The sequence below is a fragment of the Rana temporaria genome, chromosome 13 (assembly GCF_905171775.1).
Source record: "Rana temporaria chromosome 13, aRanTem1.1, whole genome shotgun sequence".
Lineage (NCBI taxonomy): Eukaryota > Metazoa > Chordata > Amphibia > Anura > Ranidae > Rana > Rana temporaria.
In genome coordinates, this window is record NC_053501.1 from 240,001 (window position 1) to 370,777 (window position 130,777).

The 130,777-nt window shown below is 49.5% G+C and overlaps 2 protein-coding genes across 2 annotated transcripts in view; one reads left to right on the plus strand and one right to left on the minus strand.

Moving 5' to 3' along the window:
* The window catches only part of SERPINA10 (serpin family A member 10), a 23,626-nt gene extending 2,795 nt beyond the window's left edge, over positions 1-20,831 (plus strand). The window contains exons 2-5 of the mRNA XM_040332257.1: positions 2,979-3,649; positions 5,930-6,203; positions 9,061-9,208; positions 20,480-20,831. Coding sequence (XP_040188191.1) covers positions 2,995-3,649; positions 5,930-6,203; positions 9,061-9,208; positions 20,480-20,671 — 1,269 coding nt within the window. The 5' untranslated portion in view covers positions 2,979-2,994 and the 3' untranslated portion in view covers positions 20,672-20,831. The remainder of the gene's footprint in view (positions 1-2,978; positions 3,650-5,929; positions 6,204-9,060; positions 9,209-20,479) is intronic.
* Positions 20,832-23,796: 2,965 nt separating this feature from the next.
* Positions 23,797-111,826, minus strand: PPP4R4 (protein phosphatase 4 regulatory subunit 4). The gene is made up of 23 exons (XM_040333564.1): positions 111,719-111,826; positions 108,445-108,592; positions 106,005-106,078; positions 103,170-103,276; positions 94,807-94,914; positions 83,751-83,872; positions 78,307-78,429; positions 77,119-77,282; positions 74,529-74,648; positions 72,736-72,813; positions 71,014-71,097; positions 64,487-64,669; positions 63,426-63,531; positions 59,887-60,034; positions 51,244-51,388; positions 45,035-45,076; positions 44,520-44,594; positions 38,636-38,705; positions 38,474-38,554; positions 38,299-38,395; positions 37,912-37,964; positions 29,231-29,375; positions 23,797-24,679 (listed from the first exon to the last, which is right to left on the minus strand). Exons 2-23 carry the CDS (start codon positions 108,563-108,565, stop codon positions 24,655-24,657), a joined length of 2,271 nt encoding a protein of 756 aa, XP_040189498.1. The 5' UTR covers positions 108,566-108,592; positions 111,719-111,826; the 3' UTR covers positions 23,797-24,654.
* Positions 111,827-130,777: the final 18,951 nt, after the last annotated feature.

Sequence of the window (130,777 nt, forward strand, 5' to 3'; positions counted from 1 at the left end):
AATGATGAGAGGCCGCGCAGGCGCAGTGTGGAGTTGGTGTTTTTGATAGGAAGACGACGTGAAGCACTAAGACGTTCTCATGGACGCGCTCGCGCATGCACAGTACACTCGGTTGGAGAATTTGATAAGTTGGGACTTATGACAGAACACCGTCATGAGACACGTTGGCGGGTGGCATGAGACAGCCGGGCAGACGGCATATGAGAGCTGGGTGGATGGGAGAAGCGAGCTGTCAGGGAAGCAGAGATGACATCATCTCTCTCCGCCCCCCGAATCACCGATCTTCCACCCTCACAGCCGGTGTTCTGTCAGCCTCAATGTCGGAGGTGCGGTAGGGAGCAGAGAGATGACATCATCTCTCTCCACCCGCCTCGCTAAACCGCTCTCCTTCCTTCATTCGAAAAACCCACTGCTACACAGAGGCCTGTCTTTGTGCTAAGTGGACCACGCTGCTACCAATCCAGTGACATTTCACGTGGCAAGTGACATACCACATCTGGTGACAGGTGATGTGGCAGGAGACGTGGCAAGTGACATTCCACATCTGGTGACAGGTAATGTGGCAGGTGACGTGGCAAGTGACATTCCACATCTTGTGGCAGGCAGCGTGGCAGGTGACGTGGCAAGAGACATTCCACATCTGGTGATAGGTAAGGTGGCAGGCAGCGTGGCAGGTAACATTCCGCATCTGGTGACAGTTAACGTGGCAGGTGATATGGCAAGTGACATTTCGCATATGGTGACAGGTAATGTGGCAGGTGACGTGGCAAGGGACAATCCACATCTGGTGACAGTTAACATGGCAGGTGACGTGGCAAGTGACATTCCACATCTGGTGACAGTTAATGTGGCAGGTGACGTGGCAGGTGACATTCCACATCTGGTGACAGGTAATGTGGCAGGTGACGTGGCAAGGGACAATTCACATCTTGTGGCAGCAAGCGTGGCAAGGGACAATCCACATCTGGTGACAGTTAACATGGCAGGTGACGTGGCAAGTGACATTTCGCATCTGGTGACAGGTAATGTGGCAGGTGACGTGGCAAGTGGCATTCCACATCTGGTGACAGTTAATGTGGCAGGTGACGTGGCAAGTGACATTCCACATCTGGTGATAGGTAAGGTGGCAGGCAGCGTGGCAGGTAACATTCCGCATCTGGTGACAGTTAACGTGGCAGGTGATATGGCAAGTGACATTTCGCATATGGTGACAGGTAATGTGGCAGGTGACGTGGCAAGGGACAATCCACATCTTGTGGCAGCAAGCGTGGCAGGTGACATTCCACATCTGGTGACAGGTAATGTGGCAGGTGACGTGGCAAGGGACAATTCACATCTTGTGGCAGCAAGCGTGGCAGGTGACATTCCACATCTGCTGACAGTTAACATGGCAGGTGACGTGGCAAGTGACATTCCACATCTGGTGACAGTTAACATGGCAGGTGACGTGGCAAGTGACATTTCGCATCTGGTGACAGGTAATGTGGCAGGTGACGTGGCAAGTGACATTCCACATCTGGTGACAGTTAACGTGGCAGGTGATATGGCAAGTGACATTTCGCATCTGGTGACAGGTAATGTGGCAGGTGACGTGGCAAGTGACATTCCACATCTGGTGACAGGTAATGTGGCAGGTGACGTGGCAAGTGACATTCCACATCTGGTGACAGGTAATGTGGCAGGTGACGTGGCAAGTGACATTCCACATCTGGTGACAGGTAATGTGGCAGGTGACGTGGCAAGTGACATTCTACATCAGGTGACAGTTAACGTGGCAGGTGACGTGGCAAGTGACATTCCACATCTGGTGACAGTTAACATGGCAGGTGACGTGGCAAGTGACATTCCACATCTGGTGACAGTTAACATGGCAGGTGACGTGGCAAGTGACATTCCACATCTGGTGACAGTTAACATGGCAGGTGACGTGGCAAGTGACATTCTACATCTGGTGACAGTTAACGTGGCAGGTGACGTGGCAAGTGACATTCTACATCAGGTGACAGTTAACATGGCAGGTGACGTGGCAAGTGACATTCTACATCAGGTGACAGTTAATGTGGCAGGTGACGTGGCAAGTGACATTCTACATCAGGTGACAGTTAACTTGGGAGGTGACGTGGCAAGTGACATTCCACATCTGGTGACAGTTAACATGGCAGGTGACGTGGCAAGTGACATTCTACATCTGGTGACAGTTAACGTGGCAGGTGACGTGGCAAGTGACATTCTACATCAGGTGACAGTTAACATGGCAGGTGACGTGGCAAGTGACATTCTACATCAGGTGACAGTTAATGTGGCAGGTGACGTGGCAAGTGACATTCTACATCAGGTGACAGTTAACTTGGCAGGTGACGTGGCAAGTGACATTCCACATCTGGTGACAGTTAACATGGCAGGTGACGTGGCAAGTGACATTCCACATCTGGTGACAGGTAATGTGGCAGGTGACGTGGCAAGTGACATTTCGCATCTGGTGACAGGTAATGTGGCAGGTGACGTGGCAAGGGGCAATCCACATCTTTTGGCAGGAAGCGTGGCAGGTGACGTGGCAAGTGACATTCCACATCTGGTGACAGTTAACATGGCAGGTGACGTGGCAAGTGACATTCCGCATCTGGTGACAGTTAATGTGGCAGGTGACGGGGCAAGTGACATTCTACATCAGGTGACAGTTAACGTGGCAGGTGACGTGGCAAGTGACATTCTACATCTGGTGACAGTTAACGTGGCAGGTGACGTGGCAAGTGACATTCCACATCTGGTGACAGTTAACATGGCAGGTGACGTGGCAAGTGACATTCCACATCTGGTGATTTCGAAATTTGAAAACTCTAAAAATCTGAAATTCTGAATTGGGAAATGAATGAAATGAACGCATGTTTCGGCAGTGCACGTGTCTAACAACGATCTCTCTATCTCTCCACCTACCTGATCTCTCATGGTGTATTAATGACATTTTTCCATCGGCACAGCTCTAGAAGTTGCACCATGAGGTGGACTTTTGTTTTCATTCTCCTCTTCGGCCTGACCTCGGCCCATCAGCCCACTAAAGGGAAACCTAAGAAGGAGAAGCACCACCAGGAGAAAATGCCGTTACTCGAGGAGTCCACCTTGAACCTTCTCAATGGCACAAGAGAGATTTCTGCCCTCGATTTATCCAACATGAACAACAACTTTGGCTTCAACCTCTACAGAAGAACAGCCGACAAACACGACGACAACATCTTCTTCTCTCCATTGAGCGTCTCCTTCCTCCTCGGCGCCCTCACTCTGGGGTCTCGGGGAATGACGCACGAGCAGCTGCTCAGTGGCCTCGGCTGGGAGCCCTTTAAGAAGAATCCAGACGTATTGCACACGTTGCTGAAGGACCTGAAAGACGGCGTCATGAAGAGCGACGGATATTCTCTAGACGTAGCAGACTTGGCCCTTCTACACGAGAGCTTCGACCTCAACCCGGAGTTCCTCAACCAGACCATGACGTATTTCCACATGGAATTCCAAAGTGTGGACTTCCATGACCGCCACGTTCTAGAGACCATCCGAGACCTCATCAGACTGAAGACAAGGGGCAGAATCTCCGAGCTTCAGGATGAGATTGACCCCCAGACCAAAATGATGCTTCTCAACTTCATATTCTTTAAAGGTAATGCTTGGCTTTGTATCTGTCTTAGGAGTGTTATGCCTCGTTTCCACTGAGCGGATCCGTACGCTATTTTGGGTGTTTCCATTATGAAAGTGTGCCATAAAACCAAACTGTACCGGACCATTCTGGGTCCTGCTTCAGATGTGGCGCCATAGAAAATGGAACGGTTCCATTAGATGCAATACATTCCACTGATTGGTGGACGTGCTAGGCATTTTTCTAAATCCTGTATGGTCCCGACGGTCCGATTTGCAGTGGAAACGCTCACGAGAATAGATCGGTCCATTCTAAACCGTTCCAAATCTACTGTCCCGAACCGTTGCGTTCAGTGGAAACAAGGCAATATAGATTCTTATTCTAGAAACTCCACATCGGCACTAAAATGGCAAAATCCCCCGGCTGGAGCAAAAGGACTCCATCTTCAATGCCGTGTCCATGGAAGATTCAGGCTTGTCCTCTTCAGATTGGGGGGATCTTTAGTTCTACATGACAAAAATAGCAGAAAAAAGTGGGCGCCCCAGCCTTGTGCGTTATCTTTAGGCACCATTAGTTGGTAAATGAATACAAACATACTGACAGAAGCCAAATAGCTTGTATCCTATACTGTAATATGACTTTGGCTTAAGTGGCTAAACCAACCAAATCAGAGCTCTGAAGAAGACGGTATACTCGTCTCCGCTCTAATTCATTCCAAAGGTGTTCTATCAGGACTCTGTGCAGGCTAGGGTGACCACTTGTCCCGAGCCGATCTGATGGCCCCAAAAATGGCCACCACATCACTGCTTTACTTACTGACAGTACTTGTCCTGGCCGGGAATGCAGTCAGATTCCTTCACCCCAAACTCGCTCATCCATGTCTTTATGGACCTTGCTTTGTGCTCTGGTGGGCAGTCATGTTGGAACAGGGAGGGGCCGTCCCCAAACTCCTCCCACAAAGTTTGGAGCATGAAATTGTCCAAAAATGTCTTGGTATGCCGACGCCTTAAGAGTTCCCTTCACTGGAACTAAAGGGGCCAACCCAACCCCTGAAAAACAACCCCAAACCATAATCCCCCCTGCCCCCCACACCATAATCCCCCCTCCCCCCACCATAATCCCCCCTCCACCAAATGGTTTGGACCAGTGCACAAAGCAAGGTCCATAATGACATGGAGGAGCGAGTTTGGGGTGGAGGAACTTGACTGGCTTCAACCCCATAGAACACCTTTGAGATGAATTAGAGCGGAGACTGTGAGCCAGGCCTTCTCATCCAACATCATTGCCTGACCTCACAAATGCTCTTCTGGAAGAATGATCAAACATTCCCATAGACACACCCCTAAACCTTGTGGACGGACCTCCCAGAAGAGGTGACGGTGTTATAGCTGCAAAGGGCGGAGCCAACTCAATATTGAACCCTACAGACTAAGACTGGGGGGTCATTAAAGGTCATGTGCGTGTAAAGGCCGGCGTCCCAATACTTGTGGCAATTCAGTGCTGGAGGTGCCTGAACTGGCGGGAATTGCGTTCCCCCACATTCCCGCTGAAAAAAAGCCCCCGGCTACAACCAATATGGCTTTTGTGAGTATATTTTATCTATTTTACCAATGAATGTTGCCTAATGATACGGCTGGTGTGCCACTTTCTTTGCTCGTAATTTCTATCCAACAAGTGGGCCCAATATAATAATAGCTACTAGTAGAGAACAGAAACAAAAAGATACACCGGCATCTTTCCAAACAACGGTTCTGTTTTTTTCTGGTGCATTTGAGGGTTTTTAATGCTTACATAGACATGACTTTACTATTACATCTGTAGGCGGTATATACAGGCGGGTTGGTTTCTAGGAATCGGAGCAGGTAGCTGAAGATGTGAAGAGGAAAGGCCACTACTCCCGACCTCAGCCTCCATGTCTCCACCAAACCACACACACCCTAGGGCGGCTCCATATCGTTTATTAACCTTGGCTGGTCAGGAGAAGCAGCGATCCTTTCCTCTTTACAGTAACGTCGAGAGGGGGGGCTGGAGGCCTGAATGGGTCCCCAAAAAAGCCCTGGGTCTCAGGCATGCACCGTTGTATTGCTGGAAGTTCAGGAAGTCCAGCTGTTTGCTGGAAGTTCAGGAAGTCCAGCTGTTTGCTGGAAGTTCAGGAAGTCCAGCTGTTTGCTGGAAGTTCAGGAAGTCCAGCTGTTTGCTGGAAGTTCAGGAAGTCCAGCTGTTTGCTGGAAGTTCAGGAAGTCCCGCTGTTTGCTGGAAGTTCAGATTTATTAAATAATAGTAACAATTGAACTCATTTTCCAGGTAAATGGCAGACACCTTTCAAATCCGACTCAACCCAGGCAGACACGTTCTATGTAAACAAGTATAGTTCGGTAAAGGTCCCGATGATGTGCAAGACGGAGAAAGTGGCCGCCATGTTTGACAAGTCCTTGTCCTGCACAGTGCTGAAACTCCCTTACAGAGGGGGCGCTCACATGCTGGTCGTCATGCCCCAGAATGATGGAAACTTCGATGCCTTGGAGGATGGATTGTCAAGTGAACTTGTTGCCTCTTGGCTAAGAAAAATGAAATTCAGGTATAAAACATAAATACAGTACAATATATAATATATATACAGTACAAAGGAGGCTATTAAAGTGTATGTAGAGTCAGAACGATATTTTTTAGTTTGGATAGCCAGGGAAGGATTAGAACCCCTGTCAAGTTTATATAGCTGTCTATGTCTCCACTAGGTAGGTGCACCCCCTTTGTCCTGGTAACCATTGTCACCAAAATCTATGGTGAATGAGTCCAGGTTCTTCAGTGAAGGGGGTGACTAATGTAACAGCAACAATTGTCCCCAATTTAGGGCCGTCTTAATAGCATCATGGGCCCCTGGGCAAAGTAATGCTCTAGGGCCCCTACAATGTTGACAGTGCAGGTAAACAGACATCAAGTAGGTAGGAGGCAGACTGCCTCCCCTGTGTATCTATAACTCTCAGTGCCATCATGGGGCCCCCAATTTCGGGCAGCGTGGGCTCAAGGTCCAGCTGCTTTGGGGAAAGTGCAGGGGCCCCCCATGCAGCTGGGGCCCCTGGGCAGTGCCCAGGTGTGCCCTCTCATTAAGACAGCCCTGACCCATCTATCCTTGTTGTAACACTTTGGTGAAGACCATTTTCTGTTCCAGCATGATTGTGCCCCTGTGTACAAAGCATGCTCCATGAAGACATGGGTTGACGAGTGTGGACCAGCTCCATAAGCACATTGGTTGACCAGTCTGAACTAGCTCTATAAAGACATTGGTTGACCAGTCTGAACCAGTTCCATAAAGACATTGGTTGACCAGTTTGAACTAGCTCCATAAAGACATGGGTTGACCAGTGTGGACCAGCTCCATAAGCACATTGGTTGACCAGTCTGAACTAGCTCCATAAAGACATGGGTTGACCAGTGTGGACCAGCTCCATAAAGACATGGGTTGACCAGTGTGGACCAGCTCCATAAGCACATTGGTTGACCAGTCTGAACTAGCTCCATAAAGACATTGGTTGACCAGTGTGGACCAGCTCCATAACGATATGAGTTGACCAGTTTGGACCAGCTCCATAAAGACATGGGTTGACCAGTTTGGACCAGCTCCATAAAGACATGGGTTGACCAGTTTGGACCAGCTCCATAAAGACATGGGTTGACCAGTTTGGACCGGCTCCATAAAGACATGGGTTGACCAGTTTGGACCAGCTCCATAAAGACATGGGTTGACCAGTTTGGACCAGTTACATAAAGACATGGGTTGACCAGTGTGGACCAGCTCCATAAAGACATGGGTTGACCAGTGTGGACCAGCTCCATAAAGACATGGGTTGACCAGTTTGGACCAGCTCCATAAAGACATGGGTTGACCAGTGTGGACCAGCTCCATAACGATATGAGTTGACCAGTTTGGACCAGCTCCATAAAGACATGGGTTGACCAGTTTGGACCAGCTCCATAAAGACATGGGTTGACCAGTTTGGACCGGCTCCATAAAGACATGGGTTGACCAGTTTGGACCGGCTCCATAAAGACATGGGTTGACCAGTTTGGACCAGCTCCATAAAGACATGGGTTGACCAGTGTGGACCAGCTCCATAACGATATGAGTTGACCAGTTTGGACCAGTTCCATAAAGACATGGGTTGACCAGTTTGGACCAGCTCCATAAAGACATGGGTTGACCAGTTTGGACCAGCTCCATAAAGACGTGGTTTGACCAGTTTTATGTGAAGGAACTCAAGTGTCCTGCACAAAGCCATGACCTCAACCCTACTGAACACCTTTGGGAAGAATCAGAACACCAACAGTGAGTCTGATCTTCTCTTCCAACATCAGTAACTAAACTTATAAATTCTCTTTGCGTCAATGAGCATTTATCCTCACACACTCCAAATCATGCAGAAACTCTTCCCAAATAAGTGGAGGCTGTTATAGGCACAAAGGGGGACCAACCGCATATTCCCTCCATGGTTTTATAAAGGGATGTCCAACACGCTCTATCAGCTCCAGCCTCAAATACAGTACATGTACAGGGGAAGCTGTCCAATGGGGACATACGTTTGGGTAACAACTGTCTAAGAGGGGATTTCCCTTATGTAGCTGATCCCTGGAGGCAGGTGGACTACACACAGAGACAGAGTGATCTAGCATTTTCCCAGGCCTGAGTCCATGGCTGAAAGGTAGCGGATTGCGTCAGTCACTTTAAGGCCTTTTATAAAAGATGTTATTCTTCACAGCAACACACAGGATAGACGGGTAGGGAACTCAGATATCCTTTTACCTTGCAGACTCAGGGTCCATCCATAGACATGCAAAAGGGCATTTCAGCTGAAACCAGCAACCTGTACCTTTTTCAGAAGAAGCATTAGTATCTCCAGTAGCAACAGCATCCCCAGTGATCCCCTGGCTCTCCACGAGTTCCCCCTTAAAGGGATCTTCAGCGGCAGGGTCACCTCTGGTACTCCAGCCCAGGTATCACTTCTCCTTCCAGATCATTGTTCTCTGCGAGTCCAGAGCATCAAGCAGCAGGACTACACTGGATAGGCAGCAGGCTTCATTCGCTTCCAGGCATTTGCACAGAGCACCTCCTCAATTGCTCAACATGCACCCTCCCCAGGCCGCAGCCCAGAGGAAAGAGAGAGCCAACAATGTCCACCCAAAATATTTATGTTCTCCCTCAGCATGCACCAGCGGCAATAAACCTCCTACTGGTTGGCTAAAGGAAACATAAATATTCATAACTCATTCCTACTGTAGCTTCCCACACTCTTGCCAGGGGTGCCAGTGATGCCTACTGGCAACAGAAAGAAACCACAGCTACACTGAGATTAGAGGAAAACCAAAGGAAAAAATGTATTGTACATTAGACACAATACCTGACTCATTTATAACGCATCCTTGTGTTTTCATTTATCCAGGGAAACTGAGATCTTCTTCCCAAAATTCCAACTTGACCATAAATACAAAATGAAAAGCTCCCTGGATGAACTTGGCATTAAAGATATTTTCACTGGAAGGGCAAATCTGACTGGGGTGACGGAGGAGAGGAACCTAATGCTTTCTGAGGTGGGTAACACTTTTTCTGGATATCTTCATGCTGCTACCATCTCCATCTTCCTCCCAGACACACCTTGCAGTCGGGCAGGTGATGCAGTCTCACCCGAATGTTCTGTGTCTATGTGGCAGAAGGCAAGAGAGTAGTCAGGTCCAGGCAGGGGGTCCAAGCAAGAGAGTAGTCAGGTCCAGGCAGGGGGTCCAAGCAAGAGAGTAGTCAGGTCCAGGCAGGGGGTTCAAGCAAGACAGTAGTCAGGTCCAGGCAGGGGGTCCAAGCAAGAAAGTAGTCAGGTCCAGGCAGGGGGTCCAAGCAAGAGAGTAGTCAGGTCCAGGCAGGGGGTCCAAGCAAGAGAGTAGTCAGGTCCAGGCAGGGGGTTCAAGCAAGAGAGTAGTCAGGTCCAGGCAGGGGGTCCAAGCAAGAGAGTAGTCAGGTCCAGGCAGGGGGTCCAAGCAAGAGAGTAGTCAGGTCCAGGCAGGGGGTCCAAGCAAGACAGTAGTCAGGTCCAGGCAGGGGGTCCAAGCAAGAAAGTAGTCAGGTCCAGGCAGGGGGTCCAAACAAGAGAGTAGTCAGGTCCAGGCAGGGGGTCCAAGCAAGAGAGTAGTCAGGTCCAAGCACGGGGTCCAAGCAAGAAAGTAGTCAGGTCCAGGCAGGGGGTCCAAGCAAGAGAGTAGTCAGGTCCAGGCAGGGGGTTCAAGCAAGAGAGTAGTCAGGTCCAGGCAGGGGGTTCAAGCAAGACAGTAGTCAGGTCCAGGCAGGGGGTCCAAGCAAGAGAGTAGTCAGGTCCAGGCAGGGGGTCCAAGCAAGAGAGTAGTCAGGTCCAGGCAGGGGGTTCAAGCAAGAGAGTAGTCAGGTCCAGGCAGGGGGTCCAAGCAAGAGAGTAGTCAGGTCCAGGCAGGGGGTCCAAGCAAGAAAGTAGTCAGGTCCAGGCAGGGGGTCCAAACAAGAGAGTAGTCAGGTCCAGGCAGGGGGTCCAAGCAAGAGAGTAGTCAGGTCCAAGCACGGGGTCCAAGCAAGAAAGTAGTCAGGTCCAGGCAGGGGGTCCAAGCAAGAAAGTAGTCAGGTCCAGGCAGGGGGTCCAAACAAGAGAGTAGTCAGGTCCAGGCAGGGGGTCCAAGCAAGAGAGTAGTCAGGTCCAAGCACGGGGTCCAAGCAAGAAAGTAGTCAGGTCCAGGCAGGGGGTCCAAGCAAGAGAGTAGTCAGGTCCAGGCAGGGGGTTCAAGCAAGAGAGTAGTCAGGTCCAGGCAGGGGGTCCAAGCAAGAGAGTAGTCAGGTCCAGGCAGGGGGTCCAAGCAAGAGAGTAGTCAGGTCCAGGCAGGGGGTCCAAGCAAGAAAGTAGTCAGATCAATTTGGGTCAGCAACAAATTGCAGGTAGAGCTTTAGTTCTTAAAGCGGGAGTTCAACCATTTCTTTTTTTTTTTTTCCCTTAGCTTCCTGCTCGTTGTGTCTAGGGGAATCGGCTATTTGTATTAAAATATGATCCGTACTTACCCGTTTTCGAGCTGCATCTTCTTCCGTCGCTTCCGGGTATGGGTCTTCGGGAGCGGGCGTTCCTTCTTGAGTGACAGTCTTCCGAGAGGCTTCCGACGGTCGCATCCATCGCGTCACTCGTAGCCGAAAGAAGCCGAACGTCGGTGCGGCTCTATACTGCGCCTGCGCACCGACGTTCGGCTTCTTTCGGAAAATCGTGACGCGATGGATGCGACCGTCGGAAGCCTCTCGGAAGACTGTCAATCAAGAAGGAACGCCCATTCCCGCAGCCCATACCCGGAAGCGACGGAGAGGATGCGTCTCGTAAACAGGTAAGTAATGCTCATATTTTAAAACAAATATCCGATTCCATTAGTAAAAACGAGCATGAATCTAAGGGGGAAAAGTGCCCTCTAAGGGTGAACCCCCGCTTTAAGTAGCTGTAGATAAGACATTGCATATGCTCCTCATGAGTGGAGCTTTTCTATGAAACACGTCGAGAAATTGGATGCTACTCACATTGTTACCATCTAGGAATAATCTGCAATCCTTCTGTACTATGCTGATACTATGCATATGTTTTACATTTGTGTTATTCATATGGATAAAAAGAGTCTGGATGGCAATACCATCCATGTATTACAGTTTTTCTCTATTGTTTTGGCTCATTTCTTGAAACAGAAATGACATTCTCAAAACTCTAAGATCATTTGGCAAAACAGTCTTACAGCACAACAGTATAACTCAGGTGCAAAAGTTCATATCTTTCCCAAAACTCTTCACTCATGTGTCAAAACTAAATTTCTTTCTCATTCAAATACTCAGTGCCCCAAAATGCTTCACCCCTTTGGCATTGTGTAAGCACCACAAGTCAGAATGTTTCGATGTTTTGTCTCTATGGCAGAGGACCATTGAAATATCCCTCATGTCCCCCTTTCAGTCTTAGCCCAGTCCTTCCTTGACAATGGTTACTGTACAGTTTTTGTCTAGCTAATTGAATACAATTGTGTATAAAACTGAAAAAAAAGAAAAGATTTTAGGGTAAGATCAAAAAGGTAAGGGGAAGGGAAAACATAAAGGCACTCACATTTGCCAACATCCGAAATATTGAATCAAGAAAAACGTACTACACAAGGTAGTGACAAGGCGGACTCTTTCAGGCAATCACAGGGACATAGGGATTTAAAAAAATATAAATTTAATTACAAAAAATTACATACAATAACTTCAATAAAATACAATGAAAAAGTACAGGATATACAATTACAAGCAATATTGGAGAGACGAAAGATAATATTGCTTGTAATTGTATATCCTGTACTTTTTCATTGTATTTTATTGAAGTTATTGTGTGTAATTTTTTGTAATTAAATTTATATTTTTCTAAATCCCTATGTCCCTGTGATTGCCTGAAAGAGTCCGCCTTGTCACTACCTTGTGTAATACGTTTTTCTTGATTTTAGGGTAAGAGTCGCCTCCAAGGTTTGACATCACACATTGCACTCATACTGCCAAGGAAAAATTACTTTACAGTATTGTAACCATTATCATTCACACACAAAGTAACTTCCATACATCAGAGTAAAAAGAAAATGTATACAGCATAAATATATACGGAAATATAAACACACAAACATGAAACAAGGAAAATTACATTTAGCCCACAATGCTGTAAATAAAGCTGGAGTTTCAAAACTAACATCTCTTCACTGGTCGCTGTCCTCACCCTCCCTCTCCTGGCCACCGTCCTCACCATCCTGCCCACCGTCCTCACCCTCCCTCTCCTGCCCACCGTCCTCACCCTCCCTCTCCTGGGCACCGTCCTCACCCTCCCTCTCCTGGCCACCGTCCTCACCCTCCCTCTCCTGGCCACTGTCCTCACCCTCCCTCTCCTGCCCACCGTCCTCACCCTCCCTCTCCTGGCCACCGTCCTCACCCTCCCTCTCCTGGGCACCGTGCTCACCCTCCCTCTCCTGTCCACCGTCCTCACCCTCCCTCTCCTGCCCACCGTCCTCACCCTCCCTCTCCTGGCCACCGTCCTCACCATCCTGCCCACCGTCCTCACCCTCCCTCTCCTGGGCACCGTCCTCACCCTCCCTCTCCTTGCCACCGTCCTCACCCTCCCTCTCCTGGGCACCGTGCTCACCCTCCCTCTCCTGGGCACCGTGCTCACCCTCCCTCTCCTGCCCACTGTCCTCACCCTCCCTCTCCTGCCCACTGTCCTCACCCTCCCTCTCCTGTCCACCGTCCTCACCCTCCTGCCCACCGTCCTCACCCTCCCTCTCCTGCCCACTGTCCTCACCCTCCCTCTCCTGTCCACCGTCCTCACCCTCCTGCCCACCGTCCTCACCCTCCCTCTCCTGGCCACCATCCTCACCCTCCCTCTCCTGTCCACCGTCCTCACCCTCCTGCCCACCGTCCTCACCCTCCCTCTCCTGGCCACCGTCCTCACCCTCCCTCTCCTGTCCACCGTCCTCACCCTCCTGCCCATCCACACGCTGCTGTCTGTCTGGCCACAGATTCTCGCCAACATCACAGCGTATATTCTCCCTTGCGATGCAACGAGGGAAGAAACGGCGTGCATGTTGCAACCATCCCTTACACTGGTCTCCTGTAATATCCTCACAGGCAGCGTCCATTGTATGGATCAGGGACCTCTGATCTTGAGCCCGATGCTCATACACTCTCCACCTCCAAGCGGAGAAAAACTCCTCAATAGGATTGAGGAAAGGAGAGTAAGGTGGTAGGAACACTATATCCATCCTTGGATGAGCAGTGAACCAGGCCCTGATAAGCGGGCCATGGTGAAAATTCACATTGCCCCATACAATTATATTTTGTGGTAGGTGAGGCCCTATGAGACCTCTCTCATTTTCAGGGATCAAATCCAAATGAAGGTGGTCCAAGAAGATGAGGAGCTTCTGTGTATTGTATGGGCCAAGACTGGGGATGTGATTGGCCGCACCATTCTCAGAAATGGCAGCACACATAGTTATAGTGCCCCCTCGCTGGCCTGGGACATCCACCGTGTCCCGGTGGCCAATAAAATTACGGCCACGTCTTTGGCCCTTGGCCAGGTTAAAGCCAGCCTCATCCACATACACGAGTATGTGGCTTTCCTCTAGACTTGTCTTGGCTTTTCTCTAGACTTGGCTTGGCTTTTTCTCTAGACTTGTTTTGGCTTTTCTCTAGACTTGGCTTGGCTTATCCCCTAGACTTGTTTTGGCTTTTCTCTAGACTTAGATTGGCTTTTCTCTAGACCTGGCTTGGCTTTTCTCTAGACTTGGCTTGGCTTATCTCTAGACTTGGCTTGGCTTTTCGCTAGACTTGGCTTGGCTTTTCTCTAGACTTGGCTTGGCTTTCCTCTAGACTTGTCTTGGCTTTCCTCTAGACTTGTCTTGGCTTTCCTCTAGACTTGTCTTGGCTTTTCTCTAGACTTGGCTTGGCTTTTTCTCTAGACTTGTTTTGGCTTTTCTCTAGACTTGGCTTGGCTTTTCTCTAGACTTGGCTTGGCTTTTCTCTAGACCTGGCTTGGCTTTTCTCTAGACTTGGCTTGGCTTATCTCTAGACTTGGCTTGGCTTTTCGCTAGACTTGTCTTGGCTTTTCTCTAGACTTGGCTTGGCTTTTCTCTAGACCTGGTGTAACGGACATATGCCTGCTGCCGGGACATCGATAATCTTCATGCAGGGGGACTACAAGGAACTGCATGGCTTGTCACAATTGGATGTACCACATTGTATTCTGAGCTCAAAGGGTTAATTGGACAAGTCTCTTTTCATTACTGAATGCTAATGTTCCCTTTGCATAGATAATGAACTCTCTCTTGTGTGCAGGTAAACAGCCTCCTGTGAGGTGTATGCTGATGGGGATTATGTGTGAGTGATAATTGTTTTAAAGGTTAATTGAATTCTATTGAGAAAGGAATGTGCCTGGCCAGAAAATGTTAAGTGGGGTGCGGTGCCGAAGCGGCTAGAGACTGGCCAAGTGATTAATTCAAGGAAACTATCATTGTTCTTGTAACAGTTGTAAGCAGATATAAGCAGGTGAAATATGCCAAATAAAGTCAGTCTGCTTGACTCCCCAAACGTAGCACGTCTCGTTTCTTGGAAGGGCGTTCGATGGGATATACCGGCGGTACTTGCATATCGCAGCTTGCCAGGGAAAAGGACGTCTCCAACGGCTGAGACCCTCACACCAGTGGGTAGCCGTTACATTGGTGGCAGCAGTGAGATGGTCCTTTTATCCAAAGAGCAAGTGCTGAATGGAGTCGCAGTACGCCAGGCTGAAAAGATCCACACTGAAAGATTTATTAGAGAGTCGTGGTAGGAGCGCCAGCAACAGACCACGGAGGGAGCTGATAGCTGACCTGCTGGAGCTGGACGAAATGGATGGATCCATGGAAGGAACGGAGCCCCTTGCACCGGTCAGCAAAGAAGATGTAATTACTGGGATTGTACAGCGGAGATTATCCTTGTATCCAGAAACGTCCGTGGAACTAATCAACCAGCTGTTTCGGGAAGCAAGGGAAGAGATACAAACGAAGAGGGGACAAGAACTGGAACTGGTAAGAGCGAGACAGCCCATTACACCTGCAGTTCCTACCCCCCCACCTGCTGCTACAGGAAAGAAAATACCGTTCACTGCATTTAAAGCTTTTGTAGAAAGTGAGGAGGAAATAGATGGATATTTGGCGGACTTTGAGAGGCAGTGCTCACTACACCAGGTACCACCAGACCAATGGGTCACTATTTTGTCGGGGAAATTGTCGGGCAAAGCCAATGAAGCCTTTCGGGCTCTCGCTCCAGAGGATATTTTACAATATCAGCAAGTTAAAAAGGCGCTGCTAACCCGATATGCCGTAACTCCAGAAGCCTACCGCCGTCGCTTCGGGGAGTCCGAGAAGAAGGCTGTGGACTCCCACATGGAATGGGCCAACCAGTTACAAAGGGTGGCATCCCTTTGGGTCCAAGGGTGCAAGGCCAACACCGGGGAGGAAGTATTGCAGCTGTTCCTAATGGAACATTTCTTCCAAGACCTGGCCGCAGACATACAAGACTGGGTACGAGATCGCCGTCCCGCTAACTTAAACGAGGCGGCTCGGCTAGCAGATGAGTATGCGGAAACAAGGAAAGTAAGCCAGGGTACTACACGGCTGGCTCATAAGGTAGAACCGCGTACTCCAACCGCCCCCCCCCACGCCCAGAGTTTCGGGCTCCAGTCCCACCACATCCTCAGGGGCCTACCCCCGGGATTCGCCTAGGGTGACGTGCCATCACTGCAGCGACACGGGACATATTGCTCGTTATTGCCCTTTGAGAGCTACAAATAACAATTGGAGACGCACAGCACCCAACACAGAGGTCACTCCATCACGTCCCTCTGCGGCCCACTGCCTGGAGACCGAGGGGGGCCCTGAGGAATGTCTGGGAATTTGGTATGAGGCAGACCCAATACAAGCTGCCTCTCCGGATAACCGTCAGCATCACCGTCAGGAGGTACGAGTGAATGGACAAGTAGCACAAGGCTTAAGAGATTCCGGGACTACTATCACTCTGATTCAAAAACATCTGGTAAAGCCAGAGAACGTGTCCACTCGCACAGTTGCCGTCCGGGTCGCAGGGGGTGCTGTATTTCACGTACCCACCACCCGGGTGCACTTAGACTGGGGAGCCGGGTCAGGAAAGACCACAGTTGGTATCATGGACAACCTACCTGCCGAGGTGGTGCTGGGCAACGACATTGGCCCTCTGACTTCGGCTTATTTACCTACACCTGCTGCTGCTTGTCCCGTGACCACCCGCGTTGCTGGAATCAACCCGCTTGCTGCTGAGAACCGGGTAAGACTACCTTCCCCGACATGTACTGTAGATCCGGCACAATATCACAGTCTAAAATGGGAATGTGACAAGTTGGCCAGTGAGAAATCAGAGATGCAATGACACTATGTCATGTATTATGAGATGTCCCGTGGCTTGAACATTGAAATGCACAAACAGGCGGAAATTGTCAAAAGATTAAATGGGATTTGCATCCAGGTGGTGCCGTATCTGTCCCAAGAGCATCAGCAACAGGTTTTGGGAGCCATTGAGAGAGCAAAGCAAGTGACTGTTCCAGAATTGAATTCTATTCTTCACCGTCACCATCAGCTACCGACCTGGTAAGCCAATGGGAAGGCCGACGGACTGTCCAGGCAAACGGAACTTTTACCCTAACAGCAGACCGGACATCCCCAAGTTGATCCGAAAAGGATCAATCCGGGTCTGCCGGAGTGTTCCACAAAAGGGGAGTAGTGTAACGGACATATGCATGCTGCCGGGACATCGATAATCTTCATGCAGGGAGGACTACAAGGAACTGCATGGCTTGTCACAATTGGATGTACCACATTGTATTCTGAGCTCAAAGGGTTAATTGGACAAGTCTCTTTTCATTACTGAATGCTAATGTTCCCTTCGCATAGATAATGAACTCTCTCTTGTGTGCAGGTAAACAGCCCCCCTGTGAGGTGTATGCTGATGGGGATTATGTGTGAGTGATAATTGTTTTAAAGGTTAATTGAATTCTATTGAGAAAGGAATGTGCCTGGCCAGAAAATGTTAAGTGGGGTGCGGTGCCGAAGCGGCTAGAGACTGGCCAAGTGATTAATTCAAGGAAACTATCATTGTTCTTGTAACAGTTGTAAGCAGATATAAGCAGGTGAAATATGCCAAATAAAGTCAGTCTGCTTGACTCTGCAAACGTAGCACGTCTCGTTTCTTGGAAGGGCGTTCGATGGGATATACCGGCGGTACTTGCATATCGCAGCTTGCCAGGGAAAAGGACTTCTCCAATGGCTGAGACCCTCACACCAGTGGGTAGCCGTTACACCTGGCTTGGCTTTTCTCTAGACTTGGCTTGGCTTATCTCTAGACTTGGCTTGGCTTTTCGCTAGACTTGGCTTGGCTTTCCTCTAGACTTGTCTTGGCTTTCCTCTAGACTTGTCTTGGCTTTCCTCTAGACTTGTCTTGGCTTTCCTCTAGAGAAAAAGCCAAGCCAAGTCTAGAGAAAAGCCAAGACAAGTCTAGAGGAAAGCCAAGCCAAGTCTAGAGATAAGCCAAGCCAAGTCTAGAGAAAAGCCAAGCCAGGTCTAGAGAAAAGCCAATCTAAGTCTAGAGAAAAGCCAAAACAAGTCTAGGGGATAAGCCAAGCCAAGTCTAGAGAAAAGCCAAAACAAGTCTAGAGAAAAAGCCAAGCCAAGTCTAGAGAAAAGCCAAGACAAGTCTAGAGGAAAGCCAAGACAAGTCTAGACTTGTTTTGGCTTTTCTCTAGACTTGGCTTGGCTTTTCTCTAGACCTGGCTTGGCTTTTCTCTAGACTTGGCTTGGCTTATCTCTAGACTTGGCTTGGCTTTTCGCTAGACTTGTCTTGGCTTTTCTCTAGACTTGGCTTGGCTTTTCTCTAGACTTGGCTTGGCCTTTTCTCTAGACTTGTTTTGGCTTTTCTCTAGACTTGGCTTGGCTTTTCTCTAGACCTGGCTTGGCTTTTCTCTAGACTTGTTTTGGCTTTTCTCTAGACTTGGCTTGGATTTTCTCTAGACCTGGCTTGGCTTTTCTCTAGACTTGGCTTGGCTTATCTCTAGACTTGGATTGGCTTTTCTCTAGACTTGGCTTGGCTTTTTCTCTATACTTGTTTTGGCTTTTCGCTAGACTTGGATTGGCTTGGCTTTTTCTCTAGACTTGTTTTGGCTTTTCTCTAGACTTGGATTGGCTTTTCTCTAGACTTGGATTGGCTTATCTCTAGACCTGGCTTGGCTTTTCTCTAGACTTGGCTTGCAGTTTGGAATAAATGGCTCTGTGTTAAGACATGTGTAATTCGTTTCAGACAAAATTTTCATTATTCAAAGTTTCAGGTGTATCTGAATCACAATAGTAACGAATTTCAGCAAATCTGAAATAAATTGTAATAAAACTTATTGTCTGAATTTGAAAACGAATTTGAGTTCGAAGTGGAAACATATTGCAATAAATACAGTAAGGTATAAAAGTAAAATAAGGTGACGATTCCTACTTACACTGTAGGATGCTTTATAGCAGAGGGGTCCCCAAACTTTCTAATCAAAGGGCCTGTTTACTGTCCTTCAGACTTTAGGGGGACTAGAGTGTGGTCATTGGGACTAGAAAAGGGCAGAGGGGAAAAAAACAATGCCCTATGGTTGGTGTCAGTGGGAGGAATTATTTTCCGTCATTGGGGGGAATTGTTTTTCATCATTGGTGTCATTGGGCCCCATTGATGGTTTTAGTAGGAGGAATTTGTCCCAACATTGGTGTCATTGAGAGTAATTGTGTCACATCATTGGTGTAATGGGCCCCATCATTGGTGTCATTAGGACCCATTGATGGTGTCAGTAGGAGGACTTGTGCCCCATCATTGGTGTCAGTAGGAGGAATTGTGCCCCATAATTGGTGTTATTGGGAGGAATTGTGTCCCATCATTGGTATCAGTGGGAGGAATAGTGTCCCATCATTGGTGTCAGTGGGAGGAATTGTGTCCCATCATTGGTGTCAGTGGGAGGAATTGTGTCCCATCATTGGTGTCAGTGGGAGGAATTGTGTCCCATCATTGGTGTCATTGGGAGGAATTGTGTCCCATCATTGGTGTCAGTGGGAGGAATTGTGTCCCATCATTGGTGTCAGTGGGAGGAATTGTGTCCCATCATTGGTGTCAGTGGGAGGAATAGTGACCCATCATTGGTATCGGTGGGAGGAATAGTGTCCCATCATTGGTGTCATTGGGAGGAATTGGGTCCCATCATTGGTGTCATTGGGAGGAATTGTGTCCCATCATTGGTGTCAGTGGGAGGAATTGTGTCCCATCATTGGTGTCAGTGGGAGGAATTGTGTCCCATCATTGGTGTCAGTGGGAGGAATAGTGACCCATCATTGGTATCGGTGGGAGGAATAGTGTCCCATCATTGGTATCAGTGGGAGGAATAGTGTCCCATCATTGGTGTCATTGGGAGGAATTGTGTCCCATCATTGGTGTCAGTGGGAGGAATTGTGTCCCATCATTGGTGTCAGTGGGAGGAATTGTGTCCCATCATTGGTGTCAGTGGGAGGAATAGTGACCCATCATTGGTATCGGTGGGAGGAATAGTGTCCCATCATTGGTATCAGTGGGAGGAATAGTGTCCCATCATTGGTGTCATTGGGAGGAATTGGGTCCCATCATTGGTGTCAGTGGGAGGAATTGTGTCCCATCATTGGTGTCAGTGGATGGAAGAGTGCCCCATGGGCCGGATAAAAGCATGCAAAGGGCCACATCTGGTCACCGGGCCACAGTTTGGAGACCCCTGCTTTATAGAATAGAATAAAACAGAATAGAATAGAAAATAAAAGAATACATTATAATAGAATAGAAAAGAATACAAAAAATAGAATTGATTAAAAAATAATAAAATAAAATAAATATAGCCAGCTTCTGAAATTCGAATCAATTCAAAAATATTAAATATACAAAACAAATCCTTCTAACACAACGAATATGATGAAACAAAATTCCTAACTTAAGGAAGAAATCCGAAACGAAATGAGAAAAACTTTTGTTCAGTTCTCTATAATATTAGGATATACGGTATTTGCACTATTCACCAGCGGGTCTTGATAGGTACCGATCTGATTGGGCATAAAACAATTTGCATAGCTCTGCCCACTGTCCTGAAATGAGGAACAACCCCTTTAATTTTTAGGATTTGTTATAAAATGAGATGTGAGGCTTTTCGGTGCAATATATATATATTCCTTCTAATTCTTTCCCTGTCACCCTTTTTCTATGTGTAGGTAACACAGAGAGCCGTGATCGATATAGACGAGATCGGGACCGAAGCCACCGCCGTCACCGGTGCTGAAATGGTTCCGTACTTCTTACCTTACACCATCCGAATCAACCAGCCCTTCATCTTCATGATCTTCGATGAGAAGTTCAAATCTTTACTCTTTATCGGGAGAGTCACTGACCCGACAAAACATTGATGACCTCCGGGATCCCCCGCCGGGATCAGGAATCCGCCTCTGCTCACCACTCGGGTGATCACTGGTCAGCGTGATTAATATTAGACATGTGACACTGAAAGATTTTGTTTCGGAATTTCGTTTTCGTCTGAAAAATAAATTTGTTTCGTTTCTCCCGAAATTTGTTTTTATTTATTTTGTTTTGTTAAAAAAATGTATTCATCTAAAAATCCGAATGAATTAAGATGGAATCTGTCATTGAAGGCTTATGGTGTGTCGGATGTTCTAAGAAAATTCAACGACGCAGCTAAACTGTACGACGCCGCGATCGTACGTTTCCGATCGGATGCTCCGCCCACAAGCTATAGAAGAATTCTAATGTTGTATGACCTGAGTAATAATTATATTGATTATTATTACTAATCACCAACATTAGAATTCTTCTATAGCCTATGGGCGGAGCATCCGATCGGAAATGTCCACTTGTGGCGATCGTATGTTTTAGCTACAATGTCGGATCTTTTCTCTCTATAATGTCGGATCTTTTCTCTCTATAATGTCGGATCTTTTCTCTCTATAATGTCGGATCTTTTCTCTCTATAATGTCGGATCTTTTCTCTCTATAATGTCGGATCTTTTCTCTATAATGTCGGATCTTTTCTCTCTATAATGTCGGATCTTTTCTCTCTATAATGTCGGATCTTTTCTCTCTATAATGTCGGATCTTTTCTCTCTGTGTCGGATCTTTTCTCTCTATAATGTCGGATCTTTTCTCTCTATAATGTCGGATCTTTTCTCTCTATAATGTCGAATCTTTTCTCTCTATAATGTGGAATCTTTTCTCTCTATAATGTCGGATCTTTCCTCTCTATAATGTCGGATCTTTTCTCTCTATAATGTCGGATCTTTTCTCTCTATAATGTCGGATCTTTTCTCTCTATAATGTCGGATCTTTTCTCTCTATAATGTCGGATCTTTTCTCTCTATAATGTCGGATCTTTTCTCTCTATAATGTCGGACCTTTTCTCTCTATAATGTCGGATCTTTTCTCTCTATAATGTGGAATCTTTTCTCTCTATGTCGGATCTTTTCTCTCTATAATGTCGGATCTTTTCTCTCTATAATGTGGAATCTTTTCTCTCTATAATGTCGGATCTTTTCTCTCTATAATGTCGGATCTTTTCTCTCTATAATGTGGAATCTTTTCTCTCTATAATGTGGAATCTTTTCTCTCTATAATGTCGGATCTTTTCTCTCTATAATGTCGGATCTTTTCTCTCTATAATGTCGGATCTTTTCTCTATAATGTCGGATCTTTTCTCTCTATAATGTCGGATCTTTTCTCTCTATAATGTCGGATCTTTTCTCTCTATAATGTGGAATCTTTTCTCTCTATAATGTCGGATCTTTTCTCTCTATAATGTGGAATCTTTTCTCTCTATAATGTCGGATCTTTTCTCTCTATAATGTCGGATCTTTTCTCTCTATAATGTCGGATCTTTTCTCTATAATGTCGGATCTTTTCTCTCTATAATGTCGGATCTTTTCTCTCTATAATGTCGGATCTTTTCTCTCTATAATGTCGGATCTTTTCTCTCTATAATGTCGGATCTTTTCTCTCTATAATGTCGGATCTTTTCTCTCTATAATGTCGGATCTTTTCTCTCTATAATGTCAAATTTTTTCTCTCTATAATGTCAAATTTTTTCTCTATATCCAACTGTTGTAGCAACGAAAACGAAAATATAGCATTTTTTTATGTCGCATCTTTGAGATTTCGGATTCTGCGCGTTCGTCTTCGTTAACGAAAATACCCGAAATTCGGATGAAAACTAGCAAGGAGGACCTAATAAAGGGGGTCCAACCCACTACTAGCAAGGAGGACCTAATAAAGGGGGTCCAACCCACTACTAGCAAGGAGGACCTAATAAAGTACTTGCAGAATGATCCCCTGCCTGTGGTATTAATATGAGCAGATCCCTGCCTCTAATATGAGAAACACCAGAATTACATAGCTTTAGGTGCACACTGTACAGAAGACACAGACAGTACACACACCACGTGATAATACTGCAGCTAGCACCTGCCTGTCAGTATATTAGGAAGAGCAGATCTAGCTAAACTCAATACGAATACTCAATAGTGTATAAATATATATACACACACAACACCTGGGATGTATATATATCCTCTACACACTGTGGCCCGGATTCAGAAACAAGATACGATGGCGTATCCCCTGATACACCGTCGTATCTCTGAGTGCCGGCCGTCGTAACTATGCGCCTGATTCATAGAATCAGTTACGCATAGATATCCCTAAGATCCGACTGGTGTAAGTGTCTTACACCGTCGTATCTTAGGCTGCATAATCACGCTGGCCGCTAGGTGGCGCTTCCGTATAGTTAAGCGACTACACTGCGCCGCCATAAGTTTCAGCGCAAGTTCTATGTGAATACACAACTTGCTGCTCAAACTTACGGTGGCGCAGTGTATCTGAGATACGCTACGCCCGCCTAAAGATAGGCAAATCTCTCTGAATCTGGCCCTGTAACTCTAACTGATTATCCTGCCTGCTCTAACTGCAAAAAATGACTCTCTCTCTCTTCTCTTTCTCTCTCTTCGCTTTCTCTCTCTTCTCTCTCGTCTCCCTCTCCCTCTCGTCTCTGTAAACCACCCCAACACACTACACAAGGCTGCCAGTGAGGCGGCCTTATATAGTGTGGGTCGTGTACTAAACCCCCTGAGCCATAATTGGCCAAAGCCACCCTGGCTTTGGCCAATTATGTCTCTCCGTTTTTTGCAAGCTGTGTTTGGCCAAGCATGCAGGCCATAGTGTATGCTTGGCCAATCATCAGCCAGCAATGCACTGCGATGCCGCAGTGAATTATGGGCCGTGACACGCCACTCTTCAACGAACGGTCGAACATACGATGTTTGACTCGAACACAAAGCTCATCCCTTGTGGTGTATTTCGGAAGGTAATCCATTGCTTTTTCTCTGTCTGGAGCTCCACTTGGTCCAGCCTCGTTCTTTTGTAGGATATAAAGAGCACTCGGCTTTTCTTTTCTTACCATTTAATTATAAAATATACAGAAGTAAACAATCCGATCGATACATATATCTGGAATCATGCAGGAACCGTCTCAGACTTACTGATTCTTTATTGACCTCGTAAAAAGCGCACTCATCCGGGGCTCCAAGTTCATTTTTTACCATTTTAGAATTTTGATACAATGAAAAAAATACTTTATATATGAATATACATATTCTTATTCCGCTGCAAATATAGAAGCTTACAATCGCTCCATAGTGCGTACATATTGGCATTTTTTACAAGTCGGCTGTATCGGTTGCGTTCATTCTGAGCGGAGGCCGTAGGCGCGGGGAGAGGAGGGAGAATGATACAACAACTTGGAGGAACAGAAAGCTGAGATTTTTGAATCCACTAAAAGAGAAAAAATACAATTTGAGACTCAAAAGATATTAAATAAAGTTTGTACATCACTGGAGCCGGTTTGGCGGACACAAAGTAACGATTTTGTAAAAGAAAAAAAAGAAAAAGTTGTACTTGGGACCCGCGGTCTGAGGTTGTACTTGGGACCCGCGGTCTTAATAAGTTGTACTTGGGACCCGCGGTCTGAGGTTGTACTTGGGACCCGCGGTCTGAGGTTGTACTTGGGACCCGCGGTCTGAGGTTGTACTTGGGACCCGCGGTCTGAGGTTGTGCTCCTCTCTGCAAAGACTCTTCAACCTAAAGGACCCCAATGGGAGACAGAAAAGGGATCTGTCCGGATGGCTGGGGTTTGGGACGGCCATCTTGGTTAGCGGTAACCGCCGTGCAGTCATGACGTTTATCAGCAGAGTTTTCTCCTCCGGAGGAACATCAGAGTAATAAGTAGGTGTGTCCGTTCTGCGCTCCTGCGCCAGCTCTTCGCTCCCACGTCCGAGAAAAGTCCAGTGCCTCAATGCTTCTTTGGTTCGCGCCATGCTGGCTGGACTGGCTAAGCTTTAGGTTTCCTGTTTTTCCTACAAAGGAATAAATATATATTTTAGTCCTGACTTTATTAACCCCTTCAATCCCGGGCACTTTTACCCCCTTCCTGCCCCCCAATACCGTCACTTCCACCCCCTTCCTGCCCCCCAATACCAGGCACTTTCACCCCCTTCCAGCCTCCCAATACTGGGCATTTTCACCACTTCTTGCCCCCCCTCAATACCGGGCACTTTCACCCCCTTCCTGCCCCCCAATATGGGCACTTTCACCCCCTTCCTGCCCCCCCCCAATACCGGGCACTTTCACCCCCTTCCTGCCCCCCAATACCAGGCACTTTCACCCCCTTCCAGCCCCCCAATACTGGGCATTTTCACCACTTCTTGCCCCCCCTCAATACCGGGCACTTTCACCCACTTCCTGCCCCCCAATATGGGCACTTTCACCCCCTTCCTGCCCCCCCCAATACCGGGCACTTTCACCCCCTTCCTGCCCCCCCAATACCGGGCACTTTCACCCCCTTCCTGCCCCCCCAATACCGGGCACTTTCACCCCCCTTCCTGGCCAATTGTCAGCTTTCAGCGCTGTCACACTTTGAATGACAATTGCGCAGTCATGTGACACATAGGACATTTTTATCATTTTTTTCATACAAATAGAGATTTCTATTCATGGTTTTTAACCACTTCCTGTCCAGCCTGTAGCAGAAGGACGGCCGGGAAGTGATTAGTTATCATATGACGTCCAGCAGGATAAGCCGCCATTGCACGCACACGGAGACGCACAGCGCAGCGATCGGTGGCGTGGTGTGTCTGTCTGACGGAGGATCTTTACCACATGATCAGCTGTGTCCAATCACAGCGTAAACGGGAAGAGCCGCATACCGGCCGTACTCCACTGACAGACATGAGTAGAGGAGAGCTGATCAGCTGTGTCCAATCACAGCGTAAACAGGAAGAGCCGCGTATCGGCCGTACTCCACTGACAGACATGAGTAGAGGAGAGCCGATCAGCTGTGTCCAATCACAGCGTAAACAGGAAGAGCCGCGTATCGGCCGTACTCCACTGACAGACATGAGTAGAGGAGAGCCGATCAGCTGTGTCCAATCACAGCGTAAACAGGAAGAGCCGTGTATCGGCCGTACTCCACTGACAGACATGAGTAGAGCTCTCCGCTGTTGACTCGGCGCACCCCGGTTCTTCCTCCCGCTGTCCGGTGCCTTCTCCTTCAGCGCTGAACGTCTTCATCTTCTTCTTCTTCTGTGCTGTGACGTCTTCTTCTTCCGGGCTGTGACGTCGTCTTCTTCTTCTCCCGATGTTGACACGTCGCCTCTTCTCGCTGCAATGACGGGTGCGCGGCTTGCATCTTACTTATATAGGCCTCACAGTCCCATCATGCTCCGTACCTACCTATGTGATACCTACCCACGTGGGTAGGTACCGGAGCATGATGGGACTGTGAGGCCTATATAAGTAAGATGCAAGCCGCGCACCCGTCATTGAAGATGACGTTCAGCGCTGAAGGAGAAGGCACCGGACAGCGGGAGGAAGAACCGGGGTGCGCCGAGTCAACAGCGGAGAGCGGCAAACATAGAAGAAGACCCCCGGAGAGCGGAGAAGACCCCCGGATAGCGGAAGAAGAAGCACACCACCCCCGCCGAAGACGTCGGAGGAAACCCGCCGGGGGTGGTGGGGCGCTTTTATAAAAGCGACCCCCCCCCCCCCGGCGGTGGAAGAGAACCAGACGGCGGCAAAGAAGAGCGGCCCCCACCCGAAGACGTCAAAGAAGAAGCCCCCCCCCTGGTGAAAGAGCTAATAAAGAAGACAGGGGGGGCCTCCGGAGCAGACTAATAAATTATTTTAAAAACCCTTGTGTCGTGTTTATTAACTTTAACTTTTTGCCTCCAGGTTAATGGGTAGGGGTACGATGTACCCCATATCCATTCACTTAGGGTGGGGGGCCGGTATCTGGGGGCCCCCTTATTAAAGGGGGCTCCCAGATTCCGATAAGCCTCCCGCCCGCATACCCCGACAACCAACGGCCAGGGTTGTCGGGAAGGGGCCCTGTCCTCATCAACATGGGGACCGGGTGCTCTGGGGTGGGGGGGCCGCAGTGCGCCCCCCCTGCCCCAGAGCACCCAACCCCCCCCATGTTGAGGGCATGCAGCCCGGTACGGCTCAGGAGGGGTGGGCCGCTCGCTCTTCCCCACTCCTTTCCTGGCCGGCCGGGTAGCGCGCTTTGGATACGGGTCTGGTATGGATTGTAGGGGGACCCCCTACGCCGTTTTTTCGGCGTAGGGGGGGGGGTCTCCTTACAACCCATACCAGACCTAAGGGCCCGGTATGCTCCCGAGGGGGGAACCCATGCCGGATTTTTATTTAAAATCCGGCGGGGACTTTCCCCTCAGGATTCATACCAAATGCCGCACACGGCGTTAGCGGATCGGATGGTAAACGGATCATCCGTTTTTCGTCCGTTCCGTTTTTTTGACAGAAGAAAAATAGGGTTTTCTTCCGTCCAAAAAAACGGAACTTAACGCAGACGGATGCTAACGGACGTTAACCCATAGGGAAGCATTGCGGTCCGTTAACGGACGTCCAAAAAACGGACGAACGGAACGGACGTGTGAAAGAGCCCTAAATGGGAAGAGCCGCGTATCGGCCGTACTCCACTGACAGACATGAGTAGAGGAGAGCCGATCAGCTGTGTCCAATCACAGCGTAAATGGGAAGAGCCGCGTATCGGCCGTATTCCACTGACAGACATGAGTAGAGGAGAGCCGATCAGCTGTGTCCAATCACAGTGTAAACGGGAAGAGCCGCGTATCGGCCGTACTCCACTGACAGACATGAGTAGAGGAGAGCCGATCAGCTGTGTCCAATCACAGTGTAAACGGGAAGAGCCGTGTATCGGCCGTACTCCACTGACAGACATGAGGAGAGCCGATCAGCTGTGTCCAATCACAGCGTAAACAAGAAGAGCCGTGTATCGGCCGTACTCCACTGACAGACATGAGTAGAGGAGAGCCGATCAGCTGTGTCCAATCACAGTGTAAACGGGAAGAGCCGCGTATCGGCCGTACTCCACTGACAGACATGAGGAGAGCCGATCAGCTGTGTCCAATCACAGCGTAAACAGGAAGAGCCGTGTATCGGCCGTACTCCACTGACAGACATGAGTAGAGGAGAGCCGATCAGCTGTGTCCAATCACAGCGTATACAGGAAGAGCCGCGTATCGGCCGTACTCCACTGACAGACATGAGTAGAGGAGAGCCGATCAGCTGTGTCCAATCACAGTGTAAACAGGAAGAGCCGCGTATCGGCCGTACTCCACTGACAGACATGAGTAGAGGAGAGCCGATTAGCTATGTCCAATCACAGCGTAAACAGGAAGAGCCGTGTATCGGCCGTACTCCACTGACAGACATGAGTAGAGGAGAGCCGATCAGCTGTGTCCAATCACAGTGTAAACAGGAAGAGCCGTGTATCGGCCGTACTCCACTGACAGACATGAGGAGAGCCGATCAGCTGTGTCCAATCACAGTGTAAACGGGAAGAGCCGCGTATCGGCCGTACTCCACTGACAGACATGAGTAGAGGAGAGCCGATCAGCTGTGTCCAATCACAGCCTAAACAGGAAGAGCCGCGTATCGGCCGTACTCCACTGACAGACATGAGTAGAGGAGAGCCGATCAGCTGTGTCCAATCACAGTGTAAACAGGAAGAGCCGCGTATCGGCCGTACTCCACTGACAGACATGAGTAGAGGAGAGCCGATCAGCTGTGTCCAATCACAGTGTAAACAGGAAGAGCCGCGTATCGGCCGTACTCCACTGACAGACATGAGGAGAGCCGATCAGCTGTGTCCAATCACAGTGTAAACGGGAAGAGCCGCGTATCGGCCGTACTCCACTGACAGACATGAGGAGAGCCGATCAGCTGTGTCCAATCACAGCGTAAACAGGAAGAGCCGCGTATCGGCCGTACTCCACTGACAGACATGAGGAGAGCCGATCAGCTGTGTCCAATCACAGTGTAAACGGGAAGAGCCGCGTATCGGCCGTACTCCACTGACAGACATGAGTAGAGGAGAGCCGATCAGCTGTGTCCAATCACAGCGTAAACAGGAAGAGCCGCGTATCGGCCGTACTCCACTGACAGACATGAGTAGAGGAGAGCCGATCAGCTGTGTCCAATCACAGTGTAAACAGGAAGAGCCGCGTATCGGCCGTACTCCACTGACAGACATGAGGAGAGCCGATCAGCTGTGTCCAATCACAGCCTAAACAGGAAGAGCCGCGTATCGGCCGTACTCCACTGACAGACATGAGTAGAGGAGAGCCGATCAGCTGTGTCCAATCACAGCGTAAACAGGAAGAGCCGCGTATCGGCCGTACTCCACTGACAGACATGAGGAGAGCCGATCAGCTGTGTCCAATCACAGCGTAAACAGGAAGAGCCGCGTATCGGCCGTACTCCACTGACAGACATGAGTAGAGGAGAGCCGATCAGCTGTGTCCAATCACGGTCGGCAAGGGGTTAAATTGCAACTTTATACTAAAAAAACTCAACAGAATAAAACTTACAGGCTGAGCTTCCGGCTCTGAGCTTCTTTACTGCCGTTTGTTTTCTGGTCAATGGAGGTTCCTGCGGCTCGAGAGGAAGTTGTGACCGCGCCGGAGAACGCCACAGAGGGGCTGGCACTGCTGGTCCGGACTTTAAGGGAGTCGTCTGAAAGAAACGCATTCCTCCTTTATATCTCCCGAGTACATTATACAGTATATATCATTAAACACAATTATAGTGCAAAGTCACGCCCCTTTCATCACTTTATACAGCGCCTGGAAAAAGTATTCATACCCCTCCATACACAGAGCCTGGAAAAAGTATTCATACCCCTCTATAGACAGCGCCTGGGAAAAGTATTCATACCCCTCTATACACAGAGCCTGGAAAAAGTATTCATACCCCTCTATACACAGAGCCTGGAAAAAGTATTCACACCCCTCTATATACAGAGACAGGAAAAAGTATTCATACCCCTCTATATACAGAGCCTGGAAAAAGTATTCATACCCCTCCATACACAGAGCCTGGAAAAAGTATTCATACCCCTCTATAGACAGCGCCTGGGAAAAGTATTCATACCCCTCTATACACAGAGACAGGAAAAAGTATTCATACCCCTCTATAGACAGAGACAGGAAAAAGTATTCATACCCCTCTATAGACAGAGACAGGAAAAAGTATTCATACCCCTCTATACACAGAGCCTGGAAAAAGTATTCACACCCCTCTATATACAGAGACAGGAAAAAGTATTCATACCCCTCTATATACAGAGCCTGGAAAAAGTATTCATACCCCTCCATACACAGAGCCTGGAAAAAGTATTCATACCCCTCTATAGACAGCGCCTGGGAAAAGTATTCATACCCCTCTATACACAGAGACAGGAAAAAGTATTCATACCCCTCTATAGACAGAGACAGGAAAAAGTATTCATACCCCTCTATAGACAGAGACAGGAAAAAGTATTCATACCCCTCTATACACAGAGCCTGGAAAAAGTATTCATACCCCTCTATACACAGAGCCTGGGAAAAGTATTCATACCCCTCTATACACAGAGCCTGGGAAAAGTATTCATACCCCTTGAAATTTTCCACATTTTGTTACAACCAAAAACGGAAATGTATTTTATTGGGATTTTATGTGATGGACCAACACAAAGTGTCACATAATTGTGAAGTGGAAGGAAAATGATACAAATATGTGAAAAGTGTGGGGGGGAGGGGCATTTGTATTCAGCCCCCTTTACTCTGATAACTAAAATCTAGAGCAGGGGTCTCCAAACATTCTAAACAAAGGGCCGCTTTATTGTTCCTCAGACTCTTGGAGGGCCGGACTTTGGCCAGCAGGGGGTGGAAATGTTCCTGACATCAGTGGAACTAAACATCTGGTATTAGGGGGAGGAATAGTGCCCCATTGTTGGTATCATAGGGAGGAAAAGAGCCCCATTAGTGGTGTCAGTGGGAGAAATGGTGCTCCACTGTCGGTGTCAGATGTCAGAATAGTGTCTCGTATCAGTGGGAGGGATACTGCCCCAAGGGCTGGATAAAGGCAAGCAAAGGGCCGCAGTTTGGAGACCACTGATCTAGAGGAACCAATTGCCTTCAGAAGTCACCTAATTAGTAAATAGAGTCCCCCTGTGTGTCATTTGATCTCAGTATAAATACAGCTGTTCTGTGAAGCCCTCAGTGGTTTGTTGGAGAACCTTGGTGAACAAACAGCATCATGAAGGCCGAGGAACACACCAGACAGGTCAGGGATAAAGTTGTGGAGAAGTATAAAACAGGGTTAGGTTATAGAAAATCTCCCAAGCTTTGAAGATCTCACGGAGCTTCTGTTCAATCCATCATCGGAAAATGGAAAGAGTATGGCACAACCGCAAACCTACCAAGACATGGCCGTCCACCTAAACTGACCGGGCCGGGCAAGGAGAGCATTCATCAGAGAAGCAGCCAAGAGGTCCATGGTAACTCTGGAGGAGCTTCACAGGAGCTGCACAGCTCAGGGGGGAGAATCTGTCCACAGGACAACTATTAGTGGTCTCTCCACAAATCTGCCCTTTATGAAAGAGTGACAAGAAAAAAGACATTGGAGAAAGAAAGACATAAGAAGTCCTGTTTGTAGTTTGTGAGAAGCCATGTGGGGGAGGGGACACAGCAAACATGTGGGGGAGGGGACACAGCAAACAAGTGGGGGGAGGGGACACAGCAAACATGTGGGGGAGGGGACACAGCAAACATGTGGGGGAGGGGACACAGCAAACATGTGGGGGAAGGTGCTCTGGTCACATGACACCAAAATTCAACTTTTCCGCTATGTGTGGGGGAAACAAACACTGCACATCACCATGAACACACCATCCCCACTGTGAAACATGGTGGTGGCATCATCATGTGGTGGGGATGCTTTTCTTCAGCAGGGACAGGGAAGCTGGTCAGATGGGAAGATGGATGGAGACAAATACAGGACAATCTTAGAAGAAATAAAAACAAAGTATCAAAATAAATATGGAACCGTGGTTCAAATGATAAAACAGCGCTAAGAAGTGTATAGCCCCAGGTAGGAGCTTTGAATATGAAAACAAAGGTGGTGTGCTAGGTGATCAATAAGCAAGGCGTGAGTGCACCCTGTACCCTATTTAAAGATTCACCAGACTAATAATAAAATTCCCAAATGGGATGCAGGCTTACCACAGCCTGTAAGAGGACTGGCTTGTAAAAGTCAATCCTCTCAGGCACAACCTCCTTATGTTTTCAGAATCTGCCACAGGTCATTCCAATGGGGGCACATATAGGCAAAAGAGAATACTCAATAGTGAAGTAAGACCAAAAAAATATCCCACACAATGCCAGGAAAACAAAGCCCCCTTAAGTAAATGCCCGTACAGAAAAACCAAAGTAAATGAACAAGTAATCAAGCCTGTAATGTTCTGCTGTCACCGCCGTCCACGAGCACCAGGGGCCGCACGAGTGTTTGTATCGCTGGTAGCGCTGGTAACCAATGGTCAGCTTGTGGAGCGCAGAAAGACTTCCTGTGTCCGCAACACAGGAAGTCTTTCTGCGCTCCACAAGCTGACCATTGGTTACCAGCGCTACCAGCGATACAAACACTCGTGCGGCCCCTGGTGCTCGTGGACGGCGGTGACAGCAGAACATTACAGGCTTGATTACTTGTTCATTTACTTTGGTTTTTCTGTACGGGCATTTACTTAAGGGGGCTTTGTTTTCCTGGCATTGTGTGGGATATTTTTTTGGTCTTACTTCACTATTGAGTATTCTCTTTTGCCTATATGTGCCCCCATTGGAATGACCTGTGGCAGATTCTGAAAACATAAGGAGGTTGTGCCTGAGAGGATTGACTTTTACAAGCCAGTCCTCTTACAGGCTGTGGTAAGCCTGCATCCCATTTGGGAATTTTATTATTAGTCTGGTGAATCTTTAAATAGGGTACAGGGTGCACTCACGCCTTGCTTATTGATCACCTAGCACACCACCTTTGTTTTCATATTCAAAGCTCCTACCTGGGGCTATACACTTCTTAGCGCTGTTTTATCATTTGAACCACGGTTCCATATTTATTTTGATACTTTGTTTTTATAGCTTTATTGGGTTTTTTACCCATTTTAAAATAGCAGCTCTTTGGATCTTTTTATCAATTTTAGTTACTATTGATAAATCCAACACCTTTCCTTCACTTCTTTTTCTACACTTGGGATCAGACAATTCATTGTCCACTGGCGCCGGAAGTGCACTTTTAGTCCCATACCTGTCCAGTTGATGCACCTTTATCTTTAATCTTAGAAGAAAGCCTGTTAGAGTGCAAAAGACTTGAGACCGGGGGGGGGGTGGGGGGGGTGGTTTCACCTTCCAGCAGGACAACGACCCTAAAGTACAGCCAGAGCTACAATGGAATGGTTTACATCAAAGCCTATTCATGTGTTAGAATGGCCCAGTCACAGTCCAGACCTAAATCCCATTGAGAATCTGTGGCAAGACATGAAAATTGCTGATCAGAGACGCTCTCCATCCAATCTGACAGAGCTTGAGATATTTTACAAAGAAGAATGGGCAGAAATGTTCCTCTCTAGATGTGCAAAGCTGGTAGAGACACCCCCAAAAAGACTTGTAGAGAAAGGGGGTTCTACAAAGTATTGACTTTACAAATGCCCCTCCCCCCACACTTTTCACATATTTATTTGTATCATTTATCATTTTCCTTCCACTTCACAATTATGTGTCACTTTGTGTTGGTCTATGTAACGGCACCCCGAGTATGAAAGGGGTTAAAGCCATTTAGGATATTCCCTTTTCGAACACAAGGCAGCTACCGACACTCCAGTCAGGCAAACAAGACACATAAGAATAATTCCCCCCCGATAACGAGACGAAGCTCTGTCTTGAGGTTCAAGCAGGACTGACCAACTTTATTGAAAAGACTACAAGGTTTATACACAGTCAAAAGAGGAGGTGCATCCATATTCTGCTCATAATACTCTGAAAACACACCTGTGACCAGACCTAATTAACATGAGCTAATTAACTAATCCCTTTAAGCAGCCTGGCTGTCTCCTAAACTACAATACACATTATCACAGGACTCCTTCATACAATACGGGGTCAATTAGCACAAGCCACCATGAAAAGATCCTTAGAAGTTATCCTGGACTCATCTACACCACAACAGACAGACAGGGGGCCGGAGTCGACGACATCAGCGCCTCCTAACAATATGAATCAGTCAGTCTTTACATATATCCTGGAATGCCCACATTGGGAGTTACTTCCTGTGCATAGACCTCACAGCACTCAGGGGACACATCTTCATATTTCTTGAGAGATATTGTTAATGAATATTACTGTCCCATTTTAAGTAATCCAAGAAATAATTTCTCAGTCACTCTGCGCCCCTAATGGACACAGGGTGATTTAGACATAAGAGGTGCATGGGGAGCTGAAGCAGGGGTAAGTGATCCTGGGTTTCACGGGCCCTCCGTTACCGTCTATCACATAAAATCCCAATAAAATACATTTATGTTCTTGGTTGTAACATGAGAAAATGTGTGAAATGTCAAGGGGTATGAATACTTTTTCAAGGCACTGTAGTTCTGTACCACCACATGTAACGATTTGAGATGGATTTTTGCTTAAACATTTCTTTAGAAATACAGATTTTTCTCTCTGCAGTGCTCTGTGATGGTGGAGCTGAGTAATAACCACACCCCTCAGCACAAAGGGAAGGGGAGGGGGCGTGTCTGACCAGGTCAGGTCTGAAATCTGTGGTTCTGATTCCGGTGTCTACTGAGCTGTGCATTCATATTTAGTCTGCTGTAGCAGGAGGAAACATTAGAAGAATGGAGGAAACATTGGAAGAATGGAGGAAACATTGGAAGAATGGAGGAAACATTGGAAGAATGGAGGAAACATTGGAAGAATGGAGGAAACATTGGAAGAATGGAGGAAACATTGGAAGAATGGAGGAAACATTGGAAGAATGGAGGAAACATTTGAAGAATGGAGGAAACATTGGAAGAATGGAGGAAACATTGGAAGAATGGAGGAAACATTAGAAGAATGGAGGAAACATTGGAAGAATGGAGGAAACATTAGAAGAATGGAGGAAACATTGGAAGAATGGAGGAAACATTAGAAGAATGGAGGAAACAGAAGAATGGAGGAAACATCGGAAGAATGGAGGAAACAGAAGAATGGAGGAAACATTAGAAGAATGGAGGAAACAGAAGAATGGAGGAAACATTAGAAGAATGGAGGAAACAGAAGAATGGAGGAAACATTAGAAGAATGGAGGAAAGATTGGAAGAATGGAGGAAACATTGGAAGAATGGAGGAAACATTAGAAGAATGGAGGAAACAGAAGAATGGAGGAAACATTGGAAGAATGGAGGAAACATTAGAAGAATGGAGGAAACAGAAGAATGGAGGAAACATTGGAAGAATGGAGGAAAGATTGGAAGAATGGAGGAAACATTGGAAGAATGGAGGAAACAGAAGAATGGAGGAAACATTAGAAGAATGGAGGAAACAGAAGAATGGAGGAAACAGAAGAATGGAGGAAACATTAGAAGAATGGAGGAAACATTGGAAGAATGGAGGAAACATTGGAAGAATGGAGGAAACATTGGAAGAATGGAGGAAACACTAGAAGAATGGAGGAAACAGAAGAATGGAGGAAACATTGGAAGAATGGAGGAAACATTGGAAGAATGGAGGAAACATTGGAAGAATGGAGGAAACATTTGAAGAATGGAGGAAACAGAAGAATGGAGGAAACATTGGAAGAAAGGAGGAAACATTGGAAGAAAGGAGGAAACATTGGAAGAAAGGAGGAAACATTAGAAGAATGGAGGAAACATTGGAAGAATGGAGGAAACATTGGAAGAATGGAGGAAACATTGGAAGAATGGAGGAAACATTGGAAGAATGGAGGAAACATTGGAAGAATGGAGGAAACATTAGAAGAATGGAGGAAACATTAGAAGAATGGAGGAAACATTAGAAGAATGAAGGAAACATTGGAAGAATGGAGGAAACATTGGAAGAATGGAGGAAACATTGGAAGAATGGAGGAAACATTTGAAGAATGGAGGAAACATTGGAAGAATGGAGGAAACATTGGAAGAATGGAGGAAACATTGGAAGAATGGAGGAAACATTGGAAGAATGGAGGAAACATTGGAAGAATGGAGGAAACATTAGAAGAATGGAGGAAACATTAGAAGAATGGAGGAAACATTGGAAGAATGGAGGAAACATTGGAAGAATGGAGGAAACATTGGAAGAATGGAGGAAACATTGGAAGAATGGAGGAAACATTGGAAGAATGGAGGAAACATTGGAAGAATGGAGGAAACATTGGAAGAATGGAGGAAACATTAGAAGAATGGAGGAAACATTGGAAGAATGGAGGAAACATTAGAAGAATGGAGGAAACATTGGAAGAATGGAGGAAACATTGGAAGAATGGAGGAAACATTGGAAGAATGGAGGAAACATTGGAAGAATGGAGGAAACATTAGAAGAATGGAGGAAACATTGGAAGAATGGAGGAAACATTAGAAGAATGGAGGAAACATTGGAAGAATGGAGGAAACATTAGAAGAATGGAGGAAACATTGGAAGAATGGAGGAAACATTGGAAAAATGGAGGAAACATTGGAAGAATGGAGGAAACATTGGAAGAATGGAGGAAACATTGGAAGAATGGAGGAAACAGAAGAATGGAGGAAACATTAGAAGAATGGAGGAAACATTGGAAGAATGGAGGAAACATTAGAAGAATGGAGGAAACATTGGAAGAATGGAGGAAACATTGGAAGACTGGAGGAAACATTGGAAGAATGGAGGAAACATTGGAAGAATGGAGGAAACATTAGAAGAATGGAGGAAACAGAAGAATGGAGGAAACATTAGAAGAATGGAGGAAACATTGGAAGAATGGAGGAAACATTGGAAAAATGGAGGAAACAGAAGAATGGAGGAAACATTAGAAGAATGGAGGAAACATTGGAAGAATGGAGGAAACATTGGAAGAATGGAGGAAACATTGGAAGAATGGAGGAAACATTGGAAGACTGGAGGAAACATTGGAAGAATGGAGGAAACATTGGAAGAATGGAGGAAACAGAAGAATGGAGGAAACATTGGAAGAATGGAGGAAACATTAGAAGAATGGAGGAAACATTGGAAGAATGGAGGAAACATTGGAAGAATGGAGGAAACATTAGAAGAATGGAGGAAACATTAGAAGAATGGAGGAAACATTGGAAGAATGGAGGAAACATTGGAAGAATGGAGGAAACATTGGAAGAATGGAGGAAACATTGGAAGAATGGAGGAAACATTGGAAGAATGGAGGAAACAGAAGAATGGAGGAAACAGAAGAATGGAGGAAACATTAGAAGAATGGAGGAAACATTGGAAGAATGGAGGAAACATTGGAAGAATGGAGGAAACAGAAGAATGGAGGAAACATTGGAAGAATGGAGGAAACAGAAGAATGGAGGAAACATTGGAAGAATGGAGGAAACATTAGAAGAATGGAGGAAACATTGGAAGAATGGAGGAAACATTAGAAGAATGGAGGAAACATTGGAAGAATGGAGGAAACATTAGAAGAATGGAGGAAACATTAGAAGAATGGAGGAAACATTGGAAGAATGGAGGAAACATTAGAAGAATGGAGGAAACATTGGAAGAATGGAGGAAACATTGGAAGAATGGAGGAAACATTAGAAGAATGGAGGAAACATTGGAAGAATGGAGGAAACATTGGAAGAATGGAGGAAACATTGGAAGAATGGAGGAAACATTGGAAGAATGGAGGAAACATTAGAAGAATGGAGGAAACAGAAGAATGGAGGAAACATTGGAAGAATGGAGGAAACATTGGAAGAATGGAGGAAACATTGGAAGAATGGAGGAAACATTGGAAGAATGGAGGAAACATTGGAAGAATGGAGGAAGTTTGCCCCTTGCCTGGTTCTTCACTCTCCAGAGCCCTCAGCTATGATGCAAGCAGTGGGCGGGCTCTTGGGAGGAGTTATGCAAATCTGAAAATGCCTTGATGGGTGGGTGTCAGTCTGGAGAAGTGGGCGTTCCTAGGCAGGCTGTATTTGCATAGGTAACGCCCACATGTGATGTTGAAGGTTGTACATAAAATACATTTCACTTTCTCTTACCGACAAACGGCAGCAAAACGTTCTTCCCGACTCCAATCACAGAGTTACTTTTGCTACAAAAGATGAAAAACGGCAGTTAGATGAAACAGAATCCAGAATAATTGCATGATTTTGGATGAGGGGGGAGGGGATGGAAACGGACGATGTACCCGTCGGCTCTAATAGGCTTCACTCCCCTCCGCGCTCACTCCCCGCCGCGCTCACTCCCCACTGCGCTCACTCCCCGCCGCGCTCACTCCCCGCCGCGCTCACTCCCCGCCGTGCTCACTCCCCTCCGCACTGACTCTGGGTTAAAGTGAACCTGTCATGACAGAAATAATGGGGCTGGTGACTGCCTGGTTGATGGGTATTTTCAGGGGGAGGCGTGTCTCTCTTATGATGTCATACTTGGTCTTGTCCAGGGAGCTGTGTTTCGGGTGCATGACGTGGCTGCTGAACGATTGGCTCCGGATCAATTTGCTCTTCTTGCTTTCTCTGCTGACAACTGCAAACAAGCAGACGGGAGTGTGAGGCCTTGTTCTACATTGTGATGTCATAGGTCATGTGACATCTCTTCACTCACCTGTCTGTGTGCCTGAGGAGGTTCCAGAGATTACTGTCGGGAGATTTTTCGGCAACGCCGATCCCGTTTTACTGTCTCGACCTGAAACAAAGCAGAGAGTGAGGACGAGCCGGCGCGCTAATTGGCGCGTCGCCAACGCATCGCCTTCAAACAGTCACTTACGCTTCCTGTCATATGTCTTCTCATTGCTGGACCGAGCCTCGCTTTGTTGTTTTTCCTTTTCTATTTGTTCCTGAAAAACAAAGAAAAACAGATTTATATCTTTGATGGTGGCCTGACCATTGCTGACCCAGATTGACCAGACTGCTCTCTGGTTTGTCACCTGCCTGGACCTGACTGCACTCTTAATTGCAACCTGTCTCAATCTTTGCCTGGACCTGACTTCTCTCTTGTTTGCTACCTGCCTCGACCCCTGCCTGGACCCGACTACTTTGACTGCCAGCTGCCTCGACCCCTGCCTGGACCCGACTACTTTGACTGCCAGCTGCCTCGACCCCTGCCTGGACCCTACTACTTTGACTGCCAGCTGCCTCGACCCCTGCCTGGACCTGACTACTTTCTTGACTGCCAGCTGCCTCGACCCCTGCCTGGACCCGACTACTTTGACTGCCAGCTGCCCCGACCCCTGCCTGGACCTGACTACTTTCTTGACTGCCAGCTGCCTCGACTCCTGCCTGGACCCGACTACTTTGACTGCCAGCTGCCTCGACTCCTGCCTGGACCCGACTACTTTGACTGCCAGCTGCCCCGACCCCTGCCTGGACCCGACTACTTTGACTGCCAGCTGCCTCGACCCCTGCCTGGACCCGACTACTTTGACTGCCAGCTGCCTCGACCCCTGCCTGGACCTGACTACTTTGACTGCCAGCTGCCTCGACCCCTGCCTGGACACGACTACTTTGACTGCCAGCTGCCTCGACTCCTGCCTGGACCCGACTACTTTGACTGCCAGCTGCCTCGACCCCTGCCTGGACCTGACTACGGTCTTGACTGTCACCTATCTCGACCCCTGCCTGGACCTGACTACTTTCTTGACTGCCAGCTGCCTCGACCCCTGCCTGGACCCGACTACTTTGACTGCCAGCTGCCTCGACCCCTGCCTGGACCTGACTACTTTGACTGCCAGCTGCCTCGACCCCTGCCTGGACCCAACTACTTTGACTGCCAGCTGCCTCGACCCCTGCCTGGACCCAACTACTTTGACTGCCAGCTGCCTGGACCCCTGCCTGGACCCGACTACTTTGACTGCCAGCTGCCTCGACCCCTGCCTGGACCTGACTACTTTGACTGCCAGCTGCCTCGACCCCTGCCTGGACCCGACTACTTTGACTGCCAGCTGCCTCGACCCCTGCCTGGACCTGACTACGGTCTTGACTGCCAGCTGCCTCGACCCCTGCCTGGACCTGACTACGGTCTTGACTGTCACCTATCTCGACCCCTGCCTGGACCTGACTACTTTCTTGACTGCCAGCTGCCTCGACCCCTGCCTGGACCCGACTACTTTGACTGCCAGCTGCCTCGACCCCTGCCTGGACCCAACTACTTTGACTGCCAGCTGCCTGGACCCCTGCCTGGACCCGACTACTTTGACTGCCAGCTGCCTCGACCCCTGCCTGGACCCGACTACTTTGACTGCCAGCTGCCTCGACCCCTGCCTGGACCCAACTACTTTGACTGCCAGCTGCCTCAACTCCTGCCTGGACCCGACTACTTTGACTGCCAGCTGCCTCGACCCCTGCCTGGACCCGACTACTTTGACTGCCAGCTGCCTCGACCCCTGCCTGGACCCGACTACTTTGACTGCCAGCTGCCTCGACCCCTGCCTGGACCCAACTACTTTGACTGCCAGCTGCCTCGACCCCTGCCTGGACCTGACTACGGTCTTGACTGCCAGCTGCCTCGACCCCTGCCTGGACCTGACTACGGTCTTGACTGTTACCTATCTCGACCCCAACCTGGACTAGCGGGTAGTAACAAAAGTTCTAGGTCTATCTCTTGCCCTATGCTAGTCCATACGTACAATCAAGAATCAGGCACAATTAAATGCGCCACTGAACGCAATCTGAAAATATTGCAGTCAGATAGATCTTTGGGTCCTGAAATCAAGACCAAACCAATGATGGCGTTCAAACGCGGTAAGACGTTACGAGATCACCTAGTACAGGCTGACCCACGACACAAGTACGCTAAGACCGCAACTAAAATATCCCATAAAACCGGGTGTTTTAGATGCTATAACTGTAATGTATGCAACTCCCTTATTTGTGGGGAATATTTTTCACATCCGCATATGGGGGGGTCGCTATCCCATACGCGAATATTTTAATTGCAACACCGACTTTTGTGTCTATATTTTGAAATGTCCCTGTACATTAGTATACGTTGGGAAGACTATTGGCCCATTTAAGAAGCGTTTCCAAAAACATAGAAGCGACATTAGGATAGCTTTGACTAAAACCGCCAAGGGGGAACAGGTAGATCTGAACAAACCTGTGCCTTTACATTTTGTGACAGTCAAACACCAGGTCCACGAACTTCGTGGCATGGTTATTGAACATGTTAAAGCACCCTATAGGGGTGGTGATCGTAATCGATCACTACTCCGCCGTGAGGCGTATTGGATACACACGTTGGGGACAGTACACCAATTTGTCTCTGACGTGCTTCATTGATGATCGCTGATGGGTCGCTCTGTCTTCCATTAGGCTCCCCTATGTGGTGCCTTTTGGCCCTTTATTAGGTTTATTCGTTTAGTGTTCTTTTTTGCTCGAATCGCATACCGTTCTCGTTCTCGCGCACTAATCATACTGGATTTAAATGTTTTAGCTTTGCCATTGTTCATTATGAATGACACCCCATATGGTATTGTTTATACCATTGATTTTTTTTCAAGCCCCTGTGGGCTTCTTTTGAATTGTATATTTTTGTTTTCCTTTTTCATGTTGACAATGTAGACATTGTGCATTCTGCCATGTATGGACGATGACCCCATCAACTTAGACCTTTGGCAGGTCTTGATAGGGTGTACATTGATATAGCTCGTTGTAGCAACCATTTGTCTGTTGGTGTTTTCACCCGGATTGTTTTGTTAGCTCTCTGCATAGTGTCTACATCTTTTACTTTTTAGTCTGCTCATCCTGGCTACTTTTCACTTTTTTGTCTTTTGTTATTTGTTTTCTTTCTTCTTTTTTTATTTTTCTTGTATTTTTAACATTTTTTCCCCCCTATTTTTTTTTTTTTTTAGCGTTTTTTTAGCTTATTTATGTATGCCTGTTTATCTGTATGTATGCTCATCAGCGTTTATTCTTTCTAATCTTTTTCCTTTTTTCCTACTTTTTTACTGTCTTTCCGCTGCGCTTTTAAGCTGGGGTGAGCGCACCATACTTCCTCTATTTCGTAACTCTCCTTGGCCCCTTTAGCCATGTGACAGCGGCTTGCTTTCCAAGCCTCACTGTCACATCTGCCTTGAGTGATAGGTTGGGCCAATGTGCGGCGCCCTGACGTCATTGTTTCCATGGTGGCAGCAGCCGCACATCGGCGTCTTCCGAGATGTCTTCCCGCATCCTGTGCGCTTGCGCGGGATGCGTGGTAAGATATGATTGGCGGTTGGCAATCCTTATTGCATTATGTGGGGTATCAGCTGTGCGATCGTGACTACGATCGCAGACTCAGCGGGGGGGTATACTGTCGACACCTTCAGCCCTGTTACATGTGATGTGATTGATTTATCTCACTAGCAATGTGTGACACAGTTGTGCGATCGCCACTGCGATCGTGAGTACAGCGGGGGTAGGTTGTCGGCACCCCAGGCTGCTTTTTCCTGATGATAATCCACAAGCAGCTGGTTACTAGCAGGTACTTGCATAATTTAATCAATGAAGGTTCCTGATTGGGGGGGAGGGGAGGGGGAGGAGGTGATTGGGATGGGTGGGTTTTATTTTTTCACATGGTTTGATTGGTGACAGCTTTCTATATATATTTGTGTACTGCATTGTGTTTGTATCTTTAGCCTGACGAAGAGGTCCTGCGTGACCTCGAAACGTTAAAACGGCTTTTTGGATCGCTATTATGCATTCAATTTTTGGACGTTTTTTCAATGATCCTTGGTGTGCTGGCGAATATGTGTACATGATTTGCTTTCCGGTTCCCAGCTGGTGATCGTTTCAGCACCCTTTTACTTATTGGCCATTTTCCTGGAAGGTGTGCAGTTGGAATATTTTGTGGCCCAACCTGAACCTGACTACTGTCTTGACTGCCACCTGCCTCCACCCCAACCTGGACCTGACTACTGTCTTGACTGCCACCTGCCTCCACCCCAACCTGGACCTGACTACTGTCTTGACTGCCACCTGCCTCCACCCCAACCTGGACCTGACTACTGTCTTGACTGCCACCTGCCTCCACCCCAACCTGGACCTGACTACTGTCTTGACTGCCACCTGCCTCCACCCCAACCTGGACCTGACTACTGTCTTGACTGCCACCTGCCTCCACCCCAACCTGGACCTGACTACTGTCTTGACTGCCACCTGCCTCCACCCCTGCCTGAACCTTTCTACTGTCTTGACTGCAACCTGTCTTGATCTATGCCTGGACCTGACTTCTCTCTTGTTTGCTGCCTGCCTTGATCCCTGGATACTCTCTTAACTGCCACATGACTGGACCCCTACCTGAACCTCACCACACTACTAAAGAGGTTGTAAAGGTGTTTTTTTAATGCATTAAGGTGAAAAACCTTGAGGGTTTACAAGCCCTTTAACTGTAACCTGTCTTGAACTCTGCCTGGACCGGACTTCTCTCTTGTTTGCTGCCTGCCTTGACCCCTGGATGGACCTGACTACTCTCTTGATTACCACCTGCCTTGACCCCTACCTGAACCTCACTGCCATCTGGTTTGTTGCTTGCGTTGACCCCTGCCTGTAGGCCAACTATTCCATGATTGTCACCTGCCCACCCCCTGCCTGGGTCTGACTCATTTCTTGACTGCTGCCTGCCTCGCCCTGTGCCTAGACCCGGCTATTCTCTTGATTAACACCTGCCTGCACCTATCATCTTGTTTGCTGGTTGCCTTGACCCCCGCCTGGACCTGAGTATTCTCCTGATTGCCACCTGCCTCTCCCCCTGCCTGCACCTGACTAATTTCTCAATCACCGCCGGCCTCGACCTCTGCTGAGACCTGACTATTCACTTGCTGATCCCCAGGGGTTAGTCTCCACACCTTAACTATCCTGTCCTCACTCACCCCTTGGTGGGTAGATCCTGAGGGCCAGGATCTGGTACAAATCCACAGAAAAGAGCTCAGGGAGCCATTGGGGCTCCTTATCTATCTGCACCATCAGAAGCTGTGAGTGAAGACCAGTTGGTGCTCCTCGGGTGAGTCTGGGGGGGGGGGGGGGTGCTCCTCGGGTGAGTCTGGGGGGGGTGCTCCTTGGTTGAGTCTGGGGGGGGTGCTCCTCGGGTGAGTCTGGGGGGGGTGTTCCTCGGGTGAGTCTGGGGGGGGTGCTCCTCGGGTGAGTCTGGGGGGGGTGCTCCTCGGGTGAGTCTGGGGGGGGGGTGCTCCTTGGTTGAGTCTGGGGGGGGGTGTTCCTCGGGTGAGTCTGGGGGGGGTGTTCCTTGGGTGAGTCTGGGGGGGGTGCTCCTTGGGTGAGTCTGGGGGGGGTGCTCCTTGGGTGAGTCTGGGGGGTGCTCCTCGGGTGAGTCTGGGGGGGGGGGGAGCTCCTCGGGTGAGTCTGGGGGGGGGTGCTCCTTGATTGAGTCTGGGGGGGGTGTTCCTTGGGTGAGTCTGGGGGGGGGTGCTCCTTGGGTGAGTCTGGGGGGTGCTCCTCGGGTGAGTCTGGGGGGGGGGGGTGCTCCTTGGTTGAGTCTGGGGGGGGTGCTCCTCGGGTGAGTCTGGGGGGTGCTCCTCGGGTGAGTCTGGGGGGGGTGCTCCTCGGGTGAGTCTGGGGGGGGGTGCTCCTCGGGTGAGTCTAGGGGGGGGTGTTGCCCAACACCTCCCTAAAACATAGCAAACCTTAAGATTTGACATTGAGTTGCACTTTATATGTACCATTTCCAGCAGTAGATGCTCCTCCCTCTCCTTCTCCTGGTCCAATAAGTCTTTTTCAAAGAAGCGTTTCTGAAACTGGAACAAATACAACAAATTGTAACGGAGTTCATTCAAAACATGGAGCCTGGAGTTCCACTAGACAACGGTCATAGAAATAGCGCCTGCAGGTCATGTCTATGGGGTGGTATTCGAAATGCATTCCAACAAGGTGGGCAGTCACAGTGGCCAATAGGAAAGCCAAGAAGGTTAGAGAGGTGGAGCCAGGGCTCAGCCTGGAGAGTGAGTTGGAATTTGCATTTCAGAGGGCCCACAAATTTTGGGGTCCCCATGTGATCCCCTTGGACATTAATGCCTCATAAGAGTGCTGAGGACATTCCTAATGTAGATGAGGGACGGCTGAAGATCAATAAGATCAGAACAGCCCCACCCAACCGAAACCTGGAATCTGACCAATGAGACGCCTTCTACCCTCGGGGGTCCAGAAATAATTCCCGGGATATCAAAGAGGTCCTTACAGCATCCATGGATATCTCCATCCGGTCCAGCTCCAGAACCGTCTACAAATAGAAAGAAAGAAAGATACATCTTGTTAGACTTCAACTTTTTCTATTTCTTGCAATGACCTTAAAGAAGACCCCTCCCCCACCTCTATAAAACTGCCAGTAATATGTAATGGGGGGGGGGGGGGGAAAACAAATATACCGTATATACTCTATACACTCTCTATATACTGTATACACTCTATACACTCTCTATATACTGTATATACTCTATACACTCTCTATATACCGTATATACTCTATACACTCTCTATATACCGTATACACTCTCTATATACTCTATACACTCTCTATATACCGTATATACTCTATACACTCTCTATATACTGTATACACTCTATACACTCTCTATACACCGTATATACTCTATACACTCTCTATATACCGTATATACTCTATACACTCTCTATATACCGTATACACTCTATACACTCTCTATATACTGTATATACTCTATACACTCTCTATATACCGTATACACTCTATACACTCTCTATATACCGTATATACTGTATACACTCTCTATATACTGTATACACTCTCCATATACCGTATACACTCTATACACTCTCTATATACCGTATATACTCTATACACTCTCTATATACCGTATACACTCTATACACTCTCTATATACCGTATATACTCTATACACTCTCTATATACTGTATATACTCTATACACTCTCTATATACCGTATACACTCTATACACTCTCTATATACCGTATATACTGTATACACTCTCTATATACTGTATACACTCTCCATATACCGTATACACTCTATACACTCTCTATATACCGTATATACTCTCTATATACTCTATACACTCTCTATATACCGTATATACTGTATACACTCTCTATATACTGTATACACTCTATACACTCTCTATATACCGTATATACTGTATACACTCTCTATATACTGTATACACTCTCTATATACCGTATACACTCTATACACTCTCTATATACCGTATATACTCTATACACTCTCCATATACCGTATACACTCTATACACTCTCTATATACCGTATATACTCTATACACTCTCTATATACTGTATATACTCTATACACTCTCTATATACCGTATACACTCTATACACTCTCTATATACCGTATATACTCTATACACTCTCTATATACCGTATACACTCTATACACTCTCTATATACCGTATATACTGTATACACTCTCTATATACTCTATACACTCTCTATATACCGTATACACTCTATACACTCTCTATATACCGTATACACTCTATACTCTCTCTATATACCGTATACACTCTATACACTCTCTATATACCGTATATACTCTATACACTCTCTATATACCGTATACACTCTATACACTCTCTATATACCGTATATACTCTATACACTCTCTATATACCGTATATACTCTATACACTCTCTATATACCGTATATACTCTATACACTCTCTATATACCGTATACACTCTATACACTCTCTATATACTGTATACACTCTCTATATACCGTATATACTCTATACACTCTCTATATACCGTATATACTCTATACACTCTCTATATACCGTATATACTCTATACACTCTCTATATACCGTATACACTCTATACACTCTCTATATACTGTATACACTCTCTATATACCGTATACACTCTATACACTCTCTATATACCGTATATACTCTATACACTCTCTATATACCGTATATACTCTATACACTCTCTATATACCGTATACACTCTATACACTCTCTATATACTGTATACACTCTCTATATACTCTATACACTCTCTATATACCGTATACACTCTATACACTCTCTATATACCGTATACACTCTCTATATACTCTATACACTCTCTATATACCGTATATACTCGAGTACAAGCCACGTTTTTCAGCACATTTTTTTGTGCTGAAAATGCCCCCATCGGCTTATACTCGAGTCACCGGCAGTGTCATGCAGTCATTTTGCGGTTCCACCCACTAGCTACCTTCCAGTACCGTCCCTTGGTTCCACCCGCTAGATACCTTCCAGTACCGTCCCTTGGTTCCACCCACCAGCTACCTTCCAGTACCGTCCCTTGGTTCCACCCACTAGCTACCTTCCAGTACCGTCCCTTGGTTCCACCCACTAGCTACCTTCCAGTACCGTCCCTTGGTTCCACCCACCAGCTACCTTCCAGTACCGTCCCTTGTTTCCACCCACTAGCTACCTTCCAGTACCGTCCCTTGGTTCCACCCACTAGCTACCTTCCAGTACCGTCCCTTGGTTCCACCCACTAGCTACCTTCCAGTACCGTCCCTTGGTTCCACCCACCAGCTACCTTCCAGTACCGTCCCTTGTTTCCACCCACTAGCTACCTTCCAGTACCGTCCCTTGGTTCCACCCACTAGCTTCCTTCCAGTACCGTCCCTTGGTTCCACCCACCAGCTACCTTCCAGTACCGTCCCTTGGTTCCACCCACTAGCTTCCTTCCAGTACCGTCCCTTGGTTCCACCCACTAGCTACCTTCCAGTACCGTCCCTTGGTTCCACCCACTAGCTACCTTCCAGTACCGTCCCTTGGTTCCACCCACTAGCTACCTTCCAGTACCGTCCCTTGGTTCCACCCACTAGCTACCTTCCAGTACCGTCCCTTGTTTCCACCCACTAGCTACCTTCCAGTACCGTCCCTTGGTTCCACCCACTAGCTACCTTCCAGTACCGTCCCTTGGTTCCACCCACTAGCTACCTTCCAGTACCGTCCCTTGGTTCCACCCACCAGCTACCTTCCAGTACCGTCCCTTGTTTCCACCCACTAGCTACCTTCCAGTACCGTCCCTTGGTTCCACCCACTAGCTTCCTTCCAGTACCGTCCCTTGGTTCCACCCACCAGCTACCTTCCAGTACCGTCCCTTGGTTCCACCCACTAGCTTCCTTCCAGTACCGTCCCTTGGTTCCACCCACTAGCTACCTTCCAGTACCGTCCCTTGGTTCCACCCACTAGCTACCTTCCAGTACCGTCCCTTGGTTCCACCCACTAGCTACCTTCCAGTACCGTCCCTTGGTTCCACCCACTAGCTACCTTCCAGTACCGTCCCTTGGTCCCACCCACTAGCTACCTTCCAGTACCGTCCCTTGGTTCCACCCGCTAGCTACCTTCCAGTACCGTCCCTTGGTTCCACCCACCAGCTACCTTCCAGTACCATCCCTTGGTTCCACCCACCAGCTACCTTCCAGTACCGTCCCTTGGTTCCACCCACCAGCTACCTTCCAGTACCGTCCCTTGGTTCCACCCACCAGCTACCTTCTAGTACCGTCCCTTGGTTCCACCCACTAGCTACCTTCCAGTACCGTCCCTTGGTTCCACCCACTAGCTACCTTCCAGTACTGTCCCTTGGTTCCACCCGCTAGCTACCTTCCAGTACCGTCCCTTGGTTCCACCCGCTAGCTACCTTCCAGTACCGTCCCTTGGTTCCACCCACTAGCTACCTTCCAGTACCGTCCCTTGGTTCCACCCACTAGCTACCTTCCAGTACCGTCCCTTGGTTCCACCCACTAGCTACCTTCCAGTACCGTCCCTTGGTTCCACCCACTAGCTACCTTCCAGTACCGTCCCTTGGTTCCACCCACTAGCTACCTTCCAGTACTGTCCCTTTTGGAGAAAACAAAATCAAAAATCCTTTTGTGATGCTTGCCAAGTCATTTGTATGTTATTTGGTAAGAAGAAAAGCCGGCAACAATAGACCCCTCCCAGCAACATGACTCTCTGTGGCAACAATAGACCCCTCCCAGCAACATAAGACTCTCCGTGGCAACAATAGACCCCTCCCAGCAACATAAGACTCTCCGTGGCAACAATAGACCCCTCCCAGCAACATAAGACTCTCTGTGGCAACAATAGACTCCTCCCAGCAACATAAGACTCCGTGGCAACAATAGACTCCTCCCAGCAACAGAAGACTCTCCGTGGCAACAATAGACTCCTCCCAGCAACATAAGACTCTCTGTGGCAACAATAGACTCCTCCCAGCAACATAAGACTCCGTGGCAACAATAGACCCCTCCCAGCAACAGAAGACTCTCCGTGGCAACAATAGACTCCTCCCAGCAACATAAGACTCTCCGTGGCAACAATAGACTCCTCCCAGCAACATAAGACTCTCCGTGGCAACAATAGACCCCTCCCAGCAACATAAGACTCTCTGTGGCAACAATAGACTCCTCCCAGCAACATAAGACTCCGTGGCAACAATAGACTCCTCCCAGCAACAGAAGACTCTCCGTGGCAACAATAGACCCCTCCCAGCAACATAAGACTCTCTGTGGCAACAATAGACTCCTCCCAGCAACATAAGACTCCGTGGCAACAATAGACTCCTCCCAGCAACAGAAGACTCCGTGGCAACAATAGACCCCTCCCAGCAACAGAAGACTCTCCGTGGCAACAATAGACTCCTCCCAGCAACATAAGACTCTCCGTGGCAACAATAGACTCCTCCCAGCAACATAAGACTCTCTGTGGCAACAATAGACCCCTCCCAGCAACATAAGACTCTCCGTGGCAACAATAGACCCCTCCCAGCAACAGAAGACTCTCCGTGGCAACAATAGACCCCTCCCAGCAACATAAGACTCTCCGTGGCAACAATAGACCCCTCCCAGCAACATAAGACTCTCCGTGGCAACAATAGACCCCTCCCAGCAACATAAGACTCTCCGTGGCAACAATAGACTCCTCCCAGCAACATAAGACTCTCCGTGGCAACAACAGACCCCTCCCAGCAACATAAGACTCTCCGTGGCAACAATAGACCCCTCCCAGCAACATAAGACTCTCCGTGGCAACAATAGACTCCTCCCAGCAACATAAGACTCTCCGTGGCAACAATAGACCCCTCCCAGCAACATAAGACTCTCCGTGGCAACAATAGACTCCTCCCAGCAACAGAAGACTCTCCGTGGCAACAACAGACCCCTCCCAGCAACATAAGACTCTCCGTGGCAACAATAGACTCCTCCCAGCAACATAAGACTCTCCGTGGCAACAATAGACCCCTCCCAGCAACAGAAGACTCTCCGTGGCAACAATAGACTCCTCCCAGCAACATAAGACTCTCCGTGGCAACAATAGACTCCTCCCAGCAACATGACTCTCCGTGGCAACAATAAACCCCTCCCAGCAACATAAGACTCTCCGTGGCAACAATAGACTCCTCCCAGCAACAGAAGACTCTCCGTGGCAACAATAGACTCCTCCCAGCAACAGAAGACTCTCCGTGGCAACAATAGACCCCTCCCAGCAACAGAAGACTCTCCGTGGCAACAATAGACCCCTCCCAGCAACATAAGACTCTCCGTGGCAACAATAGACTCCTCCCAGCAACAGAAGACTCTCCGTGGCAACAATAGACCCCTCCCAGCAACAGAAGACTCTCCGTGGCAACAATAGACCCCTCCCAGCAACATGACTCTCCGTGGCAACAATAGACTCCTCCCAGCAACATAAGACTCTCCGTGGCAACAATAGACCCCTCCCAGCAACAGAAGACTCTCCGTGGCAACAATAGACCCCTCCCAGCAACATGACTCTCCGTGGCAACAATAGACTCCTCCCAGCAACATAAGACTCTCCGTGGCAACAATAGACTCCTCCCAGCAACATAAGACTCTCTGTGGCAACAATAGACTCCTCCCAGCAACATAAGACTCTCCGTGGCAACAATAGACCCCTCCCAGCAACATAAGACTCTCCGTGGCAACAATAGACCCCTCCCAGCAACATAAGACTCTCCGTGGCAACAATAGACCCCTCCCAGCAACATAAGACTCTCCGTGGCAACAATAGACCCCTCCCAGCAACATAAGACTCTCTGTGGCAACAATAGACTCCTCCCAGCAACATAAGACTCTCCGTGGCAACAATAGACCCCTCCCAGCAACATAAGACTCTCCGTGGCAACAATAGACCCCTCCCAGCAACATAAGACTCTCCGTGGCAACAATAGACCCCTCCCAGCAACAGAAGACTCTCCGTGGCAACAATAGACCCCTCCCAGAACCCCTGGTCATTCCATTCAGTGGCCGGACCCGCGTTCCCCCTGAACATTAGATTCTCCATGGAGTTCTGATTAGAGATCCGCTCTGCATTGTGAGACGCGGCGGAGATCTCACTCACCCTCTTCACCACCGTCAGGACGTCTCTGTCCTTCTCCTGGCACAGAAGTTTCCGGACGCAAAGTTCCAGCTGCTGCAACAAATGTTTATCCGCCGGAAGCTTCAGGGTGGACTTCAGCTTTGGCATCATGTAACAAACCTTCATCCTAGGGCAGGAGGGAGGCCACACATTAGAGGACAGGAGGGAGGCCACACATTAGAGGACAGGAAGGAGGACAGGAGGGAGGCCACACATTAGAGGACAGGAGGGAGGACACACATTAGAGGACAGGAGGGAGGACATGAAGGAGGACAGGAAGGAGGACAGGAGGGAGGCCACACATTAGAGGACAGGAAGGAGGACAGGAGGGAGGCCACACATTAGAGGACAGGAAGGAGGACATGAAGGAGGACACACATTAGAGGACAGGAGGGAGGACACACATTAGAGGACAGGAAGGAGGACACACATTAGAGGACAGGAGGGAGGACATGAAGGAGGACAGGAAGGAGGACAGGAGGGAGGACACACATTAGAGGACAGGAGGGAGGACACACATTAGAAGACAGGAAGGAGGCCACACATTAGAGGACAGGAGGGAGGACAGGAGGGAGGACACATATTAGAGGACAGGAAGGAGGCCACACATTAGAGGACAGGAGAGAGGACAGGAGGGAGGACACACATTAGAGGACAGGAAGGAGGCCACACATTAGAGGACAGGAGAGAGGACAGGAGGGAGGACACACATGGGAGGACAGGAGGGAGGACAGGAGGGAGGACACACATTAGAGGACAGGAGGGAGGACAGGAAGGAGGACAGGAAGGAGGACAGGAGGGAGGACACACATTAGAGGACAGGAAGGAGGACAGGAGAGAGGACAGGAGGGAGGCCACACATTAGAGGACAGGAAGGAGGACAGAAAGGAGGACACACATTAGATGACAGGAAGGAGGACAGGAAGGAGGACAGGAGGGAGGACAGGAAGGAGGACAGTAAGGAGGACAGGAGGGAGGACACACATTAGAGGACAGGAGGGAGGGCACACATTAGAAGACATGAAGGAGGACACACATTAGAGGACAGGAGGGAGGACATGAAGGAGGACACACATTAGAGGACAGGAGGGAGGACAGTAAGGAGGACAGGAGGGAGGACACACATTAGAGGACAGGAGGGAGGGCACACATTAGAAGACAGGAGGGAGGACACACATTAGAGGACAGGAAGGAGGACAGGAAGGAGGACATACGAGGACAGGAGAGAGGACACACATTAGAGGACAGGAAGGAGGACAGGAAGGAGGACATACATTAGAGGACAGGAGAGAGGACACACATTAGAGGACAGGAGGGAGGACACACATTAGAGGACAGGAGGGAGGACATGAAGGAGGACACACATTAGAGGACAGGAGGGAGGACATGAAGGAGGACACACATTAGAGGACAGGAAGGAGGACATGAAGGAGGACACACATTAGAGGACAGGAGGGAGGACAGGAGGGAGGACAGGAGGGAGGCCACACATTAGAGGACAGGAGGGAGGACACACATTAGAGGACAGGAGGGAGGACATGAAGGAGGACACACATTAGAGGACAGGAGGGAGGACATGAAGGAGGACACACATTAGAGGACAGGAGGGAGGACATGAAGGAGGACACACATTAGAGAAGGCGGGATCAAACATCCGGATCTAATCAATCGTTCTCCATGATTGTTGGGTCGGGGGACAGACATTTCGAGGCGCCGATACCGTTTTAGATTTCTTCCAGTCTCATCATATCAAAATGTGTGAATGTGGAAAACAAACTCATTATGGGCGCTAGATGGCGCTGATGAGCATTTATACATTTTTTATGATACTCGGCGCCCTCTAGTGGCCATGATGTGGTATTTTTTCGCGTTCACACATTTGAATTGTAGAGAATCTATAAAATAACATTCGATCTTCTCTCCGGTCACACGGATGAATTTACACGCCGTTTGATGAACACAAATTGTTTATAAATACGTCTCATAATGTCTTCTCATTGGACTTTATCACTGAATGATGTCACCGCCCCAGCGGATTCCATCAGAGGCTTCTCACACAGGTGACAGCTTCTCTTTGATGGCTTGCTGAGCGCCCTCTAGCAGGGTCGCTGGTACAGGGCGGGGCGGTAGCTGCATATACAGGGAACCTCGGGTTACGAGTAACGCGGTTAACGAGCGTTTTGAATAACGAGCAACATCTTTTTGTGAGTGTCGTCTCACAAAACAAGCAGAATTCATGCTAATGGGGTGTGCAGTACCACATTTCGCCAGAGGTGCGGGGGGGCGCCGATGACACTCGGAACGGTTCGGAGCCACTCGGAAATACTCAGTTCCTGAGTGTTTCCGAGTGTTCCTGAGATCAGCCGAGCGGTTCCCTGAGTATTTATGAGTCTCTCCGGCGCCCACCCCCAACCTCTGGCCACATGTTGTATTGCATCCCATAGAAGTCAATGCAGAACAAATTATCTTCATTTCCATTGACTTCTATGGGGAAACTCGCTTTGATATGCGAGTGCTTTGGATTACAAGCGTTCTCCTGGAGCGGATTATCCTCGTAGTCCGAGGTTCCCCTGTACTGTACACACACACACGTGATTCTGCACTTCTGCCTGCAGGGGGTGCACATGCGCTGTTGGTGGGCCGTGGTATGGATTGGGGGACGCAGCGGCCGGCTCCCCGACATGCTCCTTGTCACCCAGTGTATGGCCGCCGCGCCCAACGGTCCCTGATCTGTCCCTCCTTCCTCCTCATTGGTCCCTCATGTCGATCTCTATAGTTTTATATAAAATGTACTTTATATTTATCAAGAAGTGATAAACCTTTCATCTGATTTCTAAATTCCAGAAGCCGATATAAAGGAATATTTGTGGTAAAAAAAAGCCCTTGTGCGTTTAACCAATCTCCTTTAAGGGGGCGTGGCAAGGGGTGTGTCCTATGCCTGATAGGTGTCCCTCGTTCCCATCTCAGAAAGTTGGGAGGTGTGTTGTAGCGGAATGACGGGCGGCGGCGGTTCACTTATCCTGACTGGGCGTCATTCAGGATAACAGCCGTGGGGGCGCAGCGTGGTGATTGGTGGGGTGACAGAGGGAGGCTCTCACCATGTGATCAGTCTGTCCAATCACAGCTGATCGCGGCTGTAACGGCTACCCAAGTTGTGTGAGGGTCTCAGCCGCTGGAGACGTCCTTTTCCCTGGCAAGCTGCGATATGCAGGTACCGCCGGTATATCCCATCGAACGCCCTTCCAAGAAACGAGACGGACTACGTTTGGAGAGTCAAGCAGGACTAACTTTTAATGTCACATTTTTCCTCCTTATATCTGGTTACAACTGTACAGAAACAAATGACACTCCCCCCCCCCCCCAGGGGGGACTTCAATACACACACTTTGAAAGAATGACCTTCCCTTGAGCCAATCAGTCGCTAGCCGTTTTGGCTCCTTAGCTTGATCAGACAATAGAATTCAATTAACCTTTAAAACAATTATCACTCACACATAATCCCCATCAGCATACACCTCACAGGGGGCTGTTACCTACACAAGAGAGAGTTCATTAGCTATGCAAAGGGTACATTAGCATTCAGCAGTGAAAGAGACTTGTCCAATTAACCCTTTGAGCTCAGAATACAATGTGGTACATCCAATGGTGACAAGCCATGCAGTTCCTTGTAGTCCTCCCTGCATGAGATTATAACTGTCCCGGCAGCATGCATATGTCCGTTACACTACTCCCCTTTTGTGGAACACTCCGGCAGACCCGGATTGATCCTTTTCGGATCAACTTGGGGATGTCCGGTCTGCTGTTAGGGTAAAAGATCCGTTTGCCTGGACAGTCCGTCGGCCTTCCCATTGGCTTACCAGGTCGGTAGCTGATGGTGACGGTGAATAATGGAATTCAATTCTGGAACAGTCACTTGCTTTGCTCTCTCAATGGCTCCCAAAACCTGTTGCTGATGCTCTTGGGACAGATACGGCACCACCTGGATGCAAATCCCATTTAATCTTTTGACAATTTCCGCCTGTTTGTGTATTTCAATGTTCAAGCCACGGGACATCTCATAATACGTGACATAGTGTCGTTGCATCTCTGATTTCTCACTGGCCAACTTGTCACATTCCCATTTTAGACTGTGATATTGTGCCGGATCTACAGTACATGTCGGGGAAGGTAGTCTTACCCGGTTCTCAGCAGCAAGCGGGTTGATTCCAGCAACGCGGGTGGTCACGGGACAAGCAGCAGCAGGTGTAGGTAAATAAGCCGAAGTCAGAGGGCCAATGTCGTTGCCCAGCACCACCTCGGCAGGTAGGTTGTCCATGATACCAACTGTGGTCTTTCCTGACCCGGCTCCCCAGTCTAAATGCACCCGGGTGGTGGGTACGTGAAATACAGCACCCCCTGCGACCCGGACGGCCACTGTGCGAGTGGACACGTTCTCTGGCTTTACCAGATGTTTTTGAATCAGAGTGATAGTAGTCCCGGAATCTCTTAGGCCTTGTGCTACTTGTCCATTCACCCGTACCTCCTGACGGTGATGCTGACGGTTATCCGGAGAGGCCGCTTGTATTGGGTCTGCCTCATACCAAATTCCCAGACATTCCTCAGGGCCCCCCTCGGTCTCCAGGCAGTGGTCCGCAGAGGGACGTGATGGAGTGACCTCTGTGTTGGGTGTTGTGCGTCTCCAATTGTTATTTGTAGCTCTCAAAGGGCAATAACGAGCAATATGTCCCGTGTCGCTGCAGTGATGGCACGTCACCCTAGGCGAATCCCGGGGGTAGTTGCTAGGCCCCTGAGGACGTGGTGGGACTGGAGCCCGAAACTCTGGGCGTGGGGTGACGGTTGGAGTACGCGGTTCTACCTTCTGAGCCAGCCGTGTAGTACCCTGGCTTACTTTCCTTGTCTCCGCGTACTCATCTGCTAGCCGAGCCGCCTCGTTTAAGTTAGCGGGACGGCGATCTCGTACCCAGTCTTGTATGTCTGCGGCCAGGTCTTGGAAGAAATGTTCCATTAGGAACAGCTGCAATACTTCCTCCCCGGTGTTGGCCTTGGACCCAAAGGGATGCCACCCTTTGTAACTGGTTGGCCCATTCCATGTGGGAGTCCACAGCCATCTTCTTGGACTCCCGGAAGCGCCGGCGGTAGGCTTCTGGCGTTACGGCATATCGGGTTAGCAGCGCCTTTTTAACTTGCTGGTATTGTAAAATATCCTCTGGAGCAAGAGCCCGAAAGGCTTCATTGGCTTTGCCCGACAATTTCCCCGACAAAATAGTGACCCATTGGTCTGGTGGTACCTGGTGTAGTGAGCACTGCCTCTCAAAATCCGCCAAATATCCATCGATTTCCTCCTCACTTTCTACAAAAGCTTTAAATGCAGTGAACGGTATTTTCTTTCCTGTAGCAGCAGGTGGGGGGGTAGGAACTGCAGGTGTAATGGGCTGTCTCGCTCTTACCAGTTCCAGTTCTTGTCCCCTCTTCGTTTGTATTTCTTCCCTTGCTTCCCGGAACAGCTGGTTGATTAGTTCCACGGACGTTTCTGGATACAAGGATAATCTCCGCTGTACAATCCCAGTAATTACATCTTCTTTGCTGACAGGTGCAAGGGGCTCCGTTCCTTCCATGGATCCATCCATTTCGTCCAGCTCCAGCAGGTCAGCTATCAGCTCCCTCCGTGGTCTGTTGCTGGCGCTCCTACCACGAATCTCCAATAGATCTTTTAGTGTGGATCTTTTCAGCCTGGCGTACTGCGACTCCATTCAGCACTTGCTCTTTGGATAAAAGGACCATCCCGCCGCTGCCAACCAATGTAACGGCTACCCACTGGTGTGAGGGTCTCAGCCGTTGGAGACGTCCTTTTGCCTGGCAAGCTGCGATATGCAGGTACCGCCGGTATATCCCATCGAACGCCCTTCCAAGAAACGAGACGTGCTACGTTTGCAGAGTCAAGCAGGACTGACTTTTAATGTCACATTTTTCTTCCTTATATCTGGTTACAAACTGTACAGAAACAAATGACACTCCCCCCCCCCCCAGGGGGGACTTCAATACACACACTTTGAAACAATGACACTCCCTTGAGCCAATCAGTCGCTAGCCGTTTTGGCTCCTTAACTTGATCAGACAATAGAATTCAATTAACCTTTAAAACAATTATCACTCACACATAATCCCCATCAGCCTACACCTCACAGGGGGGCTGTTACCTACACAAAAGAGAGTTCATTAGCTATGCAAAGGGTACATTAGCATTCAGCAATGAAAGAGACTTGTCCATTTACCCCTTTTGAGCTCAGAATACAATGTGGTACATCCAATTGTGACAAGCCATGCAGTTCCTTGTAGTCCTCCCTGCATGAGATTATAACTGTCCCGGCAGCATGCATATGTCCGTTACAGCGGCTTTTCCTCACTCGTGTCTGACAGAGGTGAGCCAATCGGCTGCTCTCCTGATAGGGGGGTTCTGCGCTGATTGATTATCAATTCAGCCCCCCGAAGATGCCCGCCCAGGATCACAAGGGATGCCAACCTGTGCCCATCACTAATGCCTGCCTCCTTATCAGTGATGCCCATCATCAGTGCCCATCAGTGCCCATCAGGGAAGGAGAAAACGTACATCAATTTTATTTGGGAACAACGTCGCACAACCGTACAATTGTCAGTTAAAGTAACGCCGTGGCGAATCCCATACAATGGCCTGGTCATTAAGGGGGGTAAATCTCCCGAAGGTGAAGTGACACATTGTAGAGCAGCCGATGGATGGACTGGAGATAGAGATGGTTGTGGGTCAGTTCCTGGGACAGGTGGTCGGGTTTCGGTGGCGGTCGGGTTTTCGCACGCAGATCTCCATACGATCGATGGACTGGTGATAGAGATCGGCGGTCGGGTCCATACGATCGATATTCTCACCTGACGTTGGCGATGGGATCGGCGCTCAGCTCCAGCACGGAGAGGAAGAAGGACTTGGAGAAGAACTCCATACGATCGATATTCTCACCTGACGTTGGCGATGGGATCGGCGCTCAGCTCCAGCACGGACAGGAAGAAGGATTTGGAGAAGAACTCCATACGATCGATGTTCTCACCTGACGTTGGCGATGGGATCGGCGCTCAGCTCCAGCACGGAGAGGAAGAAGGACTTGGAGAAGAACTCCATACGATCGATGTTCTCACCTGACGTTGGCGATGGGATCGGCGCTCAGCTCCAGCGCGGACAGGAAGAAGGATTTGGAGAAGAACTCCATACGATCGATGTTCTCACCTGACGTTGGCGATGGGATCGGCGCTCAGCTCCAGCACGGACAGGAAGAAGGATTTGGAGAAGAACTCCATACGATCGATATTCTCACCTGACGTTGGCGATGGGATCGGCGCTCAGCTCCAGCACGGACAGGAAGAAGGATTTGGAGAAGAACTCCATACGATCGATATTCTCACCTGACGTTGGCGATGGGATCGGCGCTCAGCTCCAGCACGGACAGGAAGAAGTATTTGCAGAAGAAGGATTTGGAGAAGAACTCCATACGATCGATGGAATGGTGATAGAGATCGGCGGTCGGGTCCATACGATCGATATTCTTACCTGACGTTGGCGATGGGATCGGCGCTCAGCTCCAGCACGGACAGGAAGAAGGATTTGCAGAAGAAGGATTTGGAGAAGAACTCCATACGATCGATGGACTGGTGATAGAGATCGGCGGTCGGGTCCATACGATCGATATTCTCACCTGACGTTGGCGATGGGATCGGCGCTCAGCTCCAGCACGGACAGGAAGAAGGATTTGGAGAGGAAACTCCATACGATCGATATTCTCACCTGACGTTGGCGATGGGATCGGCGCTCAGCTCCAGCACGGACAGGAAGAAGGATTTGGAGAAGAACTCCATACGATCGATATTCTCACCTGACGTTGGCGATGGGATCGGCGCTCAGCTCCAGCACGGACAGGAAGAAGGATTTGCAGAAGAAGGATTTGGAGAAGAACTCCATACGATCGATGGACTGGTGATAGAGATCGGCGGTCGGGTCCATACGATCGATATTCTTACCTGACGTTGGCGATGGGATCGGCGCTCAGCTCCAGCACGGACAGGAAGAAGTATTTGCAGAAGAAGGATTTGGAGAAGAACTCCATACGATCGATGGACTGGTGATAGAGATCGGCGGTCGGGTCCATACGATCGATATTCTCACCTGACGTTGGCGATGGGATCGGCGCTCAGCTCCAGCACGGACAGGAAGAAGGATTTGGAGAGGAACTCCATACGATCGATATTCTCACCTGACGTTGGCGATGGGATCGGCGCTCAGCTCCAGCACGGACAGGAAGAAGGATTTGGAGAAGAACTCCATACGATCGATATTCTCACCTGACGTTGGCGATGGGATCGGCGCTCAGCTCCAGCACGGACAGGAAGAAGGATTTGGAGAAGAACTCCATACGATCGATGTTCTCACCTGACGTTGGCGATGGGATCGGCGCTCAGCTCCAGCACGGACAGGAAGAAGGATTTGGAGAAGAACTCCATACGATCGATATTCTCACCTGACGTTGGCGATGGGATCGGCGCTCAGCTCCAGCACGGACAGGAAGAAGGATTTGGAGAAGAACTCCATACGATCGATATTCTCACCTGACGTTGGCGATGGGATCGGCGCTCAGCTCCAGCACGGACAGGAAGAAGTATTTGCAGAAGAAGGATTTGGAGAAGAACTCCATGATGTTCTCACAGGTGTCCAGGAACCTCTGCCGGCTCCAGTAGCTCTTCCCCTGACCCAGTTCTGGAATAGAAAGAAAATACTTCAATGGGTTGTGAAGCCTCCGGTGATACACAGAGATAAAGCCACTCCTCCTACATAAGTTGTACCAGTTTATCTTCTTCTCTTCTCTACAGCCAAAGTACATAATTTCCAACATTTGTCTGAGAGAAAAAGGGGCGGAGAGATGGAGTTACACTCAGCAGAGCTCAGTGAGGAGAGCTCTGAGAGCTGATTGGAGGGAAGGGACAACCCTAACAACCCCCACCTCTTTCACACAGCACAGGAACAGAGCTGAGGCTCTCAATCACAGGCTGTGTGCTGGAGCTCCCTCCCCTGTCACCTTTCAAATCTTGGTGTCAGGAAAACTTGTCATCAGATGTGACTCATGCAGATAGCAGAGGAAGGAGGAGGGGCAGGGGGAGGAGTCTCATGCAGATAGCAGAGGAAGGAGGAGGGGCAGGGGGAGGAGTCTCGTGCAGATAGCAGAAGAAGGAGGGGCAGGGGGGAGGAGAGAGGAGGGAAGGTGGAGGAGAGAGGGAGGAGGAGGGGCAGGAGACTCATGCAGATAGCAGAGGAAGGGGCAGGGGGAGGAGAGAGGAGGGGCAGGGGGAGGAGACTCATGCAGATAGCAGAGGAAGGAGGAGGGGCAGGGGGAGGAGAGAGGAGGGAAGGGGTAGGAGAGAGGGAGGAGGAGGGGCAGGAGACTCATGCAGATAGCAGAGAAAGGGGGAGGGGCAGGGGGAGGAGAGAGGAGGGGCAGGGGGAGGAGAGAGAGGAAACTCATACAGATAGAGGAAAGAGGAGGGGCAGGGGGAGGAGTCTCATGCAGATAGCAGAAGAAGGAGGAGGGGCAGGGGGAGGAGACTCATGCAGAAAGAGGAATGAGGAGGGGCGGGGGGGGGGAGACTCATGCAGATAGAAGAGAGAGGAGGGGCAGGGGGAGGAGACTCATGCAGATAGAGGAATGAGGAGGGGCAGGGGGAGGAGTTTCATGCAGATAGCAGAGGAAGGGGCAGGGGGAGGAGAGAGGAGGGGCAGGGGGAGGAGACTCATGCAGATAGAGGAGAGAGGAGGGGTCTCATGCAGATAGCAGAGGAAGGAGGAGGGGCAGGGGGAGGAGAGAGGAGGGAAGGGGTAGGAGAGAGGGAGGAGGAGGGGCAGGAGACTCATGCAGATAGCAGAGGAAGGAGGAGGGGCAGGGGGAGGAGAGAGGAAGGAGGAGAGGCAGGAGACTCATGCAGATAGCAGAGGAAGGGGGAGAGGCAGGGGGAGGAGAGAGGAGGGGCAGGGGGAGGAGAGAGGAGGGGCAGGGGCAGGAGACTCATGCAGATAGCAGAGGAAGGAGGAGGGGCAGGGGGAGGAGAGAGGAAGGAGGAGAGGCAGGAGACTCATGCAGATAGCAGAGGAAGGAGGAGGGGCAGTGGGAGGAGAGAGGAAAGAGGAGAGGCAGGAGACTCATGCAGATAGCAGAGGAAGGGGAGAGGCAGGGGGAGAGGCAGGGGGAGGAGAGAGGAGGGGCAGGGGGAGGAGAGAGGAGGGGCAGGGGGAGGAGTCTCATGCAGATAGCAGAGGAAGGAGGAGGGGCAGGGGGAGAAGACTCATGCAGACAGAGGAATGAGGAGGGGCAGGGGGAGGAGTCTCATGCAGACAGCTGAGGAAGGAAGCAGCAGACAGAAATGACACTCAGTGCTCTGGAATGAGACAAGTCACACTACAGAGGGATGTGCTTTGTTCAGATTTCATGTCTGAGGTTTATAAACACTTAAAGTAGAACTCCATTTCCTCCTACCAGACATTTATCGGGGGGTTCAATTCACAACACTCACTCCCCCATCTGTCTGGGAGACTGCTTCCCTATTGGCCAAAGCGTCAGGTGATCCCATTGGGTGCCCAGTGCTTTGGAAGGAGACAAATGGTGGAGGAAGCTGGAGGAGAGGACACAGGAGCCGCTACGGCCACTACCCGCACTCCAGTAGAGGAGACCATAGCCCCGCCATATGAGCGGGTAAGTGCCGGACCACCTGCGGGGAAGGGGGGGGGGTTCCGTTTCATTTCCACCATGCAACTAGGGGGGGGGGTTTGTTTGCCGTCCCCCCAAAAGAAGAACCCACCAGTCACCCACTGGTCAATGCAAAGGTTTGCTGTGAATTTACTCAACTGAATGTGTCCTGCGAGCTTGTTCAGGGGGTGCAGCTACAGGTGGTGCAGCTACAGGGGGGGGGGAGCTACAGGGGGGCAACTACAGGGAGTGCAGCTACAGGGGGGGGGAAGCTACAGGGGGGCAACTACAGGGGGTGCAACTACAGGGGGTGCAGCTTCAGGGGGTGCAGCTTCAGGGGGGGGGAAGCTACAGGGGGGCGCAGCTACAGGGGGTGCAACTACAGGGGGGGAAGCTACAGGGGGCGCAACTACAGGGGGCGCAGCTACAGGGGGTGTAACTACAGGGGGCGCAGCTACAGGGGGCGCAGCTACAGGGGGCGCAGCTACAGGGGGCGCAACTACAGGGGGCGCAACTACAGGGGGCGCAGCTACAGGGGGCGCAACTACAGGGGGCGCAACTACAGGGGGCGCAGCTACAGGGGGTGCAACTACAGGGGGCGCAACTACAGGGGGCGCAACTACAGGGGGTGCAGCTACAGGGGGGGGAAGCTACAGGGGGGGGAAGCTACAGGGGGCGCAGCTACAGGGGGCGCAGCTTCAGGGGGTGCAACTACAGGGGGTGCAGCTTCAGGGGGGGGGGGAGCTACAGGGGTGTGGAAGGTACAACTCCACCCGGGCAGAGGATGGAGGGTGGAGACCCCAGGAATTCTCCACCCATTTATTCACCATATATGGAATAATGGGGTCCTGGTGGGACCATGGTGCACCTTCCAAACACTTACTGAGAGGGGAAGTGCGGCTGCTTTTCTTGGGCAGTGCGAAGGTTGGCTGTGAATCTTCTCCATTGAACGGTTCTGTTGAGTTGACAGCAAACCTTTGAAATGACCAAGAAAAGCAGCCGCACTTCCCCTCTCAGTAGGTGTTTGGAAGGTGCACCATGGTCCCACCAGGACCCCATTATTCCATATATGGTGAATAAATGGGTGGAGAATTCCTGGGGTCTCCACCCTCCATCCTCTGCCCAGTTTGGAGCTGCACCCCCTGTAGCTGCGCCCCCTGAAGCTGCCCCCCCTGTAGCTGCGCCCCCTGAAGCTGCTCCCCCTGAAGCTGCTCCCCCTGTAGCTGTGCTCCCTGTAGCTGCGCCCCCTGTAGCTGCTCCCCCTGTAGCTGTGCTCCCTGTAGCTTCCCCCCCTGTAGCTGCTCCCCCTGTAGCTGCTCCCCCTGTAGCTGCGCCCCCTGTAGCTGCTCCCCCTGTAGCTGCTCCCCCTGGCTCTCCAGAAAGGATTGCGAACTTGTCGCATTTTTCACGTACGTTCCACCATCTTCTGGATGATCTCGTGCCTCTGCTCCTGTTTCCGGTTATAGCGCAGGAAGATGCACAGCGTCCGGCTTGCCGCTTTCTGCACCGGTAACACGTTCTGCAAACACAGATATATTTTTATCATCACTTGTCCACTATGATATTTATCAATGTAAAACATGTGAAAACGAGTCTAGAGCGCCACCTGCTGGCCGGATACAAGAATGCATCACATTTAAATTTCATTTATATGTATAAAAATATAATAATAAAAAAAAAGACATTATTATTGAGGTGTTAATTGGAGGAAAACACCTCTGTATAAATCTTCTACATCCTTCACATGCAGTCCAGAACATTCATAGAGTTAAAAACCCATTCAAGACCCGGAGCGGGGCCCCTGGAGACTGACGGCATGCATTCTTCTCCTTTCTCATCATTAACTCAGCACAGGGATGGTGGGAACCCCTCATAATGGGCACAGCGGGTGTACAGACCCGGGAACTCAGCACAGGGATGGTGGGAACCCCTCATAATGGGCACAGCGGGGTGTACAGACCCGGGAACTCAGCACAGGGATGGTGAGAACCCCTCATAATGGGCACAGCAGGGGTACAGACCCGGGAACTCAGCACAGGGATGGTGGGAACCCCTCATAATGGGCACAGCGGGAGTACAGACCCGGGAACTCAGCACAGGGATGGTGGGAACCCCTCATAATGGGGCACAGCGGGTGTACAGACCCGGGAACTCAGCACAGGGATGGTGGGAAGTCCTCATAATGGGCACAGCGGGTGTACAGACCCGGGAACTCAGCACAGGGATGGTGGGAACCCCTCATAATGGGCACAGCGGGTGTACAGACCCGGGAACTCAGCACAGGGATGGTGGGAACCCCTCATAATGGGCACAGCGGGTGTACAGAGCCAGGAACTCAGCACAGGGATGGTGGGAACCCTTCATAATGGGGCACAGGGATGGTGGGAACCCCTCATAATGGGGCACAGGGATGGTATGTAGACTCGGGGGAGTGACCAGTGATATCAGAGGTGTATAGAGAAGGTCCTTCTTACGTTGGATAAGATGATGGAGAACATTCTGTGAAGGAACCGATAATAGATCTGATCGCTGGAAATGATGTGCGGAAGGCAGGAGAACTTCTGCAGGAGCTTCTCATGGCTGCGCCATTTCAGGGAGTTGGCGACTCGCTGTTCTGCCGAGGTGAGTGCCGGGACCAGGTCAGGTACAATCATCAGCTGCAAGGCAAAAACGGCATCAAATCTCATGTAGATATCATATTCTGCCACTAGAGGGGGCTACACTACAGGCTCCTGAGCTCGGGGACTGGCAGTGCTTTCATTCAGGAGCTCCAAGTATCAGATATGAGGCACAGGGCAAAACCTGGGGGCCACATCACATATGAGGCACAGGGCGATCTCCGGGGGCCACATCACATATGAGGCACAGGGCGCTCTCCGGGGGCCACATCAGATATGAGGCACAGGGCGCTCTCCGGGGGCCACATCAGATATGAGGCACAGGGCGATCTCCGGGGGCCACATCAGATATGAGGCACACGGGGATCTCCGAGGGCCACATCAGATATGAGACACAGGGGGATCTCCAGGGGCCACATCAGATATGAGGCATAGGGGGATCTCCAGGGGCCACATCAGAAGATCACAAGGAATTGCTACATTTCAAGAACGGTTTGACCTTCAGAAACAGTTACAACTATAGAGTTATCATTGGCTTCACTTGCTGCATGCTTGTTCTGGGACACATGATACCAGAGCCAATTAACCTGCCAGCATATCTTTGTTCTATGGAAGGAGCACCTGGAGGAAACCCAAGGAGGACATGCAAACTCCATGCAGTTACGTGTCTCAACCAAGGTTCAGACCAGGGACCCCCTGTGATGCAATTGCCTATATGTCTCAGTTTAATTCTCCCTGCTAATTTAATGCTGTGGGTTAGAGGTTACAGGTGTTTTCATGTGTGATTCATCTCTCTGTAAAGACTGTTCATATGTTAAATAAGGCTAGCTTTTGAAAGGCCTTTAATTGTGTGATAACACTGTCTACAGCCTATTGATGCTCAAAGGTGTTAATAGGTGTCAAACTGGATGCAGACGAAACGTCTGCCTAGGAAACTCAGGGTGTGAAGGTGGTTTGTTGTTATGCTGTTTAAGGAATGTGCAGTGATTAGACATGATAATTATCGGTCGGTGCCGACCTGTCTAGAATGTTTTAGTAATTAGCCTTAGTGTGTGATTAGGGGGGGTGGAGATCTCATTGTTGCTTTAATGTCTTGGACTGTATAAAAAGCTGAGAAGAAAAACCATTAAAGTCTGTGTTGTTCCAGCAGTAAGCTTGTCTCATGTGTGGCTTATTGGGGTGATCCCAGGAATATCCCTCCTCGTGGAATATTGGGGTGATTTTCTTTATGGGAAGAAGGGAAGACTTTGACGGGGATATCATTGTAATACCGTCACAACTGGTTGGCAGCAGCGGGATTTTCCCTTCTACTCTCCTTTACACCCGGATTCCAAGCAGACACTGGAAGAACTACTGGAAGTTTGTGGAAGGATTGCTAGCAACAAAACCAAGCGGGTCATCATAGCAGAATTAATGGAGCTAGACCAGGAGGACGGGATTGCAGCAACGCCAGCAGTACAAGAGATGGAGACACCAGTGATTCAGGAAGAGGAATCGCCAGCCAACAAGCTAATGAGAGAGAAGCTAGCATGGTTCGGTCCGAACCCAACGGCGGATGTGGTGCTGAAAGTGATGGACCTGTTAGCGGAGGAGGCTAAACAAATAAGAGACGCAGAACTACAGGAGCCTAAACAAATAAGAAACGCAGAACTACAGGAGGCTAAACAAATAAGAGACGCAGAACTACAGGAGGATAAACAAATAAGAGACGCAGAACTACAGGAGGATAAACAAATAAGAGACGCAGAGCTAAAGGAGGCTAAACAAATAAGAGACGCAGAACTACAGAAGGATAAACAAATAAGAGACGCAGAGCTACAGAAGGCTAAACAAATAAGAGACGCAGAACTACAGGAGGCTAAACAAATAAGAGACGCAGAACTACAGGAGGATAAACAAATAAGAGACGCAGAACTACAGAAGGATAAACAAATAAGAGACGCAGAACTACAGGAGGATAAACAAATAAGAGACGCAGAACTACAGGAGGATAAACAAATAAGAGACGCAGAACTACAGAAGGATAAACAAATAAGAGACGCAGAACTACAGAAGGATAAACAAATAAGAGACGCAGAACTACAGGAGGATAAACAAATAAGAGACGCAGAACTACAGAAGGATAAACAAATAAGAGACGCAGAACTACAGAAGGATAAACAAATAAGAGACGCAGAGCTACAGGAGGATAAACAAATAAGAGACGCAGAACTACAGGAGGATAAACAAATAAGAGACGCAGAGCTACAGGAGGATAAACAAATAAGAGACGCAGAACTACAGAAGGATAAACAAATAAGAGACGCAGAACTACAGGAGGATAAACAAATAAGAGACGCAGAACTACAGGAGGATAAACAAATAAGAGACGCAGAACTACAGAAGGATAAACAAATAAGAGACGCAGAGCTACAGGAGGATAAACAAATAAGAGACGCAGAACTACAGGAGGATAAACAAATAAGAGACGCAGAGCTACAGAAGGATAAACAAATAAGAGACGCAGAACTACAGAAGGATAAACAAATAAGAGACGCAGAGCTACAGAAGGCTAAACAAATAAGAGACGCAGAACTACAGGAGGCTAAACAAATAAGAGACGCAGAACTACAGGAGGATAAACAAATAAGAGACGCAGAACTACAGGAGGATAAAGAAATAAGAGACGCAGAACTACAGAAGGCTAAACAAATAAGAGACGCAGAGCTACAGAAGGCTAAACAAATAAGAGACGCAGAACTACAGGAGGATAAACAAATAAGAGACGCAGAACTACAGGAGGATAAACAAATAAGAGACGCAGAGCTAAAGGAGGCTAAACAAATAAGAGACGCAGAACTACAGAAGGATAAACAAATAAGAGACGCAGAACTACAGGAGGATAAACAAATAAGAGACGCAGAACTACAGAAGGATAAACAAATAAGAGACGCAGAACTACAGGAGGATAAACAAATAAGAGACGCAGAACTACAGGAGGATAAACAAATAAGAGACGCAGAGCTACAGGAGGATAAACAAATAAGAGACGCAGAACTACAGAAGGATAAACAAATAAGAGACGCAGAACTACAGGAGGATAAACAAATAAGAGACGCAGAACTACAGGAGGATAAACAAATAAGAGACGCAGAACTACAGGAGGATAAACAAATAAGAGACGCAGAGCTACAGGAGGATAAACAAATAAGAGACGCAGAACTACAGTTAAAACTGGCAGCAGTCCAACAAGCAGCCGCACCTTCTACGAACAGTGAGTACAGCACAGCAGACACAAGGAAGATTCCGTTTAGCGCTTTTAAAGCTTTTGATGAAAAGGACTGTGAAATTGATAACTACCTGGCGGATTTTGAGCGACAATGTAACCTGCACCGAATAGCTAGAGGAGAGTGGGTTGCAATATTGTCAGGCAAACTGTCAGGCAAAGCTTCTGATGCTTTCCGGACCGTGCCAGATCAGGATATCCATAGCTACGCCCGGGTTAAAGAAGCGCTCCTGGCTCGTTATGCAGTAACCCCAGAGTCCCACCGACAGAAGTTCCGGGACTCACGCAAAACCACGAAAGACTCTTATGCGGAATGGGCATGCCAGCTGTCCCTGTCAGCCTCTAACTGGGTTAACAGCAGCCAGGCCACCACCGCAGAGGACATTTTGCAACTAATGCTCCTGGAGCAATTTTACAATCACATCCAGACGGATGTAAAAGATTGGGTGAGAGATCGCAGGCCCATGACTATACCCGAGGCCGCGAAGTTGGCGGATGAATATGCGGAAACTCGCAAGACGAACCAGGTCACACCACAGGTACAACCTCCACGACCAACGGCGCCCTCACACCCACCAGCCGCTAGATACCAACCTCCTAACAGACCGGTGACATCTAGCCCTCGCTATCCACGCCAGGAGGACAACAAACAACGCTGCTTCCGGTGCAAAAAAGTTGGGTCACTTCAAGCAGAATTGCCCCATGAATGACAACACCAGGTCAAATTGGTCTCAACCTGGGTACCGCCCACCAGCAGCAGCCCATTGTGTAGACTCGGCTTGGGATTCCCAGGAGCTGGGTCAGGAAGAACCATTGGGCACCCCTTACGAAGCCCTCATGGTACAATCTGTTATTACGGACAACAGGGAACACCATTGTCAGCTGGTCATGGGCGACAGCCATGAGCCGGAGGGGCCCTGGAGGGAGCTGGGCAGAAAGAGGCACCGCCGGCTACCCCCCAAGAAGAAGAGGTCCTGGAAGCCGTATAACAAGCTGACCTGGGAGGAGAGGAAGCGACTGGAGGAGAGGGAGTCGCAGCGGGCACCCCAGATGCGGGCCGAGATGTTCGCCAAGGGCCCACCGGTGGCCCCTTACACCACCACCCAGTTCCTGATGATGAAGTACCACGTGGAGAGCCTGCAGGACATGAGCAAGCCGGAGCTGATCCGTGAGTACATGGAGCTGGAGGAGTGCATAAGCCGCATGGAGGAGAACAACCGCCTGAGGTCACAGCAGGCTGACCCCCCCAGGCTCCATGAACTGGAGATGGAGCTGGAGAAGCTCAAAGAGGAGAACCGGCAGCTGCGGAGGGAGCAGAGGGTGGCTGACCCTATGGGGCACTGATCCCCCCCCCCCCGGACTCTGAGCACCGGTGCTACAGCATTTCAACAAATATAACTTTTTCTTTTTATGAATCTCCTGTGATTGTCACTTCAGAGCCATAACCTGCCCCTCCCATAGCGGGACACCTAGACGGCGGCGCACAGACCCATTCGCTGTCTTCACACTGACTTCTGGTGTCTCTGCAGATCACACAAAGACTTGGGGACTGACCGGCGTGTGATCTGACGACCCGGTGGCATACCTAAGTCGGGAGCAGTTGCCAAGGGAGGTCAGTTATGCCAAACGGAGTTAACCTCGGACTGAAAGCTCTGAACCCGTCAACCCTACTGGACCAGGGAAGGTCCAACCGGGTTTGCCGGAGCAGGGAGAAAAAGGGGGGCCATTGTGATGCAATGGCCTATATATGCTTCAGTTTAATTCTCCCTGCTAATTTAATGCTGTGGGTTACAGGTAACAGGTGTTTTCATGTGTGATTCATCTCTCTCTGTAAAGACTGTTCATATGTTAAATAAGGCTAGCTTTTGAAAGGCCTTTAATTGTGTGATAACACTGTCTACAACCTAGTGATGCTCAAAGGTGTTAATAGGTGTCAAACTGGATGCAGACGAAACGTCTGCCTAGGAAACTCAGTGTGTGAAGGTGGTTTGTTGTTATGCTGTTTAAGGAATGTGCAGTGATTAGACATGATAATTGTCGGTCGGTGCCGACCTGTCTAGAATGTTTTAGTAATTAGCCTTAGTGTGTGATTAGGGGGGGTGGAGATTTCATTGTTGCTTCAATGTCTTGGACTGTATAAAAAGCTGAGAAGAAAAACCATTAAAGTCTGTGTTGTTCTAGCAGTAAGCTTGTCTCATGTGTGGCTTATTGGGGCGACTCCAGGAATATTCCCCCTTGTGGAATATTGGGTGATTATCTTTATGGGAAGAAGGGAAGACTTTGACGGGGATATCATACTAATACCGTCACACCCCCGATCTGCGAATCACCACATTGGTTCAGACCAGGGACCCCCGATCTGCGAAGCACCACATTGGTTCAGACCAGGGACCCCCGATCTGCGAAGCACCACATTGGTTCAGACCAGGGACCCCCGATCTGCGAAGCACCACATTGGTTCAGACCAGGGACCCCCGATCTGCGAAGCACCACATTGGTTGCCTCTCCATGATGATGAAAAATGTGTTAGTTTTTGTTTCATTCTTTTTTTCGGGTCATTTGTTATCACAATTCATAAATTCAAAGATATGAAAGAAAATACAAACATTTGAAAGAAGAACTAATATTTAACTCTTAAATGACAGGTATTGGAATTTCCTTTAGAATTTGGATGTTGGTGACGGAATTATGGGAAATAATGAAACAAATGAATAATAAAAAGTTATTATTATTATTGTTATTTATTATTATTCATTACTTCCATTCATAACAAATTCCAATACCTAGAATATAATAATTATTATCTCAGATTTACGAATATTCTTTCAAAATTAACAAATTTGTTAAAATTCATTAAAAAAAAATAAACTAATTCAGAGCAAAAAGAATGGCCCATGTCTATTGGTCACAGATATCACATGGTACTGGCAGTGGGCTGGTACAGTGATCTGCCATTGGCCGGTGGGACGGATCGCGCCGCAGCGCGTTCTGGGGAGGAGGTCCCAGAACAATGGGGTTCCCATCCGGGCGGGAAGCAGTTGAAAACCCCGCCCAGTCCCCCCCCCCCCCCCCCCCGAGGAACCCGTAGACATTCAGCCATCTTGGCGTCGGCGCTGACCTTGTTATCCAGCCCTGAGTTGTCGCCTCCGCTTGTCATGAGTTCCAGAGTTTCCGGAAGTTGATCTATTAACCCGTCCAGAACCTGAAAAAGAGGCCATTGTTAGCGCCAAACTTCAGCCCAAATCTTTTTTCAGCTTTCGATCGACTTAGGAAGAGTCAATACTTTGTCCACTTTTTATTGCTAACCGTGACCCCCCCCGAGATTTCACCTCACTTCCTGTCCGTCACTCATTCACTCGTGTTTGTAAATTTTAGCTTAAGCTATTGAATGCTGTAAACAGGAGAAAGTGAGAAACTGGGAAACATGAGAAATAGAGCCTACAGCTCCACCCGCTGGATGAATAAAATACTACATCATATTTCACTTCTTTTTACACGGCTAAAAATTATTGTATATAAATCACTGTAAGGTATTATTTGGAGGATGGGCACCTCCCTATGAATCAGGCGAATCCTACTGGCCGTCCAGATCGGGGTTATTGATACCATACTGGATCTGTGTTCTCTTCACATGATTTCCTATCAGTTCACTCAATGACCTCTGTAGTTGGGCCCAGAGGCGTATCTAGTGAAAATGGCGCCTATGGCGAGCACTGAAACTGCGCCCCTGTCGAAACATTTAAAACCCATCTTTCAGATAACCTTAAAGTGGAGTTCCACCCATTTTTTTATGTTTGTCTGTGCTGCATGCTCTTATCTCATAGTGTTCAGAATGGACAATTTTTATTTAATTTGTTGCTTGTAAATACCTTTATTTTGTAGTCCTTCATTACTTCCTCCTCCTTATTAGCCTAGGCTATTAAGTCACATGGCTATTTGCAAGGGTTTCTGGGATAGGCATCATGTTTCCCAGTAGTCCTTGCAAACCTGACTGAAACCTATTACATTGTGAGATATGCAAAGATGAAATCCAGGAAGTCATACAGTCTGGCTTCATGATGCCCACACTTAAGATGGCCACTGACTATTTCTAGATTATAAAGTGTCTAAATGCTGTAACAACCTAACAAAACGCACCTTAGTTTACAGACTAACTTAACTAGAATACATTAAGCTTGTGTATTACAGGGGTATTTATATTTAGAAAGTGAAATTGTGGCCGGAACTCCCCTTTAACCAAAAAAAAACAGCTAACAAAACTAGTGATATTTATCATCCCTTGTGATACCTTGGGTAGTGACAGGTCCTCTTTATGGAGAAACTGGGGTTTATTAGACCCCTGATTCCTCCTCTGCCCTCCAAGGCCAGGTGAATGCAGAACCAATACTGGAAGTGATGAAATCTTCATCACTTAAGGCCTTTTTACAGAGGAGAGGGAAAAACGTATGTGCCGCCCCCTTCGTGCATTGCCAATCCGACCAGGTGAAATGGGAGAACAGGGCTGTGGCTGAACGCAGCAGGGATAGCGCCGCTGCCATTGTCCATTAAAAAAGGTGCTGAAAAGGAGATCCTGCCCTCAGACCCTGGTAAGTGCCTTGCTGCCCAGCCACTCAACAGCGCCCCCTTCTTATGGCGCCCATGGCACTTTCCATGGCTGCCATACCCTAGATACGCCACTGGTTGGGCCCCCTTCCCACCCTGGGCCCTATAGCAGTTACATTGGCCCATAGAGGACTCGCACATTCTGGCGGTGATCGGTTAAGTTGGGAAGTAATAATTTTATCCTATCGGCTCCGACGCGGCAAATCCCCGCCCATAACCTTCCCGCGGGTCCTCTCACCTCCAGGGAGTCGTCCTGAAGTAAAGCGACGAGTTCTTTGTGTATTAAATACACGTTGGATCCCAAGAGCTTACAGACCTAGAAAACAAGAAAAAGAGATTTACATGAACCGGAGCGCCGATGGGACCGCGTCTGTCGCACCCAATCATGTTTTGTGATCACCGGCTCGCAAAAGGAATCCTACTGGCAACTTTAAGCATTTGCTCCTATCATGTTCCGGTGATCCCCCTATTCTCCGGTGATCCCCCTATGCCCTGGTGATCCCCCTATTCTCCGGTGATCCCCCTATGCTCCGGTGATCCCCCTATGCTCCGGTGATCCCCCTATGTTTCGGTGATCCCCCTATGCTCCGGTGATCCCCCTATGCTCCGGTGATCCCCCTATGCTCCGGTGATCTCCCTATGCCCTGGTGATCCCCCTATGCTCCGGTGATCCCCCTATGCTCCCGTTATCCCGCTATGCTCCCGTGATCCCCCTATGCTCCCGTGATCCCCCTATGCTCCCCCTGTGCTCCGGTGCTCCCCCTGTGCTCCGGTGATCCCCCTATGCTCCGGTGATCCCCCTATGCTCCGGTGATCCCCCTATGCTCCGGTGATCCGCCTATGCTCCGGTGATCCCCCTATGCTCCGGTGATCCCCCTATGCTCCGGTGATCCCCCTATGCTCCAGTGATCCCCCTATGCTCCAGTGATCCCCCTATGCTCCGGTTACCAGCCTATGCTCCCGTGATCAGCCTATGCTCTCGTGATCCCCCTGTGCTCCCGGTATCCCCCTATGCTCCCGTTATCCCCCTGTGCTCCCGGTATCCCCCTATGCTCCCGTTATCCCCCTATGCTCCCGTTATCCCCCTATGCTCCGGTTACCAGCCTATGCTCCCGTGATCAGCCTATGCTCCTGTGATCCCCCTGTGCTCCCGTTATCCCCCTATGCTCCCGTTATCCCCCTGTGCTCCCGTTATCCCCCTATGCTCCCGTGATCCCCCTGTGCTCCCGTGATCCCCCTGTGCTCCCGTGATCCCCCTGTGCTCCCGTGATCCCCCTGTGCTCCAGTGATCCCCCTGTGCTCCAGTGATCCCCCTGTGCTCCAGTGATCCCCCTGTGCTCCCGTGATCCCCCTGTGCTCCCGTGATCCCCCTATGCTCCGGTGATCCCCCTATGCTCCGGTGATCCCCCTATGCTCCGGTGATCTGCCTATGCCCTGGTGATCCCCCTATGCTCCAGTGATCCCCCTATGCTCCGGTTACCAGCCTATGCTCCCGTGATCAGCCTATGCTCTCGTGATCCCCCTGTGCTCCCGGTATCCCCCTATGCTCCCGTTATCCCCCTATGCTCCCGTTATCCCCCTATGCTCCGGTTACCAGCCTATGCTCCCGTGATCCCCCTATGCTCCCGTGATCCCCCTATGCTCCGGTGATCCCCCTATGCTCCAGTTATCCCCCTATGCTCCGGTGATCCCCCTATGCTCCGGTGATCCCCCTATGCTCCAGTTATCCCCCTATGCTCCGGTGATCCCCCTATGCTCCGGTGATCCCCCTATGCTCCAGTTATCCCCCTATGCTCCAGTTATCCCCCTATGCTCCCGTTATCCCCCTATGTTTCGGTGATCCCCCTATGCTCCAGTTATCCCCCTATGCTCCCGTTATCCCCCTATGTTTCGGTGATCCCCCTATGCTCCAGTTATCCCCCTATGCTCCGGTGATCCCCCTATGCTCCCGTTATCCCCCTATGTTTCGGTGATCCCCCTATGCTCCGGTGATCCCCCTATGCTCCGGTGATCCCCCTATTTCATACTCACTTCACAGAAGCCGAGAGCCATGGTGTGTCTGATGGGCAGGTCCGGGTCGTGACACAGACAGAAGAAGGTGGCATAAAGTTCTATGTGGAAGTTCTTCACTCCAACGAACACGACCATGGCCTGAAAGAGGAGAAATGCGTCAGACGGGAACCTTCTCATCATCGGCACAACGCGATCCGCCCAACAACGCGATCCGCCCAACAACGCGATCCGCCCATTATAGACAACGCGATCCGCCCACTATAGACAACGCGATCCGCCCACTATAGACAACGCGATCCGCCCACTATAGACAACGCGATCCGCCCACTATAGACAACGCGATCCGCCCACTATAGACAACGCGATCCGCCCACTATAGACAACGCGATCCGCCCACTATAGACAACGCGATCCGCCCACTATAGACAACGCGATCCGCCTATTATAGACAACGCGATCCGCCCACTATAGACAACGCGATCCGCCCACTATAGACAACGCGATCCGCCTATTATAGACAACGCGATCCGCCCACTATGACTAAGCACTGACGCCAGTGCGAAACGTTGGCCATACTGATTTTTGTGGGCTTGCAGTGACTGTATGCACAGTTGAAAATAAAGACATCTCTTTTAAAGAAAATTTTGGAGTGCGGCTGTCCAGCTTTTGTTCTTTTGTTTTTTTGCTATTACCGCATTGCCAGCACCCTGGTGGTTCAACAACCCCTGATCATCACGAGGCTCACCTGGAGCGGTGAGAATTCTGTCTGTGCGATCCGCCCACTATCGACAACGCGATCCGCCCACTATAGACAACGCGATCCGCCCATTATAGACAATGCGATCCGCCCATTATAGACAACGCGATCCGCCCATTATAGACAACGCGATCCGCCCACTATAGACAACGCGATCCGCCCACTATAGACAACGCGATCCGCCCATTATAGACAACGCCATCCGCCCAACAACGCGATCCGCCCATTATAGACAACGCATTTGTTGCCCAGGGTCAGTACATTTGTCGCCCGGGGTCAGTACATTTGTTGCTCGGGGTCAGTACATTTGTTGCCCGGGGTCAGTACATTTGTTGCTCGGGGTCAGTACCAGTGGCGGCTGGTGCTCAAAATTTTTGGGGGGGCGCAAACGAAAAAAAAAAAAAAATTGCAGCCTCACTGTGCCCATCAAATGCAGCCACTGTGCCATCAATTGTCACCACTGTGCCATGCCATCAAACGCAACCACTGTGCCATCAATTGTCACCACTGTGCCATGCCATCAAACGCAACCACTGTGCCATCAATTGTCACCACTGTGCCATGCCATCAAACGCAGTCACTGTGCCATCAATTGTCACCACTGTGCCATGCCATCAAACGCAACCACTGTGCCATCAATTGTCACCACTGTGCCATGCCATCAAACGCAACCACTGTGCCATCAATTGTCACCACTGTGCCATGCCATCAAACGCAACCACTGTGCCATCAATTGTCACCACTGTGCCATGCCATCAAACGCAGTCACTGTGCCATCAATTGTCACCACTGTGCCATGCCATCAAACGCAACCACTGTGCCATCAATTGTCACCACTGTGCCATGCCATCAAACGCAGTCACTGTGCCATCAATTGTCACCACTGTGTCATGCTATCAAATGCAGCCACTGTGCCCCTCAACTGTTGCCACTGTGCCAATTGTCACCACTGTGCCCCATGATGCCACTGTGCCCATTGTCACTCACCACTGTGCCCCATGATGCCACTGTGCCAATTGTCACCTCTGTGCCCTTTGTCACCACTGTGCCCCATGATGTCACTGTGCCCCTTTCCCTGTAAAAAGCACTTACCTGAGGATTCCATGTGCTCCCTCGATGTCTTCTGCCGCTGTGGTGAAGCTTCAGCCAATCAGGTTCCTGATAACCAGAATCCAGGAACCTGATTGGCTGAAACGGCCGTTTGTCTTATACAATGAGCGCAGATTGCCTGCGCTCAGAGTATAGACAGCTGAGAGCCGGAGAAAAGCCTATCAGAGCCGCTGGCTTTGATAGGCAGTTCCCCTCAGCCAACCAGCTGCCGCTATTCGGATAACCGGCGTCCCGCATCCGGTTATCTGAATAGACCAGGCAGCGCTGGCAACCCGTTTTTTTTTTTTTTGTGACTGTGGGAGGGGGGGGCGGCGCCCGTGCGTCCCTATGGACGGGCCGCCACTGCATTTGTTGCTCGGGGGCAGAACATTTGTTGCTCGGGGGCAGAACATTTGTTTGCTCGGGGGCAGAACATTTGTTGCTCGGGGGCAGAACATTTGTTTGCTCGGGGGCAGAACATTTGTTGCTCGGGGGCAGAACATTTGTTTGCTCGGGGGCAGAACATTTGTTGCTCGGGGGCAGAACATTTGTTGCTCGGGGTCAGAACATTTAATGCTCGGGGTCAGTACATTTGTTGCTCGGGGGCAGAACATTTGTTGCTCGGGGTCAGAACATTTAATGCTCGGGGTCAGTACATTTGTTGCTCGGGGGCAGAACATTTGTTTGCTCGGGGGCAGAACATAAACCCGTTGATCCCATTTCATGTACAAGGGGATTTATTATCAGGAATCTCAGACTCACTGGAAAGTTGTAGGCACAGTTTTTCCTGACCATAGAATATTTCTTCTCTAGCTCTATGTTCTGGATCTGGTTATCGTTATGGCCGTTCTCCTGGTGCAGACCCAACCGGCACAGCGTCCTATAGAACTCCAGGAACCAGATCTGCTGCTCCTGGGTGAAGAGACCTGGCCAAGGCAAAACAGGAAAATGGCTGTAGATCAACTCTGGATGGATGGATGGATGGATGGATGGATAGATAGACAACCAGACAGACAAACAGAGAGACAGACAGAGAGACAAACAGAGAGACAGACAGAGAGACAAACAGAGAGACAGATGGCATCTAAAAAATAAGAGATATCAGGACAGTAGCGGCCTTTACATTAGGTGCGAATGGGCGCTGCCCCCAAATCCATGCGCCCGGCCCCTTATCTACATGCAGGGCTCTATTTGGCTTAAAAGGGGCGGGCTCAGCCGCTTGTTTTTCTGCTTCTCCTCCCAGCCAATCAGGAAGCGGGTCCTGAGACCCGATTGGCCAGGGTCGTCTTAGAGAAGCAACGGCCCCGGCTCTTCGCTTGGCAAGCGAGCAGCATCAGCCTCCTAATGTAAGACCTCTAATCGCCGACCATCCGTCGAGAGAGAGAGAGAGAGAGAGAGAGAGAGAGAGAGAGAGAGAGAGAGAGAGAGAGAGAGAGAGGGAGGGAGAGAGAGAGAGAGAGAGAGAGAGAGAGAGAGAGAGAGACAGAGACACAGAGAGAGAGAGAGAGAGAGAGAGAGAGAGAGAGAGAGAGAGAGAGAGAGAGAGAGAGAGAGAGAGAGAGAGAGAGAGAGACAGAGACAGAGAGAAAGAGAGAGAGAGAGGGAGAAAGAGAGAGAAAAAAAGGAAAAAAAGAAAAAAAAAAAAAAAGAAAAAAGAAAGAAAGAAAGAAAAAAAAGGAAGAGAAAGAGAAACAAAAGGGAAAGACAGAAAGAAAAAAATAAAGAAAGAAAAAAAAAAAAGGAAAAGAAAGAAATAAGGAAAGAAAGAAGTCACATCATTGGTGGCCCCCTAATGGCCAAAAAAAGAAGACACTAGAAAACAGATACAAGAAAATGTCAGCAGGGCAATAGATCAATGTGGGGGGGGGAGGGGCTTTACTTCCAGTGCTCTCCTTCCATGAGATCCGACTCCCTGCTGGACGGGACCAGAGAACTTCAGGATGGACTCACCTTGCAGGCCATGGCAGAGCTTCCCTAAGTGTAATGACAGTGAGGTGAGGACGGATTCATCGGCCTTGAGAGATTTCTCGCAGAATGACTTGACCAGCGGGAGGACAATCTGACTGCGGTCATCTGGGGGGACACAACAGGCACAGGATTATCGGGGTCCCGTACTACACAAATAACAAGAATGAAGAGACAGAAGAACGATTCTATTCTTTACTGATGATATAATGACAGTTCTGTATATAGTGACAGTTCTGTATATAGTGACAGTTCTGTATATAGTGACAGTTCTGTATATAGTGACAGTTCTGTATATAGTGACAGTTCTGTATATAGTGACAGTTCTGTATATAGTGACAGTTCTGTATATAGTGACAGTTCTGTATATAATGACAGTTCTGTATATAGTGACAGTTCTGTATATAGTGACAGTTCTGTATATAGTGACAGTTCTGTATATAATGACAGTTCTGTATATAGTGACAGTTCTGTATATAGTGACAGTTCTGTATACAGTGACAGTTCTGTATATAGTGACAGTTCTGTATATAGTGACAGTTCTGTATATAGTGACAGTTCTGTATATAGTGACAGTTCTGTATATAGTGACAGTTCTGTATATAATGACAGTTCTGTATATAGTGACAGTTCTGTATATAATGACAGTTCTGTATACAGTGACAGTTCTGTATATAGTGACAGTTCTGTATACAGTGACAGTTCTGTATATAGTGACAGTTCTGTATATAGTGACAGTTCTGTATACAGTGACAGTTCTGTATACAGTGACAGTTCTGTATATAGTGACAGTTCTGTATATAGTGACAGTTCTGTATATAGTGACAGTTCTGTATATAGTGACAGTTCTGTATATAGTGACAGTTCTGTATATAGTGACAGTTCTGTATATAATGACAGTTCTGTATATAGTGACAGTTCTGTATATAGTGACAGTTCTGTATATAGTGACAGTTCTGTATATAGTGACAGTTCTGTATATAATGACAGTTCTGTATATAGTGACAGTTCTGTATATAGTGACAGTTCTGTATACAGTGACAGTTCTGTATATAATGACAGTTCTGTATATAGTGACAGTTCTGTATATAGTGACAGTTCTGTATATAGTGACAGTTCTGTATATAGCGACAGTTCTGTATATAGTGACAGTTCTGTATATAATGACAGTTCTGTATACAGTGACAGTTCTGTATATAGTGACAGTTCTGTATACAGTGACAGTTCTGTATACAATGACAGTTCTGTATACAGTGACAGTTCTGTATATAATGACAGTTCTGTATATAGTGACAGTTCTGTATATAGTGACAGTTCTGTATATAATGACAGTTCTGTATATAGTGACAGTTCTGTATATAATGACAGTTCTGTATATAGTGACAGTTCTGTATATAGTGACAGTTCTGTATATAGTGACAGTTCTGTATATAGTGACAGTTCTGTATATAATGACAGTTCTGTATATAGTGACAGTTCTGTATATAATGACAGTTCTGTATATAGTGACAGTTCTGTATATAGTGACAGTTCTGTATACAGTGACAGTTCTGTATATAATGACAGTTCTGTATATAGTGACAGTTCTGTATATAGTGACAGTTCTGTATATAGTGACAGTTCTGTATATAGCGACAGTTCTGTATATAGTGACAGTTCTGTATATAATGACAGTTCTGTATACAGTGACAGTTCTGTATATAGTGACAGTTCTGTATACAGTGACAGTTCTGTATACAATGACAGTTCTGTATACAGTGACAGTTCTGTATATAATGACAGTTCTGTATATAGTGACAGTTCTGTATACAGTGACAGTTCTGTATATAATGACAGTTCTGTATATAGTGACAGTTCTGTATACAGTGACAGTTCTGTATACAGTGACAGTTCTGTATATAGTGACAGTTCTGTATATAGTGACAGTTCTGTATATAGTGACAGTTCTGTATATAATGACAGTTCTGTATATAATAAAAGGTTCACTTGGTTCGTTTTTAGTTTTTTTCAGACTATAATACTTGCTGAATAAAAAAAAAACAACTGAAGGCCGACATAAATCTCCTAACATCTACAATAAGAGTCTAATGCCGTGCGTACACACGATCGGTTAATCCGATGAAAACGGACCGATGGATTTTTTTATCAGATATCCGATGAAGCTGACCGATGATCAGTCGCGCCCACACACCATCAGTTAAAAAACCGCGGTGACGTAAAACACAACAACATGCTGAGAAAAATGAAGTTCAATGCTTCCGAGCATGCGTCGACTTGATTCTGAGCATGCGTGGATTTTTAACCGATGGACGTGCCCACAGACGATCGTTTTTTTCTATCGTTTTTTTAACCATCAGATAATTTTAAAACAAGTTCCTAGTCTTTTCCCCCGATGGATAAAAAAACAATGGGGCCCACACACGATCGGTTCGTCTGATAAAAACGGTCCATCCGATCGTGTGTACGCGGCATAAGTCATGATCAATCTGATAAAGTGTTACAAAATAACAGAAATTAATGTCTCTTGTTTTTTTCTTAAAGTGTTGCAAATCCTTAAAGGAGGACTGTAGGCAAAACGTTTTTTTTTTCCTTTTTTGGCTGGATTAAGGGAGGGTTATAACCAGTGCCGACTGGCGCTCAATTATAATTTTTTTTTTGGGGGGGGGGGCACAAACAAACTGAAAACATCAATTGCAGCCACTGTGCCCATCAATTGCAGCCACTGTGCCCATCAATTGCAGCCAGTTTGCCCTCAAATGATATATCATATGCCTCTCTTCTCCATCCAAATCTAAAAAGAAAAAAAGTTTTGTCTTTACTTCTAGGCAGTCCATGCAATTTTTGTTTATCAATTTATAGTTTTGAATGAAACATTTGAGCTTTTTTGGTTTTTCTATACATGGTATTACTCCTTACACAGGGGGAATGGGGGCACAGCGCCACCTGCAGTCAGGAGATGTTTGTAAACAAAGGGCTAGATTCAGGTAGAATCAGGCGGGCGTAGCGTATCTCAGATACACTACGCCGCCGTAAGTTAGAGCAGCATGTCCTGTATTCACAAAGAACTTGCGCTGAAACTTACGGCGGCGTAGTGTAACTGGGCCGGCGTAAGCCCGCCTAATTCAAAATAGGCTGGTTGGGGGCGTGTTCTATGTAAAATACTAGTGACCCCACGTATTTGACGTTTCTAACGAACGGCGCATGCACCGTCTGTGGACCTATCCCAGTGCGCATGCTCCAAATGACGTCGGCAAATCTTCATGCTTTCGACGTGAACGTAAATTATGTCCAGCCCCATTCATGGACGACTTACGCAAACGACGTAAAATTTTCAAATTTCGACGCGGGAACGACGGCCATACTTAACATTGGCTGCGCCATGTATTTGGTGGAATAACTTTACGCCTGAAAACCCCTTACGTAAACGGCGTAACTGTACTGCGTCGGCCGGGCGTACGTTCGTGAATCGGCGTATCTAGCGGATTTACATATTCTAGGCGTAAATCAGCGAACACGCCCCTAGCGGCCAGCGTAAATATGCAGTTAAGATCCGACGGCGTAGGAGACTTACGCCGGTCGTATCTTAGCAACATTTAAGCGTATCTCAGTTTGAGCATACACTTAAAGTTGCGACAGCGGGGATTCAGACTTACGACGGCGTATCTACTGATACGCCCGTCGTAAGTCTATGTGAATCTACCCCCAAGTCTGCAGTCAGGAAAGGTTTGTAAACAAAGTCTGCAGTCAGGAGATGTTTGTAAACAAAGTCTGCAGTCAGGAGATGTTTGTAAACAAAGTCTGCAGTCAGGAGATGTTTGTAAACAAAGTCTGCAGTCAGGAGATGTTTGTAAACAAAGTCTGCAGTCAGGAGATGTTTGTAAACAAAGTCTGCAGTCAGGAGATGTTTGTAAACAAAGTCTGCAGTCAGGAGATGTTTGTAAACAAAGTCTGCAGTCAGGAGATGTTTGTAAACAAAGTCTGCAGTCAGGAGAGCTTTGTAAACAAAGTCTGCAGTCAGGAGATGTTTGTAAACAAAGTCTGCAGTCAGGAGATGTTTGTAAACAAAGTCTGCAGTCAGGAGATGTTTGTAAACAAAGTCTGCAGTCAGGAGAGCTTTGTAAACAAAGTCTGCAGTCAGGAGAGCTTTGTAAACAAAGTCTGCAGTCAGGAGAGCTTTGTAAACAAAGTCTGCAGTCAGGAGATGTTTGTAAACAAAGTCTGCAGTCAGGAGATGTTTGTAAACAAAGTCTGCAGTCAGGAGATGTTTGTAAACAAAGTCTGCAGTCAGGAGATGTTTGTAAACAAAGTCTGCAGTCAGGAGATGTTTGTAAACAAAGTCTGCAGTCAGGAGATGTTTGTAAACAAAGTCTGCAGTCAGGAGATGTTTGTAAACAAAGTCTGCAGTCAGGAGATGTTTGTAAACAAAGTCTGCAGTCAGGAGAGCTTTGTAAACAAAGTCTGCAGTCAGGAGAGCTTTGTAAACAAAGTCTGCAGTCAGGAGATGTTTGTAAACAAAGTCTGCAGTCAGGAGATGTTTGTAAACAAAGTCTGCAGTCAGGAGATGTTTGTAAACAAAGTCTGCAGTCAGGAGAGGTTTGTAAACAAAGTCTGCAGTCAGGAGATGTTTGTAAACAAAGTCTGCAGTCAGGAGAGGTTTGTAAACAAAGTCTGCAGTCAGGAGATGTTTGTAAACAAAGTCTGCAGTCAGGAGATGTTTGTAAACAAAGTCTGCAGTCAGGAGATGTTTGTAAACAAAGTCTGCAGTCAGGAGATGTTTGTAAACAAAGTCTGCAGTCAGGAGATGTTTGTAAACAAAGTCTGCAGTCAGGAGATGTTTGTAAACAAAGTCTGCAGTCAGGAGATGTTTGTAAACAAAGTCTGCAGTCAGGAGATGTTTGTAAACAAAGTCTGCAGTCAGGAGATGTTTGTAAACAAAGTCTGCAGTCAGGAGATGTTTGTAAACAAAGTCTGCAGTCAGGAGAGGTTTGTAAACAAAGTCTGCAGTCAGGAGATGTTTGTAAACAAAGTCTGCAGTCAGGAGAGGTTTGTAAACAAAGTCTGCAGTCAGGAGAGGTTTGTAAACAAAGTCTGCAGTCAGGAGAGGTTTGTAAACAAAGTCTGCAGTCAGGAGATGTTTGTAAACAAAGTCTGCAGTCAGGAGATGTTTGTAAACAAAGTCTGCAGTCAGGAGATGTTTGTAAACAAAGTCTGCAGTCAGGAGATGTTTGTAAACAAAGTCTGCAGTCAGGAGAGGTTTGTAAACAAAGTCTGCAGTCAGGAGAAGATCGCACGATTGTGAATGAAGCCGGTGATTCCGGATCGCTGAGATCTTCAGAAATCATTGCACACAGCAGTGCGCTCCTAGTTCTCATGGTAATTCGCATTCTCACCGCACTAGACTGGACTGAAGGCGCTCGGTCTTCACCTACCATGGTCAAACATAACCAGCAGGTTGACCAGAGTCTCGAAGGCTGCCAATCGGACGCTGCCCCCCTCATCCCGCGCCAGTTCCACGAGTTCGGGGAGGATGGCCGATTTTGTTAATTCTGTCCTGCAACAAAGAATAATTTCACATGAATTTCCCCTCATAGGATGCAGAAGACACATCCCCTCATAAAGAGCACCCGTCACAAACTCCACCCACTGACACTTACCCTGCCTGTCCACCTGGGGGAGCCCTGAGTATGCTACTTGTGTAAGTTCTATTAGGTAGATTCAGGTAGATACGCCGACCTAACTCTTACTGAATCTACCTATATATGTCTACACAGGGTTAATGACATCCCCTCCCCCAGCAACTAGAGCTATTGGCTGCTCAAAGCCTATACACTCCATCCTGGGAAAAGGTCACATGACCCCATACCCAGAAGTATTCTCTGTAAGCACCATTTACAACAGATGCAGAAAAAACAAAAATTGTACAATGTTCCCAAATCTTCCAGGTACACATGCAGAGATTTGCATCTGTGTTCCTGTGTGTGGTCACTCCACTTCTCTAACAAGCTCCTGAATCAGGGAAAAGAAGCTTCACACGCTGCAATTAAATCAGAAGACAAAAATTCTTCATGTCGAGCCATGAGAACGGTCTTCAGGGGCCACATAGTCTGAGAGGGGCCAACATATGAGCTGCCTTCCCAGAGCTCAGTGCCTCTGTTATGAGGGGTTCCCACCATCCCTGTGCCCATTATGAGGGGTTCCCACCATCCCTGTGCTGAGTTCCCGGGTCTGTACACCCGCTGTGCCCATTATGAGGGGTTCCCACCATCCCTGTGCTGAGTTCCCGGGTCTGTACACCCGCTGTGCCCCATTATGAGGGGTTCCCACCATCCCTGTGCTGAGTTCCCGGGTCTGTACACCCGCTGTGCCCCATTATGAGGGGTTCCCACCATCCCTGTGCTGAGTTCCCGGGTCTGTACACCCGCTGTGCCCCATTATGAGGGGTTCCCACCATCCCTGTGCTGAGTTCCCGGGTCTGTACACCCGCTGTGCCCCATTATGAGGGGTTCCCACCATCCCTGTGCTGAGTTCCCGGATCTGTACACCCGCTGTGCCCCATTATGAGGGGTTCCCACCATCCCTGTGCTGAGTTCCCGAGTCTGTACACCCGCTGTGCCCATTATGAGGGGTTCCCACCATCCCTGTGCTGAGTTCCTGGGTCTGTACACCCGCTGTGCCCATTATGAGGGGTTCCCACCATCCCTGTGCTGAGTTCCCGGGTCTGTACACCCGCTGTGCCCATTATGAGGGGTTCCCACCATCCCTGTGCTGAGTTCCCGGGTCTGTACACCCGCTGTGCCCCATTATGAGGGGTTCCCACCATCCCTGTGCTGAGTTCCCGGGTCTGTACCCCCCGCTGTGCCCCATTATGAGGGGTTCCCACCATCCCTGTGCTGAGTTCCTGGGTCTGTACACCCGCTGTGCCCCATTATGAGGAGTTCCCACCATCCCTGTGCTGAGTTCCTGGGTCTGTACACCCGCTGTGCCCCATTGTGAGGAGTTCCCACCATCCCTGTGCTGAGTTCCCGGGTCTGTACACCCGCTGTGCCCCATTATGAGGGGTTCCCACCATCCCTATGCTGAGTTCCTGGGTCTGTACACCCGCTGTGCCCCCTTATGAGGGGTTCCCACCATCCCTGTGCTGAGTTCCCGGGTCTGTACATCCGCTGTGCCCCATTATGAGGGGTTCCCACCATCCCTGTGCTGAGTTCCCGGGTCTGTACACCCGCTGTGCCCATTATGAGGGGTTCCCACCATCCCTGTGCTGAGTTCCCGGGTCTGTACACCCGCTGTGCCCATTATGAGGGGTTCCCACCATCCCTGTGCTGAGTTCCCGGGTCTGTACACCCGCTGTGCCCATTATGAGGGGTTCCCACCATCCCTGTGCTGAGTTCCCGGGTCTGTACACCCGCTGTGCCCCATTATGAGGGGTTCCCACCATCCCTGTGCTGAGTTCCCGGGTCTGTACATCCGCTGTGCCCATTATGAGGGGTTAATTTTGTTTATTGAAAAAATCTTACAAACAACAACTTATATCCAATAAAACCATAATAAATAAAACATATTTACAAAACAATTGAATATGACTATACAAAACAGAAACAAACACAAGAACATAATAAACGGTGCAAACCAAATTGCGCACAACATAATCCCTACGGGAGAGCCAGACTAAAGAGCATCACCATGCATGTCACCTTTTATATAAAGTGAGTGGGAACTGCCATTAAGGTGGCTGAGGCTGTTTCTCAGCCTGGCTCCTCCCTCTCCCTGGAGAACCAGCGCGCTTCGTTGCACCCTGGCACTCTTCATCCATAGAGGATGCAGAACTGAACGAGTCCCATTCATAGTCATCCTCAGACAGTACCGTAAATTTATTCGCCAAAGGCAAAACCTCAGGACTTAAGGTAACTGTACCTCCTTTTTTCCCCTTCTTTTTGCCTCTCCTCCTTTTATCCTCCAACCACTCCATATCATCCTTGGACAACCCGGAGTCAGCAGCCTCCCCACACCCTTCACCCCCCTCCCCCCCATACTCCCTTCCCTTATCTACCCCCAGGCCAGCCTCTTCACCATCCTCCCCACTCCTCTGCACCCCACGATCCTTAACAGGAACCCTGCAGCGTCGAGGGAGGGGGACTGGCACCGCACCTGATGCACCAGCACCTCTTGCTGCCTCTGCAATTTTAGAAGACACAGAAGGATTGGACACATTCTCTGCAACTGACACCTTACTTACAGACTGGGAAGACACTGACACATTGGGAATTGGCACAGACTGGGGAGACACGGACACATTGGGAATTGGCACAGTCTGGGGCACCACGGACACATTGGGAATTGGCACAGACTGGGGCACCACGGACACATTGGGAATTGGCACAGTCTGGGGCACCACAGACTGGGAAGACACGGACACATTGGGAATTGGCACAGACTGGGGAGACACGGACACATTGGGAATTGGCACAGTCTGGGGCACCACGGACACATTGGGAATTGGCACAGACTGGGGCACCACGGACACATTGGGAATTGGCACAGTCTGGGGCACCACGGACACATTGGGAATTGGCACAGTCTGGGGCACCACAGACACATTGGGAATTGGCACAGTCTGGGGCACCACGGACACATTGGGAATTGGCACAGTCTGGGGCACCACGGACACATTGGGAATTGGCACAGACTGGGGCACCACAGACACATTGGGAATTGGCACAGTCTGGGGCACCACAGACACATTGGGAATTGGCACAGTCTGGGGCACCACGGACACATTGGGAATTGGCACAGTCTGGGGCACCACGGACACATTGGGAATTGGCACAGACTGGGGCACCACAGACTGGGGGGATACTGACACATTGGGTGTTGGCACAGACTGGGGAGACGGAGACACGGACACATTGGGAATTGGCACAGTCTGGGGCACCACGGACACATTGGGAATTGGCACAGACTGGGGAGACACGGACACATTGGGAATTGGCACAGTCTGGGGCACCACGGACACATTGGGAATTGGCACAGACTCAGATGGACTCACAGGCCCTCCAGCTGTTGAGCTCTGAGCATCCTCCATGTCCAGGCGGAAGAACTCCCTCATGAGCTCAGGCTTATTGTGCATTGCCTCAGGACACTGGCTATAAGGATGCCCCACCGCATTGCACAGATTGCACCTTATGATGTTACAATCCTTAGCCAGATGTCCTATACCCTGGCACAGAGAGCACTTCATCACTGGACAGGAGGACGCAAGGTGACTCTTGTCTCCACATTTATTGCAGAGCTTTGGCTGGCCCGGATAGAATATGGTCAGCCTGTCCCTCCCCAGGAAAGCTGAGGATGGCAGATGCTGGACGATATTATCAACGATCTTTAGTTTTAACTGAGCAGACCATCCCCCCGTCCATATTCCCCGGTCATCCAGAATCTTCTTTAGGGGGCCCAGGACGTCTCCATACCTCCTCAGCCATATACATAGATCCCCCGGTGGTATGGACTCATTGCGGACCAGAATCGTGACCACTTTAATGAGTGGCTGGCGGGAGACAAGTTTGGGCATGAGCCCCTTCCAGTCCGGCAGGCCCCTACACACGTGTTCATATTTCTCCCAAAAAATGTCCAAAGACTCCGGGCGGAGAAAGGACAAATCATACTCATAGGAACCTGCCGGACTGATCAGGGCGAAGATATCTGCGGGCGTGAACCCCATCTGTAGAATCTTATCCACCACCGTCCTCCTATGTGGGGGGATTCCACTGCCGCCCTCCTATGTGGGGGATTCCACCACCGCCCTCCTGTGTGGGGGGATTCCACCACCCTCCTATGTGGGGGGATTCCACCACCCTCCTATGTGGGGGATTCCACCACCGCCCTCCTATGTGGGGGGATTCCACCACCGCCCTCCTATGTGGGGGATTCCACCACCGCCCTCCTATGTGGGGGGATTCCACCACCGCCCTCCTATGTGGGGGGATTCCACCGCCTTCCCACCTCAGCTGCACAACATTCCTCCTTTTAAACAGGGAGGAAGACAACCCATTCCCATGCTCTTTTCCTGCTTGTTCCCCTTCCCAGATCCTGCAGCAGCAACACCAGCATAGGATTTCCTTCCACCCCCAGTACTTGCAGTCCTGTCCTTAGACACATTCAAACCTGCCGGCAAAGCGTCTGATTCAGCTGGGATTGTATTAGCAGAGGCAGGACCCACCCCCTCCCCTTGCTCTGTACACACAGCTCCAGTCCTGTCCACTGCACACTCCTGGGGAGTTGTGGCACTACTGCACCCAGCATCTCCTCCACCATTCACAGGTACAGCCGCTGTGCCTGGTCCAGGCAAAGTCTCTGTATTGTCCATGGACCTTTCCGCAGACTGATGCTGACAGTTATTAGCAGATGCATTGTCATTAAAGTTCACACCATCTTGCACACACACTGTACCTGCTTGCTGTGTTGTCACCGCAGCGATGTCATGGCTGATGGTGGGGTCAGATTTCTCCCCAGCTGTTGCAGACTTTATGGTGGATCTCGCTCTGGGCACAGGTTTGTCTTCCACAGGGCCAGGAACAGTGTCCATCTTATCATCATCCGGGGAAGTCGCATCAGGAGGGGATTCCAGCTTGGTGATGAACTCCAGTATACCAGAACCTTCACCTTCCTGAGATGTTCCACATTGCTGGGGAGGGAGAGGGACAGAGGCCTCCGCCATTGAGGGCTCAGCAGATTCCCGAGGTGTTGAACCGATGGGCTCATCCTCCGGGCCCACCTTCTCACTCACTGCTGACTCCATGCATGAAGCGGCTCCTCTTCTCATGCGATTAAATCGCTCCTCATTTTTATATTTAAAAATTCCGCTATTCTCCTTCAGAGAATACAGCAAATCCTTCTGTTTCCTCACAGCTTGCTCCAGGTCCTTCAGCTCAGGTCTCAGAGCCGGTCTTTTCTTGCTGTACATTTTCGCACAAATCTGCTTTTTCTTCCTGAATTCAGCCATCAAGACCATCAATTTCTCCTCTTCCTTCTCAATCCGCTTCAACTTACTGACAGTCCTCTGTCTGAAGGCTGACAGGGACTCATCTCTCCTTTGGGTAGGCCCAGATTCTTCCACAGGCCTATCCAGGGGGGCCCCGCCCGGCTCTTCCCCAGGATCCAGCATCCCTCCTGGGGCAGAGAAGTCACTCCAGCCCCTGGTCTCTGGAGCACAGGAGCAAAAGGAACTAGCAACCACACCCTCCCTGACAAGGAGTGGAATGGCAGTTTCCCACCATCCCTGTGCTGAGTTCCCGGGTCTGTACACCCGCTGTGCCCATTATGAGGGGTTCCCACCATCCCTGTGCTGAGTTCCCGGGTCTGTACACCCGCTGTGCCCATTATGAGGGGTTCCCACCATCCCTGTGCTGAGTTCCCGGGTCTGTACCCCCCGCTGTGCCCCATTATGAGGGGTTCCCACCATCCCTGTGCTGAGTTCCCCGAGTCTGTACACCCGCTGTGCCCATTATGAGGGGTTCCCACCATCCCTGTGCTGAGTTCCCGGGTCTGTACACCCGCTGTGCCCATTATGAGGGGTTCCCACCATCCCTGTGCTGAGTTCCTGGGTCTGTACACCCGCTGTGCCCATTATGAGGGGTTCCCACCATCCCTGTGCTGAGTTCCCGGGTCTGTACACCCGCTGTGCCCCATTATGAGGGGTTCCCACCATCCCTGTGCTGAGTTCCCGGGTCTGACCCTTCATTGAGGTTTACATTTGTGATTTCTATGTGTTGTGCGTTGATCGCTGCGTTCGGAGTACACAAAGAACGATTGCCCGTCCGCCATGACGGGTCACAGATAACAATCCCCATGGGATCCCTTTAAAGCAGCGCACGCCTCTCATTGGACAACTGGCATCTGAAAACGCCGACCGTCCAGCTGCACACAGCACAGGGGTGCGCTCTTTCCTTTGCACGGGGGTGCGCTCTTTCCTTTGCACAGGGTGCGCTCTTTCCTTTGCACGGGGGTGCGCTCTTTCCTTTGCACAGGGTGCGCTCTTTCCTTTGCACGGGGGTGCGCTCTTTCCTTAGCACAGGGTGCGCTCTTTCCTTTGCACAGGGAGCGCTCTTTCCTTAGCACAGGGGTGCGCTCTTTCCTTAGCACAGGGTGCGCTCTTTCCTTTGCACAGGGTGCGCTCTTTCCTTAGCACAGGGTGCGCTCTTTCCTTTGCACAGGGCGCGCTCTTTCCTTTGCACAGGGCGCGCTCTTTCCTTTGCACAGGGGTGCGCTCTTTCCTTTGCACGGGGGTGCGCTCTTTCCCTTGCACGGGGGTGCGCTCTTTCCCTTGCACGGGGGTGCGCTCTTTCCTTTGCACAGGGGTGCGCTCTTTCCTTTGCACAGGGGTGCGCTCTTTCCTTTGCACGGGGGTGCGCTCTTTCCTTTGCACGGGGGTGCGCTCTTTCCTTTGCACGGGGGTGCGCTCTTTCCTTTGCACAGGGTGCGGTCTTTCCTTTGCACAGGGGTGCGCTCTTTCCTTTGCACAGGGGTGCGCTCTTTGCGGAGTTCCCCCACAATCCTTCTCCCCCGGGAACATTGCGATAACCTTTGAGATGATTTATAATAAACCCCTCGCCATGCCGGCGGTGAGCGGCGCTGCGTCTAAAAACGAAGGTGAGGGACTTAGTCATCGCGTGGAGAGCAGATGCAGCCATTGTTCCTCGGCTATTGAAGAGGCGCTTTAGCGGTGACTCACCGGAAGAGACGGCGAGAGAAAGCGCCGTTTTCACGTTAATCCGCCGCTGACATTTTTCCCCCGAAGCCTGCGCGTCATTGTTTGCGTCTTGTCGTGACAACGCGACTTCACCCCGTACTTGCCGCTTGTGGGGGCTCCGGGAACGCGAGAACGCCCCCGCTGAGGGTGCCCGCTATACTATTGTCTATTGCGTCTTCTGAAGCGTCTGGCGGAGGCGTACTTGTGGGCTGAAAGAGCGTGTCGGGGGAAGGGAGGGGGAACGAGGGGGCTGAGTGAGCCGCGGTCACCGTGACAAAGACGAATCCCACACACAGCGAGGGCGCCGACACAGCGAGGGCGCCGACACAGCGAGGGCGCCAACCAGGAGTCACGTCGTATCTACAGAACTTTTCCATCAGCTTTGGATGCAGAAGAATTAGAACCCCGGGAGATTTGTAGGGCCCATTCACAACGTCGCATTTCACGTGCGTTACTTTCGGAAGATCACAGCGTGACGACTAATCTACAGAGTGCACTATCCTCCATTCACCATCGCACTATCCTCCATTCACCATCGCACTATCCTCCATTCACCATCGCACTATCCTCCATTCACCATCGCACTATCCTCCATTCACCATCGCACTATCCTCCATCGCACTATCCTCCATTCACCATCGCACTATCCTCCATCGCACTATCCTCCATCGCACTATCCACCATTCACCATCGCACTATCCTCCATCGCACTATCCTCCATCGCACTATCCTCCATTCACCATCGCACTATCCTCCATTCACCATCGCACTATCCTCCATCGCACTATCCTCCATTCACCATCGCACTATCCTCCATCGCACTATCCTCCATCGCACTATCCACCATTCACCATCGCACTATCCTCCATTCACCATCGCACTATCCTCCATCGCACTATCCTCCATCGCACTATCCACCATTCACCATCGCACTATCCTCCATCGCACTATCCTCCATTCACACCATCGCATATTCCTAAAGTAACACACTTTGCGTGTCTCCATTCACTCCATTACTGTATGTAAGGAGGGTCAGCCAGTGACATCACAGAGAATGCAGCCTATCCAATCACTCGAGAGCGGTGACATCACAGAGAATGCAGCCTATCCAATCACTAGAGAGCGGTGACATCACAGAGAATGCAGCCTATCCAATCACTAGAGAGCGATGACATCACTGAGAATGCAGCCTATCCAATCACTAGAGAGCGGTGACATCACTGAGAATGCAGCCTATCCAATCACTAGAGAGCGGTGACGTCACTGAGAATGCAGCCTATCCAATCACTAGAGAGCGGTGACATCACTGAGAATGCAGCCTATCCAATCACTAGAGAGCGGTGACATCACTGAGAATGCAGCCTATCCAATCACTAGAGAGCGGTGACATCACTGAGAGTGCAGCCTATCCAATCACTAGAGAGCGGTGACATCACTAAGAATGCAGCCTATCCAATCACTAGAGAGCGATGACATCACAGAGAATGCAGCCTATCCAATCACTAGAGAGCGGTGACATGACTGAGAATGCAGCCTATCCAATCACTAGAGAGCGGTGACATGACTGAGAATGCAGCCTATCCAATCACTAGAGAGCGGTGACATCACTGAGAGCGCAGCCTATCCAATCACTAGAGAGCGGTGACATCACTGAGAATGCAGCCTATCCAATCACTCGAGAGCGGTGACATCACAGAGAATGCAGCCTATCCAATCACTAGAGAGCGGTGACATCACTGAGAATGCAGCCTATCCAATCACTAGAGAGCGGTGACATCACTGAGAATGCAGCCTATCCAATCACTAGAGAGCAGTGACATCACTGAGAATGCAGCCTATCCTATCACTAAAGAGCGGTGACATCACTGAGAATGCAGCCTATCCAATCACTAGAGAGCGGTGACATCACTGAGAATGCAGCCTATCCAATCACTAGAGAGCGGTGACATCACTGAGAATGCAGCCTATCCAATCACTAGAGAGCGGTGACATCACTGAGAATGCAGCCTATCCAATCACTAGAGAGCGGTGACATCACTGAGAGTGCAGCCTATCCAATCACTAGAGAGCGATGACATCACTGAGAATGCAGCCTATCCAATCACTAGAGAGCGGTGACATCACTGAGAATGCAGCCTATCCAATCACTAGAGAGCGATGACATCACTGAGAATGCAGCCTATCCAATCACTAGAGAGCGGTGACATCACTGAGAATGCAGCCTATCCAATCACTAGAGAGCGGTGACATCACTGAGAATGCAGCCTATCCAATCACTAGAGAGCGGTGACATCACTGAGAATGCAGCCTATCCATTCACTAGAGAGCGGTGACATCACTGAGAATGCAGCCTATCCAATCACTAGAGAGCGGTGACATCACTAAGAATGCAGCCTATCCAATCACTAGAGAGCGGTGACATCACTGAGAATGCAGCCTATCCATTCACTAGAGAGCGGTGACATCACTGAGAATGCAGCCTATCCAATCACTAGAGAGCGGTGACATCACTGGGAATGCAGCCTATCCAATCACTAGAGAGCGGTGACATCACTGAGAGCGCAGCCTATCCAATCACTAGAGAGCGGTGACATCACTGAGAATGCAGCCTATCCATTCACTAGAGAGCGATGACATCACTGAGAGTGCAGCCTATCCATTTACTAGAGAGCGGTGACATCACTGAGAATGCAGCCTATCCAATCACTAGAAAGCGGTGACATCACTGAGAGTGCAGCCTATCCAATCACTAGAGAGCGGTGACATCACTGAGAATGCAGCCTATCCAATCACTAGAGAGCGGTGACATCACTGAGAATGCAGCCTATCCAATCACTAGAGAGCGGTGACATCACTGAGAGTGCAGCCTATCCCTTCACTAGAGAGCGGTGACATCACTGAGAATGCAGCCTATCCAATCACTAGAGAGCGGTGACATCACTGAGAGCGCAGCCTATCCAATCACTAGAGAGCGGTGACATCACTGAGAATGCAGCCTATCCAATCACTAGAGAGCGGTGACATCACTGAGAATGCAGCCTATCCAATCACTAGAGAGCGGTGACATCACTGAGAGTGCAGCCTATCCAATCACTAGAGAGCGGTGACATCACTGAGAATGCAGCCTATCCAATCACTAGAGAGCGGTGACATCACTGAGAATGCAGCCTATCCAATCACTAGAGAGCAATGACATCACTGAGAATGCAGCCTATCCAATCACTAGAGAGCGATGACATCACTGAGAATGCAGCCTATCCCATCACTAGAGAGCGATGACATCACTGAGAATACAGCCTATCCAATCACTAGAGAGCGATGACATCACTGAGAATGCAGTCTATCCATTCACTAGAGAGCGGTGACATCACTGAGAATGCAGCCTATCCTATCACTAAAGAGCGATGACATCACTGAGAATACAGCCTATCCAATCACTAGAGAGCGGTGACATCACTGAGAATGCAGCCTATCCTATCACTAAAGAGCGATGACATCACTGAGAATGCAGCCTATCCAATCACTAGAGAGCGGGGCCACTGTCCCTCCTGCCCTCCCCTTGCCCCGCCCCCTGAAATGTTGTCCCGGCCCCCGGAAGAGCGACGATCTGCTGAACCCCCCAATCTCAGAGCTGCCCCTCCCCCCCCCCGATCTCAGAGCCGCCCCTCCCCCCCCGTACATTATATAGACCGGCGTGCAATCTGTCAGATCCCTCCACAGACACATGGAAACGATCGTCTTACCCGATCCCTTGGGCGATGGATTCCAGCTGGCGGCACATACAGGAGCGCACATCGTACTCCACGTCCTGACACAGAGACTCCACTAGGGGGAGGATGTCTCGCTTCACTCTGCAATACAAAGGGGGCGGCGGCTTCACTTTATTGTTCACAAACGTCAGAAATAATTCTGCTAATAAAGATTGGAAATAATTCTGCAACCCGCAATCTACATTCATATAAACAGCAATCCAAACTTTACACTTCATCCCAGCGCCGATCACTTCAACGCGATTGTCTCTGAATGAAGCTCGGCCAATGCTCTGCGATAACCTTCCCACCCAACAGATCACCAGCTCATTAGTACCCCAGCTCCGCAGATCCCCTGCTCAGTACAAGCCCCCAGCTCCGCAGATCCCCCACTCAGTACAAGCCCCCAGCTCCGCAGATCCCCTGCTCAGTACAAGCCCCCAGCTCTGCAGATCCCCTGCTCAGTACAAGCCCCTAGCTCTGCCGATCCCCCACTCAGTACAAGCCCCTAGCTCTGCCGATCCCCCACTCAGTACAAGCCCCCAGCTCTGCCGATCCCCCACTCAGTACAAGCCCCCAGCTCTGCAGATCCCCTGCTCAGTACAAGCCCCCAGCTCTGCAGATCCCCTGCTCAGTACAAGCCCCCAGCTCTGCCGATCCCCCACTCAGTAGAAGCTGTGACGGTATTACAATGATATCCCCGTCAACGTTCCCTTCTTCCCATAACGAAAATCACCCCAATATTCCACGAGGAGGGATATCCCTGGAGTCGCCTAATAAGCCACACATGAGACAAGCTTACTGCTGGAACAACACAGACTTTAATGGTTTTTCTTCTCAGCTTTTTATACAGTCCAAGACATTGAAGCAACAATGAAATCTCCACCCCCCCTAATCACACAGTAAGGCTAATTACTAAAACATTCCAGACAGGTCGGCACCGACCGACAATTATCATGTCTAATCACTGCACATTCCTTAAACAACAAACCACCTTCACACACTGAGCTTCCTAAGCAGACGTTTCGTCTGCTTCCAGTTTGACACCTATTAACACCTCTGAGCATCACTAGGTTGTAGACAGGGTTATCACACAATTAAAGGCCTTTCAAAAGCTAGCCTTATTTAACATATGAACAGTGTTCACAGAGAGAGATGAATCACACATGAAAACACCTGTTACCTCTAACCCACAGCATTAAATTAGCAGGGAGAGCATTAGACTGAAGCACATAGGCAAAAAGTCCTTCACAATGGCCCCCACTTTTCTCCCTGCTCCGGCAAACCCGGTTGGACCTTCCCTGGTCCAGTAGGGTTGACGGGTTCAGAGCTTTCAGTCCGAGGTTAACTCCGTTTGGCGTGACTGACCTCCCTTGGCAACTGCTTCAGACTCAGGTATGCCACCGGGTCGTCAGATCACACGCCGGTCAGTCCCCAAGTCTTTGTGTGATCTGCAGAGTCACCAGAAGTCAGTGTGAAGACAGCGAATGGGTCTGTGCGCCGCCATCTAGGTGTCCCGCTATGGGAGGGGCAGGTTATGGCTCTGAAGTGACGATCACAGGAGATTCATAAAAAGAAAAAGTTATATTTGTTGAAATGCTGTAGCACTGGTGCTCAGAGTCCGGGGGGGGGGGAGGGGACTCAGAGCCCCATAAGGTCAGCCACCCTCTGCTCCCTCCGCAGCTGCCAGTTCTCCTCTTTGAGCTTCTCCAGCTCCATCTCCAGTTCATGGAGCCTGGGGGGGTCAGCCTGCTGTGACCTCAGGTGGTTGTTCTCCTCCTCCATGCGGCTTATGCACTCCTCCAGCTCTATGTACTCACGGATCAGATCCTGCTTGCTCATGTCCTGCAGGCTCTCCACGTGGTCCTTCATCATCAGGAACTGGGTGGTGGTGTAAGGGGCCACCGGTGGGCCCTTGGCGAACATCTCGGCCCGCATCTGGGACGCCCGCTGCGACTCCCTCTCCTCCAGTCGCTTCTTCTCCTCCCAGGTCAGCTTGTTATACGGCTTCCAGGACCTCTTCTTCTTGGAGGGTGGCCGGCGGTGCCTCTTTCTGCCCAGCTCCCTCCAGGGCCCCTCCGGCTCATGGCTGTCGCCCATGACCAGCTGACAATGGTGTTCCCTGTTGTCCGTAATAACAGATTGCACCGTGAGGACTTCGTAAACGGTGTCCGATGGTTCTTCCTGACCCAGCTCCTGGGGATCCCAAGCTGAGTCTACACAATGGGCTGCTGCTGGTGGGCGGTACCCAGGTTGAGACCAATTTGACCTGGTGTTGTCATTCATGGGGCAATTCTGCTTGAAGTGACCCAGCTGTTTGCACCGGAAGCAGCGTTGTTCGTTGTCCTCCTGGCGTGGATAGCGAGGGCTAGATGTCATCGGTCTGTTAGGAGGTTGGTATCTAGCGGCTGGTGGATGTGAGGGCACCGTTGGTCGTGGAGGTTGTACCCGTGGTGTGACCTGGTTTGTCTTGCGAGTATCCGCATATTCATCCGCCAACTTCGCGGCCTCTGGTAGAGTCATGGGCCTGCGATCTCTCACCCAATCTTTGACGTCCGTCTGGATGTGATTGTAAAATTGCTCCAGGAGCATTAGTTGCAAAATGTCCTCTGCGGTGGTGGCCTGGCTGCTGTTAACCCAGTTAGAGGCCGACGGGGACAACTGGCATGCCAATTCCGCGTAAGAGTCTTTCGTGGTTTTGCGTGAGTCCCTGAACTTCTGTCGGTGGGACTCTGGGGTTACTGCATAACGAGCCAGGAGCACTTCTTTAACCCGGGCGTAGCTATGGATATCCTGATCTGGCACGGTCCGGAAAGCATCCGAAGCTTTGCCTGACAGTTTGCCTGACAATATTGCAACCCACTCTCTTCTAGCTATTCGGTGCAGGTTACATTGTCGCTCAAAATCCGCCAGGTAGTTATCAATCTCACAGTCCTTTTCATCAAAAGCTTTAAAAGCGCTAAACGGAATCTTCCTTGCGTCTGCTGTGCTGTACTCACTGTTCGGAGAAGGTGCGGCTGCTTGTTGGACTGCTGCCAGTTTTAACTGTAGTTCTGCGTCTCTTATTTGTTTATCCTTCTGTAGTTCTGCGTCCCTTATTTGTTTATCCTTCTGTAGTTCTGCGTCCCTTATTTGTTTAGCCTCCTGTAGCTCTGCGTCTCTTATTTCTTTATCCTTCTGTAGTTCTGCGTCTCTTATTTGTTTATCCTTCTGTAGCTCTGCGTCTCTTATTTGTTTATCCTTCTGTAGTTCTGCGTCCCTTATTTGTTTAGCCTCCTGTAGCTCTGCGTCTCTTATTTCTTTATCCTTCTGTAGCTCTGCGTCTCTTATTTGTTTATCCTTCTGCAGCTCTGCGTCTCTTATTTGTTTAGCCTCCTGTAGTTCTGCGTCTCTTATTTCTTTATCCTCCTGTAGTTCTGCGTCTCTTATTTGTTTATCCTCCTGTAGTTCTGCGTCTCTTATTTGTTTATCCTCCTGTAGTTCTGCGTCTCTTATTTGTTTATCCTTCTGTAGTTCTGCGTCTCTTATTTCTTTATCCTCCTGTAGTTCTGCGTCTCTTATTTGTTTAGCCTCCTGTAGTTCTGCGTCTCTTATTTGTTTATCCTCCTGTAGTTCTGCGTCTCTTATTTGTTTATCCTCCTGTAGTTCTGCGTCTCTTATTTGTTTATCCTTCTGTAGCTCTGCGTCTCTTATTTGTTTAGCCTCCTGTAGTTCTGCGTCTCTTATTTGTTTATCCTCCTGTAGTTCTGCGTCTCTTATTTGTTTAGCCTTCTGTAGCTCTGCGTCTCTTATTTGTTTATCCTTCTGTAGTTCTGCGTCTCTTATTTGTTTATCCTTCTGTAGCTCTGCGTCTCTTATTTGTTTATCCTCCTGTAGTTCTGCGTCTCTTATTTGTTTAGCCTTCTGTAGTTCTGCGTCTCTTATTTGTTTATCCTTCTGTAGCTCTGCGTCTCTTATTTGTTTATCCTCCTGTAGTTCTGCGTCTCTTATTTGTTTAGCCTTCTGTAGTTCTGCGTCTCTTATTTGTTTATCCTTCTGTAGCTCTGCGTCTCTTATTTGTTTATCCTCCTGTAGTTCTGCGTCTCTTATTTGTTTAGCCTTCTGTAGCTCTGCGTCTCTTATTTGTTTATCCTTCTGTAGCTCTGCGTCTCTTCTTTGTTTATCCTTCTGTAGTTCTGCGTCTCTTATTTGTTTATCCTTCTGTAGTTCAGCGTCTCTTATTTGTTTATCCTTCTGTAGCTCTGCGTCTCTTATTTGTTTAGCCTCCTCCGCTAACAGGTCCATCACTTTCAGCACCACATCCGGCGTTGGGTTCGGGCCGAACCATGCTAGCTTCTCTCTCATTAGCTTGTTGGCTGGCGATTCCTCTTCCTGAATCACTGGTGTCTCCATCTCTTGTACTGCTGGCGTTGCTGCAATCCTGTCCTCCTGGTCTATCTCCATTGATTCTGCTATGATGACCCGTTCGGTTTTGTTGCTAGCAATCCTTCCACGAACTTCCAGTAGTTCTTCCAGTGTCTGCTTGGAATCCCGGGTGTAAAGGAGAGTAGAAGGGAAAATCCCGCTGCTGCCAACCAGTTGTGATGGTATTAGAATGATATCCCCGTCAACGTTCCCTTCTTCCCATAACGAAAATCACCCCAATATTCCACGAGGAGGGATATCCCTGGAGTCGCCCATTAAGCCACACATTAGTCCAGGCTTACTGCTGGAACAACACAGCCTTTAACCACTTGACCACTGGGCACGAAAACCCCCTTAATCACCAGACCAATTTTCAGCTTTCGGTGCTCTCACAATTTGAATGACAATTACTCAGTCATACAACATTGTACCCATCTGAAATTTTTGTCCTTTTTTTCCCACAAATAGAGCTTTCTTTTGGTGGTATTTGATCACCTCTGCGGTTTTTATTTTTTGCGCTATAAAAGAAAAAAGACTGAAAATTCTGTAAAAAAAAAAAAAAAAATCTAGTTTCTGTCATATTAGCAGGTTATTTCTCACACACAGCATATGCATACTACAAATTACACCCCAAAACACATTCTGCTATTCCTCCCGAGTATAGCGATACCACATGTTTGCGACTTTTACACAGCGTGGCCACATAGAGAGGCCCAACATGCAGGGAGCACCATCAGGCGTTCTGGAGCACCCAGGCCAATTCTGACATTTCTCTCCTACATGTAAAAATCATCATTTATTTGCTAAAAAAATTACATAGAAACCCAAAACATTATATATGCTTTTTTTTCAAAGACCCTAGAGAATACAATGGCGGTTGTTGCAACTTTTTATCTTGCACGGTATTTTCGCAGCAATTTTTTGAACGCGTGTTTTTAAAAAAAAAACAGTTTTGTGCTTAAAAAAAAAAAAAAACAGTAAAGTTAGCCCAATGTTTTTGCATAATATGAAAGAAGAAGTTACGCCGAGTAAATAGATACCCAACATGTCACCCTTCAAAATTGCACACGCTCGTGAAATTGCGCCAAACGTTGCTACTTAAAAATCCCCATAGGCGACGTATTGCAAGGTATTGGAGTATTGAGGGTATTGCGGAGTATTGGGGGGGTATTGCAGAGTATGGGGGGGTATTGCAGAGTATGGGGGGGGGTATTGCAGAGTATGGGGGGGGTATTGCAGAGTATGGGGGGGGGGTATTGCAGAGTATGGGGGGGGTATTGCAGAGTATGGGGGGGGTATTGCAGAGTATGGGGGGGGGTATTGCAGAGTATGGGGGGGGGTATTGCAGAGTATGGGGGGGGGTATTGCAGAGTATGGGTGGGTATTGCAGAGTATGGGTGGGTGGGTATTGCAGAGTATGGGTGGGTGGGTATTGCAGAGTATGGGTGGGTGGGTATTGCAGAGTATGGGGGGGTGGGTATTGCAGAGTAAAATAAAAAAAATGATGAGTGCAATACTCTGCAATACCCCACCCCATACTCTGCAATACCCCACCCCATACTCTGCAATACCCCACCCCATACTCTGCAATACCCCACCCCCCCAGGGTGGGTATTGCAGAGTATGGGGTGGGGTATTGCAGAGTATGGGGTGGGGTATTGCAGAGTATTGCACTCATCATTCTTTTTTTTTTACTGCAGAGTATTGCGCAGGGATGGCTGGATCTGTGACTGCAATTGTCACAGATCCAGCCCACAGTGCGGCGGCTGCTGCTGCCGCCCGATCCCCCCCCCTCCCTCTCCCCTCACACTGTACCGAACGGTACAGAGAGGAGAGGGAGGAACCGGCGTCATTACATGACGCCGGTTTGTTTACAAGTGATCGCGCCGTCATTGGACGGCGCGATCACGTGGTAAGGAGCCGCTTCCATTGGCTCCTTACCGCGAGTGCTGTTGCTGCGGGTCCCGTAGACCCGGCGAGCACCGGCGATCGCGTGTGCGCGCCCGCTCGGGCGCGCACAACGCAGTCTCTGGGAGGACGTACATTGACGCCCTCCTAGAGTACAGGAACCGCTCTGTAGCCGTATTTTGGCTATAGGGCGGTTACCAACTGGTTAATGGTTTTCTTCTCAGCTTTTTATACAGTCCAAGACATTGAAGCAACAGTGAAATCTCCACCCCCCCCAATCACACACTAAGGCTAATTACTAAAACATTCTAGACAGGTCGGCACCGACCGACAATTATCATGTCTAATCACTGCACATTCCTTAAACAACAAACCACCTTCACACACAGTTTGACACCTATTAACACCTCTGAGCATCACTAGGTTGTAGACAGTGTTATCACACAATTAAAGGCCTTTCAAAAGCTAGCCTTATTTAACATATGAACAGTCTTTACAGAGAGAGATGAGTCACACATGAAACACCTGTTACCTCTAACCCACAGCATTAAGTTAGCAGGGAGAGCATTAGACTGAAGCACATAGGCAAAAAGTCCTTCACAGAAGCCCCCAGCTCTGCCGATCCCCCACTCAGTAGAAGCCCCCAGCTCTGCTGATCCCCCCACTCAGTACTAACCTCCAGCTCCGCTGATCCCAGTGGCAGCTGGTGCTCCGTTTTTTTTAGAGGGCGGTAAACAACCCCCCCCCGCCAGGTCCGCACTTACCCTATCCAGGTTTTGGGTGGCTTCAGCAGTTTCTCCCGGCTTCTCCTTTTAGCCAATCCGGTCTAAAGACCAGCTTCCTGTCCTGATTGGCTGGGAGGAGAAGCAGGAAGACAATAGCAAAGGTTAATTCGCTAATGTCACAAGTAGGTGGGCTCAACCTTTTTTTAAGCCAATTAGAGCCCCAGGCTTGTAGAAATCTATGCGTCTCACACCCTGCATAGGGATTAGGGGGTAGCGCCCCTGCACCCCTTATGGACCGGCTGCCGCTGGCCGATTCCCGCACTCAGTAGTAACCCCCAGCTTTGCTGATCCCCCACTCAATAGTAACCCCCAGCTCTGCTGATCCTCTGGTTTGCTGATATTCCTTTCTCTCTCTGGTCCCTGCTCCCCTCCCGCACTATTACCACTCTGCACACCACGTGTGTCCTGCTAGTTTCTCCTGCTCTGGTCCCCCAGCTCTCCTGATCCTCTGCCGCTCAGTCCTCTCTCTCTGGTCCTTGCTCACCTTCTCCTATAGCGTTCCCATGTTACACGCCACGTGTGTCCTGCTAGTTTCTCTGCTCCAGTCCCCGCTCACCTTCCTGCTGCTCCACGCTGCAAATATGATGTCTGCACCAGACACTCCCAGAATATATACCCCTGAACCGGTGTTCCGTCTAAAAATGCCTCCGATGGGTCTGCGCCTGCGCAGTATGCAACGTCACTTCAGCTGATATGTTGTTGAGGTCAACGCGGCGCATACACAGATCGGAGGCGTTATCTGATGATCTGCGCCAGAGAGAGAATCAAGATGTCAGATTCTGCCTCACTGTTGCTGGGCGGATTTTGGCTCCATTGAACGGCGTGTTTTCTGTCTGTCGCACGGCGAGTGTCCAAGGGCGGGATAAAACGCACACAAAACTCGTCCTTCGACACACCTACAACCGCGCCCCGCAATGGCGAGGCAGAATCTGACAACTACATTGTCCCTCGGGGCTTAGCAGGTCATTGGATACCGCCTCAGACGATCTGCGCATGCGCTGTGATACCGCCTCAGACGATCTGCGCATGCGCTGTGATGCCGCCTCAGACGATCTGCGCATGCGCTGTGATGCCGCCTCAGACGATCTGCGCATGCGCTGTGATACTGCCTCAGACGATCTGCGCATGCGCTGTGATGACGTCACACCAGGAATGTCATGGAAAGGAAATGTTTGTGGGCGGAGTTCAGCTTTAAGAATGGAGCTCCGCAGTATACAATGGCGTTCAAACGTTTCCCGGGAATGTCGCCGCGGTACTCACACGTGAGTTTCAAACTTGTTGGCTATTTTCCCGAGAATCTTACAGCTAGTGAGGCGGGACTGCAACGTCTGCGAGAGCTGAGCTTTGGAGACCAGCGGGTTCAAAATCTGAAAAAGAAGAAGTCTGGTCAGTAAAACTTCTATACAGTATGAACGTCCAGAACTATGACCGACACCCCCAAAGTATGACCGACACCCCCAAAGTATGACCGACACTCCCAAAGTATGACCGACACCCCCAAAGTATGACCGACACCCCCAAAGTATGACCGACACCCCCAAAGTATGACCGACACTCCCAAAGTATGACCGACACCCCCAAAGTATGACCGACACCCCCAAAGTAAGACCGACACCCCCAAAGTAGGACCGACACTCCCAAAGTATGACCGACACTCCCAAAGTATGACCGACACCCCCAAAGTATGACCGACACTCCCAAAGTATGACCGACGCCCCCAAAGTATGACCGACACTCCCAAAGTATGACCGATACTCCCAAAGTATGACCGACACCCCCAAAGTATGACCGACACTCCCAAAGTATGACCGATCCCCCCAAAGTATGACCGATACTCCCATGTGGGTGAATAGCCAGGCCAGGTGTTCTCCACCCACTGGACCTTCTTTTCTCAGCTTCTCCCAAAGAATGTGAGAGAGGAAGATACACGGCCCATGTGACCAGAGGCTGGGGTCTCATTCAATAATGCCAAACCCTGATTGGGGTAGAGGGGGAGGAGCCACTCCATCATTTTTTTTAAATATTAAAGTAGAAGTGCAGGAAGCGAAAAAAAGCACTGAGAACTGAGTGATCACATGACTGGCCCTCTCCCTCCTCGTTGGCTCAGAGACATATCACTATCCCACTGACACCAATGATTTGGGGCCCATTTGTCCTATGTGGCCCCTATCCCACTGACACCAATGATTTGGGGCCCATTTGTCCTATGTGGCCCCTATCCCACTGACACCAATGATTTGGGGCCCATTTGTCCTATGTGGCCCCTATCCCACTGACACTGATAATTTTGGGGCCTTCTTACCCCTTGTGACCCCTATCCCACTGACACCAATGATTTGGGGCCCATTTGTCCTATGTGGCCCCTATCCCACTGACACTGATAATTTTGGGGCCTTCTTACCCATTGTGACCCCTATCCCACTGACACCAATGATTTGGGGCCCATTTGTCCTATGTGGCCCCTATCCCACTGACACCAATGATTTGGGGCCCTTTTCTCTTGGGAGACATTATCCCATTGACATCACCGATTTGGGGCCCCATGTGCCCCTTATGGCCCCTATCCAACTGAGACCGATATTTTTGGGCCCATTTGCCCCTCATGGCCACTATCTCACTGACACAAATGATTTTGGGGCCCTTTTCTCTTTGCGGGGAATTATCCCACTGACACCAATGATATGGGGGCCATTCTCTCCTGGGGGGCCACTACCCCACTGACACCAATGATATGGGGGCCATTCTCTCCTGGGGGGCCACTACCCCACTGACACCAATGATATGGGGGCCATTCTCTCCTGGGGGGCCACTACCCCACTGACACCAATGATATGGGGGCCATTCTCTCCTGGGGGGCCACTACCCCACTGACACCAATGATATGGGGGCCATCCTCCCCCTTAATATATTTTAAATACATATTTTGCCCTCCCATACTTTTATGGTTATGAACTTTTTTCTGTTTGGGCCCAGAAGGTTTATGAAGACTTTCTGGGGCCCCAATCTGCTAAGGGGCCCTTTATGTAGCAGTGGGGGCTGCATTGGGAAATTGACACCGGAAGGTCCTCCTTACGCAGAAGGTTGTATTTCAGAGCCCCTCCCCCAGCGTTCAGCAGGGGGCTATTTGAGGATATTTGTCCCGCCGGGCACTTGGCAGTCGCCTCGCTGTCGGCAGAAATACCGGAGTCAGTGTTCTGTCAGCAATGCCGACCTCGGGGTCTGCCAGTTACCATGGAGCAGGGACACCGCTGCACTGAAATTGGGGCCCCTCTGCCAACTTTACTTGGGGGCCCCACTCTGATAATATACATTAAAGGGGAACTCTAGTTTGTTAGTCAGTGATAACCTACATACTATGACATCAAGCCGTCCTGACCAATTACAAGCCATGGAGCCTTTGGTCCGCCCACTCCATCCCTTACATTAAAAGCCAATCTTTATATTTGGTTCTGGATGGAGGAGGAGTCATGAAACCCTCGTGGCTTCCCCATCACGTGATTGGCTGTTGCAGTGGTCACATGATCCTCGGTCAGTGTGCTGGGAGAACCTCGGAGAAGACGTGTGACGTTCCATTCGTCCCGAATTTAAACGAATCGGAAATCACGAAATTTGAATCGTTTTTCCAAACAGAAATAAATAGAAAATAAATTCTATTCCTTCGTTTTCTATTTTCTATGTCGTTCTTTTTGGAAATTGGAAAGCGAAACAAATCCTGAAAACGAATGAAACAAATTTCTGTAGATAACGAAACAAAATGAAACACAAGAGTGGCATGAATGCCCCGCCCCCCAGGACATCCCAGCACCCTGCCTCACCACTCCTCCTGGGAGGAGTTATGCAAATATCAAAAATGCCTTTAGGTAGGTGTAAGTCTCAAGGAGTGGGCGTTTCTAGGTTGGGCTAAATTTGCATGCAGACCCGCCCCCAGGGAACATCCACTCTGGTGCTGAGCCACCATGAATAAAAGAAGTGAAAGGGGCGGGGCCGGGGACAGTCAGGCTGGGGAGGAAAGGGATAGATGACACTCGGCGTCCTCCAACCAGGAAAGGGGGCGGGGTCTATTGGTGACATTTGTCCCAGAGATGGTTTTATTACCTCGTGTCGGATGGTCTCCTTTGGCAAGACGTCTATGACGGCGAGGAGGGTGTCCAGCCACGCGTTGCTCACACCTGCCACAGAAACAACCAATTAGAGAGAAGAGTACATTCCGATATCCAAGAGGTCAGTAAAGAGCACCTGCCACAGAAACAACCAATTAGAGAGAAGAGTACATTCCAATATCCGAGAGGTCAGTAAAGAGCACCTGTCACAGAAACAACCAATTAGAGAGAAGAGTACATTCCGATATCCAAGAGGTCAGTAAAGAGCACCTGCCACAGAAACAACCAATTAGAGAGAAGAGTACATTCCGATATCCGAGAGGTCAGTAAAGAGCACCTGTCACAGAAACAACCAATTAGAGAGAAGAGTACATTCCGATATCCGAGAGGTCAGTAAAGAGCACCTGTCACAGGAACAACCAATTAGAGAGAAGAGTACATTCCGACATAGGAGAGGTCAGTAAAGAGCACCTGTCACAGGACAACCAATTAGAGAGAAGAGTACATTCCGATATCCGAGAGGTCAGTAAAGAGCACCTGTCACAGAAACAACCAATTAGAGAGAAGAGTACATTCCGATATCCGAGAGGTCAGTAAAGAGCACCTGTCACAGGAACAACCAATTAGAGAGAAGAGTACATTCCGACATAGGAGAGGTCAGTAAAGAGCACCTGTCACAGGAACAACCAATTAGAGAGAAGAGTACATTCCGATATCCGAGAGGTCAGTAAAGAGCACCTGTCACAGGACAGATGAGGGAGATTTCCCTCCGCAGGGCCCTTCTGTGGCCTCATCTACCTCACTGTGGCCCCGGGAGGTTTTCCTTGCCCATTTGTTGCCTTTGTATTCCCACCATCATCCGATTCTTACCAATGTAAAACGGTGATTGCCCGTGTATTGCCAACGCTGCCTATGTGTAGGTATTGCCCGTGTATTGCCAACGCTGCCTATGTGTAGGTATTGCCCGTGTATTGCCAACGCTGCCTATGTGTAGGTATTGCCCCCATGAAAAAAATGTCTATTGATTGGAAATTTTCTGCCCGTATTTTATTATCACAGCTGCCCCTTTGCTGCCTGTGTATTGCCACCGTTACCCAATTCTTACCAATGTAGTTCTGTGATTGCCCGTGTATGCCCATCATTGCCTATTTGTTGCCCTGTGTATTGCCACCGTTACCCAATTCTTACCGATGTAGTTCTGTGATTGCTCGTGTATGCCCATCATTGCCCTCTTGTTGCCCTGTGTATTGCCACCGTTACCCAATTCTTACCAATGTAGTTCTGTGATTGCTCGTGTATGCCCATCATTGCCCTCTTGTTGCCCTGTGTATTGCCACCGTTACCCAATTCTTACCAATGTAGTGCAGTGATTGCCCGTGTATGCCCATCATTGCCTATTTGTTGCCCTGTGTATTGCCACCGTTACCCTATTCTTACCAGTGCAGTGCAGTGATTGCCCGTGTATGCCCATCATTGCCCATTTGTTGCCCTGTGTTGTGCCACTGTTGCCCTTTTCTTGAACTGATTTTCTCTAGAGCAGTGGTTCTCAGCCTGGGGGTCGGGGGCCCTCGGGGGTCGAATGATGATTTGCCAGGGGGGGGTCACCGAATCCTGGGCTGTCCCTGAAGCCGGCACCCCTCTCCCAGCCTCTTTGCAGCCACCCAGCAGGGCTGTCCCTGGAGCCCACAGCTGCCCACTCAGCCTCTTCGCAGCCGCCCATTCAGTTTACGGCATGGCTGGGGGGCGGAGACTAGAGGTCAGCTGACTGGTGAGGAATGTGAAGTGGGAGGGGCTGGAGGTGACCCCATCTCCTGATTTGGGCAGAGGGGTCACTGAGACACCACAGAGCCGGAGACACAGAGAAGCCGGAGGCAGTGAGTTACACCACCGGGGCTAAATGTCTGTGGGTGAGGGGCGCACATGACTTGCCCCGGGTGCGGACAACCCCCGCTATGACAAGGTCACTGTTAGGGGCCCCCACAAATGTTATCAAGGGGCCCTAGAAGGATGAGAACCTCTGATCTAGACGTAAATGTGAGAATATTCTACAGATTCCTTTCTAATTATTCTCTCAACCAATGCAAAGGGTCGTGTGATTGGATGAGGTGGGGAGTGACATCACACTTTCCTCTTTGTCCAATCAGGGAATGCGTTGCAAAATCTTCTCATACTGAGGAGCCGATCTCCTGTGTTCACAATACAGAAGGGCATAGAACCCAGAAGCTAGAGGAGACGTACTACAGTGTGACGCTACAGTGCGATGTACAGCGGGGGAGGAGTACATGAAGTTACATTGTATGACCTCAGAGGGGGGCGGAGTACATGAAATGATCGGGAAGATGGAGGTGGCATTGGGTGGCACAGGTGGCATTGGATGGCACAGGGGGCATTGGATGGCACAGGGGGCATTGGATGGCACAGGGGGCGCCCCTCACCCGAGTCTCGGTGCTCCATGTTCTGGAGGATGATCTGCAGGAAGGACAGGCTGTAGGAATGCACCGGAAGCGACTCCTCTTGTAGGATGGTCAGGAAGGAATAGGCCGCCGTCAGCTGCATCTCCACCCCCGACACATGGAGGACCTCCTGCGGGACGTCAATACAACACACATTGTTATGTGATCTGCGATGTGGGGGGGCCACAGAATCATCTTTGGGATCTCTGAGAGGGGGGGGGGGCGGAGGAAACGATCAGCGGGACAAGCCAATCATCCCCTGATGTCCTGACACACCTCATAATGTTACCAGGGCCGGCCTATCCTGTGCCCCCCCCCCCCCCATCTTCACCCCCCGCCCTACCGGTTTCGTCGTGCTGACGTCATCTGGAGCGTGTCAGCATAATATTATCATTCAGATTTGTCTCATTTCCCCCATGCACAGAAAGGGCGGCGCCACGTCTACTTTTCCTCATTCCATTGGTTTACTACACTTAGGTGACAGGGCCCGGGGGGGAGGGGCGCAGTTCTTATCTATTGGCGGCTGACTTTCCTTCCATTGGGCGGGATCACTCACTCCATTTATGATATACAGGCATACCCCTCCCCCTTTTACCCCTCCCTATCTCTGCGATAGAGGTAGTACCCCCCAATACTTGGCCATGATCGGGGACAGCGGGTAAGGAGGTGAGGCGAGAGTCTTCAATGGGGATTCTCTGTCACTTCCTGATGTGCCTCCGAGACAGGAAGTGACTGAAAATCTCACAACAGGGACACAGAGAGCAGAGAAAACTTACAGAGGTTCTATCCCAATCTATACTGATCGATCTATCCCGATCTATACTGATCGATACCGATCTATACTGATCTATACTGATCGATCTATCCCAATCTATACTGATCGATACCGATCTATACCAACTGTCCCGATCTATACTGATCTATACCGATCTATACCAACCTATACTGATCTATACTGATCTATACCGATCTATACCGATCTATCCCAATCTATCCTGATCGATACCGATCTATCCCAATCTATCCTGATCGATACCGATCTATCCCAATCTATACTGATCGATCTATACTGATCGATACCGATCTATCCCAATCTATACCGATCGATACCGATCTATCCCAATCTATCCTGATCGATACCGATCTATCCCAATCTATCCTGATCGATACCGATCTATCCCAATCTATACTGATCTATACCGATCTATCCTGATCGATACCGATCTATCCCAATCTATACCGATCGATACCGATCTATCCCAATCTATCCTGATCGATACCGATCTATCCTGTGACAGAACCCACTGTCACTGTGTGTTTTGGAAAGAACTGTGCCCGTGCCTCCTACCGACAGACTATGGGCCAGAAGATACTGGAGACCCGGGACAAGCTGGCATGGATGTAATGTTACAGCCCTTCCCCCCCCTCTTGTTGCTGTGTCTAATTGTGTTGATTCATGACACATAGACAATGGCCTGGACTGCAGACATCTCTCCGCAGGGGGTGTGTATTGAGGCTGCCTGCTTACCATAATCTCATTAGGTATCTGTAGACTGTTTCAATGTACAAATGTTCAGTTCCCATTGGTTGTTGGCTAAGGGGAGTGTCCCTAGCTCTGTGTAACTGTATGTCTTGGAATTTAATAAAGAGTTTAAGCTCTGGATGTTTAACCCTCAGCTCCTGTGTGGATTGTCTCGTGATTGAGGGGTTAAGGGCTGGTTATGGCGACTCTGCGGGCTGTGGGTGCGTTTGGAGGACAGGAGACACAGGTCTGGCGGATGTGCCCACCTGGGGTATCTGAGATCCGTCACATATCCCAACCTATACCGATCTATACCAACCTATACTGATCGATACCGATCTATACTGATCTATACCGATCTATCTCAACCTATACCGATCTATACTGATCTATACCGATCTATACCGATCTATACTGATCAATACCGATCTATCCCAACCTATACTGATCTATACCGACCTATACCGATCTATACCAACCTATACTGATCGATACCGATCTATACCAACCTATACTGATCGATACCGATCTATCCCAACCTATACTGATCGATACCAACCTATCCCGATCTATCCCAATCTATACTGATCGATACCGATCTATACCGATCTATACTGATCTATACCGATCTATACCGATCTATACTGATCAATACCGATCTATCCCAACCTATACTGATCTATACCGACCTATACCGATCTATACCAACCTATACCGATCGATACCGATCTATCCCAACCTATACTGATCGATACCAACCTATCCCGATCTATCCCAATCTATACTGATCGATACCGATCTATACCGATCTATACTGATCTATACCGATCTATACCAACCTATACTGATCTATACCGACCTATACCGATCTATACCAACCTATACTGATCGATACCGATCTATACCAACCTATACTGATCGATACCGATCTATCCCAACCTATACTGATCGATACCAACCTATCCCGATCTATCCCAATCTATACTGATCGATACCGATCTATACCGATCTATACCGACCTATACCGATCTATACCAACCTATACCGATCTATACCAACCTATACTGATCGATATCAACCTATCCCGATCTATACCAACCTATACTGATCGATACCGATCTATACTGATCTATCCCAACCTATCCCGATCTATCCCAATCTATCCCGATCTATACCAACCTATCCCGATCTATACCAATCTATCCCAATCTATACCAACCTATCCCGATCTATACCAATCTATCCCAATCTATACCAACCTATCCCGATCTATCCTGATCTATACCGATCTATCCCAATCTATCCCGATCTATACCAACCTATCCCGATCTATACCAATCTATCCCAATCTATACCAACCTATCCCGATCTATACCAATCTATCCCAATCTATACCAACCTATCCCGATCTATCCTGATCTATACCGATCTATCCCAATCTATCCCGATCTATACCAACCTATCCCGATCTATCCCAACCTATCCCGATCTATACCAACCTATCCCGATCTATACCAACCTATCCCGATCTATCCCAATCTATCCCGATCTATACCAACCTATCCCAATCTATCCCGACCTATCCCGATCTATCCCAACCTATCCCGATCTATACCAACCTATCCCGATCTATACCAACCTATCCCGATCTATCCTGATCTATCCCGATCTATCCCAGCCTACCCCAGCCTGCCTGGGATAAGGGTGAGAGGCGAGGGAAGACAAGGAACTTACTCGGACTTTTGGCACGACTCTCCTCAGGGTATCGGAGGGATTCTGACGGATGAGGACGGGTAGGTTGGCCACCACGCTGGTCCCCTGGATGTCCTGACCGGAGCTGCAAGGAGACGACATGGAAGGTGAGATAATATCACATGACGAATCCCTACTGGTGGGGAGCGCGCCGCGTCATGGCGCCAACTACACCCCCCTCCCCCCCTCCCCCATCTTCCTTCCACTTCACAATCATGTGACACTTTGCCGCGTACACACCATCACTTCATGTGACACTTTGCCGCGTACACGCCATCACTTCATGTGACACTTTGCCGCGTACACGCCATCACTTCATGTGACACTTTGCCACGTACACACCATCACTTCATGTGACACTTTGCCGCGTACACGCCATCACTTCATGTGACACTTTGCCGCGTACACACCATCACTTCATGTGACACTTTGCCGCGTACACGCCATCACTTTATGTGACACTTTGCCGCGTACACACCATCACTTCATGTGACACTTTGCCGCGTACACACCATCACTTTATGTGACACTTTGCCGCGTACACACCATCACTTCATGTGACACTTTGCCGCGTACACACCATCACTTCATGTGACACTTTGCCGCGTACACGCCATCACTTTATGTGACACTTTGCCGCGTACACGCCATCACTTCATGTGACACTTTGCCGCGTACACACCATCACTTCATGTGACACTTTGCCGCGTACACGCCATCACTTCATGTGACACTTTGCCGCGTACACACCATCACTTTATGTGACACTTTGCCGCGTACACGCCATCACTTCATGTGACACTTTGCCGCGTACACACCATCACTTCATGTGACACTTTTGCCGCGTACACACCATCACTTCATGTGACACTTTGCCGCGTACACGCCATCACTTCATGTGACACTTTGCCGCGTACACGCCATCACTTCATGTGACACTTTGCCGCGTACACACCATCACTTCATGTGACACTTTGCCGCGTACACACCATCACTTTATGTGACACTTTGCCGCGTACACACCATCACTTCATGTGACACTTTGCCGCGTACACACCATCACTTCATGTGACACTTTGCCGCGTACACTCCATCACTTCATGTGACACTTTGCCGCGTACACACCATCACTTTATGTGACACTTTGCCGCATACACACCATCACTTCATGTGACACTTTGCCGCGTACACACCATCACTTCATGTGACACTTTGCCGCGTACACGCCATCACTTCATGTGACACTTTGCCGCGTACACGCCATCACTTTATGTGACACTTTGCCGCGTACACGCCATCACTTCATGTGACACTTTGCCACGTACACACCATCACTTCATGTGACACTTTGCCGCGTACACGCCATCACTTCATGTGACACTTTGCCGCGTACACGCCATCACTTCATGTGACACTTTGCCGCGTACACGCCATCACTTTACATCTGCCTGATGTTCCTGCACCTTGCTGCCTGACTGTGTACTGACCCCGCCTCTGGTCTCGCTGTCATCACTACATGCGGTGCAAGAGAAGCCCCCTCTCCAGCTTCATCTCCACCAGCTACGTGACACCTTGCGTCCCGGCGAATCACAGAGCGCTAAACGCTGAACTACCGCCAACGGAAAAGAGGACCTGTCATAATGCGCCACGTAACCCGGGGGGCAGAAAAACTTTAATGGAACGCTCATTCACACCGCAACGCATCAGTTACCCACTCCCCTACCGCGCCAATTCTGACACTTCTCACAAGAAATCTGTTTGCTAGAAAATGACTTAGGACCCCCAAACAGTACATACCATTTTATTCTCTAGGGCCTCTGCTAAAAAGAAATATATAATGTGTGTATCTTTTTTTTTAGCAGAGGTTCTCAACCTTCTTAGTGATGTGGCCCCTTGATAACATTTCCCAAGTTGTGGGGCCCCTAACAGTGAAATGTTCGTAGCGGGGGTTGTCAGTACCCAAGACAAGTAATTTGCCCCCCTCACCCCCAGACATTTAATGCTCCCCGAGTTCCTTCCACTCGCATTCTATGAAATCTCCTTCTGGTATATTTTAGGATGTTCCCGTCTTTCGCTTTTTATCTCTCGATCCGAATTTCCCCCATCCCCCTCTCTAGCTGTCTTTGGTGATCTTTCTCTCCTTTTTCTTTGATCCTCCCCCTCTTTTCCTGGTGTCAGTGGGAGGTATAGTGTCCCATCATTGGTGTCAGTGGGAGGAATAGTGTCCCATCATTGGTGTCAGTGGGAGGAATAGTGTCCCATCATTGGTGTCAGTGGGAGGAATAGTGTCCCATCATTGGTGTCAGTGGGAGGAATAGTGTCCCATCATTGGTGTCAGTGGGAGGAATAGTGTCCCATCATTGGTGTCGGTGGGAGGAATAGTGTCCCATCATTGGTGTCAGTGGGAGGAATAGTGTCCCATCATTGGTGTCGGTGGGAGGAATAGTGTCCCATCATTGGTGTCAGTGGGAGGAATAGTGTCCCATCATTGGTGTCAGTGGGAGGAATAGTGTCCCATCATTGGTGTCAGTGGGAGGAATAGTGTCCCATCATTGGTGTCAGTGGGAGGAATAGTGTCCCATCATTGGTGTCAGTGGGGGGAATAGTGTCCCATCATTGGTGTCGGTGGGAGGAATAGTGTCCCATCATTGGTGTCAGTGGGGGGAATTGTGTCCCATCATTGGTGTCAGTGGAAGGAATAGTGTCCCATCATTGGTGTCAGTGGGGGGAATAGTGTCCCATCCATTGGTGTTAGTTTTGGATGGAATAGTGTCCCATCATTGGTGTCAGTGGGAGGAATAGTGTCCCATCATTGGTGTCAGTGGGAGGAATAGTGCCCCATCATTGGTGTCAGTGGGAGGAATAGTGTCCCATCATTGGTGTCAGTGGGAGGAATAGTGTCCCATCCATCATTGGAGCACAGGTGTGTGAGGAGGAAGGTGTGTCTGAAGCTGCTGTGTGAGAAGGGAGTTGCCTGGAAATCTCTCCCAGCTCTCCTGGCCCCTTTCTGGGGAAGCCATGGAGGGCAGCGGGGCCTCCCCTGCTGGAGGCTCTCAGCCATCTCCTGGGCCATCTGCTGGCATGTCTGCCCCTCTACAAGCCTCAGCTGGTGATCTCTCTGCCCCTGGTGTGGATGAAGGCTCGGAGGCCATTCGGGAGCGAGTGGTGGCCGGCATAAAAGTCCTAAACCGGGAGAGGGATAAGCTGTACAAGCTACGTGCGGAGCTGAAGCGCCTGCAAAGGCAACGTGAAGGCTTACATAGCCAGAAACGCGGATCCATGGATCCAGAGATCCAATTGGCCAAGGTCCGTGTGGACCATCAAGAGACCATCGTGGCCATAATGGAAGGAAGGGATGGTCCTTTCAAGGAAAAGTTCTGCAACGAAAGGAGGTTTGCAAAGGTGACAAAGATGGAGGTGGAGGAGGAGGAGACCCCCAGTTCTGACCCCCTGCCCCCCCAGGGAGAGGTAAGCACCCCAATGCCTTCCCAGGACTCAGGAGGCATGCTGAGGGTGATCCAGGTAATGGAGTCTCCTGTGCGGGGGGATCGGATGGTCTTTAATGATGAAGATATTGCAGATGGTGTACCTGATAAAGTGAAGCCAGCTAAGCCCCATGTTGTGGATAAGACTGTGTATGTACCATCAATGACTGATAATGTGCCCAATAATAAGACTGCCAGTCCTGTATGCAGTAATAATGTGCCTGCTGAGGCTGCAATGCAGCAAGAGACACGTTCAGAAAATGACATTTCTGTGAAGGAACTGCAAGTCCCAGCAGAACCCATTAACCCTCCTGTTGCTGAGACCAGAGCTGATTGCCCCACTGCTGCTCAGGACTCCACAGCGCAGCATCAGGCGACAGCCGGTACTGCAGCAGCAACAGTGACTGATCCTGATGGGAATGTGTGTGTGGCTGATAAAAATCATCCCAGTTCAGATATGATGGACAATGGTCCCAGTTCAGATATGATGGACAATGGTCCCAGTTCAGATATGATGGACAATAATACCAACTCTGTTCATGTGGACAATGTACAGCATAAAGTGACTTCGGTGTGGGGTCTTGGCCCCAATAAACCCACTTTCGCTCAGGTGTTGCGCTCTGCTGCTGGCAGCTCCGCCCCCAAGCAGGGTTTTCCCTTGCGAGCTACCACCTCGAGCCCCCCGGGATCTGGTCTTGGGTCTCTGGCTTCGGCTGGGGGTCCAAGACGCAATGTAGTCATCCTCAAATGGGAAGGTGGCGCAGTCCCACCTGCAAGGCGTGCAGTGGTGGATTTAATCCTGGAAATGGGTTTTGGGGTAAATGATTTGTATGCTTTTATTCATGTGTCAGGGACGCGAGAGTATACAGTCAGTTTCACCAAGCCAGAGGGTCTTGACCTGTTCTGGGAGCGATATGAGGCCCGGTGCAGGTCAAGACCCGAATGGGAAAGTCTGGCCCCAGTTGCGATTTCGCAGCGGTCAACAGTAAAAAAGATCACTATCATCCTCACCAATGAGAGCGTCCCTGCCAGGGATCTGGAGGTCTGGTTGAGGAACTACGGGGAAGTTTTGACCAAGCCAAATAAAATATTAGATGAGCGTAACATCTGGACTGGGGGATGGTCGGTAACAGTCAGGCTGGCCAGGGATGGAAATGTTGTCCGTCACCTGCCCTCCTCGGCTTTCATAGGGAGGGATAGGATGACCGTCTTCTACCCTGGTCAGCCGAAGCTGTGCCACCGCTGTGGAGAGAAGGGCCACCTTAGCTCCTCCTGTTCGGCCTTGATATGCTCAGTGTGTCGGGGTCAGGGTCATATGGCCAAGGACTGCACCCAGAAGATCAGGTGCAACCTGTGCCTGCGACTTGGCCACCCTTATAGCAGATGCCCTGAGGCCTGGCACAATATGGAGAAGGAGGTAGTGGATGAGATGTCAAGGCTGGACAGGATGGAGGGGGAGGCCCCTGGTGTACCATCCTCCTCAGCGGTGACCGACCCCCCTGGTCCTGCTCAGGATCCCTCCCCGGTTTCCTCCCCAGTTCCCTCCCCAGTTCCTGTGACCACCCCTTCTGTGTCTGTAAGTACTCCTTCTGTATCTGTATCTGTGTCCCCCCAGCCTACTGTACCCGCTCCTCTTGTGTTAGAACCTTCCAAGTCTGTGCCCCCTGAGTCAGTTACCCCCCAGAAGTCTATCCCTGTTAAGTCGGATTTACCCCCCCCATCAGGAGTGATAGCGGGTACTAAAAAGGTCGCTTCAAAGAAAAAAACAAGGGATGAGGGCATCTCTGAGGCTGACCTCAAGTACCTGGAGGAGAGAAGGAAAGTTGGGCGGCGGAAGAAGCAGGCGGTGAGGACGGAACGGGGGCGGGAAGCTCCGGTGCAGGTCTCCACCCGTCATAGGTCCTCTAGGTGGGATATTTCCTCATCTGGAGCTTCTTCAGAGCTGAGCTCTGAGTCAGAGATGGAGTTGGAGGCGGCCTCAAGAAAGAGGGAGGCTTCTGGTGATGAGCAGCAGAGGGGAGCTAAGAAGCAATCCACCCAATAACCCAAATGGCGGTTCCCCCTCCGTTAAAAGTGGCGACAATAAATGTCGCCAGCATTAAGTCAGTGAGAGCTCGCTCTATGGCCTTCTTTTTGTTCAGCCAATTAGATGCTGAAATTTTATTTTTGCAAGAGACTAGGCTCACCTCCTTGGCAGATATTCATATGGCCAAGAGAGAGTGGAGGTATGGTCCATCTTACTGGTCTCTTGCGGCCGAGCCTTACGGCGGTGTGGCGGTGTTGTTTAAAACCGGCATGGTAACTGTCCGGCGGGTTATTGAGGTGGAGATTGGGAGATGTATGGTCTTAGACGTCCTTGTGGGAGGGCAGGACCTGCGCCTAATTAATATCTATGGGCCGCACACAAAGTGGGACAGGAAATGCCTTTTTACAAGGATCAAGCCATTTCTTTTTACATCCCGGCAAGTGGTCTTTGGAGGTGACTTTAATACAGTAACTAGGCCCAAGGACAGGAAGGCCTTCAAGGACAGGCTGGGATATGATAGCGTTTTTTTAAATAGTATGGTTAGGGATGCTGGTCTTGTGGATGTGCACATTGCGCACCTCCCGGATGACACCGGGTTCACCTTTCATCGTGGTAATAGTCAGAGTAGGATAGACAGTTTTTTTTTGAAGGAGGCCTCTGCTTTCTCACCCCCAGTGGTGCTTGCAGTAGAGTTCTCTGATCACTGTATGCTATCTGTGGCCCTGAATGCTTCAGACGCCCCTCAGAGAGGAAAGGGCATCTGGAGATTGAATTCGACTCTACTCAAGGAAGAACATGTTAGACAATCCTTTGAGGAATTCTTTCAGGCACAGGTGACCCTCCTGGACTTTTGTAGCAGCAAGGCTGAGTGGTGGGAGCTGACCAAAAAGAGGATCGCTGGATTCTTCAGGGGCCTAGCCAATAGAACACAGTTTAATAAATACATGACCTACCAACGTTTGCGGAGGAAGCTGGATATTCTTGTCTCGAGAGGAGGAGATCCTGGGGCAATCTCTGAAGTGAAACTCCTTCTCAGGAAGTGTCAATATGACCGGCATGCCTCTTTGGTTCTGGAGAGGGACTATGGGAAGTACCACTCGCCTGACCCTTACCAGAACTGCAAACAAGGTGTAGCTGTTAAAGCGGTCGTTGGCCTTAAGGACAGTACAGGTTCCGTGACAAAGTCCAGGTCAGGGATTCTGGAGGTCGTGAGGTCCTTTTATGCCGACCTTCTTGGAAGGAAAGAGCTTGACCGTGACAAGATGGAAAGCTTTTTGGACTCTACTCCAGGTCTAAATGGTGGAGATGTTCCATTGATGAATTTGACAGAGGAGATCACAGTTGAAGAGGTGATGAGGGCAATTGAACAGCTTGCCATCAAAAAGTCACCCGGACCGGATGGCTTGACGGCTGAGTTCTACAAAGCCTTTAAGTCTATTCTGGCCCCACATTTGGTAGAGGTTTTTAACAGTTGTCTTGCTGAGGGGGTGCTATCCCCTTCCATGAGGCACTCGGCTGTGATTCTTCTGTCAAAGGGTAAAGATCCTTCGATGATTGAGAATTGGCGCCCCATCAGCCTTCTTAATGTCGATAGAAAGATACTGGCGAAGATATTTTTCTGGCGCCTGTCGTCAGTAGCAGAGTCTTTGCTTTCTCGCCATCAGCACTGTTCGGTCCAGGGTAGGAGTACCTTCACAGCGGTGTTAGCTGTCCGGGAGGCCTTGGAGCGGTGCAGGGCTGCAGGCTGGGGAAAGTACTTGCTGACATTGGATCAGGCAAAGGCTTTTGATCGTGTTAACCATGAGTACCTGTGGTTGCTCCTTAGTAAGTACGGTCTGCCGGGTGGTTTTGTTGATTGGCTGAAAGTCTTGTATAAGGGGGCAGAAAGCTTCCCTCTTGTTAATGGTTGGGTTGGGCAGTCCTTTGAGGTTGGCTCCGGGGTGCGCCAGGGCTGTCCCCTGAGTCCCCTGCTCTATGTGTTTGCAATCGACCCCTTCATCAGGAGGCTAGAGAGCGGCATGTTGTGTGGGGTACCAGTGGGGCTCCCGGGTGAGCCGCCATTGAGGGTTGTTGCTTATGCGGACGATGTATCAGTGATTGTCACTGGGACGGATGAGGCGGAGGAGGTGGTCTCTCTGACATCACGGTATTCTGAAGCATCAGGCTCCAAGATCAATCAGGAAAAGAGCGAAGTTTTCTGGATGGGAAAGGAAGGTGAGGGGTTTGATCTCCCGGACACCTTTCCAGTGCCCCGGGAAAGAATTAAGATACTAGGCATTGAATTTGGACCCGGCGATTATGGCCTCAAAAACTGGGAAGGCAGACTGGAAATTGCCAATGCTAAGGTGGTCAACTGGAAGAGATGGAAGTTATCTATGAGGGAAAGGGTTGATCTGATTAAGACCTACCTGATTCCGATCTTCTTGTATGTCAGCTTTGTCTGCATCTTGCCAGTGTCTCTCTATGCTAGGGTCAGTAGTGTGTTCTTCCAGATGCTGTGGGGGAACAGACTGAACCCCATCAAGAGGAATGTCACCTACCTATCCAGGAGGGAGGGTGGCTTAGGTATGGTCAACCCAATTCTTTTCTTTTCACTGCTTTTTCTCAAGTTTAACATTGGTAGTATGCTTGCAGTGGAACCTCCTGGATGGGCAGGCATATTTAGATCTTGGTTTAGTCCTTTTCTGCGACTTTGGGAAGAAGGTGGCCAAGTGAAGAATCGCAGGGGTCATCGTGGTCAGCTACCAGCCTATGTAGCTCCGTGCCTGAAGTTACTGCGGCAGTGGCGATTGTCGGCTGAAGATCTCAGATCGGTTCCGAGGAAAGACCTTATGAGTCGAGTCTTGAGCGAAGTCTTTCATGACCCACTGGCCTTAAGGGATTGCCCAGGCCCAGTTTTGAGGGCGGGGTTGAGACTAATTAATTTGGATAGAATACCTCCTAAATTTAGGGATCTGGCCTGGTTGTGCTTCCATGGGAGGCTCTATGTTCGGGGCAATTTGAAATTCCGCAGTGGGGTGGATCGTAGCTGTCCTCGGGAGGAGTGTGCAGGTGAGGAGGAGACTATGGACCATTTTCTGCTTCGTTGCCCTTTTAACATAGAAGTGTACAAACAGGTGGGGCGGGCGCTCGGTGTTCCTTTCCTCTCCAGGCTGGGTTATGCCGAGTGGGTGTACGGAGCATTCAGTACCGGTGGAGGTTTTTGTTTGGATACACTTTTTTTAGTTAGTCTAGTGGTCCGTTATTTCACCTGGAACGCACGGTGTCAGGTCAGCATTCGGCAAAAAATCCTTCCTGTTGAGGTGGTGGTGTATGACATTGTGCATGAGGTGGGGAAGATTCGGGGGCTTGAGAGAGACAAGCGGGGTCAGGGGGCTTGGCTGAAGGCGTGGAGGGGTTTCAAGCCTCCCTGACTGCCAGGAGTCTCTTTCCCGGGTGTGGCTGTCTGTCTCTTATCACCCTAGATTATTATTTTTGATACATTTTTGATAAATGGCTGCGTACATAGGTGACGGGTTGTGCCTCTTAGGCCCTCTCTGCTGCTTTGTGTAAATAGTTTTGTAGTAATGTTTTGGTGGTGGTGTATAGTGTATATATTGTATATATTCTGAACCTGGATGTGTATTCCTTGGATTTATGTTTGAAGTTTTGTACTATAGTTTTGTTTTTTACTTTTGTATAAAATTGGTTGCTTGATTCTTTTCAATAAAAGATCAATAGTGTCCCATCATTGGTGTCAGTGGGGGGAATAGTGTCCCATCATTGGTGTCGGTGGGAGGAATAGTGTCCCATCATTGGTGTCAGTGGGGGGAATTGTGTCCCATCATTGGTGTCAGTGGAAGGAATAGTGTCCCATCATTGGTGTCAGTGGGGGGAATAGTGTCCCATCCATTGGTGTTAGTTTTGGATGGAATAGTGTCCCATCATTGGTGTCAGTGGGAGGAATAGTGTCCCATCATTGGTGTCAGTGGGAGGAATAGTGTCCCATCATTGGTGTCAGTGGGAGGAATAGTGTCCCATCATTGGTGTCAGTGGGAGGAATAGTGTCCCATCCATCATTGGAGCACAGGTGTGTGAGGAGGAAGGTGTGTCTGAAGCTGCTGTGTGAGAAGGGAGTTGCCTGGAAATCTCTCCCAGCTCTCCTGGCCCCTTTCTGGGGAAGCCATGGAGGGCAGTGGGGCCTCCCCTGCTGGAGGCTCTCAGCCATCTCCTGGGCCATCTGCTGGCATGTCTGCCCCTCTACAAGCCTCAGCTGGTGATCTCTCTGCCCCTGGTGTGGATGAAGGCTCGGAGGCCATTCGGGAGCGAGTGGTGGCCGGCATAAAAGTCCTAAACCGGGAGAGGGATAAGCTGTACAAGCTACGTGCGGAGCTGAAGCGCCTGCAAAGGCAACGTGAAGGCTTACATAGCCAGAAACGCGGATCCATGGATCCAGAGATCCAATTGGCCAAGGTACGTGTGGACCATCAAGAGACCATCGTGGCCATAATGGAAGGAAGGGATGGTCCTTTCAAGGAAAAGTTCTGCAACGAAAGGAGGTTTGCAAAGGTGACAAAGATGGAGGTGGAGGAGGAGGAGACCCCCAGTTCTGACCCCCTGCCCCCCCAGGGAGAGGTAAGCACCCCAATGCCTTCCCAGGACTCAGGAGGCATGCTGAGGGTGATCCAGGTAATGGAGTCTCCTGTGCGGGGGGATCGGATGGTCTTTAATGATGAAGATATTGCAGATGGTGTACCTGATAAAGTGAAGCCAGCTAAGCCCCATGTTGTGGATAAGACTGTGTATGTACCATCAATGACTGATAATGTGCCCAATAATAAGACTGCCAGTCCTGTATGCAGTAATAATGTGCCTGCTGAGGCTGCAATGCAGCAAGAGACACGTTCAGAAAATGACATTTCTGTGAAGGAACTGCAAGTCCCAGCAGAACCCATTAACCCTCCTGTTGCTGAGACCAGAGCTGATTGCCCCACTGCTGCTCAGGACTCCACAGCGCAGCATCAGGCGACAGCCGGTACTGCAGCAGCAACAGTGACTGATCCTGATGGGAATGTGTGTGTGGCTGATAAAAATCATCCCAGTTCAGATATGATGGACAATGGTCCCAGTTCAGATATGATGGACAATGGTCCCAGTTCAGATATGATGGACAATAATACCAACTCTGTTCATGTGGACAATGTACAGCATAAAGTGACTTCGGTGTGGGGTCTTGGCCCCAATAAACCCACTTTCGCTCAGGTGTTGCGCTCTGCTGCTGGCAGCTCCGCCCCCAAGCAGGGTTTTCCCTTGCGAGCTACCACCTCGAGCCCCCCGGGATCTGGTCTTGGGTCTCTGGCTTCGGCTGGGGGTCCAAGACGCAATGTAGTCATCCTCAAATGGGAAGGTGGCGCAGTCCCACCTGCAAGGCGTGCAGTGGTGGATTTAATCCTGGAAATGGGTTTTGGGGTAAATGATTTGTATGCTTTTATTCATGTGTCAGGGACGCGAGAGTATACAGTCAGTTTCACCAAGCCAGAGGGTCTTGACCTGTTCTGGGAGCGATATGAGGCCCGGTGCAGGTCAAGACCCGAATGGGAAAGTCTGGCCCCAGTTGCGATTTCGCAGCGGTCAACAGTAAAAAAGATCACTATCATCCTCACCAATGAGAGCGTCCCTGCCAGGGATCTGGAGGTCTGGTTGAGGAACTACGGGGAAGTTTTGACCAAGCCAAATAAAATATTAGATGAGCGTAACATCTGGACTGGGGGATGGTCGGTAACAGTCAGGCTGGCCAGGGATGGAAATGTTGTCCGTCACCTGCCCTCCTCGGCTTTCATAGGGAGGGATAGGATGACCGTCTTCTACCCTGGTCAGCCGAAGCTGTGCCACCGCTGTGGAGAGAAGGGCCACCTTAGCTCCTCCTGTTCGGCCTTGATATGCTCAGTGTGTCGGGGTCAGGGTCATATGGCCAAGGACTGCACCCAGAAGATCAGGTGCAACCTGTGCCTGCGACTTGGCCACCCTTATAGCAGATGCCCTGAGGCCTGGCACAATATGGAGAAGGAGGTAGTGGATGAGATGTCAAGGCTGGACAGGATGGAGGGGGAGGCCCCTGGTGTACCATCCTCCTCAGCGGTGACCGACCCCCCTGGTCCTGCTCAGGATCCCTCCCCGGTTTCCTCCCCAGTTCCCTCCCCAGTTCCTGTGACCACCCCTTCTGTGTCTGTAAGTACTCCTTCTGTATCTGTATCTGTGTCCCCCCAGCCTACTGTACCCGCTCCTCTTGTGTTAGAACCTTCCAAGTCTGTGCCCCCTGAGTCAGTTACCCCCCAGAAGTCTATCCCTGTTAAGTCGGATTTACCCCCCCCATCAGGAGTGATAGCGGGTACTAAAAAGGTCGCTTCAAAGAAAAAAACAAGGGATGAGGGCATCTCTGAGGCTGACCTCAAGTACCTGGAGGAGAGAAGGAAAGTTGGGCGGCGGAAGAAGCAGGCGGTGAGGACGGAACGGGGACGGGAAGCTCCGGTGCATGTCTCCACCCGTCGTAGGTCCTCTAGGTGGGACATTTCGTCATCTGGCGCTTCTTCAGAGCTGAGCTCTGAGTCAGAGATGGAGTTGGAGGCGGCCTCAAGAAAGAGGGAGGCTTCTGGTGATGAGCAGCAGAGGGGAGCTAAGAAGCAATCCACCCAATAACCCAAATGGCGGTTCCCCCTCCGTTAAAAGTGGCGACAATAAATGTCGCCAGCATTAAGTCAGTGAGAGCTCGCTCTATGGCCTTCTTTTTGTTCAGCCAATTAGATGCTGAAATTTTATTTTTGCAAGAGACTAGGCTCACCTCCTTGGCAGATATTCATATGGCCAAGAGAGAGTGGAGGTATGGTCCATCTTACTGGTCTCTTGCGGCCGAGCCTTACGGCGGTGTGGCGGTGTTGTTTAAAACCGGCATGGTAACTGTCCGGCGGGTTATTGAGGTGGAGATTGGGAGATGTATGGTCTTAGACGTCCTTGTGGGAGGGCAGGACCTGCGCCTAATTAATATCTATGGGCCGCACACAAAGTGGGACAGGAAATGCCTTTTTACAAGGATCAAGCCATTTCTTTTTACATCCCGGCAAGTGGTCTTTGGAGGTGACTTTAATACAGTAACTAGGCCCAAGGACAGGAAGGCCTTCAAGGACAGGCTGGGATATGATAGCGTTTTTTTAAATAGTATGGTTAGGGATGCTGGTCTTGTGGATGTGCACATTGCGCACCTCCCGGATGACACCGGGTTCACCTTTCATCGTGGTAATAGTCAGAGTAAGATAGACAGGTTTTTTTTGAAGGAGGCCTCTGCTTTCTCACCCCCAGTGGTGCAGGCAGTAGAGTTCTCTGATCACTGTATGCTATCTGTGGCCCTGAATGCTTCAGACGCCCCTCAGAGGGGAAAGGGCATCTGGAGATTGAATTCGACTCTACTCAGGGAAGAACATGTTAGACAATCCTTTGAGGAATTCTTTCAGGCACAGGTGACCCTCCTGGACTTTTGTAGCAGCAAGGCTGAGTGGTGGGAGCTGACCAAAAAGAGGATCGCTGGATTCTTCAGGGGCCTAGCCAATAGAACACAGTTTAATAAATACATGACCTACCAACGTTTGCGGAGGAAGCTGGATATTCTTGTCTCGAGAGGAGGAGATCCTGGGGCAATCTCTGAAGTGAAACTCCTTCTCAGGAAGTGTCAATATGACCGGCATGCCTCTTTGGTTCTGGAGAGGGACTATGGGAAGTACCACTCGCCTGACCCTTACCAGAACTGCAAACAAGGTGTAGCTGTTAAAGCGGTCGTTGGCCTTAAGGACAGTACAGGTACCGAAGTCCAGGTCAGGGATTCTGGAGGTCGTGAGGTCCTTTTATGCCGACCTTCTTGGAAGGAAAGAGCTTGACCGTGACAAGATGGAAAGCTTTTTGGACTCTACTCCAGGTCTAAATGGTGGAGATGTTCCATTGATGATTTTGACAGAGGAGATCACAGTTGAAGAGGTGATGAGGGCAATTGAACAGCTTGCCATCAAAAAGTCACCCGGACCGGATGGCTTGACGGCTGAGTTCTACAAAGCCTTTAAGTCTATTCTGGCCCCACATTTGGTAGAGGTTTTTAACAGTTGTCTTGCTGAGGGGGTGCTATCCCCTTCCATGAGGCACTCGGCTGTGATTCTTCTGTCAAAGGGTAAAGATCCTTCGATGATTGAGAATTGGCGCCCCATCAGCCTTCTTAATGTCGATAGAAAGATACTGGCGAAGATATTTTTCTGGCGCCTGTCGTCAGTAGCAGAGTCTTTGCTTTCTCGCCATCAGCACTGTTCGGTCCAGGGTAGGAGCACCTTCACAGCGGTGTTAGCTGTCCGGGAGGCCTTGGAGCGGTGCAGGGCTGCAGGCTGGGGAAAGTATTTGCTGACATTGGATCAGGCAAAGGCTTTTGATCGTGTTAACCATGAGTACCTGTGGTTGCTCCTTAGTAAGTACGGTCTGCCGGGTGGTTTTGTTGATTGGCTGAAAGTCTTGTATAAGGGGGCAGAAAGCTTCCCTCTTGTTAATGGTTGGGTTGGGCAGTCCTTTGAGGTTGGCTCCGGGGTGCGCCAGGGCTGTCCCCTGAGTCCCCTGCTCTATGTGTTTGCAATCGACCCCTTCATCAGGAGGCTAGAAAGCGGCATGTTGTGTGGGGTACCAGTGGGGCTCCCGGGTGAGCCGCCATTGAGGGTTGTTGCTTATGCGGACGATGTATCGGTGATTGTCACTGGGACGGATGAGGCGGAGGAGGTGGTCTCTCTGACATCACGGTATTCTGAAGCATCAGGCTCCAAGATCAATCAGGAAAAGAGCGAAGTTTTCTGGATGGGAAAGGAAGGTGAGGGGTTTGATCTCCCGGACACCTTTCCAGTGCCCCGGGAAAGAATTAAGATACTAGGCATTGAATTTGGACCCGGCGATTATGGCCTCAAAAACTGGGAAGGCAGACTGGAAATTGCCAATGCTAAGGTGGTCAACTGGAAGAGATGGAAGTTATCTATGAGGGAAAGGGTTGATCTGATTAAGACTTACCTGATTCCGATCTTCTTGTATGTCAGCTTTGTCTGCATCTTGCCAGTGTCTCTCTATGCTAGGGTCAGTAGTGTGTTCTTCCAGATGCTGTGGGGGAACAGACTGAACCCCATCAAGAGGAATGTCACCTACCTATCCAGGAGGGAGGGTGGCTTAGGTATGGTCAACCCAATTCTTTTCTTTTCACTGCTATTTCTCAAGTTTAACATTGGTAGTATGCTTGCAGTGGAACCTCCTGGATGGGCAGGCATATTTAGATCTTGGTTTAGTCCTTTTCTGCGACTTTGGGAAGAAGGTGGCCAAGTGAAGAATCGCAGGGGTCATCGTGGTCAGCTACCAGCCTATGTAGCTCCGTGCCTGAAGTTACTGCGGCAGTGGAGATTGTCGGCTGAAGATCTCAGATCGGTTCCGAGGAAAGACCTTATGAGTCGAGTCTTGAGCGAAGTCTTTCATGACCCACTGGCCTTAAGGGATTGCCCAGGCCCAGTTTTGAGGGCGGGGTTGAGACTAATTAATTTGGATAGAATACCTCCTAAATTTAGGGATCTGGCCTGGTTGTGCTTCCATGGGAGGCTCTATGTTCGGGGCAATTTGAAATTCCGCAGTGGGGTGGATCGTAGCTGTCCTCGGGAGGAGTGTGCAGGTGAGGAGGAGACTATGGACCATTTTCTGACATAGAAGTATACAAACAGGTGGGGCGGGCGCTCGGTGTTCCTTTCCTCTCCAGGCTGGGTTATGCCGAGTGGGTGTACGGAGCATTCAGTACCGGTGGAGGTTTTTGTTTGGATACACTTTTTTTAGTTAGCCTAGTGGTCCGTTATTTCACCTGGAACGCACGGTGTCAGGTCAGCATTCGGCAAAAAATCCTTCCTGTTGAGGTGGTGGTGTATGACATTGTGCATGAGGTGGGGAAGATTCGGGGGCTTGAGAGAGACAAGCGGGGTCAGGTGGCTTGGCTGAAGGCGTGGAGGGGTTTCAAGCCTCCCTGACTGCCAGGAGTCTCTTTCCCGGGTGTGGCTGTCTGTCTCTTATCACCCTAGATTATTATTTTTGATACATTTTTGATAAATGGCTGCGTACATAGGTGACGGGTTGTGCCTCTTAGGCCCTCTCTGCTGCTTTGTGTAAATAGTTTTGTAGTAATGTTTTGGTGGTGGTGTATAGTGTATATATTGTATATATTCTGAACCTGGATGTGTATTCCTTGGATTTATGTTTGAAGTTTTGTACTATAGTTTTGTTTTTTACTTTTGTATAAAATTGGTTGCTTGATTCTTTTCAATAAAAGATCAATAGTGTCCCATCATTGGTGTCAGTGGGAAGAATAGTGTCCCATCATTGGTGTCGGTGGGAGGAATAGTGTCCCATCATTGGTGTCAGTGGGAGGAATAGTGTCCCATCATTGGTGTCAGTGGGGAGGAATAGTGTCCCATCATTGGTGTCAGTGGGGGGGAATAGAGTCCCATCATTGGTGTCAGTGGGAGGAATAGTGTCCCATCATTGGTGTCAGTGGGAGGAATAGTGTCCCATCATTGGTGTCAGTGGGGGGGATAGTGTCCCATCATTGGTGTCAGTGGGAGGAATAGTGTCCCATCATTGGTGTCAGTGGGAGGAATAGTGTCCCATCATTGGTATCAGTGGGAGGAATAGTGTCCCGTCATTGGTGTCAGTGGGGGAATAGTGTCCCATCATTGGTGTCAGTGGGAGGAATAGTGTCCCATCATTGGTGTCAGTGGGAGGTATAGTGTCCCATCATTGGTGTCAGTGGGAGGAATAGTGTCCCATCATTGGTGTCAGTGGGAGGAATAGTGTCCCATCATTGGTGTCAGTGGGAGGAATAGTGTCCCATCATTGGTGTCAGTGGGAGGAATAGTGTCCCATCATTGGTGTCAGTGGGAGGAATAGTGTCCCATCATTGGTGTCAGTGGGGGGAATAGTGTCCCATCCATTGGTGTTAGTTTTGGATGGAATAGTGTCCCATCATTGGTGTCAGTGGGAGGAATAGTGTCCCATCATTGGTGTCAGTGGGAGGAATAGTGTCCCATCATTGGTATCAGTGGAGGGAATAGTGTCCCATCATTGGTGTCAGTGGGAGGAATAGTGTCCCATCATTGGTGCCGGTGGGAGGAATAGTGTCCCATCATTGGTGTCAGTGGGAGGAATAGTGTCCCATCATTGGTGCCGGTGGGAGGAATAGTGTCCCATCATTGGTGTCAGTGGGAGGAATAGTGTCCCATCATTGGTGTCAGTGGGAGGAATAGTGTCCCGTCATTGGTGTCAGTGGGAGGAATAGTGTCCCATCATTGGTGTCAGTGGGAGGAATAGTGTCCCATCATTGGTGTCAGTGGGGAGGAATAGTGTCCCATCATTGGTGTCAGTGGGGGGGAATAGAGTCCCATCATTGGTGTCAGTGGGAGGAATAGTGTCCCATCATTGGTGTCAGTGGGAGGAATAGTGTCCCATCATTGGTGTCAGTGGGGGGGATAGTGTCCCATCATTGGTGTCAGTGGGAGGAATAGTGTCCCATCATTGGTGTCAGTGGGAGGAATAGTGTCCCATCATTGGTATCAGTGGGAGGAATAGTGTCCCGTCATTGGTGTCAGTGGGGGAATAGTGTCCCATCATTGGTGTCAGTGGGAGGAATAGTGTCCCATCATTGGTGTCAGTGGGAGGAATAGTGTCCCATCATTGGTATCAGTGGGAGGAATAGTGTCCCATCATTGGTGTCAGTGGGGGGGATAGTGTCCCATCATTGGTGTCAGTGGGGGGGATAGTGTCCCATCATTGGTGTCAGTGGGAGGAACAGTGTCCCATCATTGGTGTCAGTGGGGGGGATAGTGTCCCATCATTGGTGTCAGTGGGGGGGATAGTGTCCCATCATTGGTGTCAGTGGGAGGAATAGTGTCCCATCATTGGTGTCAGTGGGGGGGATAGTGTCCCATCATTGGTGTCAGTGGGGGGGATAGTGTCCCATCATTGGTGTCAGTGGGAGGAATAGTACAACCTTATATACAGTTAGAGGAGGTAACCAGAACATAAATTAACATGAGCTAATTAACTAATCATTTACCCAGACGAGGTGACTCCGAGATATGACCTTTCAGGGTAGACGTCACATCTCCTCGCTCACCTGCTATACAATACACATTATCATAAGTGTAAACACAGGACATCTTCACACAATAGCAGGGTCAATTAGCACGGAGAACAGACAGATGGCTGGAGGTGATGACATGAGCATCGCCTTACACTGTATGTCCCAACAGTATGAATCAGTCACTCGAATGGCATATACAGGGCCCCCAGGCATACAGCTCACAAAGAGCACCCCTCCCCCAAATGCCAGGGCCCATGATCGCAAGGCAAGAGGCGAGCATTCAGTCCCCTCCAAAAGCCTCTGTCCCGGGTGAGTCTGTCACAGAAGGAAGGTGGGTGGGAGGGAGGGAGGGAAGAAAGGTGGGAGGGAAGGGAGGAAGGAAGGTGGGTGGGAGGGGGGGAGGGAGGGAGGAAGGGAAGGAAGGTGGGAGGGAAGAAAGGAAGGAAGGTGGGAGGGAGGGAGGGAGGCAAGGAAGGAAGAAAGGAGGGAGGGAAGGAAGGAAGGAGGGAGGGAAGGAAGGAAGGTGGGAGGGAAGGGAGGAAGGAAGGAAGGTGGGAGGGAAGAAAGGAAGGTGGGAGGGAAGGGAGGGAAGGAGGGAAGAAAGGAGGGAGGGAAGGGAGGAAGGAAGGTGGGAGGGAAGGGAGGAAGGAAGGTGGGAGGGAAGGAAGGAAGGAAGGTGGGAGGGAAGGGAGGAAGGAAGGTGGGAGGGAAGGGAGGAAGGAAGGTGGGAGGGAAGGAAGGAAGGAAGGTGGGAGGGAAGGAAGGAAGGAAGGTGGGAGAGGAGGAAGAAAGGAGGAAGGTGGGAAGGAAGGAAGGTGGGAGGGGGGAGGGAAGGGAGGAAGGAAGGTGGGAGGGGGGAGGGAAGGGAGGAAGGAAGGAAGGTGGGAGGTAGGAGGGAAGGAAGGAAGGAAGGAAGGTGGGAGGGGGGAGGGAAGGGAGGAAGGAAGGTGGGAGGGGGGAGGGAAGGGGGAGGGAAGGGAGGAAGGAAGGAAGGTGGGAGGGGGGAGGGAAGGGAGGAAGGAAGGTGGGAGGGGGGAGGGAAGGGAGGAAGGAAGGGGGAGGGAAGGAAGGAAGGAAGGAAGGTGGGAGGGGGGAGGGAAGGAAGGTGGGAGGGGGGAGGGAAGGGAGGAAGGAAGGGGGAGGGGGGAGGGAAGGGAGGAAGGAAGGGGGGAGGCAAGGAAGGAAGAAAGGAGGGAGGAAAGGGAGGGGGGAGGGAAGGGAGGAAGGAAGGTGGGAGGGAAGGAAGGTGGGAGGGGGAGGGAAGGGAGGAAGGAAGGTGGGAAGGAAGGAAGGTGGGAGGGAGGGAAGGAAGGAAGGTGGGAGGGGGGAGGGAAGGGAGGAAGGAAGGTGGGAGGGAAGGGAGGAAGAAAGGT

Excerpts from the sequence above, each read along its gene's own strand:
- PPP4R4 (XM_040333564.1), bottom strand. The coding sequence starts at position 108,565 with ATGCAGCTGACGGCGGCCTATTCCTTCCTGACCATCCTACAAGAGGAG. Across the intron at positions 83,873-94,806 it reads TCCATCGCCCAAGGGATCGG|GACAGAATTAACAAAATCGG; the intron begins GTAAGACGATCG and ends TCTTTGTTGCAG. Across the intron at positions 63,532-64,486 it reads TCTCCATCATCTTATCCAAC|AACGTGTTACCGGTGCAGAA; the intron begins GTAAGAAGGACC and ends CTGTGTTTGCAG.